The following is a 112,500-nucleotide window of genomic DNA, read 5'->3' as shown; positions in this document are numbered from 1 at the left end:
TTTCTCATAATCAGCTACCTTTATTTCAGTGGAACCCATAAAATATCTGTACTTTATATTTCTGCTCCCTGCATGGAGTACCTTACATTTATCTATGTTAAGTTTCATCTGCCAGGTATCAGCCCAGTCGCTCATTAAATCAAGATCCCGTTGTAGTCTCTGTGCTGCTAGATCAGTATCTGCTACACCACCCACCTTGGTGTCATCTGGAAATTTCACCAGTTTACTGCATGTATTGCTGCCAATATCATTAATGTAAATTAGGAACAATAGTGGTCCTAAAATTGAACCCTGCGGTACCCCACTATGAACGCAGGCCCACTGTGACATTGTGCTTCTCATAACTACCCGCTATTATGTTTTTATTCTGTTCTTTTTCTGCTTTGGTTTCTTATTTCTGTTCTTTTTTCCATCAGCTTCTTTGATTCTGTTCTTGTCCCGCTTCAGTTTCCTTGTTTCGGTTCTTATTTCCTTCAGCTTCCTTGTTGTTCTGGCTTCGCCTCATTATGGATGCCACCATCAGAGGTGAAGCTGTGTCATGCAGCTCTCACTACGTGGGGATCAGGCATCCATCTGGAGTGTGTTACTGACTTCGGGGCCCTTTGTCTGACCCCATTGGATGTTATGTAATTATGCTCAGGCTGCTCTTTCCATAACCGGTCCATTTCCCCCAGTTCTGGATTCTCACACTGACCAATGGATCTCACTGTCCTATAGTCTTTGCTCCATTTTCCTTTTTGCTTGCTGCTCTCTCCATCTGTTTCTCTGTGTTATGTTTGTTCCCTGTGAGACGCCCTGGTTTAAAAAACTCTGCAGACTGCCCCCACCCCCCCCCCCACCGTCCGTCTGTTTTTCCAGTCCCAGTGCTGTTCCCATGGCAACTGAGAATGCTCTAAAATCATTCAGCCCCCAGGTGTTGATCTTGCAGCAGCAGGAGAACCTCAGGGGAAAGTTCAAGCACTAAGACTAAAAGGAGGGGTGACCGGGTTAACGTGTATAAACATCCACTGTACAGATTGCTATCTCCAGCAGATAATGGTTTCGGACGTCTGTATCTGATTGTTGATGCTCATGCAAAAGTAGGACCAAGAATAAGACGGCAGTATTACTTCCTTCACTTTTTCTCCATCTTTTGGCTTGTGTCTTTGAAGAAACTTTTATTTTAAGTCAGAGTGGGTAGAGGTTAAGGTCGTCATTGTTGTGATTAGGGTTTTCTCATAGAAATGAATGGAGAGTCCCCACAAAGATATGAATACAAATGTTTGTGTGTGTGTGTGTGTGTGTGTGTGTGGCCAAGAAAACACAGATCAATATTTCATGGATATTATATTTGCAGTGGGGCCATTCACATCATTTACTTGCTGTGAACGTTCACACATTAGTGTCATTGGTTATTTACAGTACTTATGTGATTGTGTCACACGTTAAACACACTTGATACAGTTGTGTGCCAAGTCGTACATGTATGTCCAAGGAAATGATTTACGGAGAGACTCTTCCCAGGCCTTAATCAGACATCAACACTTTAAAATCCTGCAAGATTTCGAGAGGTCAATTTCTTTATTTCCAGAAGAATGCATCAAAAATCCTCCTCGAAAGAGCCAGAGACTGACTGCCACAGACCAGTAGGTGGTAGAATAAGTGATAGTCAAACCTGTTACATTTGAGGGATGTCATCTGCTGTTACTGTTGTTGTGTTCAATGCACTCGATATTTGTCACCAGCCCTGTTTCAAATGAGCCACCACTGTCCGAGAGTTGGTGACGCTAAACGTGGTCACACACATTTAGACACCCTGTGTAAACAGAACATCGCCATGCAAACCCACACATGTACTCAAACCTGAATACTGCAGAGAATTTCTCCATTTGATCTTTGACCTGATCCTTCCTTATTATATTCACATTCAGGGTTCTAGATTATATTAAGGGCTCTAGATTCACATCCAGCATGCAGTGCAGGGCACCAGAATCTCTATGCACTTTTAGGAGACAAGATACTGGAAAATGTCACTGAGTCACACTGCAAACCTCTGGGAGCTGACAGGAGAGCCGTGGGAGGGTGACCTCATTTCCTGCACCTGATGAGACGAATTGCATCATTTTCCTGCACATTTCCCACTATAAAACAGCAGCCTTCCGATGAAACTGCCGATGTCAATCTTTGTACTAGACCTGTGTCAAGTGGCATCCCCTGAATTGTCATGTATAGCTCTATATAGATGCACTCCCATAATTAATACCTCCACCCCCACCTACCATTTTATTGTCTTTGAAATTCTCATTAAAAGCTTTCCCAGAGCCACCTTTCAGATACACGATTCAGTTGCCAGAGGAGTGCAAAAAAGATTTTTCATCTGGTCAATTAATGGGCTCAAATCCCACGAACACCAGAGACATTACAGTACATTTGTGTCTCCTAAAATATACTGGGGCTGTATCTTTAAGGAGAGAGGTGGTGTAGTTCAGATTAGTGGTTTACCCAGTTTATGCCCATGGGAACAGGGAGGGGGGGGGGGTGCTCTGTCCCCTGTCCCCTCTCACGTCTCTCAGGACAGCTGTGAAAGTTAGATCTTCTGGATATTAACTCATAGCTGATCATGGCTGAGATACGGGGGAGGTGTTTTGGGGTTTTCCAGGCATTCATATCTCAGCCAAATCAAGGTGACGTCAAGTGCAAGACACAGTAGCAGAAAAAAATGCTTCTTTGAGGAGAAACATTGAATTCAGATTGTCAGTCAGCATCTGTTAATAGCCTTGCAGCCCAGCATGACATTTGTGGCGTGTTAGTGTATGTGCGTGTTAGTGTATGTGCATGTTAGTGTATGTGCATGTTAGTGTATGTGCATGTTAGTGTATGTGTGTGTTAGTGTATGTGCGTGTTAGTGTACGTGCGTGTTAGTGTATGTGCGTGTTAGTGTATGTGCGTGTTAGTGTACGTGCAATGTTACTCTGGCTTCCATAATGAAAACATAAGTGACTACATATGAATTATTCTTCCATCCATCAATCCATTCATTCAGTCATTCATCCATCCATTCAGTCATCCATCCATCCGATAACTGCTCTGCTCATCCTGGTCAAGGTTGTTTGGAGATTTTTTTTTTTTTATGTAGAGGATAAAGGTAAAAACATTGAAACATGATGATTTTGGCTTATGTTTTTAAAAATATTCAGAACTTGATAAAAAATAATCAGAACTATACTCTGATGAGTATTAATGAAATATCCATCTTCCATAATCTCTTGCCTGGTAAAGGGTTGCAGTCAGCCTGGAGGACATCCTAGGTGACACTGTGACATCCTGGGTGCCCGTCCAGGACCACAAATATGAAATATTATGTGTGTATGGAAATTCACAAGCTGTTTCCTCTAAGTAGCATCAGTGACTGCAGCAGCCTTTAATTGTAACAGCTTAATAATTTGCACTCGTCTAAATGCCGCCTGGATGTAGCTGCTGGGAAACATTATTATTTAGCTGCTAACCGTACGCTGTAAATATGTTTTTCATAGAAAAGCTATTCCGCACGGTTTTCAGAAATTAGTATCCAGTATAAGATAATAAAAATAACAGGTACACTTTTCTGTCCTGACTGCGAGAGAAAGATTCTGGCGAATGAGAATATGAGTCATTTCTCTCTTCCTTAGGTGAGATTTCTTTCTCTTCAGGCACAAAAGGCGTGGGCAGATTTCGTTAGTCAGTTTCTCAGTGAAGTAACGACTGGATGACTGCAGACACGCACAGACAGTGAGGGCCGTGCCCGCATCAGCGCCCATGACATCCCTGCCTGCAGGCGAGCCATTGTACTCGACCCGGCTTTACCCACCGGCTTTACCATGCTGGGAGCAACGGCAGGGACGACGTGTCACATGCGCACGCCTGTTTTAAATAGCTGTCAGGGAAATGATTGGAGCTGGTGGTCAGAAAGTATTTAGCCCAGAATTTGCAGTCAGATAACGTAGCTGCCCACGCATGCTGGCCTAAGAAAGCTTGCATGTTCCAGCTATTTTTCTCTGACTTTATTCTTTGTTTTTTCTTCCTCCCTCTCCTTCTCTCTCTCTCTCTCTCTCTCGTACCAGAGGTGTCTGCTTTCATTTAGCATTTTCAGTACATTTTCCTACCCTTTTCCCACTTCTTTCTCTCTAATCTGAACTTTTGATCGCCCCCCACCCCCCTAACTGCCCGCAATCCCAAAATGTTCTGTGCTTCGGGAGGAGGCTACTGGGCTACGAGCGCTCCCAGGAATGCAAGCGGCCCAAGGTAGAGGGGGTTTGACGTTGCATACATTTTAGAAAAACATCGTCTATTTCCTGTCTCCACCCCTGGTTCTGCACTCAGAACAGATGGCCCCCCAACAGCCACCCCTCCCCTCTCCCCCACCTGAGTTTTGTCTCTGTTAAAGGTCACACCGCACACACCAAACCGTGGTCACCAAACAGTGCTCACCGTGCGCACACTCACGCTCCAAAAGCCAGAAAGGCGCTGGCAAGCTGCTCGAAAATGGGCAGCGTATCATTTATTTTCAGTTCATACAGTCAGCCCAGAAGCTGAGTCAGCTAACAGCATATAAAACATACTATACAAAGGCTTGTTTACTTTCAAACTATGACAGTATTTCACAGAAAGTTAAAAAAAAAGGAAAAATACCAACTTAATTGCCTAAAAGGGACAAGCATACAGCACATGAACATGTTGTACATACAAATCCACAGCATCCATACACTTCATCTCAAATAAATTTCAAATGGAGAGTTTATTAATGCAATGAAAAGCAATTAAGTGAATATGATTAAAAGATTCTGCTTTTTTGTCATTGATTATGACACAAGTTCATGGGCAGCTTGCGTGGAATACAGGAGGCAGGACAGCCCTCGTGCCGTGACTGCATGTGATCTTCCTGCACCCAAATGCTCTCCATAAAAAGATGGACCACCTTCCCACACTCCTATAGGACTCCTATAAGTCTGTCTAACCTGCGGCATTTGGCACGGTGTCTGCAGGGAGCAAAGAGTTACAGAGCTGAAAGACAGCATGGTCTGTACAATCTGTGGTGCAAACCTCAGTGTAACGGTAAGGGAACACTCCCCCACAACGTCTGTCCTTTCTGACAGAGCTTATGAGGACGACTGCAAAAATTCGCAAGACGTCCATTCATAAACTGACCCTATCCTGATTAGCTTTTAAGCTTTCCCGATGGTCTTGTTGCCTCCAGGGAGCTCCATGTCCTGCAGTGACAGGTATCCGCCTTTGGAGGGCTCCAGTTTCACTGAGGAGAACCTGCCGGGGGTTACACCAAATGATTCCACGGCGGCGCTGGGCCTATCTGCTAAACCTAGGTCACAGGGAACGGGATAGGGCAGCTGTGGGAAGCTGTGGAAGGGCTGAGAGGAGGCTGCAGGAAAGACGGATGCTCTAGATGGAGGACATGCCACAGAAGAAGCAGGCCAGTGTGCTGATTCTCCAAGTCTGCTCGGCTCCACCTTCTCCTCTTCATTCTCCTCCATTTCTTGATCCTCCTGGCCAGTCCCGAAGCCTGAGTCGGGCCCCTCAGCATGCCTCTGGAAGTCTCCTATCTTCGCTAGACACTCATAGGAGGTGCTCGTTTGAAGAGTAGGTTCATAACAGCTATCGTCCTCACACTGCTCTCCTCCGAGGAGACCCTCACCCGACTGGTAGCTGAAGTAGACGGAGCAGGGCTCGATCTCATAGGAGCTGGGGTACTTGGAATATAGGTATCCTAAGTTGGAGAAGGTGGAATGACCACTACTGTCCCACTGTTTGGCCAGGTTGCTGAACTCCAGGTAGGTTGGGGTGACTTTCTCTTTGGAGATCTCCAGCACCGAAATATCCTCGGAGTTGCATAGAATGTCGAAAGACTCCGGTGAGAACATGGGACTTAACCATTTCTGTGGAGAATAGGAGAGCTTTGAGATGCGGGTAACGGCAGCGGAGAGCTGCCACCTCCAAACCGCCAAGGAAGCATCATTGTTAAGGCCTTCAGCAACAGAGATCTATCTAAGTGGTAAAACAAAAGCATCTTTGGCATTTCAATATTACCCCCCCCATCAACTAGCCTCCTATTTACACAGTTGCCATAGTTACACCTTTCTGTTGTAAACACAGTAAATGTGCAAATGGAGGCTGGCTTTCAGCCATCATCTGTTCTAGATACTCTGATGATGTTCTGCACGTCAAGAATACTCAAGCACCCTTCCGGTATCACACCCCAAGCACTCGCTGAGATCAGGTGAGAGTCCACACCCATTTGCATCCGTCACTGACGGGGACTCAAAGAAGCAAAGAAACCACACCAAGGGCCGACGCTCAAAAGACACTTCCCAAGGAAACCGGGGCTTTTGGTGTGGTGGAGTTCTTCCTTGAACTCATGAGTGTGAAGCTTTTTTTTATCACAGAGACACCATTTAAGATGGTACGACAAACTATGACATGTTAAAACTATTTGCGTTAAACCACATTTCGTTAATCTTTTGATATACACATGAGACAAGCCTGTGCGTAACCCTGGGTACCTGGAAGTTTCCCTTGTGAATAGAGTGGAGGCTGGCAAAGTATTTCGAGGGGTCGGGAACGTGCAGACATTTATCCTGGTAGAACCTGCCAACAGGACGGGGGAGAGAGAAAATGAGCAGTGGCAGGTCACACAGCCTTGGGTCATGTGAGATCCGCAGGTGACCCTCACCATTTCTCCTGGTAGGTGCAGCAAAGGAAAACCACGAAAATCACTACGATCACGAAGCTGACCACGAGCCCCACGTGGATCTCCACAGTCCAGCTAAAGCCTAGGACATCAGAACCGTCAGCATCCAGATTATCTTCTTACACATAATTCCAAACCATGCCACTGATGAATATGCAACATCAACAAATTTCACAGCCAAATATATGGGTGTACGATCACCCAGCATTAATGGCACGATACCTTGTGAGGAGGGAAGATTCCCAACCTCTGACCTCCAGGAAGCGGTGGGACTCCAGTCGCTCCAAACCCCTAAGAGGTCCTTTTCCGGACGAACCCGGACCCGGGCCTGATACAGCGCCGCTTTCTCCAGCATGTCTTCATTTAGCTCCACCCACTTTTTAAGTTCAGTGGTGACGTCCTGCGCCTGCTGAGAAGCAGAAGCAAACCACATGCTCATCGCCCCCCAAAGCTGACGGCCACCCTGCCGAAATGCCTCTTAACCTGCTTCCCCATAGTGCTGGGAACTACCGCCGAAAATGTCTATTTTTCACCCTTAAGCACAAGCGTTTACGTCAATAAAATTTTCACATTTTAAAACATGTTTTTTGTTATTATATAAATTGCATACCTTTAGCTAGATAGTCGGCCTATAACTAACTTTGATTTGATTATTGACGTATATTCAGCCAGATAGCGACATGTTACTGACTACACCTGTATGTTTAGCTCTATAATTGTTTCATTAACATATTTTATTAGATTAATTTAGCTAGATGGTGACATGATTTATTAATTATTCCCAAATATTTAGATTGATAACAACATGTTTGTTTAACTGGCATGAATTTAGTAATTATTACCGTAATAAATCAATAATATTAGGGATTTTGCTTATCCGATACGCATTTAACTGCACACTTAGTTATATTATACGTAATCCACATTTTCAGGCACAGACTGAAGCAGTAGATATAAATATTATCATGCTGAACAGTTACATACGGAGAATTGTTACATTACGTTATAAAGTTAAAACTGAGCGTACGCACAGTTAACAGGGGTCCCCTCTCAATACAGCGATCAATAGTGCTTCTAGCAACAAACGATACATTGGTGCGATAAATTCATGCCGTATGGGAAATTAAAACGGGTATAGTGGATGCACCAGTATGGCGCCCAGTCTCACCCACGGATTCCTTCTAAACGCTTACCTCCCATCCATGTTTCTCAAGCTTGAACTGCATTTGAAACTTGTAAGTAAATATGTAAGATGACAAGGGGTGACCGGGACTCCATGACACGTTGGACTTGAGTACGATAGGCCTGCCGGGGGGATGCATTTTGACTGCCAAAAGCAAACATGCACACATTAAACCAAACGTCCAGTCAGACACACCCATATTTTTATGCCGATTTAACAAAATAGTTAACACACCACTTTAGGGCAGAGAAAAGTGGCAGGGAAACTCACTGAAATTTGCTGGTGAGTATCTGTGCATCCTGACCATGGTAGAGTTGTTACATGTAACATTAAGTGGTATCTTGTCCAGAGAAATAAATCGCTGGAAGGAAGGAAAGTTACGTTAATAAAGACGGTAAATAGTCCAGATGATTCATCTTTTCATCCTCCTGGGAAGGGATCCAGCTCCCCCGTATCACAGTAAGCGATTCGAAGATCTACGGTAACAATTCAGTCACACCAATGTATTTATAGGCTGCGCAGGTTCATTCCTAATGACACTACATTTTTACCTTTAGGCTAATTGTGCATTTTTAAATAAGAAATTGACGGTAAATTGCACGGTAGCCAGGCACCTGTATGGTCCTGGGTTCGGTTTCCAAACCCTGTGAAGCATCTGCATTTTCCCCATGTTACAGTGGATTTCCTGTCGATACACTCGTCCCTGTGAGACTCACCATTTTATTTAATTATTACAAAATTTAATTACTCTTTTGGTTCGACACAAATATGGCATTAAACAAGCACCCCGGTTTTTTCTTATGTGGTAGAACTTCACAGAAAGAACATCCGCGAGGAGGATGGAATTTCTGAAGCATCGAGCCGTAAACTGAGGGGCCAGTTTTCTGCATCAAGCCCATGATATGTGTGATACCAATATCATCTGAGAAAGGCTCTCCATGCATCTGGGAGAGTCGGGCTGTCGACACTTACATTTGACACAAAAACAAGATGGCAGCCCCTCAAAGTGCCGTCTGATCCCATCAAAGGCTTCAGATCACATGTCCTGACACTGGTGGGACAGAGGAGAATATATTCAGCTTCCTGTAAGATATGTTCCCGTCCACCTGGTTTCCCTTCAGCGATTCTCACCTGTTTGCCTTTTGTCCTTGGAGATGGCAGACCGCCCCTGGACCCACTGCGGAGGCGTTCCAGACACAGGTGATGTTGTTGATATAGTCATTGACACAGGTGAGATCTTGGGGCAAAAGAAATCGTCATGCATTTCACATTCCTTAGAGAAGAGCATTGCGTGAAAGCGTCAATTAGAGATCACGACACAACAGTCATTCGGCACCAAGGGTAATCCCGACAGTACCTCCCCTCATGCTCACTTCTGTACACCGTGACACTCAGCTCGTTCTTTGGGACGACCACAAGCTTTAGAATGAGGGCAGACTGCTGATCTGAGCTACCTCAGAATGGATACTGTCAGTAACGTGGTACAAGTGTCACTGTCATTGCGATCAAAAGTATTTGAATGGACACCTGATTGAGTCATAGGTAAGAGCTGAATTGGAGCCTCCAGCTACAGGCCTTGAGAAGTTCTGTTTTGGAGCCCGAAAACATAGGATGGACGAATCCAATCCCGCGTCTTTTAGGGGTAGCATGTACTTACTTTTAATGGAGAGAACCATCCAGGGATTCAGCAGGAAGGTCAGAAGACTCAGATGCACAGCCCCCATATCAGCCTGCTGCCAAGAGAAGAAGCTCAAAGATATGTAAAGCGCTCGTGTTGATCTGACAAACATCTGAGCTCTGCTTGGTAAGTGACTGTTAGTAGCATGGTTCACCCAAGCCTCTGTTGTTAACAACCGTCTGGTGCTTAGACCATAGGCCTGTCATTGGTTTGAAATTCTGCATTTAATTCCAAACCCCGCAACGACAAAGAAAAGTTTGACAAAGAGTATCCAGGAAAAGTTATCACTGAGATATTTGCAGATGATCTCTTGAATTTTTGACTGTGAAAATGATGTCTTTAGGTACAAATGTGTGGTAAGTGCAGTATAAACAGCAGCTGCTTCTGTACCTCCAGAGCCCCGGGCGCTTACTTGTCGAACGCTAATCTTGTCACTCACATAGAACTACAGATAGCACGTCAGTTTACTACTCTGATATGATCGTCTGACACTATGTGTGCTATAGAAAATTAATCACCACCCTGCTAACCAATCAGGTTGGAAAATTCAACAGCACCATGGTATAAACTGATATAATCTCTAGCCTCAGAATGCATTTGGCCCCTCACATCCTGGCTCTATCAGAATCCTGCACCCCCCCCAAGAACATCCCTAGTCTGACTGCCCTCTTTCCCACACGGGGAGGGGGGAGAGGTTTGCTAATTTCCACAAAACTTGCAAATGTACACCTGTCTTAGTTCTTTCTAGTTACTCTGTATTTGAATGCCATGTAGTTATTTTGACTAACACTGCAAAACTGCATATTTTTTATAATTTCTTGCCCATAGGGGGCACAAGGGAAGGGAAACCAGAAACTCCTCCTACTTTCAAAGCTGGACAGGATCGGGGCCTCATCCTGACACGTAACTGAATCTCCACTCCACCCCTTGCCTCTGAGCCCTGCTTCATTCAGTTCACCTTGACACTCTTGGGTCTCCATCCGTCACTCGCTCTCCTGCTTTCTCTTCTCTCCCTCCTCTATCCTCTCCTCTCCCAAGGAGCCTCTGATACACTCTGCCCTGTCCTTATCGCATACAGCGACACCCTCCGTCTCCTCGCCAGCACGCCCACAGCCCTCTCGCCCCTGGCCCTCAAGCATGATCCAGAGGAAAGGGTAAAGTTCTGGATTGCTGAGGGTAAATGGCAAGGAAATAGAATCGCTGTGGATCTGACCGAGTACCAGTCACTTCTATTATCTCTTTCTGCTTAAACCACCTACTACCAAAGAACAGTCAAGTCATTTTTCACTTTCAGCGAACCCTCGCAGCCACCACTCTGATTGCTGATAACTTGTTTGGAAGACGTCATGTAATTCGTGCTCCGATGCTGCTTACAGTGACTATGTATTCTTCGTTGGCTCAGCACAGCTGCGCTTATGCACAGTTGATTTATGAGCAGTAGTGTTTGTAATGTGCTATTTGCTTCACAATTCAGTTGTAATTGCTACACATGCAATACTGTGCAAAGGCAGTCAGTGAAAATATTTAAGGCTATTTTTCTGGGTAGTATCTTTGTATTCATTGTATATTTGCTCAGAAAAAAAACAGCCATTTCATGTACAGTCGGGTATTACACACTTCGACAATGGTTTGGGTTGAACATTGTTGGAGGGGGGGGGGGGTGTTGAGGGAGTTGTTGGATTAATGTGGGGCTCCCCATAATTTACAGCCATGGAATACAGTGATCACGGTTATAGTGACCAACCACTTACAGGTATCTGGAATTTTGGGACAGAATCATTTCCATATAAATAATGTTCAAATAATCCACTTATCGTAATTTCGTAGCAGGTTTACAGGGTTCATGCTTCCCTAGTGTCAAATGAGAAGAACTACATGTTAATCTGTGCTCTCAGATTCATAATCTGTCCCACAGATTAGTGAACCATATGCATGGGTTTGCAATCGTACTTATTTCTTTAGATAACATGGAATAAAACAAAATATAGAATTAAATCAACTCTTAAATTTAGATAAATTGGACTTACTTAAAAACAAATTTTAATTTCCCTTCCTATAACGCAAAAGGACAATCGTTTGACCTGCTCTTTTTAGTGCAGGTCAAACGAAATCGCGGTATTTCCAAACGAAACGCTTTAGAATGCAGAAAAAGCAGCAGCAGTATGTTTAATTTTCTAGCAGATTTTTCTTAAATACGCCTGAGATGTCAGAGAGGTGATAGACCTGATTCCCATAGATTCCCAGCAGACCCAGACAGACGCAGTAAGTGGATCGCAGCAGTCAGAAGGGAAAATCGGCCGCTCATTGATTAACTGCGTTTCTGTGTTATTTATATGTATGAGTTATATATGTTTTTTTGCGTATGACCCATTTATGCGTATGACAGCATGCAATTTACAAAAAAAAATTTTGCATTTTTTTCATGTTCTGAAAAACTGTTAAATGCCAGTTCTAAGTGAATTCTAAGCAAAGATGGAACATTGGCGTAAATCAACAATTACTTGAATGATATCGTGATTATCAATATAGTTTGATATGGAAAAAAAAACATGATTAAATTTGCTACCATATCGTGCAGCACTTGGCTGATGTCAGAATTGATTCACACACAGTTGCTTTTCATCCTGTCTGTCTGTCATTACACATCGCAGCACCAGTAAGACAAGAATAAAACTCACCTTTCATAAGATTGGGAAGCAATCTTTCTGGGAATTTCCCAAACACTAGTCCTGTGTACATGAGCAGCCAGAAACCATATAATACAAATAAAAGCTTTAAACTGCTCAAGCGTGTATTCAGATATGGAATGAACTAAGTGTCATATGGAGGTCGCATTGGGAAATTATATTGACACTAATAACCTGGGCAGCCAGCATGGAGTTGGGGTTCAGATAATCGCAGCCGCGGAGGCTTAGCCTGCTGAGCTGCTGTAGAGGCAAAAAATACGTTGGTGTGTTGGAGGGTTCGTGCAAACACTGGGGTGATTTTCAGGAGGGGTTTTGAAATGCCTAAGCTGACACACTTCGACAAGCATGAAATGATATCAAACTCTCTCCTACACTGCTGGTTTTTCACCAACATTAAGATCATTTGTGACCCATCACCACGAAAGGAGTCTTATGGGTGTATTTCTACCTGTGCGACTTAAGACTCATTTCGTGGCGACGGGTCACATTTAAACATCGTTGTCTTTGCCTAAGACATTTTCACTGTACTGTACTTTTGTCACATTTTTGCACATCCCAGCCAAACATAGCTCCACTCCCACATCTCTTTTAACAAAAGCAACTGCTTATTTAATGAAATAAACTGCGATTTTCTCATCTTATGCACGGATGCTGCAGGATTTGGCAGAAACTCAGCGTGGGTGATGTCTAGGAGGTAAATTGTAGCAGGATTGACGTTGTTCTTGAAGACTGTCAGTTACTGATTTACCGACAGACGCGCAAACACTTCAGATCTGCAAGGGCCACCCTTCCAAGTAGGCATAAAGTCTTTTTTTATCGTAGGACTTTGGACAGATCTGTAGTAGTTGTTTACTACAGTACTAGCAGAGTCTCATCAATAGACAAGAAATCGAAGAAATTGTCATTTGGGGACATTAAGGTGGAACTAGAAAGGAACTGATTCACACCATAGTCTTCATCGCGAAGCAACGACTGAGTGACTCCTCTTAGCTGAGGGTTGCATTCAGCCGTGGTTAGCATGTGCTAAAAATGGACAGGTAGCCTGATATGTCTATACTTTTATTCACTTCACTGTTTCATTTGCTCATAATTGGTAGTTTTATCATTGGTATTGTCATCCTACGCTAGAACAAAAGGAAATGGGGGATGTTATTTAAGTTAAAAGAACGACCTGTTTCCTAAGCACCTCTGACATCGGGGGAAATTCTTATACATTCACAGTTAGTAAGACCAACAAATGAGCATTTTTTCCCTGACATGAACCATGTGGCAGGCATACCTCTCTTTCCAGCTTTGGCATCACCCAGTTGCCGATCGCGAGTCCCGGGACATGCAGGCTCGCCCTCCACCCGCACAGTCGCTCTCTCGATGCCAGCCGCTGGACCTCACTCAGAACGATGCTTCTTCCTTCTCCACCTGAGTGCCCAGATACATTTTATGGTGACGGAGCCAAACCACAACTTTGCTTCTGACGTTAGTCCAGCTGTCCGGAAACTCGATACACAGTCCTACTATTCCTCTCAGACTGATCAGGCTGCAGATGCACACACATTTTAGTGATTGAAGTGCGATTAGGTTTTTAGCCAAATGTTACCCGTACAGGTATAAATAGAGACAAGTGTGATCATACAGACCACATCCTGTTTCACTGAACCCAAGAAAACATTTCAGACTTCCAAATGTATAAACAAGTACATGCATTTAGTGAAGCGCCGTGCCGTCTCGGGGGTTATTGCCACTCAAATGTTGCATGTAAATTTGCAAACTGCTGCCGCAGCCTTGCTGGATAATAAGTCGGTGTAGTGACAGACGCGCTGATGCGACTTGCCGTAGGGGAGGATCAGCAGAATGTTTGCCACATGGCTTGAATGAATTGGAGTAGCACCAGTTATCTGTGACAAAACACAAACACACGGCATAGCATAAATGTGTCTCGGAAAGGTGCCATTCCATAGTACAGCTAGGGAAGTTCCATTGGATTTCCCATCGACTATCTAGCTAATTTCATTTCAGCGCTGTGGTCATACTGCTCTACCGTCACCAGTAAAGTTCCCCGCAGGAGTACTGCTTTGCTGTCCATAAGCAACACCCTCGACGTCGCAGACAAAATATAAGCCTGGCAGTCAACGCAAAATCACTATGGCTGCTTGGGTGCAATGTGCACTCGTGTAGGCTTTTCTCCAGACTAATTTCCCAGAACGCTACAGAGTGGATGGATTCGTGTGTTTTTACATAAATAGAAGATTTGTCTATTTTCACGTGTCCTCTTTGCAGCACTTCCCCACGCGAAATCCATTACAGTGAATCTGCAAAACCCAGACACACTAGTATAGTCCGTCAACCTGCATAGCTGTTTGTCCACCTATCCTCCAGCACCCGTGTCGAGGAGGTGGGCTTGGTGCTGGGGGGGATGGGTGGAGTTTCGCAACAGTTCCATCACCCCTCTGAACCTCACAGTGGCCCAAGCGCTGTCTTAAAGGTCAGGTTTGTCAGCGGAAATTGCTGTGGTACATTGTGCAGTCCGTGTACAAAGGCAAGAGCAAAACAACAGAAAACAAAGACATACGACTGCAGACCACAGTGAGCGGTAACTGGGGGAGGGCAGGCTGTGCTGTGAAGGGCGAGGCGAGTATAAAGTAAAGGCTGAGATGGTTTTGAAAGCGAAATTGTGCAAGGCGTGGTTTCTGCTCAAGCAACGACGTGAAGGGCATTCGAGAAGAGAGCTGCAGAATCTGCTCGGACACAAGCCCCACGGCCCGGATACGTCCAGAACAGAAACTGGTATCAGCTGCAATCTCCACTAAATGTCTGGTGAATATTACATGCAAGTAGATCCCTGCATTTACAAGTTCAGTCCCTTTTCCACATCTGCAATCGCCTCAGTTGTTTTGACCATTTTCGCTAACATAAGCAAGAGAATATTATTCACTACGGTGCTAAATATGAGTATCAGTCTGCATTAGTCACTGAGCGTAATGCACTGGGGAAAAGATTATTGGAGGCGTGAATAAAACTGACAGCAATGATGGTGAAACCGGCAACAGACGGAGGTGGCCGTAGTCGGGGGGATTCACAATCTACAGGAGCCGAAAGCTGTGAAGGAAGCTTGGCTGATAGCTGATTAAACGTGAGAAATGCACGTCCCTCAGAGTGCAAAGACCCCCCTCTCTAAGCCGCCACTGGCCCCTCACTCAGCCTCACTGCTTTCACACTGCTAGCAGACGCGGACCGCAAGCCGTCTGCTATGCTCGCACCCTGGCCCCTAACACACTGACCTCATTTCACCCAGATGAAGGTGCCTGCTGTGTCCAGCCTTGTAAGGAAGAATCATTACTTTCTAGAAGCTGCTTGCATTGTTTCACCCCTTTTCCTCATACACAAAACAATCATTTTTCACACTGGTTTAATTTTATCCGTAGCAGCCTCCCCACCTGGCAGGTTACCAAGTAACACAGGGCAGATTGTCCCCATGGTGCAGCGAGGCTGTTGTCTGATCCGTGAGCTCGATGGGCCACGCAGACACGACGCTGACGTCTGACGGGTCCCGCAGAGCCGTCCACGTGCGGCAAGCTGAGCTGCATTGCTGTGAGTTTGGCCTCCTGCTATTTTACTTTTTTTTTTCTTCAGAATGTCTGAAAAACTTCCCAGAAGCACAACAGAACAAAAATGCCCTTAGTTACCAAAATCGAATCCGATCACCTTCTCTGTAAGAGTGGAACCACGACACACTATCTAATAATCCATCTCGAAATGGGTATTTTATTTCCATTAAAAAAAAGCATTTAAGATCACAGGATAATGTGACCACAGAATGACGTTTTATTCAGTATATTCACATTTTACAGACAGACATCTCTGGATCCCTTTACACACACTCAGAATAAATGATGCCAATACTTTCCAAACACATACAGATTAGGTATCTATATTTTGATGGGGACTCTCCATTGCAGGCTAATCCTAATCCTAACCCAAACCTAAACTTAACCATAAGTAACCAAACTAAATACAAGACACACCCGCACACATTCTTTCTCTGGCCGCTCGTTTTTTTATTTTTTTTGCAATTCTGGGTGAAATAAATCACTGGTTTCTACCTAACAAAGTATGTTTGCTGCTTGTCTGCGTCTCCCCAGCCAGACCTCATCAGTCCTCCACTCATCCTAAATTAAAGAAGCCGCCTTTGTACTTTAGCAGCAGTGAAACATAAAGGACCATGTCCAGCGAACCGCTGCCAAAGTGTCACAGAATGATGCCACTTGCTTTGAAAATGATTCTTGTTCAAAGCCAAGGTAAATGCCAACACCTTCGGCATGAATAATCTTCTCTCGTTCTTGCTCATTTCCAGGTGCTCTTGCCCACCAGAATATTTATGGTCCTCCAGACAAAGAATACCCAGAAGCTTATTTGTGGATGTTATTTTAACCCTCAGCCCATTAACATGCCGTGAGCAGAGCAGAACTCTCCATGAGCTCTGAAACACAGCAGCCCAGTCCACCCAGTCACAGGGTCTCCTTGGCCATGGCTGCAAGACGTTTGTGCTCCTTGCAACTTATAGAAGAACTGACAACTGTGTTAAGAATAAGGAGATGTTGTTGCTCCGTAATTCACAGCGACAGAGCAAGTCGATGGACGATGGATATCTTCCTCTCAGAGAAAGGTTTCTGCGGTTCTTTGCTGTTAATATTCATCGTGATGAAGGCACAGTGAGAGCATCGCTGCTAATATTCACCGTGATTAAGGCATGGTGACAGCATCCCTGTTAATATTCACCGTGATGAAGGCATGGTAACAACATCCCTGCTAATACTCACCGTGATGAAGGCATGGTAACAGCATCCCTGCTAATATTCACCGTGATGAAGGCATGGTGACAGCATCCCTGCTAATATTCACCGTGATGAAATCGCAGTGACAGCATCGCCGCTAATATTCACTGTGATGAAGGCATGGTGACAGCATCGCCGCTAATATTCACTGTGATGAAGGCATGGTAACAGCATCCCTGCTAATATTCACCGTGATGAAATCGCAGTGACAGCATCCCTGCTAATATTCACCGTGATGAAATCGCAGTGACAGCATCGCCGCTAATATTCACTGTGATGAAGGCATGGTGACAGCATCCCTGCTAATATTCACCGTGATGAAGGCACAGTGACAGTATTTTATCTTTTTCTGAAAACCGCAAACCCCAAGTGGAAGATCAATGCGCTAAGAGCCTTTATTTTTATATTGACCACATTTTGTTGAGTTCTCCTTTGGAATGCTGTGGTCTGAGCAGACACTGCCCACTGGCGTCATGATGCAGGCCCTCCATCGGGCTGCCACTTTCATCCAAAGCAATGTGGACTTTTACAGAGAACAGGGGCAGCTGGTCCCTGAAGCAATCAGGGGTTAGGGGGCTCGCTCAGGAGCCCGATGGTGGGATCACTCTCCGACCCTGGGATTAGGAGTGTTGCAGGGTCCATGAGAAGAGACTCCGACACTGAGTGTATTCAGGTACCATGACAAAAAATTTAAAACTGTGCTATTCTAGTGTGCAGCGTCCAGTGAGGCCACCAGACAGACGTCGGATACCGAACTGCTCCACCTTCCTGCTTGTAGGAACAAGCTCTGCCCCCCCCCCCCAGGGGGATGTTTGCCTTGAGGGTTCAAAGAAAACAAAGCGCTTTGACACGGTGACCACAGTGCACCCACGCATGTGGTACAGCCCAGGCCCCTTACCTGCACCATGGCTCAGGGCGTGGGGGAGGTGGGCAGAGGTGGGCGGAGGTGGGCATAGGTTGCCTCTGTCACAGACGGTGCCACGCTGGCTCTGCCGTGGGCGTCAGAGGAAGCCGGTTCCTCTCGCTTTCTTTGTTTTTTTTTTGTTCCCATGGCTTGGCTGTCGCTCTCCCAATGACACTTTCAGGGTTTTTCAGGATCCATAGCGCTCAGTGAAGGATGCTGTGCCTGTTTTAACAGCAGGACAGTATCCAGATCTGGAAGGCAGATTCACCTAAATCGCAGCTCCTCTCATAACTGCACGGACGGTAAAAAATAGGCACTCATCGGCGGAGCCTTCGAAAGGCCCTGGTTCTTCCTGTGGATGTTTGTCTTGCTGCTGCCCAGCTTCTGTCGAATGTTCGTCATTCGGTTTGGTGACGCATCAGTCATTTACACCCCGGTGAGGATGTTAGCCCCAAGCAGGCTATTCTAGGGCCACGATACAAGGAAAAGACAGGACTGCTGTAAAGTGAGCATGCTGGAAGGGGCTGGGAAGCCAGAAAGGCCCTGACAACAGCTCCTAGACCAGCACAGGTCACAAGCATCCCCTCCCCCCTCCTTGGTTCAGGAAATGTCACTGCCTGCGGTAGTTTTTGTGACGTCAGTTTTGGTTAAAATTTTTTGAGATTTCAGTGACTAAGTGACCAAGGAAAATTGTGGGTGGTGAAGTCAAAGCTGCTGAGGATCACGGTCCTAAAACATACCAATACCTATGGACAAGTACACAGACGTACACACACTTCATGGGGAGACAGAATACATATATAGATAGAAATACTGACACATACATGAATTAATTGTATTCACAGCAGCCACAACATTGGTGCAATTCTGCAGGGTTTCTCTTTATGTGTTTGGTCCTCAATATAGCGCTAGGAAGTCACCCAATTTATCACCGGAACTGATTTCAAGGTAAATGAGTTAAGCAATTAGAGTTGCTATCCTGCACACCGCTGATGCCCTGACCCGTTTTCTTTGCCCTTGTGGGCTTCCTGTTAGCATTAACGAGTCTGGCCGTTCTCCTCTGACCTCTGTCATTAATGTGGGGTTTCTGGCCACAGATCAGCCCACGACTGGATGGTTTTGTCCGTCACACCATCGTCTGCAGACACTAGACCCTGTAGTGTGTGAGAATCTCAGGAATGCAGCCGTTTCTGATCGGCTAAAACCCAACAATCGCACCATGTTTAAAATCATGAATGTTAGCCGTTATAATATTTTGTCACATTTACGCACGTTAACATCATCGCCTCCTGGAGGAGCAGGCTGCTTGCTTTAAGGAGGAGGTGTAGCTAGTAAACTGCCTCGTTAGAGCCTCCCCCTTCCCCCCCAACCGCAACCCTATATAGATATATCTGTGTGTAATGTTAAGTCCCCACAGACCGGATGCTACGCTTTACCACAACACCAGCAGCAACTCTGCCTGCAAGTCCTCCATGCTACAGATAATGTGCATCCTGGCTTATGTTCAGGACTGTGATTGCTTATGTGACCTCAGGACCTCTCCGTCTCTCAGGAAGGGCATGACAAAGGCTTACCTAAATTGGCCTGGTTAAGTACTCCGATTACGACAGAACGAGAACCTGAGCTGAGCCGAACCTGACTGATTTCACTGCCTCTGCTTCTCCATGTCACTGTACAGCCCATAAAGGGCACTGGGCTGTCTGACCTTTGATCCCACTGTGAGCAGTGATCGTCTGGTTTTACTTCCTGCAAAACAAAACCTTCCTGAGCTTTGTCTCATAGCAGTGATTCAACCACTCCGGTATGTAATGTCAATCTGATTCGCTTTGTCGCAGCTAATAACTGAAAGGAAATAACCACTATTTAACTTTTTTTTTTTGACAAAATGAAAAAAATTTGGATAAATATATACAATTACTCAGCTTTCGTTAAGAAAATGAGAATGGACAGTGGACTAAAAATACTTCATATCCTCAAACACTACACCCTTTACGCCAGAACTTTTCAAATCAGGCCTGATCCCAAATCCAGGCCGTGTTTTCAGTTCTCCCAGGTAGTTAGTTTAATAATTACTGATTCTGATTGGATTCAGTGGCTTCACAGCTGGCTCACAGGTAAAGAAATGTGGAAAATCAGCAGGACTCAGACCTTGAGGACCGTGATGAGAACAGCCCTGCTTTAAGCTACAGCTGTAGAAGCCAGCAAATAGTTTATAGCCTTCCAGTCTCAGACCAATGCAGGCATTTATCGATCTATAGAGTCCTCTACTGGAGAAGTTGTGTAACTGCATAACTAACTTTTTACTTTGTATAAAATGCAGAGGATTCTTTAATCGGGGCGGCACGGTGGTGCAGTGGTCTCCATCTGGGTCACACGTGTGTGGAGTTTGCATGTTCTCCCCATGTCGTCGTAGGGTTTCCTCCGGATATTCCGGTTTCCCCCCACAGTCCAAAGACATGCTGAGGCTAATTGGAGTTGCTAAATTGCCCGTAGGTGTGCATGTGTGAGTGAATGGTGTGTGAGTGTGCCCTGCGATGGGCTGGCAGGCAGATGTACTATACCGTGCTGTGCTGTAGTGTTGCTGTAGAATTAGCTGGAGCACAGACCCCCAGAGCAGGGGCAGCCTGCTTATGCAGAAGCTAAAGCCGTCATCTCTCTCCCATGGGGTTACGCTGCAGACTTGCACACCACACCCAGAAGCCCATAGCATGTTTAATAGCTGGCAGCTGAGCCCGATAAGCATAGCATCTTAGCTCTTTTGTGTCATGTTTACCGACTGCAGACTTTGTGCCATTAAATAAAGGCGACCCTTCCTGCATATGGTGAGAGCTGACATCATCAGGATGGTCGAGGGCTTCATAGCATTCGGCACGTACAAACCCTCAAAATTGAATATTTCATGTATATTTAATCAAATCAAAAGAGAAATGAAAATATAACTCATTTCTGTAAAATTTCTACAAATTTTTTTATTCATTGAATGCAAAAAGAATCTCTGTACATTTTTAGTTAGTATTTCTACTATTATACACACCCAGACATAAATTATTCTCTGACTGGAGTCTGACCCAAAAGGCTACATCAACAGTAATCATCCATACTGTCACAAATCACAGCAAGTGCAGTCAGAACTAAATATGACTTTTGACTGTCCACCCACCTTCCACGGCCCCTCATCCACTGCCAGGTGACAGTGGCCCTGGGGCAGATGCCACGAAGCACCAGGCAGGCGACACCTGGACAGGATGAAATTTCACTTGTTTGTAGAAATTTGCAAAAAATCCAATTAAGTGTGACTTTTCAAATATAAAACATTTTTACCGCTCAATGTTTTTGTTATAAAACTACCAAATAGGTTAAGCTGTTACTGTACAGACGGATATGTTGCTCATACCAGATCAGGTAAACTATACAGCATCACTGAGAATTGACATGGATTCTATCTGTAAATCCAGTGAACATTTTTGACATGATAGGTATCTCAGCCTGGACTGACATCTTGGGCACTGACCCATGTATTGGGCAGTCTTTGTCCGTTACACGTGCTTCCCCCTGCCCTCCGAGATGACGTGCTCAGGGGCAGCTCTGGTATACCACTCGGACCAGGCCCCGTCATACACGGACACGCTGGGGTGGCCGCACAGATGGGCTGCCAGGGCCACGTGACAGGCGGTCACCCCTGAGCCGCAGGAGACACACAGCGGTTTGGTCAAATTCACTCCGGCACCCCGGAACATCTCCGCCAGCTCCTCCGGTGTACGTTCAAGGCCAGAGGCATCCAGGAAGCAAGTGAACGGCATGTTGATGGAGCCCGGGATATGGCCAGGCTCTGTATCTGTCAGGAACCGAGAAAGTCATGTGACCTACCGTCGCGTCAGATCATATTTAAAACAATACAGGCTGAGACGTTTTAGGAGATCTTATCTGCAAGAGCAGGAGCTTGCCATGTCTTGCTTTGCTTCCTTGAAGTCTTAACATTTTAATAACAATATCAAACTGCAAGACTGGAATACGTACTGTCTCTTGGTTCCGGTTCTATTCCCCTGAATCTCCCCTCAGTCCTGGCGTCCACCACTTGAAACAGTTTGCTCTCAATGTTTTTCAGGACATCCTCGTAGGTTTTCACCCAGGGCCGATGCAGAGACGCACTGAACTGCGCAGAGGCAGCTTTGCAGAAATCTGCCGTGACAGGGTGGCCCTCTTTTAGCCAGTTCTTGAGACCGCCGTCAAGCACGGACACGGAGTGGTGGCCAAAGACCCGAAACATCCACCAAACCCTTGGGGCGGAGAAGGAGCCGAAGTCGCTGGCGTCGTACACCACGACGTGCGTGTCGTTGCAGATGCCCAGGTCGCCCACATAGTCCGCAAACTCGTGTTCAGCTGGCAGCATGTGATCAAACGGGGACGTTTTATCACAGCATAGATCAATATCGAAGAAGGAAGCCCCCGGTATGTGTCTCTCTTTGAATTCGACTGAAGGGTTACGTTTCAGTTTGGGTAGGTACCACGAAGTGTCCAAAACACGCAACTTAGGCCCCAGAAGGTTATTCTTCACTGCTTCAGCTAGCCATTTCGCTCCGACGAGAGCACGTATATTAATTGACATGTCAGTTATATTTCGCAGACGATAAAGTCGGCCGGCGAATGTTTGTAAACTGGCTTTTCCTACCAGACACACGGAAGTGAAGACCCAGCCTCTCCGTAACCTATCACTGCGATCAGTTTGGGGAGTGTAAAGGACGTTACCGTAATATCGTGTTTATGCGGACCCACCCCTCTCCGTAACCTATCACTGAGAACAGCTTGGGGAGTGTAAAGGGCGCTACCGTAATGTCGTGTTTATGCGGACACACCCCTCTCCATAACGTGTTACTGCGATCAGTTTGGGGAGTGAAAAGGACGTTACCGTAATGTCGTGTTTATGCGGACCAACCCCTCTCCGTAACCTATCACTGCGATCTGTTTGGGGAGCGTAAAGGGCGCTACCGCAACGTCGCCCCCATTGTCCTCTCTTCCATTTTCATTGGCTCTGAATGATGTCCATAAAAGAGCACGGAAGCTCTGATGCGGCTCTAATTTTTAGTAGTTCCCAAATTTTCATGAACAAGAATTGTAACGTATTATATGTGTGGTCATGGTGGCGCCATAAATATGTGTTGATCAGTTAGAGCCCTAACGGGTGGCTAAAGCTATCACAAACAAACCATCCAACGAGGGCTTTTGCATACCCTTTAATCAATGGAAACCTCTTTTTTTAGGTGCTGTGTGTTAATAGCTGCATTGTCTGTAAGAATGGCAGAGTTGTTGTCATGTTAGCCCGGCTAGCTCAGTCGGTAGAGCATGAGACTCTTAATCTCAGGGTCGTGGGTTCGAGCCCCACGTTGGGCGGTGTAATTTTGCGACTGATGTGCGGTCCTGCAGGAAGAATCTGCAAAGGGACTTTTCTCTTTGGAACTTTACTCTTGCCTTGTGTGTGTGTGTGTGTGTCTGTGTGTGTGACTTGTAGGGAAGATATACGATGATATGAAAACGGAGGAATTCATATGTGCTTCTCTTTGTACGACTGACGAATGAAGTATCATTCAATCACGGATTGCTTTTCAACGCACGTGTCTGGTAATCCGCCGGTAGTTGTAGATTTTTATTAGTTTAGAATAAATTAGCAGAATATATTTAGCTATTCTGGATAAACACATAAACAACATAGAACCTGAGAAAGAAATATTGTGTAATTTAAGAAAATATGTGTTTTTTTAATTTGTTGTATTTTTTAGCCACCTTTAGGTGAGAAGTGTCTCAAGAACATGCGGTGCTCTGTGAAATTTACTGCTGTTTTTATTTTAGCAAGGATTGATGTGTGATGTTCCCTTTGTCCATTTTATGTTCTGTCATGAGCGAGTACCAAAAAATGGGTGGGTGAGGTTCTGTGTATTCAGGTGCATAATACAGGGACTGTGCAGTGCGTAATACAAACCCGAAGTCCGCTTTTTTTCTTCTGGTTTGGAATGTTCTTACCTATGGAGTCCCTAAAGCCCCACAAGGTGATTTTTTAATCTTGTGCACACAAGATAATTTACTATAAATTCGTGTCCGTCTCTACGGACTTTAGATGCACACAGAGACCATATAACGGACAGAATTCAGCTAATCAAGATTCATTTTCACATTAGAATATCATTCAAGTGTAAAACTCATTTTCGTGCACAAAATACATTCTGTACCACAAAAAAAAAATCATTATTTAATGACGAAATCAAACTTTTTGTAGTGCTTTTCGTGACTCGGCAAAAGACGAAATGCCATTTCGTGGTACCATGAATATATAGTAAATTAACTTGTGCGCACAAGATAAAAATAATCACCTTATGTGACTTTAGTTGCTCCCTACTTACCTATATTAATGAAAAGGTCAAAATGATTTACTGAATTTCCAGGTTCCTGAGCCAAACTGATGGAATAGTTCAGTTGAGTATCCTTCAGAAAAATATTATATATGGAATATAAGTAAATAAAAACCAAATAAATGCAGATGGTGTCCTGTAAATGTTTGTTTATTAATAATCATTGTCAACGTTAGAAGGAGCAGCTGTATTGATTGAGTTAGACTAACACACGCAATTACATAAGAACTGCTGTTAATGTGAATCAAACTAGCTGAACTCCAACTGTTTGTATCCGTGGCCTCATTTCACCACATGTTGTTCATGACATTTGAACGCTGATAGAAATGGACATTATGCAGTTGGGTTTAGTTTTCAGTTGTGTGTAAAGTGGGTGGATCTGACTGTTTAATTCCTGCTTAATTAGTTCAGGGGTTCTTCATCATTGATGGATATAAATGATACCTTACTTGACTTGAGTACTTTTTTAAAGAGTCTGACATTTATACTGTCAGCCAGGTTTTACTTTCTTTAGGATCTTAAAGTCTAAACCTTTTAATACAGAAAGAGTCGGGCACTTAGCATTTCACGGCATGTACTTCTTGGCCTTCAGACGAGGTATGATGTGCATGTCTCTGACGTCATCGTGCTGGAGCAGCCAGCACAGGTATCGCTCGGTGCCCATGCCCCAGCCACTGCTGAGTAGGGCCTTCATCTGACGCATCTGAATGTACCATTTGTAAGATTCTTCTGGCACTGCATGGTGCCTCAAGGCCTCTTGCACCATCTCAGGGGTGGAGTGCCTCTCCCCCAGGCCGATGGTCTCTCCCAGACCCAGGAGAAGGTCTGCTGCTTTGGCTTTTTGCTTCCCCGATCCCTCGACATACGCCTGGTAGAAAGGCACCCCGAGGTGGTCCATTTCCGTCAGCCAAACCGCTCCCCCATACCTCCTGATCAGGACTTGCTCCCCTTTACGCGTCAGTTTCTTCCCATACTGGGGTTGTCCATCCTGCACCCATTCAAAACAATCCTCAGATGGCATCATAGGCAAGGCCTGCTCCAGTGTGACCCTTGGTAGGCGTTCCTGTCCATCTAAACTCTTCAGCAGACTCTGAGCATGGAAGAGGGTCCCGGCACACACCAAGATAATGTCAGAGTGTTTTTTCAGCATTGTGTGTGTGAGGTGGGCTACATAGTTTTCAGCTACATGCATAGCCATTTCCATGTCTCCCGGAAGCTCACATTCCACATGATAGAACTGGTTCAGGTGTGTAGCGTCAGGATCTTCCCCACGGAAACTGGGTGACACGTAATAGGTACCTCGCAGGCCTTCCTGAAAGCGCAGGAAATACTCAAGGATGAACTGCATGGAGTCTGCTAAGTAGACATCCTGCCCAAGCATGTTTACATGAACTGGCTCAGAGTCAGATCCGAGGCCCATGGGTGAGGAGATGGTGTCAGTAGTGATGGGAGTCAGAGCGTATGCATACCTGCAGATGTTGTGAAAAAACTCCACAGTAGAATGAAAAAGAGTATCCTGGATTTTAAAGAGCTGGCGGTACCACTGGCTTCTGACAGCTAGATCAGCGTGTTTTTCAGGGTCCTTCCAAGATTGAGGTGGTTTGCAGCGTGTGACTTTTGATTGGATCTCTTTCAGACTATCAGGAGTAGCCAGTGGGCCATCGGCAGATGTCACATACCCCTGGTAGGTTGAACAAAACTGGGGGATGCTGCTTAAATGAAAATTTTCAGGCGGTGAAAGCAATGGAATCAATTTTGCATGGGCGTAATCAATCTCATAGCCTTCAAAGATTAGCGCCACCCCATGGGCACCCATTGCCTTTTTCAGCAGATGGGCTACTTCACGGGAGGCCAGGACCAAAGCCTTGTAGTCGTCTTCCTCCAAGCAAAAGATATTGCTTGGTAGTGGGCGACGTGGCACAAGAACGGTAAAACCTGGAGCACTGGGAAATGGTGTGAGGAAAGCCACATGCTCACTGCTTTCCCACACTCTCCACTGTTTCTCCTCCCCACGCACTATGCGGGAAAAGAGGTTATCGTGGGAAGGGTCTCCAAGAAATTTATAGCTAGGTGGTGTATCAGGTGTCGAAAGGTATGATCTAATTTTAGCTTGGACTTTTTTTAGTTCTGCATCCTCACAAAGTGGACCATTCTTAGAAGTACAGTAACCAGGGTCATAATACTGGAAGTTCATTTCTTCAGCAAGGTGAGGCTTCCAGTTTGGTTCCAGTCCATGCAGTGGCAACAGTCGGATGTGAGCTGCTCGCTCCGGTTGTGGCTTGAACACTAGAGCACAATGCTGTACCTCTAGTTGTTCACAGAGAAGATTGGCGACCGTCTTCGCCCCTAGAAGGAGCTCTAGGAACTCTTGCTCTGGAAGATGAAAGATACTGTTGGGCATGTTTGGGTTCTTTTGAGTAAGTATTGTTGCTCCTGGAGTCCATGGCTCAGAGTGTAAGTAGGCTACTAGTTTATCTGTCTCCCAAATTACATTAGAATAAGTTTTTAAGGGTCTTATGACTTGAGCACATGCGGTGCCCCGTATTATTGATCCAACAAACATCACCCCTGCATTACATTCAATCGCAGTGTCACCACAAGCATCAACAGCTATTATTCCTGCACAAGACCCCTTCAGGTGTTCAGAAATCACCTCCTTACAGGCTTCCTGGAGACTATGGCCTTTGTGGTGGTAGAGACTAGCTACTTTGTGTGCAACCGTCCTTCTCAGAAACACATCCCCATCTCCAGAGCAGGTCACTGCCAACTTCGCATCAGCAAAAATCCCAGCACCCACCACTGCCGTGTCTCCAACTCGTCCTGCGCACTTTCCCACTAACCCGCCGGTGGACGTTGCTGCAGCCAGCTTCCCATGCCGATCCAAAGCGACGGCTCCTACTGTTTGTGGGTGGTTGCTTCTTGAGGTACCTCTATCCATGAGTTTCATCTTCAGCTCCTTGTGCCGCACATCAGTGTGAAAGTACTCAGCTCCCATTGGCTTCTCCTTGTCATCCAGGCACTGCAGGAATGCTTCGGCACCATCTCCAACCAGGAGTCCATGGGGGCTCTTCTCCATGACCTTCCTTGCTGCTTTGACTGGGTTTTTCACTGTTTTCACACAAGCCACAGACCCAGAATTCAGTTCGCTGCCATCTACGATAGTTGCCTCCATTTCGTTCCTCCCTTCCCTGTTGAACACTGAACCTTTGCCGGCATTGAACAAGAAGCAGTCCTCAAGTGCAGACACGCATCTCTCAACTGCATTGAGGCTGCTGCCTCCACCTCCTAACTCTCGTGCCCCCAGCATTAGGGCTGACTGCAGTGAGAACTCAATCATATTTATCTCATTCTGCTTCAGTGTCATGTCCTCCCCAGCCCCACCATGGATCAGCAGAGTGAAATCTGATTTCATATCTGCAGTCAAACCAGAAGAAGCTTTCTGCTGATTGAAACCTCCTGCTTCAGTGACTGGATTTTCCTTCTCTGTCATATCATCTTGATCATGCAACCAGCATTCCAGTGCCCCCATTTGAGCTGCGATAGCGTACCTCAGAGCCAACAGCATCATCAGTTTAAGAGTGTTTTTAAGGTTCTCCTGAAGTTGGTCCAAAACATTAGCAAAACTACCTTTCCCATTAAGGACCATGCGAACTCGGTCTCTTCTTCCAAGGTAGGTGACAGCCAGCTGGTCCTGCGCATACACATTCCCCACGGCGCACTCCACCCCTTCCATCAAATCTTTGCCTGTGAGGTAGACTGAAGGACAGCCAAAGGGATCTAGAAACTTTTTAAGAGGGTTGTCCTGGGATAAAGGTAAGCGTAGGGCAGCCAAGTGAGGACCTACACCCTGACCACTTTTTGTGTTTTTGATGAGGTGCTTGTGCTCCTGGAATGCTTGATGAAAGAGACACAAGAGGTCTTTGGTGTGCTGAAGGGTGTTGCTGGGCCCAGTGCAGGACATTAAGACCTTCAGTAGCTGGTGGGACTGCACAGTTGAAGTGAATGTGGGATCACAGCGGCCATGCTTATAGTGACGCATATGGGTGGGTGTGACCAGGATGTGTCTCTTAGCAGAATCCCTGAGAGTCTGCCAAAGGGCAAGTTGTAAGGAGAAATTGACCCATGCATCGAACAAGGCCCTGTGAGCTCTCAGGGTGCTGAAGATATCTGGATAAGATGGAACCTCAAATGTCATGATAGGATGGGAAGCCTGAAGAAGTGATTGGGGGGTGGGGGTGCTTTGCTGCCTTATGGCCTGTAGCGGGAAGGACAGTGGATGAAGAGATAAGGAATTGCTGGTACTCAAGATGTTCTGAGGGCTGAGTCCAGCCTCCGGCAGAAGTTGGCTTAATTGAAGTGACTCAGAGAGGTGCCACACGCTCTCTGTCACCAAGCTGGCGACCATGCCATCCACGGCACTGTGCTCAAACACCACACCTGCCGTGCTGTCCTGGAAAACCACTATATTCATCACCTGTGAGAAACACGATACTCATCAGAAATAGACACCACTCTCATTGCTCAGACCAGCTATTCTACACTACATAGGTTCTATTCGGTCATCTTCTGCTTGTTTTAATTAAAAGGCAAATTCTAAAATCATAAGTTACTTCACCCTCCATAAAGTATGATTTAGTCGTTATTCCATGTTGTCTCACTGGAGCTTTTTTCCCTTTTGGTCACCACATGTCAAAAGCATCCCATAAAGACCTTCCATTACCTTGTCATAGTATCGCAGGCAACGTCCATCATCTCTCCCAAGTCTCAGTTTGTTGAGGGTTTCAGCCAGACCAGGTGGAGGTGGAGAATTGTCCAGAGTCAGGGCCACCACGGCGCTTTCCATCAGCTCAAGCGAGACGGCCGCTTCTCCCCCGCTGTCTAGGATGCGCTGCCTCAGGGCATGCCAGTCCTGGCGTGGGAGGGTGGAGAAGCCACAGATGATGGCAGGGTCCTGTTCCTCAGCTGCTTGGGGCCAATTGGCGGCCTCTGCCACCTGGCTGTAGATGTCGAGGAAAGGTAGCGGGTATGGGGGCACCCCAGGATTCGGACGACACAGGATCTGCACTGGGAATATCCCTCCATGGCAGATCAAGATGGCATGAAGGCTGTCCGGGAAAACCTGGAGAAAACCCAGATAGGCGGAGAGTAAAGGACAGCCGATTGGATCATGATTAAGGATTTTGGGTGGAGCTCTGCTGCCATATATGCAGGCAACGGTGAAATACTTCACAGAAAATATCCAGTACGGGAAATTCCAAACGTAGCCTTCAAGTATAAAGCGTTGTCTGAAATGGGCTTTAGGGGCTTCAGTATGTGAGCGAGAAGCTGCATTTTCATTTTCAGGACATGGGGTGAGCATTCCTAATCAGTCTGGAAGTAATATTTAGGCATGAAGCTCACCTGAATCTGGTCCAGACTTTTACCAGGGAGGCGGCTGGCGGAGAAGATCTCCGACTGCTGTGTCCTCTCTGTGGGAGCTTCACCCTCCACCAGCTGCGGCTCAGTGCAGAGCCTGGCCACCGCCCAGAGTAGAGCTGCTGCGCGCTCAGCTGGGACGCCGGTCCGCTGAGATCTGGAGGGGGCCAGGACAGCAGGGACGGCGGTGGAGGTGGGCAGAGGTTCACGGCAAGAGAGCAGACGGCACTTGAACTGGTCGGTCACCCAGTTCTCGTGTCTGGACGCAGTGGCAGCCAATTGGGCATGCATGTCTTGAAGCACCCCCTTCTGGTGGGACAGGGTACTCTCATAGTCTGAGTACTGCTGGGGATCCAGGGTGAGCTGCAGCACACGGCTGGCCTCGCCCAGGGTGACCTCCAGCTTGGGAATGGGGAAGTCAAGCAGCTTCATTTCCATGAATGACCTATGACTACAGAATCCAAGAATTAGTCAATATTATAATTATTGGTATTTTTATTATAATTATTTGTGCATTTTAGAGGCTTGTAGGAGGCTTGTAGGTGCCAGGGAGGGTAAGGTCTAAAATGCCCGGAGCTTTCAGCTCCCGTCAGCCTCCCTGATAGCAGACAGATCTTAGCACAGCTGCCCGACCAAACCTAGCAGCTTCACTGGGCAGCAGGTGATCACCATAGTAACAGTGGCTGCCAGTTTATTTCAAACTGTGAGGTATTTTAACAAGAAAACCTTATAGATGGCCACACCAGGAGGAAGGTGAGAAGGTACTCAGCGTACTGCTGAGGAAGTATCACTGGGGAGGAAGTATCCTCAGTCAGTATTCTGAGCCACTGTAATCACATACATTTAATTCAGTGCTGCCAAGGTCAAAACCTATAAATATATAATTACTCATTACTCAGATTCTGTTACTCATTTCTACTCTCTATGTCTGTCCTACGTTTTCACTTTTTATATATTTTTCTTTGGACATTTCTATAAATTTTCTCTTGTGACATTTCTGTTTCTGGTCGCCACGGATACATACCCCATGCTGTGTAATTGAGTTTCATAATTAGATTTTTCTCCCAGTAATGACTACTAGCTTTGCAAGAAATTTAGCTTGGCTTGGCTCAATAATTTACTAAGTCTTTCATTAGGAATGTGAGAATTTAAAATGTCTCCTTATACAAAACTAATTTTATGTAACAAAATTTCTGATGCTGTTCATTGCATAAATGCTGATGTTTTCCCCAGAACCCATTACAAACACACAATAACTCGTCAATGTAACCCACTTTAAAATATAACAAAAAAGTTTAAAAGTTTATAATCTTACAATTAAATAAATTACGTTTACATTAATTTCATTAATGTTCAAGTGCTTGAGTAGGTTTGCTAGTGTATACATGTATGCATGCTTGTCATAACTTTGAGTTATTTCTGACAATAATAAATAGATAAAATAAGGTATGTGAGCTAAGCAGTCCTGGATATCACTCCTGAGTTACTTACAGAGATAGATTTGTAGGTAAAATAAATGAATCTGGCTCTATTATTATTTTTTAAAATGTTAAACTCAGTGGCCAGTTTATTAGGTACATCAGCTTTTTTATGGAAGCCTGCTCCTATGATCAGCTGTGATTGTATCACATACAGCACACAAACCGCTTCAAGATGTTTAGTTACTGAAGTTACAGCATTAGAGGAGCAACAGTGCCTGATTTAAGTGGGTCTTTGTAGGGGTACCTAACAAAATGGCCAATGAACATATTTTAATTTGTGCCCGAAACCATGACACTACAATCAATATAGAGTTTTGAAACTTTATAAACTGCATACATACAAAACCTCTGTAATTGTAATTGTAAGCTGTAATTGGTTTGTAGACATAATTAAAGCCTGGATTTAAAAGAAGCTATAGGGATTACACTGTCTCAGAAACCTTTTTTTTCCAATTTACATGTCAGAACACACAGCTAAACGTTGTCTTCCACAATAGGAATTGTAGCTGTAAATCACAGTTAACACTGTCAGAGAGAACTAAAAGTACTCCAAAAATATATCATTATATCATGCTCATTGAATTCTGATTATTTATAATACTGCTTTTTGCACTGGATGTAGATAGATCATTTATAAAAAATCTTGTGATCTGGTTTGGTTCCAGTCAGTGATACTAATTACAGGTATAACAATCTCTTTAATGTATGCACAGCTTACCTCTGGGTGGTACGTCTGGACTCACCCTAAACTAACATATGCACCCGATGTCACATACATCAAAATACACAAACAGAATATTCATCATATTCCATAATACATATAGTAATTTCTGTAAGATGGACTTACCTCCGGGTAGAAAAGGCTCGGAGATATGAAGAGGGTCTGGAATGTAAGGAGAGTTTAGTACAATGGGGTTCCCTATGCCAAGTAAAACAGAGCTGGGCCCTAATATGGACACACTGATTCCAATTATGGAATTTAATTTCCCGCACAGAGGCTAAGTGTGATGCAGATTCCCATGACAGAGCCCTGTCAATGAATAACGTGACGTTTTCCTATTTTAAAACTGTTCACGCGGATTTTATATTGATTTCGTTCATTTGCTATCAATTGTAATGTTGTTTTCCTCTTATATGACATTTATAGGAGGCTTTATCATACTGTCTTGCCCAAATATAATTACGTAACTGTTTATTATTTATGCTGTAAAACCCTCAGCAGAAGGGAATTTCACAATGGAGTTTTTTTGTTGTTGCCTTTTCAGTGGCTTCAGTTAGAGAAAGAAAATGACGTTTGGGTCTGAGATTAGTTGGGGGTCTCAGTTTTGTTGGGGAACCAAGCAGAATGTAGCAATATGTGGAAAACACCAGGAACAATGGAAATATGGAACAAACAAGGACAAATAACAGTGAGCCCTGCAGTGGCCCTGAAGAAATGTGATTTTGGACACCCCACCTACTGATATGGAAAAAATACCATAACAATAACAAGTGCAGTTATGTGTGGTGAGTAGCCCAAGGAAGAAACCTGTGTCCATCTGTTGTATAATGCCAACTACAGTAATAGATGGTGGACTCCATGTTTGCAATGTATATAGGAAGATTCTGAGCCCTCTGCAACTGGCTGCCTGTCCTCTGCGCTTTTTATGTACAAGAGGATAGGTATAATGAACTTTGATTCTATTAGTTCAAGATTTAATGCATTTTGAACAAAGGTCATAAATGCAAGAACATCTTCAAAAGCGCACTGTGAGAAAAAGGAGGCGTATGGTGGAAATATGGATGGACAGTCAGGTGATTTGCTTTGCTTACTAATCTTATCTGTCACGCACTTCTACTGAAGAACTGAAGAAATTCATGGAATCTATGTTTTTCTGCCCCACCTAACCTGAATGAAGCAAATATGTGCACAGTTCTGAAAGTAGGTTTCCTGTGTACGGCTTTCTTTTCAATAAAAACTCTTCAGATTACGTCGGTTAGGGCTAGTTAAGTGCATGAGAAAGCACATGACATCTAGTAGCATAAAAAAGTGATTTAAAGCGGCATACACCACAATTAATATAAAGATTAATCTTAGAAGTCGTCAGGTTTAGACAATCTAAAACAAGCATTGAGCTTTTCATTCGTGTCCAACTTCGTTGAGACAACACAGTGGCGTCAGTTGGCTTAAAATTGAGGAGGTAAGAAGATAACGCATTTTACAATATTATAATCATTTTCTTTTTTAAAGAGAAGGGAGACGAAATGTTTTAAATGACAATAAAATAATACTAATGAGTAATGGGCCGTACCCGGACAAACGTTTTAATAGAGAATACGTTTTTAAATACCATGCCCGTGTAAAAATTGCATTTTGATCGAAATGTCCATCATAATTCGCCATGAGGCTCACCCTGGTAATGAGTTATTTCAAAGTTACTTGTTTCATAATAGAGGTTCTACCACTAAGGATCATTTTTTTATAAAAAAAAAAAAAAATACGATCCCGTTAGTTTAACAATTGTATCTGTGTTCAACTCTATATAATGAAATACGGTATTTAAAATAATCTTTTTTTCCTTTGCCGGCACCCCGGAAGTACTTCATCGGGGGGTCGTGAGGTGGCCATCGTGTTCCGGTGCGAGTTTCTTGACCGATGAAACTAGAGAAAGCTGTTTTGTTTGATTAAAACAGCCTTTCTCACTCTGCTTTAAGTCAAAAGGTGAGTTTGTGTATCTTGCTCAAGGTGCATGTGGTGTTTTCATTTCTCATGTCACTGTGTGTTTGTTTATACAGTTGTGTGATTTTACTTAAGGTCAATGAACATGCTGTTTCACATTTCCGTCCTTTCTTAATTCGAAGTGCTGTTTCGTGAGATACCCTTTTTTTTGCTTATTACCGTTTTTTGTTTTTTATGTGCAACATAATTTTGTTTTTAATTTGGTTGAAGGCTCACTGTAGTAGCAGTCGCCGTGAATTAACATATAAAAACCCTTACTCCGAATCTGGCATTAAGATTTTACTGTTTCTCCGTGTTAATGTTGAAGCGCTTATATTAGTTGTAAATATGCCTTGCCTTACGTTTTGGTATGCTTAAGATTTTTGCTTTGTAGTTAAGCAGAGGGCATCACATGTAGTATTTGCTGAGTGTCTGTAACCATCTTGTCTAAGACGTCTAACGAAATTGAAAAATGTCTCACCCTTTAGAAGTTATAGATTAGTTAAATTGTAGCTTTCATCTTTCAGGTATGTGTTAAATTGACGTGTGTTATTACCAGCTCTTGTGTCTTCCTCGTGTGCATGGTTACTGGAGTGTGTCAATATATTGGACTCTGGATCCTTGTCTTTCTGCACAGTTACAGTTGACTGAGTGTCCCTCTGCGCATGGTGCCTGATGGGCGGCTGGTCGCGAACTGCGGTGTTGGAGCTGTACAGAGCACTGCTCCGGGCGGGACGCCACCTTCAGTACACGGACCGCAACTACTACAGGCGTGCCGTGTCCCGCGAGTTCCGCCGCTGCCAGGCCCTGTCCACGCAGCAGGACAGAGAGGAGGCACTGAAGAGGGGCCAGTTCTTCCTCAGCAGTCGCCTGGGAGGCCTGGTCTAGTATCATTGGGGGAACCACACACATCCTAGACTGGACTGTTCCGGGCATCCAGTGTTGGACTAGCAACAGGTGTGTGTAACTCAATGGGTTGGAGATTGTGGGGGAGGACAGTGTATAGCTTAGTGGGTTAGTGACGGTGGGGGCTGTGACCGGAATGTTATAGGTTCAGATCTGTTGGTTGGCAGAATAATCAGATCACCTTTGGGTCCTTGAACAAGACCCTTAACCTATATTCCTCCTGGCCCACTGACTCTGTCCCCTGACTCTAAGCTTAGGCTTTACTCAGAAGAGTTTGTTTTTATTTAATGGGTACATGCTGTTGGAAATCAGGACATGTCATGCTGAAACCAAATTGCAATGTACAGCTGGCATCCTAGGGAGAGTGAAGGTGGTGCGTAGGGGCTTCAGCTCTGTGTATTTGCTGATTTTGTGGTTCACAGAAGTGAAACGCTAAACTTTGACAATAATCTGCATTTTTGTGACGGTAATATTAGTCATTTGATGTGTGAATTAATGGTCTCCACCCAATCTCATCTAGCAGAGAAAATGGCTGGGGTCGGTGGCGATCGGAAGGGGAAAAAAGACGACAATGGGATCGGCGGCGCCATCGACTTTGTGCTGTCCAACGCCAAGCTGGTGCTGGGAGTCGGGGGGGCAGCTATGCTGGGCATCGCCACGCTGGCCGTGAAGAGGGTGAGTCGGGGGGGGGGGGAGGAGGAGGGTGTGAGAAGGACGGGTGGCGGGGCAGCAGAATCGTCATGGAGGTAGGATGTTTCTTATTTTCACTTGTCCCCCCGCAAATAGATGTATGACCGAGCTATAAGTGCTCCCACCAGCCCAACCAAGATGGACCAATTGGGTAAGAGGAGCTGGGAGGAGCCTAGCTGGTTGGGGTCGTCACCACGGTTACTGAACTCCGACATGAAGTCGACGGTCAGTCGGTCGCTGCAGACCCTGCCCACGTCCTCGAGCGCCTTTGAGCCAGGTAAGCTAATCCGGCAGCCTTACCGCGGTACGGCGTTGCTGTGCCTTCCTCTCCTGTCTGAGGTGCATAAAGCTGAGTATAAGTTGCTTGTGTCCCTTTTGGTGAAAGTGTGCGTATACTACAGTAAATGGTGAAGACGCTGAAATCCTCTAACATGAAGCTAAAACCTCTGGCATGCAGATGTCAAATTCTAATACATGTTTTTAGCAAGTCCTAATTCCATGGTGTTGTCTGTTGTGGCCTCTAGGAGGTGCTGTCACTAATATTCACAGTCTAAACATAATGCTCCTTCGCTTTTCGTCCTATCCAGACTACAGACGGCGGCGGCCGGCGAGAGGCTCCGCCTCCGGTCAGGCGGAGCTGCGGCACGCCCGCATGCGGCTCTCGCTGCAGGAGCAGCTGTGGTCTTTCTACAGGCGGCGCGTGGCCATTCCCAGCGAGGAGCAGGCCACCGCACGCAGAGCTGCGCTGGACATCTGCGCCGAGCTGCGTGCCTTCCTGCGTGCCAAGATGCCCGACATGCCACTGCGGGAGATGTACCTCAGTGGCAGCCTGTATGACGACCTGCAGGTGCTTCGCGGGGTGGTGCCGGGGGGTGTCGGACACTCCGTGATAAAATTCTGGAGAGGGCTGAACACCTGGTGTGCAGACACTGGAGGGGGGAGGGGTCAGGCATCTGGGGGGGGGTGCCAGGAGAACCTGCTTACGTTGTCTCTCTCTGCAGCCTTGCTTGTTTTAAGATCTCACATGAATGACACCCTTGTGCTTTAGGTGGTGACCGCTGACCATGCACAGCTGATGGTCCCCTTGGTCCTTGAGAAGAACCTGTGGTCTCCGGTCCCGGGGGAAGATACCATCATGAATGTGCCTGGCTTCTGGCTGGTCCGCCGGGAGAACCTGGAGTACTTCCCCCGGGGTAGCAGCTACTGGGACCGCTGCGTCGTCGGGGGCTACCTGTCCCCTAAGGCCGTGCTGGAGACGTTCGAGAAGCTGGTGGCAGGCTCCATCAACTGGCCGGCCATCGGCAGCGTGCTGGACTACGTCATCCGGCCGGTGGTGCCCACGGAGACGCTGAGTCTCGAGGTGCAGTACGAGACCGACCGGCGGCTCTATGTGGACTTCCTGCCATTGCTGGTCATGGAGGACGGCGTCTCGCTCATCGCCAAGCCGCACCGCTGGGCTGAGCGCCACGAGAACCTCTGGCGGCAGAGCTTCCGGGCGGCGGAGACGGCCAAACTGCGTGCCCTCGACCAGGAGGATGCCGGTTGCCGCTGCCTGTGCCTCAAGGTGGCCAAGGCCGTGTGCCGGCTGAACCCGGCCCTGTGCCGCCTCTCGTCCAGCCAACTGACCAACGCTCTATTGCTGCTCAGCGAGGCCGACGGCGACTGGACTCAGGATGCGCTGGCTGACCGCTTCCTGGAGCTGCTGCGCGCATTAGTGGGACACCTAGAGGCTGGGAGGCTACCCTGTGCCCTCAGTCCCAAGGTCAACCTCTTCTGCGAGCTGACTGCTGAGGAGGTGGACGAATTGGGCTACACGCTCTACTGCGCTTTGTCCAACCCCGAGACCCTGCTGAGGACCGCTTAAGCTGGGGCTGCCATTAGCCAGCATCAAGCTAACTGCTGGTCCTGCGTACGGTCTTGTGAAGGCCTCACGCCCTGTGGCCTCACACCCTGACCCAATAGCGCCGTGTGGTAATATGCCTCACTCTTCGGTTTCCTTTGCCCTCAGTCCCTTGACTCTTCTGTCAGTCTTCCGTTGGCCTGATGAAGAAGGATCCTCTCACAGCCCCTCTGTCGAGACGTGTGATTGGCTCCTCCGCTGGAATTACACACCCAACCAATAAAATCAAATATATGAATGATTTTCACTTTTATTCTGTTTGGATTTTCCTCCTTTATGCCTGGGATCCTCTTCTCCATCCTCCACCTGCAACGAGGAGGTAGGATGATTTACTCGTGACCTAGCAGGACTTTATGTCTCAGGGCGTCGTGTTCAGAGGGCCCCCATTGCAGGGGGGAGGTCAGGAGAGTAAAGCCATGTGTCTGCAGTCTGTCACCTGGGCTCCCTCGCAGAGCCATGTCCGACATGCACAGAAATTGTGTGTGTGGGCGTGTCTCTGCCCTGCCAGTTTGCGCCTTCCCTCTCCAGCTCTGATTTCCTAGATTTCCACATGATCCCTGACCCGCGTAGCGAAACAGTGTTTGTCTTCAGTGTGTGTCGATAGCAGTGTTTTCTCTCTGCTGTTAGTCTCGCCGGGTGTCACGTTCCCATATATCTTGACACCGCGTTGCTGACGAAGCTTGACAACCAGACAAAAAGAAACAGTAAAGCTGATAGAGGTGTGAGTGGGTGGGCGATTGTTTTACCTGAGGTGGGCTACAGTGTTTTTTTTTTTTTTTCTTGGGCGGAACCAGGATTTATTTTAAAACCAAATAGACCATGGAGATTTGCGTGAGAATCATCTCTTTGGTGGGGGGGGGGTTCAGGAAGGTACGAGGTCTTTGTGTGTGTGTGTGTGTGTGTGTGTGTGTGCGTGCGTGCGAAGAGAGATAAGGAGACAGAAGAGGATGTTTGTGGTCAGCGGTGAGATTCTGCACTTGTGAAACGGCGATCCAGCAAGGCCCGCCATGCTGGCTGTGAGACCCGGCCCGGCCCGCCGTGCTGGCTGTGAGGCCTCCATCATCTAACCGTTTGCACGCAGGCTTCTTGTTATCCGCACCTCTGACCACTGTGTCTCATCCTTTCACTAAAGCACTATAAGAGCTTTTTATTTACTTTTTATGGTGACTTTTCTGGCAAGTAATGAAATTTAATAAAGTGTACAATAAATCTACAGACTCTAGTATTTTTCTATTTATTGTATGGATGTAGCCAGTATGTCACCAACGTAACCATGTGGAACTGCGTGACGGGGAAATTTGCACGAACTCGGACATGTTTTGAGAACTTGTGTCCTTCGCAGACTTTCTGCTTTTGACTCATTCTGATGTGTCTGTGGCCGGAGCTCCAGTCACGTGTCGCCCTGCATGCTTTTTATCTGAAGCTTCTTACTGAAGCCCCGATTCATTAATGTCAGGTCAGAACAGCTCTTTGGGGTGCCGGCCTGTAGAGGGCGGTAGCTTCTGTTTGTCCAGCTAGGACATTTTGATGACTGCATGAGACGTGTGTCTTGGTTAAATGGTCACATCCTGCTAGCTTCCAGGAAGCCCCAGAGCAGCGATAAGGGTCACGTGTCAGACTTGCACCGGCCTTTAAATCTTAGCCTTGTTTTTGTCCTGAAAATAAAGGTGCTCTTATGCTGTAGTTTTAAATATGTATACATTTTTTGGCAAAAACCTCGTCAGCCCACAGAAGCTTGCAGTGTGGTTAAACATCAACTGTGTTTCTTCATGTGTTTTTTTGGTAACTATCCAACAGTCTGTTTTGTTCCATGAATGGTCTTTTGAGAGCTGACCCTAACTGTTCTTTGTTTTGGGTTTTTTTGTCGATTGACGCAGAAAGTCACCTGCCACAGTCAAATGAGAACCCTGAGCTGTTACAGAATCTCGAACGCGCCTGTCATGGGACCCCTAGGGCAGACAGGAGTGACTGTGTGAAACGCATACAGGGGAGTATAGTTCTTTGTGACCTCGGCCTGCTCTGGGCCTTTAGACTTAGTTTCCATGGTTATAGTTTCCTGTCCACATCGGGCCATCGCCTACAGGAAGTACATGTTTCAAAGAACCACGGATTGTGTTTTGTTTCTCTGTGATTTATTAAAAGAGATCAAGTCGGTGTCTTTCGTCTTTATTTGTCTGGCATTTTAACAGATTGTGAAACATCGTTTTACATGTTGAAAGCGGCTTCAGCCTGAAACGAGCACTGCGGTCTTAAACCAACTGAGTCACTGTACACTGCTGCTCCTGTTAGACTAAAGCGTTTGCTTGTATTAATCTAGGCAAAAATCGTCAAGGTGAAGCAGTGCATCTCGGCAGCAACGCTAAAGGCAGCGCTGCCGCATTGGGTATTTCAGCAAAATCCACCCTTGCATATAGCTAAAATAAACACACTTCCTGAAATAAAGGATGTTAATTGGTCACTCCGTACATGGTGTTGCAACTTGCCGTGACAATGCAAGGTGTTAAAACCATGTTAAGTGTACAGTAGTTTTGTTCTGTGCTAAGAAACCAAGCCTGCATGTTGTTGCATTTTGGTCTCTCCTTCCTTGCTTGTCACTCGGCCCCACTTAGCGCCCCGGCCTCGCCAAAGCGAAGCCCACTCGGTCGGCGTCCCTGTCAAACACACTGTAGTACCGACCAATGAAGACGTCTCCCAAGATCCAGAGGGGCCCGGCCGGGGGGGGCACATCCAGCGCCATGAATCCGGACAGACAGATTTTCTGGCCCATTTGGGACTCCTGCATGGTGACATAAGGACGGGGTCAGTATATCGCACACCACGTACGGACCCGACCCAAACCAGCGACGGGGAGGTAACTGGTACCTTCAGAATGTAATCCTCTCCCGTCAGATTGAACTGCTTCCCCCCAAGAGTAAGGGAAATAACTGGAAGCGATGGGATCATCTTGCAATTAATGAAATACTGAAAAAGACAGAGATATCCATGCATTGTAAAGCTATGACAGTCTGCGACGGCTGATCACTGTTAAAGAGCAGCACTGCGTGCAGACTGTGCAGCATCTGCTCATTACCTCGCCCATCAGCAAAGGAAAGGCCCCGATGGCCTTCTGCAGGGCCTGCACTTCCTGGGCGGGGCCGGTGATGAGGGACGTGCCCGTGTCGACGATCGCCTGACAGCCACCCTTGCACAACGTCAACTGGTTCCCCACAAGGACGCTGCGGGGGAAATGAATAGGAGAAGCTGTCAGAGGAAGCAGTGAGAGGTGTGAGAATGTGAAGGATGAGGTGGCACTGGCCCTTTCAGTGCCGTTGGAACCATTTCTGAAGAACTCGAACCCACCCTGTAAAAGTAGGAATCATAGCTTGAATCTCACCTGTCCATTTTGATCTGCCAGTAGGCTTTGCGGGTCACGTTCAGGTAGTGCAGCTCCCCCTGGTGGTACTCATTGTTAATGCCGCCAAGCATTAACTCTCCGCCCACAGGTGCAGCAGGGTCTCTGGGAGAGACATCAGCGTGTTGGGGAGGCGAACATTTATATCAACAATGCACCATATAAAAGTCTGCTTCCTTCACGGTACTGCGAACAGTAATGAGGTAATTAATGATATATTGAGACAATAAGAACATGTATGTTAATATGTGCCAAGTGAAGCCGACAGCACGATGGCATCAGGTTATGGATCATTCCCGTCTCCCCAAACCTGCAGGTGAGGGTCTGCATCTACACACCTGCTCAGGTAGAAGGAGAAGACGTTTTGGGGCAGCAATTTGGCTGCTATGGCAGAATCAAAGACCGGAGTGGCCTGGGCGACAGAGATGGAAGGGTATCCCATTCCCAGTATGCCATCGAAGTGCGCCAGGGCGAACACAATGCCCGGCTGGCTGACCGCCTCCCCAAACTGCTGTCTGGGAATGTCCAAACCGGCCACCTGAAAGGCAAAGTCACGGACAGACAGGTCAGTCCAACAAACCAGCAAACCGGTCACCTGAAAGGCACGGTCACAGACAGACAGACAGGTCTGTGCATCAAACCACCAAACACACAGAGAAGAAGCTTTTTGTAAAAACCCTGACGACTCATGCACCGAGACCACATCCTGGCTGAGGAACCCGGACAGGCTGCCGCTGCCATACTGGATGGCGAATTTGGTTCCGTTCTTCACGTAGGTGCTAGACTTCTTGGAATCGTATCGTTGGTGGAGCCCTGTGAGAGCAGGAGACCCAGTTCTGTGCATGTTGAGAAGCTGCACGCCATCAGTGACGATAATCAACACCACGTAGACATTATTCAAAGGAGATGCCTTTTTGTGGCATGTCATCCTAATGGTAAGAATGATCCGAGGGCAATGGGTCCCTGCAAAGGGTGTTATCGAATATTGAATATCTCCTTACGAAATGAAGTGTTTTCTTTGGGCAATAGTTATCAGGGAAGATATGGATTCATAGCTACCAGTCCAGCTCATTTGCACAAGGTGCTTAACCTAAAGCAATTCATTGCACTAATCAGATGTAAAATCAAATGTCAAACAGAGTGAAGCTGGGAGTATAGGAGCACAAGTAAATACAATGTAAGTGGCGCTGACTTACAGCAGGCAAAGTTCCAGAAAGAGCAACTGGCAGAGGGAACCCACAGGTTGGAGGAGCCGGTGTCAAACAGCACGGAGAAATTTTGCTGCGGAGAGCCGATACTGATCACCCCGAAATACTGAGCCTGATGAGAGAGGAGGATGGGAGGTAAACTCATTCTGGAGAGTAAGAGCCTTGGGTTAGCGCAGCAAAACTACAACGCTCTCCTGACTTGCCAGTATATTCGTTTATTAAATGCATAACAGACTATGAGGATAAGACATGGCCCAAACTCACATCCATGAAGTTGGTGAGTTGCTCTACAGGCACTTGCTGGTCGGCGGCGACGCTGTACCCTGCGCGCTCCTCCGCCTTGGAGCGCAGCTGCTCCAGCGTCATGCCGCTGTCGCAGAGCCGGCGGCGCAGCGAGCGCATCCTGTGCAGAGGCACCCTGCCGGAGGGCTGCGTGTTAATGCACGATGATCACGGAGACCGCTCCTTTATACTCATATACTCTACATATGTGTGTAAATGTCTCAGTTATCGCTTTTACTCCGTTTCTCAACACAAGCACGTCCACCCCACGGAGTGATCGCGTCTGAAACAGGCAAATTTTTCTGTTGATTATTGTTACACAAGGCTATACGGATGTGGATGTCTGTCCGGACTTGGCATCATGACATAATGCAAAACATGCGCTTTTTACTGAGAAGAGTTAACACCGAAATGAATCCACCGAATGTTATTAAACGTACAAAATAATATTTTACTCGTTTATTATAAACCACACTGCACAACATGTAGCCTACATAAATTAAATTATAGTGATTGTAAATACTTTTATATTTAATAATAATAAAAGTTTATTAACGTATACATGCCGTGATACGCTACCTGATGAGAGCATCGCTCTGATGTACAAACATTAATGTGAGGAACGCAAGAAAGTGAAACCGGTTCCCGGTCATCTTCGGAAGTCGCGGAGCTTCGGCGGCCAGGCGCTCACCTTTTTCTCTTCAGCCTTGATAACAAACCCCTTAATGTCCCCCAGAAGCTCCGCCTTTCTGCTTTCTCATTGGTTCATTGGTTGTAATTCTTAAAGTTGAGTTCTTTATTGGTCAGTATAGAGTGTCATTGTTTTGTATGTAAGTTATGCGGACAACTGAATATGAATTCTTATGTGTTTTTAAAGTCTTATTACAAAGTGGTCTGTACAGGCCTTGTTTATAGTGTCTGGCAAGAATTCAGAATATATCTGTAAAAGCGAAAAAGTCCATTTTGCGAAAACCGTGGTCAGTACCTTGTTCTTAATTAGGACAGTCTGCTAATAATTCTTACAAATACCAGCTTTACGTGTGAGTATCGGCACACATCACACACTGGGGGAACCTGTTTGTTATCTAGATCTGAACAAGAGGTGGAGTTTGCTGACAGGTAAAGAGCCGACTGCAGTGCATTTCAGAGGCGCCAAATAGCATAAGGGCATGCGGCTGACACTCTGGGCTCAGAAACAAGGGGAAAGTGAGAGACACATGGGAAGAGCAGCTGCTTAGAGGCTGAAGACTGAACACTCATACAGACATGAGCAGCGTAAGCTCTGACTTTCTTACTTCAAACCCTGACAATAGGAAATGCTGTCGATGAGTGAGGGTATCGTGTATTTCATAAGGAATTGCGCTAAAAGGCGATATTAGGTATAGAAATTTAGAGAGAAAAACTACACGATGGAATCAGTTTGCTTTTCAGGTGACAGAGAAGACAAAGATAGAAAAAAGGTTAAAACTGGGAAAGAATTACCTGATGTGTAGACATTTCTTACAAAACCTATCGAATAATATCAAACAGAGAACAGCTTGAAACACAAAGAACAGGTTGAACCAGTGCTCTGTTTATAAAGGAGCTTCATTCTTGACATAACTCTACAGAAAACTGCTGCTCTTTGTAAAAACCAAAGCTGGATGCTACCACAGATTCCGAAGCATTTGATGGATTACAGATTTATTGATGTGGAATTTAAAAAACTACTATATGAAACACACCAACTCACAAAGAGCCAAAATCCTATTTTATTTTCACAGAATGTTTTGAAGGAACCAGATAATCTAGAGAACTTTAAATGATACATAACAGCACTTATCCAGATAGATAATTAATGACTGTTGTAATGAAAATGACATGCTTACTTTCTAAATTAAATATCTGGTAATAATCAGCTCCTGTTGGAACTTCCTTCCACAGCCCCCACCTCTCTTTCCCAGGACTATTTTCCTGACGGGGCCCAATCAGCCCCCCAAAACCAAGCAGGACTCTGCAGTAGGTTCAGAAACCCGAGGGCCTACAGATGTAGAGGTAAAAGTAAACACAGTATTATATTTCAAACATGTATGTTTCATGAATAGAACCATGAACTTGACGGCATAATATTTCTTTGATACCATTTCTGGTGATTTGAGTTAGTAAATCCAGAACTTGAAATTCAATTTTCAAACCTCAATTTTCAAGAACTCCCAGACCAACCAAATTCACAGAAGCCAGTTGCGGGTCTCCAAGAAGCCCCTCCCACCATTACCTGGAGTGACGTCACGTTCGGGGACCAGCTTTGACGATTCCAAGTTGGCTGTGAGGCCTGACAGAGCTACAGAGGCTGACAAGGACACGGAGGTGATGGCAGCATGAGCTTCAACTGCCAGTAATAAACTCTGTGACACCAGACCTTACTACATGCAAACCTCCCAAATGTTTAGGTTACCAACACCAAAGGGAGCCAGTCATTGCACTGGAAGGTCCTCCCAGCACTACCCACATGTACATCGCTGTCGGAGCACATCTATGAAGAGCCCAACTTCATCACCAACAGCCAGCAGACGCAGGAGGTATGAGAGTCTGTGAGCTGCCCTGCAGTCTGGGGTGTGTATGCTGCTGAGTTCCTGCTGAGGGCGCTCTAATCTGGTGACCAACAAATGGTAATGCTGCACCGTAAATGACTGCTGTGAATGTACCGTAAAATATAAATGGGGTCATCTGTGAGTCAATTAAACAATAACAATGACTGAGTTGCTTAAAACTCATCACAACCATTTATTATAGAAATCTGACTCCGAGGGACTCAGTTTGGAAAAATATCATTTAAGATTTGTGTGGAATCAGTAATAATTAACAGAATTTTTATGTACCTAACTTGCTTTGCATATTCAAAGATTATATCTCTATATCTGGTTATCATGACAGGATGCCAAGGTCAGGGTGTCTGCCCACCAGCCGCCTCCTGTCCCCCCCAAGCCCTTACAGCCACTCCAGCTGCCCATCATTGGGCCTTGCGCTGCCTTGGACCCCCAGGGCTCCCATGCCGACGAGGCAGCAGCAGAGAAGGTAACATTTTGTCACCGGAGCAGGATCATGTATCTGCCAGCCCTGAGGGATGGAGCCCGTTCTCAGACTCATAGCTTTCTCTTCTTTTGAACTCGACAGTTCCCCAAAAGTGGCAGAGGTAGTTTGCCACGTCCCGTACGACAGCTCCCTCCGGTGCCCCAGAAGCCTGTCTACCCGCTGGAATGTGGGCAGACTCCCATGTACCTGGACATAGTGCCAGATGATGTGAGAATCACACGGCGAAGGCAAAAATTCATCTTTTTCCATAAAAAGTCCCAGTTTGCTTCTGAAGCCCCTGTGATTTTAGACCCTGCAGGTTGAAGGTTCTTCCTCGGGGTCTTTCCACAAGCCGCTCCCCCCATTACCCAAAGCGAGGCCTCCCACCCTGAACCGGAACAGTCAGGGCAGCCAGGATACACGTGACGCAGACAAGTCGCAGGTAACTAATCTGCATCTTACAGGTGCATTTCTAAACTGTGACGTTTTAGATATGCGACATTTTAAGCAAGATTTGTTAGCGCTTGGATTCGTTAGCTATGTGATGAGCTGGTAGGTTTGTAGTTTGCTTAGGGACAGTGTTTGGCTCAGCGGGCTAAGCCTCTGTGGCTGTGACTGGTACATCGCGGGGTCAAGCCCATCCTTGGCCCACCTTTGGGCCTTCAGCAAGGTCCTTAACCCCCAGCTCCCTGCATGCCGCACACCCAGCTTGCCATCACCTACAGAGAGCAACTTGGGAGTGACATAAAGAAAATTTCCCCATGGGGATCAATAAAGTATCATTTATTATTAGCTAAGATACAATATTGAGAGACTTCGACTATAAATCAATAACAAACATGGTTTATTGGAGCTTAAACCTTAGTTCCATTTATGTCAAATAGGTAATTTTTTTTTTACATATCAGTGGACAAGTGTTTCAGATCTGTTTTATGGAGGAAGTTCCACTTAACGAGTTGCAGAATGCAGCAGAATGATGTTTTTTTAGGTGAACCGAATCAAACGAACTGCATCCCAAAAAGAGGCATTTCAGCCATCGCTGCCAGACACTAATGACTAGGAACGATTAATCCACTGCCACCAACCTCAATCGGCAAAGTGCAGAGTTTTTACCAGCAGGGGGTGGGCCAGAACCAAATATCGGAATAGGTATCGCCAATACCAGTCTTGATGGTGGACTGAATGGGATTGAAAAGAAGAGGCGTGGTATCGGCCATCGCTGCAGTTCAAACCCTGAGCTCCGTGTGTCACACTCTGCAGTGCTCGCCCCCCTGCCTCCGGAGGGGCTCTCATTTCTCACTCCACACCGCCGCTTCCGCTGCTCGCGCTTTGGCTGAGCAGACACCTACTGGCACTCTTTTCACTCACTGCATTTCACCTGCAGCCACTGCCATTTATAATTCAAAACCATCTCAAAGCGTAAATATGCCCAAAGTTTAAAAAATAGGATGAGCTGAACAGACATCTCCAAACAACGCAGTTTCTGCATCAGGGAAAGCCAAGCCAGTTCTTCCAGTGCTGAAAGGAGAACTTCAAGAGACAGTGTTTTATTATTAGTAGGGTACGCTCAGGGTACAGCAGGAAATCACAGCACATCAGAGTTAAATGTCAGAACTGAAGGCATGGTGGACATGGGTACTGACTATCTCATTCTCCAGGATTTCAGTGGGTACAGAGCAGCAGTAAAAGCATCCTAGATAGTAAGATTAAAAAATGCCAGGGCAAAGATACCGCACTGCACTGGAGAACAGCTTATTAAGCCTTGCCTAGTAGATGCGTGCCTCTCTCTTCTTGGTGGGGAGGCTGCAAAAAAAAGTGGATTCTGTGCCCTTCTGAAACAATTCTGCTGCCAAAAGAATCAAGGAGGTGGTGGAGGACATTGAAAGTTCAGTTAGAGAGCAAGTTTTGAAGTACAAAAAAATTGCACTTTAAATATATTGGTAAGTAGATTTTGCTGGAATCCCTCAGTTGATGGTCTTCGTTAGATATGTTTATGGCAATGATACCAAACCTGAAGCCCCTGTGATTTTAAACCCTGCAGGATGAAGGTTCTTCCTCGGGGTCTTTCCACAAGCCGCTCCCCCCATTACCCAAAGCGAGGCCTCCCACCCTGAACCGGAACAGTCAGGGCAGCCAGGATACACGTGACGCAGACAAGTCGCAGGTAACTAATCTGCATCTTACAGATGCATTTCTAAACTTTAGATCTAATTTCAACATACAACACATGGCCAGAAGTATGTGGACAGCCCTGTTAATTAGAGCAGTGTTTTGGCTCACAGACCCTTTGTTGATGGGTTGCAAATTGCGGGAGTATCATTTTAAACAGTTGGATGGTTTGATTGCAAAAACCAGACTCAGCGTCCAGTTTCCCCCATACAAGTTTACATTTGAAGAAATCATTTTTCGTTAAAACACGATTTATTGCTTTAGGCATTTGTTGCATTTCGTGGCCAAACCATTCAATTTTAAAGCATATTTACGTTACCTGATCAGCCTGAGCTGTGCTTTTGTTCAGTACATCACTGTTGTCTGTTTAGTAAGGATGTGCAGAAAGATCGTGAAATATTGAGTAGTTACGGTACTGTATTGAAAGACTATAATTCAATAACAAATATTGTTTTTCACGGAGATGGGGGAGGTCATTGAAAGTTCAGTTATAGAGCAAGATTTAGAGTGCAAAAAATTGCACTTCAAACAGATGAGTGAATAGCTATTGATAGAAAGGCTTAGTTGATGATCTTTATTAAATATCATTGTGGCAATGATATCAAAGAGCACCAGCTATCGACAAACACAAGCGGCAGGGAAATTTTCAGACTCTTGGACAAAAATGTAAACAGACTGAAATGAGAATGAATACATTGTGTCGGCGTTTGCGCCGATGGAGCCGGAAGTATAGCTGGTTTGAGACCTGGTTTGGTGACTCTTTCGCAAAATGACCCCAGATGCAAAACTGACACACTGTATCTTATCTAGGGGGACTTTTGCCAGCAAAATTTTACCCTATAATCTTGGGGAAGTTTTTGATGTTGTTATCAAAGCGGTGGATCTAATTTAAAAGAGGCCTTTGCAAACAAGGCTCTTCAGAGAGCTCCACATGGAGGTTAGGGCAGAACATGAGCACCTGCTCTTTCAGGTCGAGGCTAGGAGGCTATCCATGGGGAAAGTTCTAGCGAGGCTGTGGGTCCTCAGAGAAGAGGTCTTGACTTGTCTTCAGAATTAAGACTAAAACTTGCTAAGTATTTTCAAGATCAGCAATAGGTCTACATTGTGGACATATTCACTAAGCTCAGCACCCCAAACAGATACCTTCAGGGGCAAGATAATGGCATTTTGGACGTGGAAGGCAGAGAGTGGGAGTCACAGCATGTTTGGGTCTGTGGTGATCTCAGCTGGAGGCAGGAACCCTAGCCATGTATCCCGTCCTCTCTAATCATCAGGGGAAACTGGGTATTCCCCTTCAGAAGCAACTGACTGAGGCTAACATACCTGAGCATTTGGCTGCCCTGCAGGGGAGCTTCCAGCGATCCTTTCCCAGCTTAGAGGCATCGCAGAACCTGCAGTGGGTGTGTGCCATGAGCTGAGCTGGGTCAAAGTAACACAGTGCTGGAAGCACTGGTCGCACTGCAGTGAGGCACTTTTTGAGGCGGCCACGCTCAGACACCCGAGATTCCCATTTTTGGGTTGCTCATATCCGAAGCAGAAGGAATTATCCTGTTTGGCTTGGAAAGTTGTAGGTGTGTTAAATCAGCTTGGCATTACATTCCTGCCTGACAGGGAGTAGATCACACAAGCTGACAGAAATTGACCTGATAACCCAGCAACAATCCCCAACCTGAATGGCAGCAGATCCCACCAGCAATGTTCCACTGGCTAATGGGTAGAGGCTACTACAGCAACAAATGTGCAAGCAGATTTTAATATTAATACCCTTGGTTTTGGAATGAGATGTGGGACAGGCTGGTGTCCACATCCTTTTGGCCGAAAAGTGAACATTCCATTTCTGAGAAGCTACAAACGGCACTGAAGCATGATGGAGTCGTCTGCCTGTCCATGTTCAGGATCTGGTTACGTGATCAGAGCTGTGTTTCTGCTTCTTCTGCTCCAGGAAACAGACGACCTGGCAGAGTGGTGGAGCTCAGTGCTGCGTGAGTCATTTTTGCAGTTACTCTGGTCAGGATGTTCGCTTTGAGGTGCTGTTCACCGCTGCACAGAGGTTCACCAAAGTGAAACATCAATGTGGCATGGTGGCTCTCTGAGTGCCAAACTGCCAAACGCGTTTCCTTTTCGTGAGTGTTTCACTGTGGTTTTCCCTTAGCCTGGGGGGCCGTATCGCTAGAGCACGGGGGTGACGAGGAAGACGAGACAGAGTAAGTGCATTTCCAAGACGGATGAATGTTCTTCAAGACGGATGAATGTAATTAATATCGATGGAATCTCTTTGCTCAGTCTGAACACGTATGAGTTTCTGAGTGCAATTCTTCTTCTTCCAGAATATTCCATATGAAAGTGAACAGAATCCAGAGGGGAATCGAATTCTTCCTCTGCCTTCTGAAGAAGCACAGTGGTGCGTTCGGGGATCACATAAACCAGCTGAATGCTGTTGCTGATAAGTTTGACAAATCAAGCAAGAGCCTGAAGGTCAGGGCCATCACTGGTGGCACTACGGGAGCCCTTGGGGGCGTGGCTACCGTAACGGGCATTGTTTTGGCCCCCCTGACCATGGGCACTTCACTAGTGGTTACAGCGGTGGGAGTGGGAGCGATAGCAGCCGGCGGGGTGACGGGGGCCAGTGCTGCCATATTGAACAAGAAATGGAACAATACCGGCCGTAAGACGGTGGAGAAGATAGTGGATGAGTACAGAGCTGAGGTGGAGGTCATCGACCAGAGTCTGGAATTTGTTGCCATGGGGGTGAGCGAGCTTGAGAAGCACGATGTCTCCCGTCTGATGTGTGATGGAGATTCTCTGGTAGTGCCCACGGAGGTGCAGCTGGCTGTGCGCAACCTCAGCTTCATTCAGGCAGCTGCCAGGTCCAGCGGCATCCTGCAGGGCTTCGCCCAGCATTTGGACGGCTGCTTCCCCGAGGAGGAAAGCCAGAAGACCAAGAAAGACTCCACCAACAAATATTCCACAAGTGTCCGGGAACTTGCTCAGCAGCTGCAGGACGGCCTGGATGATCTCAACAGCCTCAGGGAGATATTCTCCACAGCAGAGCTGTAGTCCTTACCTCTGTATGAAATGTTCCTTTATTACACTCACTCATGGCTCATGATTTACATGTCATAACTACAGAAATCATACAGTTCTGGAGCAAAAATATTTGCAATACAAAATTCATTATTAGTCCCTAATTTGGAGCTATTATTTACAAGTACTCATAGCCTTTCCTAAATGTGTATTGTGAGATGACAAGGAATGCAATTGTCTTAAATCCAGTCCTTAAAACATGTATTGCTGTTAGTAATTTTATCTTTGCTACTATGAAATGTTTGTTATATTTGAATACAATATGTTCTTTAACCAAATGAAATATCAGTATTATCATTGTTTTATTGTGATTCCTCACTCTTTCCATTGCTAATTTTCATAAACTGTTCTGTTCCTGTACATGATCACGTGACCCTCATCCGTTATTGACTCGCTGAGGTAATAATGTAAGTATTTCTGTAGAAATTTAGCACTGCTTCCATATGCACACCAGGGGGCACCATAATTACTGCTTCGCTTTACGAACCATTTTCTTAAATAACCAGAGAAAACAAAATAACCTGCTCATAATCTATCCATTTTCCAACTATTTATTCTGAACAGGGTGGGGAGGATGGGGGTTGAAGCCTGATTTCAAGCCGAATTATCTTGAAGCGTAATTTCAATAAATCATCATTCATTTTCCGAAAAAAAATTACTTGTAAATTATTAGTGGCATTCGTCAAAATAATCGATAGATTATTTATCCTGCATATTTTAATACAGGATTTTATGTAGCATGTTTATAATGTACTAAAGCAATTCGGTTCAGACTTGGGGACTCGGAGATACAATGACAAAAAGTCAGAGGCAGTGAACCCGCCACGTATCTGGTTGAATCCGGTTTCTTGGTTATTTATGGTACACTCTGAATTATTTTTTGCGCAAATATATGTATTTCAATAACGCACACGATTGGTAAATGATACAACAATGTGACAGACAACTAGTGACATAGATAGTGACGATGGTTATATGCTGGCTGTCTAGCCTATGAAAAACAGCGTTACTCGCGCATTGATATGAACATACCTACGCCGCGGAGGAATCCACGCGGATGTACTGCGAATTTATAAATACCGATGGCGGCCGGCGCTTTTATAGAAGCATGCTCTAGTTTCATTGTCGTTTTTGTCCTTCTCCTCTGAGCGCCTTCGCTCCATGTGCGAAATGGCAGTGTGACGGCTTGCAGCGGCCTTCTTAGCAGCGGCAAACGCGGCAGTGCAGCAGTCCAGTGCACTGGCTTCCTGTACATTTGGAAAAATGGCGTAAGTAATCCATGTTCGACCTCCAAATATTCAGCTGAAATATAAAGACACGTTTTGCTAAGAGGCGACTTCCGTTTGAATAGTATAATATGAATATAGTATATGAAAGCAGTTCGCTTTATATATGATGACACGTATAATGTATGAATAGCGACGTGGGTAGTTGACAAACGTCATTTGTAGTGTCTTGATTGGAATAATTTGACTAAATGATGCTTGTGTTGATTTGATTAATGTCTATACTTTGTTTGTAGTACATCTGTCTTGATCTACGTACATTACATGGCCATCAAGTGTAATATTTTTGACAACGTGGCAATCCTAAAATGGCGTTTATTCTTCACTAAGGAACACGAGTTGTTGGTCAAAATGGCGCCTTATACGTCCTCTAACCCTCGGCGCCCTAGACAGGCGGGGACGCGCCATGTGCGTCATGGACACTTCGTGCGACAGTCTGTAGACGGAGGGAGGGGGAGGGAGGAGGGGGCGCGCAACAATGCTGGTGACTCCTGCGGATCTCCGTGATTAGTGTTGCTATGGAGAAAGCTTTGCGTGCCTTGGTCTCGAGACAGGCAGGGGCGGGGGCTCCCGGTCGGACCATTCCCATATATGGAAATGCCTGGTCCAAGCGCGAGTATTTTTAAACTTCATGCTTAGACTAGGTCAACTGTTAGAAGATCAAGTATATTTAATCTGACATTGTGCTTTTAGAACATTTATTATAGCATCTCACTTTTAGAACAATTTCAGAGACAAGACACGGCTATGTTCGTATACATTTTAATAAATATTTTACATGAGCGTTTTATGGCATTGGCTTAGTGTGGAGTTACTTAACATGCCTTCTCTCTGCAGGTCCCTTGAAGTAACCCTCAGCACTGCTGTAGTCGACAGCATAAAAGAAAAGCTCGACTTCACATCAGACTTTTTGTCTGCCAAACACCCACTCATCTTTCTTGGCCAATCAAACACCCACTTAACTGGCAGCCATGTCACTGAGCTCCACACTTTGCCCGGCAAATGCCGGGACCCTCTGGGGGGGCTTGTATCAGACGGTTGACCCCCTAGGATCCCTCCTGGACAAAGATGAAGATTCCCTAGCAGAGGGGGTGCCCTCCCCTTTCTCCTCATCCCCAAGTTATATCCACACCATCCTTGCTTCTCCTTCCCCGATCCTCTCCCCTCCTTCCCCTCATCTCTCGCTTCTGGGTGACAAGGTGGAGTCAGACTTGCTCTCCCTGCCCTGGCTGTCAGATGAGCTGCTGGATGCCACCATCAGTCCAGATGCACGCAGAGGTGAGGCCCCATGTATTGCGGTGCAGTGCTGCATATGAGTCATATGACTTTGCTAGCCTTTATCTGCCAGGAATCTCACTGTCAGTACTGTTGGCCCTCGGCCCTGCAGACTACCCCAGTTTATTCCAGAGTGCATTAAACGAGCTCTGCCATCCATAGATGGATAATAAAATTATGTCGGTTTGAAGCTGTTGTACTGACAGTCTTCTGTTTTATTTTTATCACAGAGGATGCGTTCTCTGGCATGGACTGGATGGCAGAGAAGATCGACCTGAGTGAATTTGACCTGGACTCCCTCGTGGGATCCTGTGACACCGATGAAGCGCCAACCTCCCCAGAGAGTCTCACCTCCTCCTTGGAGCCTCACATGGAACTGGATCCTCAGCCTGAGCCCAGTCCCTTCAGCACCTCCATCACCGAAGAAGTGGATGTCAGCCTGTCGGAAGATCTCGCCTTCCCCTCAGCGGCGCCTGAGAAGGTGGAGATGAAGATCGAGCCTCCATCCCCAGTTCCGTCTCCCTCCCTCCCTCCTTCTTCACCCAGCTTTACCCTGGATCTAGGCAGCGAGGTCGATGTCTCTGAAAGCGAGAAGACGGCGCCTGTCGACAGCGCGCCAGTGCCGAAGATCATCCTCTCCTTCTCCCCGTCTCTCGTCCTCCTCTTGTCCCCTGAGGAGAAGCTACCTACCGTCTGCACCCTGGCAACTGTCACCCCTGACGACCACTCCGACAGTGACAGTGGCATCAGTTCTGTCGCAGAGTCTCTCCAGCACGAGCCCTGCCTCAGTCCACTGGGTCACACTGTCGGTTCATCCAGGACCAAGCCCTACTCCCCTTCATCAAAATCTGATGCAGTGTGTACCGGGAAGGTGAAGTCTGCCTCTACGAGGACAGGCCCTAAGGTGGTGGAGAAGAAGCTGAAGAAGATGGAGCAGAACAAGACCGCCGCTACCCGGTACCGCCAGAAAAAGCGAGCGGAACAGGAGGCACTGGTAGAAGAATGCACTGAGCTGGAGACGAGGAACAGGGAGCTGGAAGAGAAAGCAGAATCCATCAGCAAGGAGATCCAGTACCTCAAGGACCTCATGGAGGAGGTACGGAACGCCAAGAACAGAAGGAGCAAAGGTGGCAACAGAGCGGCATCCTAAGTGGGAGCTGGACAAGAACATCCGCGAGAACCCACTTGCATGTCCCTGGAACAGGAAATGAATTGCTGCAGCACAGAATCCACACGCCCGTTCCGGACTCACACCAGTTACATGCAGCGTCAGTAGATCAGTGTTAGAATTAAAGCAAGTTTGTATATTCACTGTCCATTACATCTCACACTGTCCGAGTGCTTTGATGGTTTAACAAAAGGTCATCTGCTCATATGATCTGCTTTGAATCTAGGCTGTTTGTACTTGGTAGTTTGTGCTTTCAGATTAATATTTTTTTTACGGTTCTATGCACATTTAGTGTGTCTAAGTAGTTTTACTCATTGTGAATTTATTTAATGCGAGTCCTTTTGCTCTGTATATAGTGTTTGGTTTTGCTCTGGCTCTACAGTATGGTGGATTTCCTAATAAAAAATGAAGTGAACCTATGAATTCTCCCTCTTCTGTAAGATGAACAAGATATTAACTTGTGAAAAGGCTCCATGTCAGTCTTGAATTCAAAATGAAGTTGTTACTCTGTCAGCCCACGAGGAGGCTCCTGAGGGAGTAATGTACTCTTGTAAGGGAGCCTCCTGATCACCTTCCTCTTGTTTCTGGTCACAAGTGTCCATGGCTTTGTGGACAGTGGGTGTCTTTAAGTACTTCACATTTTTAGAGAATGCTACATGGTACATAATGGGACCTTTGCAAATGTGGCCACATTTACCAGAACAGTGTTACGATGCATGGAAAATGTGAAGGTTGTTAATAGTTATCTTGAAAATGAGTTACACATTTTCTACCCTGAAACTAATTTTATATCTTCTACAGACAATCACATCCATACAGACTGCGTTTCTCATTTTAGTGCCATAAGTTAAAAAATGTGCTTGATTAAAAGGCATTATTCATAAATTTGCAAGAGTAACCTAAAAACAAACTAAAATGTAAGTTAACATACTAACAGCGAGTTAACAGTGGTGAATTTTTTTGTGATTTTCAGTGTTTCTCCAAACACATCGACTGTTTTTTATTAGAATAAAATAGCCGTGGAATAACAGCAACAGAGATCGGTCCGGACTGTAAAGACATTGCACCAGGGATTTGGCCTGCTTCGCAGATTGTGCATATTACGAAACTTGTGAATGCGGGTGTCCGTAATGTTTCTCAGGACCGACCTTGCCGAACAGAAAAGGACACCTGTCTGCCCAACTACACCTGGCTTCTGCCTCTAGGGGGCGCCCCCGCGGCATATCAAGATGTTTGATAGTGAGGGTCCGTTAGCCTTATGTAGTCGCCATTCTGTAAGGAATTTAGGAGTGGTTCTTAACAGTGCATTTAAATTAATATAAAATAATTCATATTAGATAAGGTAAAAACCTTATCTTCCTCAAAATGAATTCGAGCGGCTCATCTATGCATTTATTACATCCCGGTTAGATTACTGTAATGCCTTATATTATGGGCTAGATCAGCCGTCCCTTCGACGCCTGCAGATGGTCCAAAACGCAGCAGCACGCCTGTTGACTAGAAAGCGAAAGGATGACCATATCACTCCTGTACTGGCCTCTGCACTCCATACGCTTTCAGTAACAAGTTTAAGATTGTATTACTTATTTTTAAAACACTTCAGGGGAATGCACCTGCTTGACCGAGTTGTTGTACTAACATGCTCCGGTCAGAACACTGAGGTCAACATCTCAGCTGCTTCTGGATGTCCCAGCTTCCAGATTAAAAACCAGAGGTGACAGAGCTTTTTCAGCCGCTGGTCCTGAATTATGGAACGCTCTGCCCTTTCATATCAGAGCTGCTCAAATCCTCGAAAGTTTTAAGTCTTTGTTTAAGACTCATTTATTTCAGTTGGCTTTTAATCCCAGTCGGTATTGACATTAATTAAGAACATAAGAACATAAGAACTATACAAACGAGAGGAGGCCATTCGGCCCATCAAGCTCGCTTGGGGAGAACTAAACTAATAGCTCAGAGTCGTTAAAATCTTATCTAGATCTGATTTAAAGGAACCCAAGGATTCAGCTTGCACTACATTATCAGGAAGGGTATTCCATACTCTGACTACACGATGTGTAAAGAAGTGCTTCCTTAAATCCAGCTTGAAGTGTTCTCCCGCTAATTTCCACCTATGGCCACGAGTTCGTGTATTTAAACTAATGCTGAAGTAACTATTTGCTTGAACAGCATCCAAACCTGTTAGAATCTTATATACCTGGATCATGTCCCCCCTCAGTCTCCTTTGCTTGAGACTGAACAGATTTAGCTCAAGTAACCGTTCCTCGTATGACATTCCTCTAAGACCAGAAATCATTTTTGTGGCCCTACGCTGCACCTTTTCTAAGGCCACAATGTCCTTTTTAAGATATGGTGACCAAACCTGCACACAATATTCTAGGTGAGGTCTTAGCATTACCTCCCTTGACTTAAACTCCACACACCTGGAGATATACCCCAACATCCTATTGGCCTTTTTTATTGCTTCCCCACACTGGCGAGAATGGGACATGGAAGCATCAACATACACACCAAGGTCTTTCTCATGATCAGCTACCTTTATTTCAGTGACACCCATGAAATACCTGTACTTTATATTTCTGCTCCCTAGATGGAGTACCTTACATTTATCGATGTTAAATTTCATCTGCCAGGTATCGGCCCAGTCACTAATTAAATCAAGATCCCGCTGTAGCTGCTGAGCCACTAATTCAGTATCTGCTACACCACCCACCTTGGTGTCATCTGCAAATTTCACCAGTTTACTGTATATATTGGTATCCATATCATTTATGTAAATTAGGAACAATAGTGGTCCTAAAATCGAACCCTGCGGTACCCCACTATGAACGCAAGCCCACTTTGACATTGTGCCTCTTATAACTACTCGCTGTTTCCTATCTGTTAACCAGTTATCAATCCAGGTCGCTACGGTACCTAAAATACCTGTCGCTTTGAGTTTAAGTAGGAGCCTCTTGTGGGGGACAACATCAAAAGCCTTTTGGAAATCTAAGTAGATGACATCATAGGCCTTCTTATCATCAACTTCCTGAGTAGCTTCCTCAAAAAACTCCAACAGATTTGTTAAACAGGATCTACCTCTCCTAAATCCATGCTGGCTATCCCGCAAAATGTTATTAGAGTCCAGGTAATCTACCATTTTCTCTTTGATTATAGCCTCCATAACTTTACCAGTTATACAAGTTAGACTGATTGGCCTATAGTTAGACAAATTACTTCTATCCCCTTTTTTAAAAATAGGCGTTATGAAGGCGTGCTTCCAATCAGAAGGTACCACACCTTCAGATAAGGATTTTTGAAACAGTAAAGTTAAGGGTCGGCAAATAATATCCCTCATCTCTTTTAACACTATAGGTAAGATGCCATCAGGACCCTGTGATTTATTTATTTTGAGCTTAGCTAGGCTTTGCAAAACATCTGCTTCAGTTATATATATATTAGCTATAGACAATGCTGGATAGGTAATAACTGGTAAATTACTAAGGTCCTCAACAGTGAATACCCGTGCAAAACTATCATTGAACTCATTTACTATATCAATGTCGTTTACTATTATAAGACCCTTGATATTGATATTTCTTTTGTAGTTTAATTATACTTTATCTATACAATTTATCTTTAATATGTTGTGGTGCATTTATTATATGTAAAGCACTTTGGCCAGCAAGTGGTTGTCTGTAAATGTGCTATACAAATATACTTGAACTACTTTCTGAATGCATTGTAAGTAATGAGTTGCGAACGATTAAATCCTGTTGTGACAGATTCCCAACATCCCAGTGGGAAGTGATTAGCAGGCTGGTTTACGTTAGTATTCTCTCCCTAATTCGAGAGTTAAAGATTTACAAAATTACTCTGCTCGCAGCGACTCCTGGTGTATATATCAGAAATAAATGTACGAAAGAATGTTAAATTAACTGGTCAGTTTACGTACAACTGCGCAATTTAAGACAGTCCCTTTCCCTTTATTATTTACCCATTATATAGCAACACAAGAAAAGCAATACTTGTCAAATATTTAAAATTACTAATAACCTTCCTTTTCAGTGAGGTTACCATACCCAAATCCCCAGAGAGACGAAAATATTGTAATCCGTATCATATTACACCTGACATCTAATAAAGAAACAAGAAGATTCTAAAATAAATCGCACGTTCCAGCGTTGCCAGGACGACTGCCTTACGGTAACCATACTGCCGTATTTTGTCACAAGGTGTCGCACGACTATGGCACGTTGTTCCTGGTGTTTCAGCTCAGCAGACCACATCGGGTCAGTTTCCCATCAGCGGGCTGACAGTAAGACGCTTCTATTGCAGTTTGGTTAGCAGCAGTGCCATACAGTCATGGATACGCCGGGGGATGAATTTATGAAATATCGATCGCCTCTAGTCTCACGATATGCCAGCAAAGAAATGTCCTACAATTTCAGCGACAGGAAGAAATTCACGACGTGGAGAAAACTATGGATTTACCTTGCCAAAGCTGAGAAGGTCTAACAGTGCTCTGTTTGTTTGTCAGTACGCTGTGATTGTCTCCTCTTTTACAGAGTTTACAGACGGACCAAACAGCCGTAGATTGGTTTTACATGTATCTAGTGTGCCGTTTTGCTTATTTACAGTCCCCGAAGTAATTCTTGCTGTGAATTGTGGACATTTATCGAAGTGGTCGACCTTTAGCAACTCATCTCAAATTGCATAACCAAAAATAGTTGTCAAGAGGTCGTTTTCAAAACCCAAGACGCGAACATCGACCAATCTGTATTGCTTAACCGACGATTTGAGTAATTAGGAATATAGGGTATGCTTTCGGGAATCTGCATGCTGTCGCACGATTTGTAATACGCGAATCAAAGTTAACATGTAGTAAAAGCGTGACATGACATGCATTAGCTATTACTCGAATCCTATATTAGGTACCTTGGAAGGTATGGTATTTTCCGTCAGGATCTGCACTCTTTCAAAGAACTCTTGCACACTTGGGAGTTCTGAGTTTAGTGCAGTGAGATCATTAAATAATTACTTGATTTTGAAAATGCTAATGCAGTTTTTTTTGATACGGGAATATAATTTTGTAAATTTAAAAAATAATTTCATGTTTGGTAGCAGTTCAGTTTAATTCCTTTGACGCTCGCTGTTTCGATCCTTTGCGGTACAAACAAGCGACAGGAAATCTGAAAATGAATGAATGTCTGAAGTCACATGCATCCGCTTAGCCGGTTTATTGCAAGTAACAATTGTAGGCAAATTGGTCTAATTGTTCAGCATGCAGAAGAAATGCCAGTATTTCCAGTGGCAGGCACGCTGTAGCAGGTAAGAGTGTTAGTTGAGAAGGATGCAGGAGGAGAGACACGTTAACTAGCAGCCCTGCACCTTGGTTAGCCTTAGCAGGAGTTTCTCCAAGGTCTTGAGAGCATTTTGAAGACCAGGGCTATTCTTCTGTCTCTGTATTCACCCCGTCTCTCCCTGCCAATCCCATCTTCTGCTCGAAGGCCCTTGGATTGCCTATCACCGATGCCCAGGTGGCCGAGATGGAGAGCCGTGCAGAGGATGTCGACTTCGCAATGGCGGCGGAGGAGGAGAAAAGGCTTCGGCATGACGTAATGGCACATGTGCATACCTTTGCCCACTGCTGCCCCACTGCCGCGCCCATCATCCACCTGGGGGCCACGTCCTGCTACGTGGGGGACAACACGGTGAGGACTCACAGGGCCACCCAGCACTACCCTTTGAGACAACCAGGTGGCGTAGTGGTAAAAGGCAAGGCTGCATAATCAAACTGAATCAGTTTCTATGCACACAGGTGTTGTTTTAATATGGTTTAAATAAGAATTTCCAGAGGATGTTTTCCAGTTTATCATATATTTATTGTAATATAGTCATTTCCGATTTTCTTCACGAGGGAATCTATGTCCTTCTTGGTGTACATGTTGCGTTGTTCACCTATCGTGACATTAAGGTCTTACGATCACAAGTAGATGCCTCCTAGTTCTGATGTGGCCTGTAGTGTGTTTTGACGTTTAATTTCTAATGGTCCTTCAGGATCTGATTGTCCTGCGGGATGGGTTTGACATTCTCCTACCGAAGGTAAGTCGTTTAAAATCACGTCACAGTAGCACAGTGTGCCACTGTGCCGGATAAGCCATGGATGGCTGGACTTTTGCATTGGTAACCCTGGCTTCTCCCTTCTTGCTCAGCTGGCTCGAGTGATAGATAGACTGGCTACCTTTGCTGAGAAATATGCTGATCTACCCACGCTGGGTTTCACACATTACCAGTAGGTCTCCTTCCCCTTGCTTTTTTTCTTTGCTGTTTCCTTGTCAGCGTCAGCGCCCTCCTTCAAGCTATAAATTAGTGAACGAACTTTCTCTCCCTGTCTGCCCACCCAGACCTGCCCAGCTGACCACGGTGGGGAAGCGGGCTTGTCTTTGGTTGCAGGACCTGACTATGGACATGCGGAACCTTCAGCGTGCCAGGGATGACCTGCGTTTCCGGGGGGTCAAAGGAACCACGGGCACACAGGCCAGCTTCCTGCAGCTTTTCCAGGGGGACCATGATAAAGTGAGCACAAAACACAGATGAAAGAACTGAGTAGCTGGACATTATTTCCCAGGCCTGAAAGATGGTAGACTTAAGTCCAGCTGAAAGAATGCTTCTTTTGCAGGTAGAAGAGTTGGACAGGATGGTCACAGAAATGGCGGGGTTTAAAAAGTAAGTTTACTGCTGGCTTTTGGGATAGGTGTGCCCCGTAGACACGTCAGAATGCCTGTCTGTGTCTGTCTAGGGCGTACCTGGTAACGGGGCAGACGTACAGTCGCAAGGTGGACATAGACTCGCTGTCAGTCCTGGCCAGTCTGGGAGCCACGGTGCATAAGGTGAGCAGACTGTCAGACCCACTGCCACTCAGCCGTCTGGGGCCTGATGAGACCTGAGGGCCCTGTCACCCACCTAGTCGAACTTCCCTCTGTATTGACTGAGCACGTACTGCCGCCCCACCCCCAGATCTGCACGGACATCCGCCTGCTGGCCAACTTGAAGGAGATCGAGGAGCCGTTTGAGAAGGAGCAGATCGGTGAGCTGAGGTTCATGGGATTTGTAGTTCCTTGCAACCACAATTCAGTTTAGTTTATTTTTATATAGTGGCACTTTACATTGGTGTGTTGTGATACATTCCTGCACAATGCAGATTGGATGTAGACCCAAACCTGCATCACTGCTGTTGTACCGCCCTAGATTGCAGTACCTAAACCTTACATCCGGTATATGTCCCACCCTTCAGGGTCCAGCGCCATGCCCTACAAACGGAATCCCATGCGGGCAGAGCGGTGCTGTAGCCTGTCCCGCCACTTGGTGGCGCTCCTCTCTGACCCACTGCAGACGGCCTCAGTGCAATGGCTGGAGCGAACGCTGGACGACAGCGCCAACCGGTATGTGGTACCGCATTGCTCCCCCTGGAGCGGGCGACCCAGTCTGCTGACCTTCCTGTTCTCCATCTCTTAGCCGCATCTCTCTGGCTGAGTCCTTCCTGACTGCGGACATCATCCTCAGCACCCTGCAGAACATCACCGAAGGCCTCGTTGTCTATCCCAAGGCACGTCGACTTCCTGGGACGCTTAGAACCGTACAAACATGCATTTAGACATTTAAACTAAGGTTGTAAGTGGGAAATGACATACTGAACAGCTTCTCCTTCCTTCGTAGGTGATTGAGCGGCATATCCGTCATGAGCTGCCCTTCATGGCCACCGAGAACCTCATCATGGCCATGGTGAAAGCTGGAGGTAACAGACAGGTATCAGCCTCGCCTTCAGGCCCTCATGTGGGTCTAACATGTGATTATCCTACCCCTTACGTGAGATAGCTGTCTTTGTGATTTGTACAGACAGACCAGTATAAGTAGACCACTAGAACTAGATGACACGCGGGTTCAGACTGACCAATAGAGATTCACAGAATCGCATCACATCATCCTCTTTTTTTGTCATGTCATAATTTTCTGCATAGTTCTCCTCAGAATGGCTGTTTCCCAGAAGCATGTCTGAAAACCCCTTTCCTCTTTCAGGACTGTCACGAAAAAATCAGAGTACTTTCCCAGCAAGCAGCTGCTGTGGTCAAACAGGAAGGTGGTGACAATGACCTTCTGGCCCGTGTGAAGGCAGACCCCTATTTTGCCCCGATTCTTGGCGAACTTGACACCTTACTGGACCCCAAAACGTTCATTGGGAGAGCCCCACAGCAGGTAATCATGTGCAGCAGTGCAATAACCTCAGCGAGATAACTGTTGGCAAACAGCTGTTTTGTTAGCTCAGATTTGGCTTGACGTTTATTTCCACTCTCTGCCAGGTGTCGAGGTTCCTGTCTGAGGAGGTATATCCCCTGCTGGAGCCCTTCAAGGAGAAGATGAATGTCAAAATTGAACTGGAGCTATAGCACTTGGATGAATTCCATCTGGGCACTAGCGGCCGCTGTGGGTCTTGGAGTGTTTGGGGCTTAAGTGTGGGTTGTGTGTCTTGAGCCAGCGAGCACCTCAATGTACCGGATGAGCTGTTACTGACCCTGGTAGCTCTGTCTGTTTGATGGAAGAGGTACAATAAAACAAGCATGGATACCATCACTGTTATTTTTAATGCTTATTATAACATGCTGTTCCTATGGGCGCTTTTCCACTGTCACAAGAACCGAACCGAACTGGGAAGCGATGGTTTTCCATTGTAAATTATCCGAGCCAAGATGTTTCATGTTGTGCACTGCTGCACAGCAGGTCTGGTGTGGAAATGATGTAACCAGCATACAGTGCCGACTCGGCCCTGCCATTTTAAAATTATTTATTCATTTATTTTATTATCTTTATAAACTAAGCTGGTTGCGTCACCACTATCTGATTGGTCGAAATGCACGGAGATAAGAAAGAACCAGTGATCTGGGTTTATTATCTGTGGGAACAAAGGACTCCATTCTATATATTATTCATTATTAGTAGTATTACAAATCGCGATATAGTGATGGATTCCCGATAACTTGGAACTTTGAAAATTTCCAACAGCTGAACGGAATCTATTCGTAATGCACATTTTACTCAAGCAAATGCTAATTCTGCTAGCGTTTGATGCTAACGCAAAATAAGGATTCTCACGGACGAAAACATTGCATGGTACACCGTGCGAACAGAACATCCACTCCGGTTTTACGTCACTGTCGCTCTCCAAAGCCACCTTTACCGGCTCACCTGCAGGTGGCAGCAGAGGGTCGCAGGTGCGGTTCGTCCTGCGAAGATTCATGAATGCGCCGTATGGAGGTGGGATCTGCTGCTCCGAAAATCACGTTTTCATGCAATACTGTACACACTCACTGACCGCTTTATTAGGTAAAATAAGGATATCGGTACAAGGATGTCGGTACCAGACGGGAAATATTATTCTACTACATTTTCAAAAGCAATTAGCAGAGAGTTAGGCTCCTTTTAAAAGTAAAATTAATAATAGTTCACTTCACTGTGAATTGAGCTTAACAGTGCCATAACTTTAGTAAACTGAATAAAAAAATTTAACTGGATCGGATAATTTGATCACAAAGCCCAAAGAAAGTATTCCTTAGGAATACTATCAATTTCTTAGCTATTTGACGTATATGTGTTGATAGTGGAGAGCAGGACGCTGTTTGCTAACGATATTCCCAGCTGGCGAGAAGGCGCGCTCCCGCCGCACTGATGTCCCGGGAACCAGTGTTGCCAACTTAGCGACTTTTCAGACCCCCTTGAGGACTTTTTTTCAAAAAAGCGCCTAGCGAGAAATCTAGCGGCTTTTAGACAAACCTTAGCAACATAAAATCACGGGAGTGAATTTAATGTCGCCAGTACTGTCCTGTAAGCGCGAGGTCTTGCTTTCCCGGTACAGTTACTCATCTCCCTGTGTCTGCTCTGATCAGTTAGCGCTAGCTCCGGCTGAAAGGAGCAGCATATTCCCGTGACCGCACGGCAGCTGACATAGATGTGAATGAGCTGCGCATGTGCAAACGAATAAGGAGAGTAAGGAAAGCATTCTGTGGCATAAATTATATCTATTTTCATTTTACTTGTAAATATAACTGATAATATCACAACACATATACTGTCTTTAACTTTTGTCCAACGCAGTTAAATCCGGATTCCGGAATTATTTCATTGCAGAGGATGTAACTGCTGGTTAATAAGTTCCGTTGTATTGTCTGACAGAAAATATGTAACGTAATTGATAACAGTTTTATATTGGACACGTGAGGAAGGATTAGGGAAAACACGCAGAATGCAAATACGACGTAATTACGTCTTCAATATGTAAATATACGCATGACGTAATCTAGCGACATTTGGCGACTTTTCGAGCAGACTTTAGCTACTTTCCATTGAAAATAGTTGGCAACACTGCGGGGAACACGGTAGTGATGGGATTTATGGCTCTTTGAGGGGATCCGGATCTTGGTGATCCGTTCCTTTCAAAGAGCCGTTCAATAGAACGGCTCTTTTGGCTCTTTTAAAATATTTAGTCAGTTTTAAGAAGCCAGCTTGGGTGCATCTCAGTTTATCCTGGAAATAATCACTGGGGGGAATGATGAGTTGAGATTTGTAGTCAAATAATTAAAACTCAGATATCACACACCAATATCTGAGTTTGAATTATTCTGAAATATTGATTATTACCTCATTTGTCACGTGTGGACTATATTCCATAGGGTTGCACAACATCCCTCTGCTTAGACAGTGACATCACTATTTTGGATTTACCTTAAGTGTGTGTATGCGTAAAGCTAAGTTGACTTATGTTATTCATACAATACCTACTCACAAATAAACTAATTTGTGTGCATCTGTGTGAAACACGCATAGGAAAAACAGAACGACAGAAAGAACGGCTCCCCCCAGCCGCGACTCGGCTCCCATCGTTCATGTTTATGAGCCGTTCAAAAGAATCGGTTCGTTCGCGAACGTCACAACTCTAGAACACGGGCACTTCCCCGCCAGCCATGGCAGCTGGGTATATTTTGTGCTTCCATATTGAACTCGAAAATAATCTGGAGTTTTAATCTGTTTTACTGGACGAAAAAGTTCGTTGAAAGTGTCGTTGTCTTCCATTAAGGAGAAGGCTATGAATTTGAATTCAGTCTCGATATTTCAAAGTAACGTGATCAGGTGGAGAATGGCCAGACTGGTTCATACTGATAGAAAGGCAACGGTAACTCAAATAATCATTCGTTACAACCAAGGCATGCATTTGTGTATGTGTCAATTATATGTATATTATATAAATGTAAATGCCTCGTGCCCATAGGTTCCGGACCCCCCGCGACCAAGTAGGATAAGCGGTTTGGAAAATGGATGGATGGATAAATATAAATTTCAGTAAAACACTTCATTTTATGTAGATTCTCCGATTTAGCCTTTCTGAAGCTCTCTTTGGTTGTTCTACCACCTCACATCCTCTCATTCTGTTGATGAGGGACCTGACAGAAATGCTTAGCACTGTTATTTTCTCTTGCACGTGAGAAGCTCTGTTCTTGCTAGATCTTTTCAGTTGGTTAAAGAGAAACAGGACTGATCCTATTATTAATGATCAAAAATATTTATGGCGGCTCAGTGGGTCTTACTGTCACCTCACACCTCCAGCTTTAGGGCTTTTGAATTCTGCTTCCCCTCTGTGTTTAAAGAGTTTGCATGTTCTCCTCGAGATTATTTGGATTTTCCCTGGGTACTCTGGTTTCCATGCTCTTAGGCTGATTAGGGTCTCTAAATTATGTGTGTGCCCTTTAATGGACCGGCATCCTGTCCGGGGTGTCCTGTGCCCTGTGATGGACCGGCATCCCATCCAGGGTGTCCCCTGCCCCTTGCCCTGTGATGGTCAGGCATCCCATCTGGGGTGTCCCCTGCCTTTTGCCCTGTGATGGACGGTGATGGGTGGTAAATGGTTGTTATTTATTTATAGCCCTGCTTGCGAAATCTGTTGATGACTGAACCATGCACGTCACATGGTTCTTAATAGCCAGGTGTGGGTAATAATCCAGTCAATGGGTAACCAAGATAAGTACACGGTGGTTGCATAGTCTTAGCATGGGCACGGCTCTGCATCCAGGGCAGCCTGGTGAATTGCGGCCCTGCTTGCTGGTTACCCTTCCTCAGGCAGACTGAAGGTCTTACGATCTGCCAATGAACTGCCGTCTCTGCCCAGCACCCCTCCCCCAGGACAGAAGTGGTTTTTGTGGGCCTTTTGCACCAGGGCATGGATGTTTTGTGCCTGTGTTGTATTTGTCTTCTTTTTCTCCCTTTTTCTTTTCCATCCCTTCAGTACCGAAACAGGGTTTTCAGAACATGGAGTGGACATCTGCTGCTTGGACCAGTCCCAGTAGCTGCTAGGAGATCTGTGCGTGGTGATTGTGGGATCTATTGATTGTATGTAGATGGGTAGGTTTGTTCCCTGTTGACGGTTGGTTATTTCATTTACGTCTCTTATTCTATTATCCCCGTGTGGAAAGTGAGCCGCGTTATATAAAGGAATAAGGTGGGGAGACAGTTACAGGAGAGTGCCAAACCCATGTAGTGTCGGGTAGGTTTAGAGTAGTGTTGTGCATTTCGGTGGTTCGGTACGAAAGGTTCACTAGAGCAGCTTTTTGTTCTTTTCTTTCCTTTCAACGCTCCCACCTTTCTCCCCGCCTTTGCAAAGACCGCTCCCCCTGTTTGTACTGCTGCATTACGTGATTGTATATATTTTCTTTGTATCTAGTTCTTTTGAGCATTAAAACAGTTGAATCTGATCTGGCTGCATTTGGTTTATTCCGATCTGGTTGTGTCTGACCCATAACGAAGGGGTACAGGCCGCTGCATATCGTCATGAAGTGCGTGTGCTGGATGTATGAATGGATGAATTTTGGTCGAAAAAAGCTACTCACTTGCATATGCCTGTTTTATTCCCGGGAGCTCCTGCTTGTTTCATTGCACGGCGGAGAAAATACTAAAACCGAGGATTATTTTATTTAGTTATGCATGAGGATGACTTATTAATCTTATGAATTGAGTGAGATTTTATCCGACACAATCTGCAATAGACCATAAATAACTGTCAGTTTTGCATCTCACGTCGCCCTTCCTTCCTGTTTTCCAAACTGCAGCATGTCGGCATCAACTGCAGCAGAAATACTCTGACTTTGGCCTGCTCATGACCGCCGTCAGTCATAGTCATTGTTGATGCTGGGGACAAGCGATATTACCGGAGTGTTAGTCTGAACAGAACGCACCTGAGATGGGTCAAAGTTCATCCCACACTTTATAGCAGAAATGAGGACCCAGCCACTCACGTGACGGCTCGCATCGCGTCAAAGGCAGGGGAGGAGTTTTCGGGCAGGAGAAGTGCTGTGTAGATCTGGTTACTCTCACTCTGACCATCGGACGACGACTGTAAGGGGTCTCATCACACTCTCTGTTCCATCTCCTCATTTCGCCCTTTCTCTTCTTCGCTTAGGTGGTGCCAGACAAATCCACCTTTCCTGTCGTAGGTCATGGCGCATCGATTGCTGGATTCTTAATGTAAACCAGACGTCTGGAAATAATGTAACCAGCATATGACACATTTGTCACAGCCGGGTGAAAAGCACTATGTTCTTTTGCGTCTGTTGTTTTACTTTTACTTTGACTCGCTTTCTCACTCCTTTGACTCCTTCTCTTTCAACTCCCCTCGTGCTCTTCTGCTCTGGCTGACTCCCCCACATCCCCCTCTCAAGTCAGTCTTCCTTGTTAAGTCTATCATCTGTCGTTTTCCTTTGTCAACCTTGTGACTGGTAAATGGACATACTTGGGGTCACTCTGATGTGCCGTGACGTTTTAGAATCTTCGGATTTACACCCAGACTGTCGAATTGCTAGACATTGATCTTCATATATAGCACATCTACACCTTGTGTTTTCCTAGGGATCTGAGTGCTGTAAAATGTGGGCCTGGGCACTGCTTCCGATCTCATTGGCTGTTGCTGGAACGCTGGGAATATGGGCAGTGTGAGTATAATTTCTTTGGCCTAACGCAAACTGAGTAATTGCTTTGAGTGACATAGAGCCCTCTGTCACTCCAGGTTTGGGATTGCCGTGTCAAACGGAACAGTCAACCTGACGATGGAGTTTCCCTATATCAGGTGGGGTGACGATTTAACTTACACTTCACACTGATCAGGTGCTAGTAGAGCAGATAATACAAGTTTATCACATTTTTTGTGCGTTTATTCCGGAGGAGCTCACACAGATCTACCTGAGGTAATATCCTGCTAGATATATGAGATAATTTGGTTCATTTTCATGTGAAAATATGAGAGTATGATTTTTGGTTTTATTGATAAATATGTAATAACCTTCATTTAAGAAAGAAACCTAGATTTTAATTCCTTTTCGAGTCATTCACTTGTTCTTGGAATGAAGTTTCGATATTATCTAGCAGCTTTTTGTGGATTTCAGGCAGCACCCTTTCCTAGTTCTCCCTGTTTCGGGCGGTACCCCCGACACCTCCTTCCCTAGTTCTCTCTGTTTCGGGCAGTACCCCCGGCACCTTTCCTGGTTTTTCTGGTTTCGGGCGGTACCCCCGACACCTTTCCTGGTTCTCTCTGTTTCGGGCAGTACCCCCGACACCTTTCCTGGTTCTCCCTGTTTCGGGCGGTACCCCCGACACCTTTCCTGGTTCTCTCTGTTTCGGGCAGTACCCCCGACACCTTTCCTGGTTCTCTCTGTTTCGGGCAGTACCCCCGACACCTTTCCTGGTTCTCCCTGTTTCGGGCGGTACCCCCGACACCTTTCCTGGTTCTCTCTGTTTCGGGCGGTACCCCCGACACCTTTCCTGGTTCTCTCTGTTTCGGGCAGTACCCCCGACACCTTTCCTGGTTCTCCCTGTTTCGGGCGGTACCCCCGACACCTTTCCTGGTTCTCTCTGTTTCGGGCGGTACCCCCGACACCTTTCCTGGTTCTCCCTGTTTCGGGCGGTACCCCCGACACCTTTCCTGGTTCTCCCTGTTTCGGGCAGTACCCCTGACACCTTACCTGGTTTTCCCGGTTTCAGGCGGTACCCCCGGCACCTTTCCTGGTTTTTCTGGTTTCGGGCGGTACCCCCGACACCTTTCCTGGTTCTCCCTGTTTCGGGCGGTACCCCCGACACCTCCTTCCCTGGTTTTCCCGGTTTCGGGCGGTACCCCATCACCTCCTTTCCTGATTTTCCTAGTTTCGGGCGGTATTCCTGATATCTCGTTTCCTCTCACAGTACCTGTGGCACATTCACCCCTCAGAGCTGCATTTTCAGTCAAATCATCAACCTGTGTGCTCTTCTGGGTGAGTCTATCCTAAACTCGTAGCCGTCCAGTTGTCTTGATTGTGCTTCCTTGTGGTCACCCTCTCTCTCTCTCTCTCTTTCAATCTCCATCACCCAGTTCTGTGGATTGTGGTGATACGTTTCCAACAGATCAGGGACTATGAACAAAACTGCAGGGCCAATGTGGCCAGCTTGGTCGTGGGCTTCATCTCCACACTGGGCATCTCCCTCATCGGGAACTTCCAGGTAACGTCCCGAGGGCCCTTTTGCACTGAGGCTTGAGCATGTAAGACTGAAAGACATCATGTCGTTCGTGATGAGCTACTGAGTGCTCAACTACTGCGCACCACAGAGCCAGTTCCTGCTTTTCTTGTGAAGTTAAAAGCCACAGGACACTGTCTGTCTTTTGGGGTTCACCATGTCCCTGTGAGGCTTTTGACTCACGGGTGCCCCCTGCCCTTCTCTCTCAGCAATCGGTACTGATAGAGGTCCACCTGTTGGGAGCCTTCCTGGCCTTCATCGTGGGTTTGGCCTATTTCTGGCTTCAGCTGTGGCTCACATACAAGACGGAGCCGTCCCTGGACCGGTACTGGGTGGGCCCTCTCCGTGCCCTCCTGTGCACCATCGGCACTGCCCTCATTGTGGCCAGTATCCTTCATTGGATGTATGGTGCTGTGGGGAGGGGAGGCTTATTATTTCATTTTGGAAAGAACCGTCAGATTCAGAATGACATGAACCCTCACGAGGTTCTTGAACCTACTTGGACACAACCAGATGATTTAAAGGGAATATTCACAAGGCTTCATTAAATGCCAGACACATATTCATGTCAAGTAACAGCACAGAAAGAGCAAAACATCATTTTGCAACACTCTTAGCGTGGTCTCCACCTGTCTTAGCAACACCTACTCCTCACTGGTGCTCCTTGACGCTCTCTAGTGTCCATCCTGCACAAGAACGAGCTCCGATCGGCGTCCGCCATCTGTGAGTGGGCTCTGGTCATGTCCTTCTTCCTGCTCTTCGGCCTCTTTGCTGCTGAGTTCCGTCACATTGACTGCCACCGGCTGATTGTACAGCCGACCAAACAAATGCAAGCGACCAACAGTATGTTCATGTTGCAGGCTCACACTTGACCCATCCAGGGGGCATGTCCTCTCACACGATAACTTTATCGTTATATTATTCTGATTTTAATAGGTTCATCTGGCCGGTCACTGACGGATTCTCCACCACTTTTTGTTTACATAATGATAGACATTCCAGCCAATAGACACACACCTGTTTTTACAAAAGACGTTAGCCGGAATACACTCACATATTAATGTGAACACTTATCTGCTGTGCTGGTGTGTATAAATATCACGCATACACAGGCTCTCAAGACAAACCTGCTTTTCACGTTAAGTTTCAAGTAAAAAAAAAAAAGACTTGAGTTGTTTTCTTTTTTCTTTTAAGAATGTCATTTGTGTGAGATTCTTTTTTATTATTTCGTAACTTTTTTAGTCAGCGAACACAAAAATAACGATCAGTGCAGAAGCAGGCTCACGGTTAGGGTTTTGGGTTTATCCAAGATGTCAGAATATAACAAGCAGTCATAACGATTAGTTCTGATAATAAGTCGTACCGCATCCCCTCTTGTGTCTTATAAATTAAAACATAACTGATTGCTAAAGCCAGGAAAGAGGGACCAAATTACATTATGCAGAAATATACAAATATATAATACACAGTACATTTACACTTATATATTTAGCAGAATCTTTTGTCCAAAGCAATCTACAGTGAGGGAAACAGCAAATTACTAGCATACATGCAGTAGTAAACTAGGCATAAGTGCAGCTAGGCTGAGCTTCCAATAAGTGCCCAGGTACGAGTGTAAGCAGGACTGAAACAGGAGCTACACAACAGCTACATAACTATACATATAGGCCTAACTATTAACGAAGTAAAAACCTAATAAAACTATACAAGAGCATTCAATGGACAAAGAGGTTAGCAGAGGAATTCGTGGAACAGATGGGTGTGGAGGCGTTTCTTGCAGGTAGAGAGGGAGTCAGATAACCGGAGGTGGTTCAGCAGCTCATTCCACCACCAGAGAACCATACAGGATCCAACAAAAACCATTACAATGGCTTTTTGACTCCTTAGCAAACCCCAGTATTATCAACAACTGAACACTCATAAATTCCATTAAAGGTAAATTTCCATCACAAATGTATTTGAAAGACTGCTACAATTTCTCTATTTTCTCTATTATAGAATGCAAATTTTACCCCGTAGTAAAACCTTGATGAATCAAATTCAAAGTGCAGCAAAAATACTTCCCACCTTTTATTTGTGAGAATTAAGTTGGGCAGAGGAAATGGGGTAAAGATGAGTGAGGTTCAGTCATTTGCTGGTTTTGCTGGTCATTTGCTGACAGTCACCTTGACTGTCAAGACACGGCTGAACTGGTATAATTCAGGGACTGACCATAGCTCAGCGATTTTACATCACGATGGAATCTCCTGCAGACTGACTACAGGTCCTGACACCCACAAAACTAGGGTTACATTTAGGCCTTTTTAGGATATAACACAATACGTAACGTATCTGTTATTTGCATTTTTGGTGACAATTTTCCGTATAGACAAAGTTGCCCCCTCATCCGGACTGTAATGCACTATTTTTCAGATGCTACTCAGCATTCTTGTCACACTGGAGTTTACTGGTTGTTTCACTACCAAGAGAACCAGTACAAAATAGCCGAACAGAAGAGGAAAACAATGCAAAGATACAAGAGCAACTTACATCTCCAATGTCTGTGACACTATCCTACTACTCCTACTGGAATGTTAGACAAATTGTGAACGGAGATGGAGAGTGTCACGCTCGATCGCGGGCAGAGCGGCGATCGTGCGGGCGAGCAGGCAGAAACGGGCAGACAAGCCGTAATCAGGGCAAACAAGGGGTTTATTACGGATAACGGGGCAGGGAACAGAAGACGCCAACTAACATCAATGACAGACAACGGGTTAGTACAAAACAGGAACTTAAATACATGGAACAAGGCAGCAGGAAACAAGACACGACTGGGCACGATCAGGAAATCACACGTGGGTAATTAGGGGGGCGTGGCACACACGAGGAGCGGACGGAGCGGGTGTCACAGAACCCCCCCCCAAAGGCGCGCTACACCGGGCGCGCCCAGGAAGGGGGCGACGGACGGGACGAGGGAGAACAGGACCTGAAAGACAAGAGCAAAAATCAATGGGGAACCGGGAACAAGACAGACAGGCAAAACTGACAAAGAGGCAGGAGCCAGGACAGGACACTACACAAGACAGGAAAAGCCGACAGACAGACCAGGAAGGGAGAAACAGAGGGAACAGGCGGAACAAAAGGAGCGGGAGTGACGGGAGGGAACGACGGGAAACCAGGAACAGAGCGGGGCGGAACAAAGGGACCAGGAACAGAGGACGGCGGGACAAAGGCAGGAGGAGGAACAAAGACAGGCGGGACAGAGACAGGAAAGAAGGGAGAGAAGGAGGAGGAAGGAAGGGGAGCCCGAGGGAGCCCCTGCGGGCGACGGGAGGCAGCCGGAGGGGCCGCAGGCGGCCGGGAGGCCGGAGCCGGAGGGGACCTCGGAGGGGCCGAGGAGGCAGGGCGAGGGACCCGCGGAGGGGCCAGGGAGGAAGCAGGAGGGAGCACCGGGGAAGGGGACGAGGGAGCAGGAGGGGCCCACGGCGAAGGCCCGGAGGAGGGGGGAGCCGCAGCAGGCGGCGACGTCCGGTGGAGGGCCGGAGGTAGGGGCCCCGCAGGCAACCGAGGAGCCGCCGTCGGGGAGCCCGCAGGCGACCGACCAGGCACCGGAGGGGGGAGCGAGGCAGGGTGACGAGGCATCGGAGGGGGACCCGCAGGCGACAGCCGACCCGGAGGGCCAGGACCTGCAGGCGCCAACCGAGCCAGAGCGTAGGCGAGGGAGGGCGAGCCAGGGGGCAGGGCGGGAGGGACCCCAGTCCGACGTCTGTGTCCCCTCCCTCTGCGGGACACAGACATACCGACCCCCGGTCGGGGTCGATGTCGCCGGGGTGAGGGTGAAGGAGTCACAGGAGCGGGGCCAGGGACAGGAGCGGGGCCAGGGACAGGAGCGGGGCCAGGGACAGGAACCGGGTCAGCAGGCGGAGGGGGCGCCTCGGGAGCTGCTGCAGCGCGGTCAGGGGGCGCCTCGGGAGCTGCTGCAGCGCGGTCAGGGGGCGCCTCGGGAGCTGCTGCAGCGCGGTCAGGGGGCGCCTCGGGAGCTGCTGCAGCGCGGTCAGGAACAGGAGCTGGCTGCAGTGGGGGCGCCTGCCCGGGAGCTGCAGCAGATGGCTGCAGTGGGGGCACCTGCCCGGGAGCTGCAGCAAGCGGCTGCAGAGGGGGCGCCTCTGCAGGAACAGGAGCACGGTCAGGAACAGGAGCTGGCTGCAGTGGGGGCGCCTGCCCGGGAGCTGCAGCAGGTGGCTGCAGTGGGGGCGCCTGCCCGGGAGCTGCAGCAGGCGGCTGCAGAGGGGGCGCCTCTGCAGGAACAGGAGCGCGGTCAGGAACAGGAGCTGGCTGCAGTGGGGGCGCCTGCCCGGGAGCTGCAGCAGGCGGCTGCAGTGGGGGCGCCTGCCCGGGAGCTGCAGCAGGCGGCTGCAGTGGGGGCGCCTGCCCGGGAGCTGCAGCAGGCGGCTGCAGAGGGGGCGCCTGCCCGGGAGCTGCAGCAGGCGGCTGCAGAGGGGGCGCCTCTGCAGGAACAGGAGCACGGTCAGGAACAGGAGCTGGCTGCAGTGGGGGCGCCTGCCCGGGAGCTGCAGCAGGTGGCCGCAGTGGGGGCGCCTGCCCGGGAGCTGCAGCAGGCGGCTGCAGAGGGGGCGCCTCTGCAGGAACAGGAGCACGGTCAGGAACAGGAGCTGGCTGCAGTGGGGGCGCCTGCCCGGGAGCTGCAGCAGGCGGCTGCAGTGGGGGCGCCTGCCCGGGAGCTGCAGCAGGCGGCTGCAGTGGGGGCGCCTGCCCTGGAGCTGCAGCAGGCGAAGGGGGCTGTGCAGGCAGCGAAGGCGGCTGCGCAGGCAGCGAAGGCGGCTGCGCAGGCGGCTGCACGGGAGCGGGGTCCGCCGGTAATGGCGGCTGCACGGGAGCGGGGTCCGCCGGCAATGGCGGCTGCTGCTCGGGCTGAGCAGGGGCTGCAGGCACAGGAGGCGGCTGCTCGGGCTGAGCAGGGGCTGCAGGCACAGGAGGCGGCTGCTCGGGCTGAGCAGGGGCTGCAGGCGGCGGGACCGGTAGGTCCCGTGCGGGCAAGACGGACGTGGTCCCTTTAAGTGCCCGGGGCACACGCGGGATAGCGTCCCGCACCGCGCGGGCCCCCTTGTTGGCCAGCCGCTCCGGCCGGAAGTAGTACCGCTCGAGGGGCGGTAGCAGCTCAGCGGCGGCTGGGTGCTCTCCCCGGACTGGGGAAGCTGCCAGCGCAGGCAGCTTAGCTGCGGTGATGACGTCGAGGTCAGCCGGGGAGTCCTCCAATTCCCCGGTTAGGAGAGGAGCGGGGATGAGCGCGCACGCTCCCAAAACGATTGCAGGGGCGATCGCGTGCTTCTTCTTCTTCTTCTTCTTCCTCTTCGTCATGGTGTCCGCGGGAGGCTGTTCCACGTCCGACAGGACGGACGGCTGGGGAACAACCTCCGGGACGCACCGTGCGTCCAGCCCCAACCTCCGCGCTGTTAGGCGCTGAACCAGCTGGTTGAGGTGGGAGCGCACCTCTCCTAGACGATGCCCGCCCTCCGATGGGGACATCGCCAGCAGGAGATCGCAGCTGTCAGTGGCTAAGTTCAGCGCGACGGGATCCTCCCGGACGTCGGGCTGGTTTAGCCAATAGTATACCTCTTGCAGCAGGCCGAGACGTTGGCTCTCGGTCTGCTGCTGTGCCTTGTTGAGTTGGTCTGTCATTCTGTCACGCTCGATCGCGGGCAGAGCGGCGATCGTGCGGGCGAGCAGGCAGAAACGGGCAGACAAGCCGTAATCAGGGCAAACAAGGGGTTTATTACGGATAACGGGGCAGGGAACAGAAGACGCCAACTAACATCAATGACAGACAACGGGTTAGTACAAAACAGGAACTTAAATACATGGAACAAGGCAGCAGGAAACAAGACACGACTGGGCACGATCAGGAAATCACACGTGGGTAATTAGGGGGGCGTGGCACACACGAGGAGCGGACGGAGCGGGTGTCACAGAGAGAACACTACCAAACGAGCGTATACGATACATAGACTAACCTTAGCATCAGGAGCAGAGTAAGGTAGGCTGACCTAGGCTACAGCCTAGAGCCATGGCAAATGTATATTTTACATGAGTAAAAATAGATAAATGATTAACACAAACACCGGCGCATCTATAAAGTCACAAACCTGCAAAATGATTCGTGTTCGCATACAGGTCAATGACATGATACCTAGATGTCTGTTTCCACAAGCACTTATTTTATATTGTAAAAAAAATTGGTAAATATTGTTTAAAGAAGGACTGGCACAAATGATTATTGTAGGTTCTTGTGTTCCCATTAATCGTTGGCTCTTTGTGTCACGTGTTGAGTACTCCACACAGTGGGCAAGTGGAGCAATGGATAACACATTTAACTAGGGATCAGAAGATTCTAGGTTCGACTCCCGGCTGGCTCAGCCATGTCTTTCCTTTACTCTGATGCCGTCTGCTTCAGCCGCTCCATGCTACCAACATCTTGGCTTCCTCGCATCAGCTGTAGGCACGGAGCTCACAAGAGGCACGCAGCATTGTGTCCCATATGGTCTAGCGGTTAGGATAAGCCAAAAAAAAACACCAAGAATACGAGAGATTTTTATCAAATTTAGCAGTTTTTCGGCCATAAATGTGTGCATTGTCTAGGATGCTGGATGCGAAGCCAAGAACGTCACCGATGCGAAGGGAATGTCCCTGCGGCCGTGGCCTTCATTCACACCAGCGCATCAGCGGGCGGGCCGGTCCTTGTTGCACTGGCCAACCACACGATATATATTACCCTGGTACATTGGGCGGAGCTTAATGCTCCCCCTCTGATGTCATGAGGAAGGGGCGTATCCTTTATTCTGTTTGGTCGAGGGCTTATGTCCATATATGGTATCAAGGCAACTGCACTGTTTGAACAACGTGGGGCGGAATGGACGATCGATAGTCCAGCGCTTGGCGCATGCGCACCCACGCCGACGCCCCTTTCAAAATGGCGACGCCGGCGGAGCGCCTGTTATTTCAAATAAAACCCCTATAACCGTAATGTTTTTAAGGAATGAAGCACTTTTCTACCAATGGGAATAATAAAGTAAAGCGCTCTGAGCATTTTTGACAGCAATAATCAGGGAATAACACGGTTAATTCTTGTTTAAGCGAGCGCATGCGCTCTCTCTGGCTCACTCTCATGTAGCGCATGCGTGTAGATCCACACAGCATTTCCTTTATTGAGACATATCATGGCAAGCAAACTGTCAAATGGCTACCAGCAGACATTGTTGTCGTGATGTTAACCGAGGGCCCCGGATTGTGAGAAGCATGCCGCCATTCTGGCAGAATGCACACTAATTCTATATTATTATATGTTTATTTGTAAATAGTGTAAAATAATCTATTTCTAATTTAACTAAAAGTCGATCTCTAACACAACACAACCGGATTGTTTAGCTACATTTAGCTAAATGTATCTACGTCTGGTTAATCAAAAGGTATAACCAGAACTTGAAAAGATGTATGACACCACATGCGGATCTTTTACTTTAAAAGAATAAAATACATTATATGAATTTATTAATGCGATATTCTAAATACATTTTACGGCATAATAATTTTTAGGGGTCACCGGACGCGTCAAGCTTTTCTAGCTAGAGAGGAAAGAGAGTCGGGCAGTTTTGAATGGTAAAAGCAGTAGTTGTGTATTGTTAACGGTTTATTTTTAACAAAATGTCCTATTTTATAACGATAAAAACACAGCAATCCTGTTTTTGGGGGGATTTATGCGTATTGCATGTCTAGACATGTCGGTCAGCTAATGTCCGCGTCAGTGGGAAATTATAAAATAATATATTTCTAATTGAAATAAAAGTCGATGTTTAACACCACAGCTCTGAGACTCTAGCATAGCCCCGGGCGCCCCGCTGCGGGCCTGTGGGGCAGGATGAAGTATCTAACTTCAATTGCTTAATCAGCGGGGTAAAGTGCCGTACCTTAAACGGGCGTATGACAAATTAGTATAAAGTTTTAAGCCAATAAGATTTAATTAATAAAATAATTTAGTTGTATTTTGTTCGTTTTATTTTCAATAAAATACACCTAGTGTCATGACCTGCTCGTCGGCTCCTCGTGTGTGCCATGCCCCCTGCTTACCCACGTGTTCTTTCCCGATCGTACCCAGCTGTGTCGGATTGTTTTCAATCACTCCTGTGTATTTCAGTCCGTGTCTTACCTGAGTCCTTTGTCTGTCATTGAAGAAAAAGAGGAGACAGAGGAGGAAGACTGTCCCGTTAGAGTCGATCTACCTGGGCGCCTGCTCTCTCTCCAGCCCCTGGCTCCCTCTGGAGGGAGAGGAGGAGGAGCTCGTCCTGGGTCCAGACCTGGGACCATACGGTCTGGGACCCTGCTCCCTGGCTAGACTCTGGGCTCCGAGTGGACGCATGTCCTCCGAGGAGGACGAACCCCTCGTATTCCCGGACCTGGAGCCCGTCCCCATGGAACAGCTACCGCCCCTCAAGCGGTATGATTACCGGCCCGAGCGGCTGGCAAATTGGGGAGGGAGGAGAGCGGTGCGAGACGCCATCCCACGTGTGCCCCAGCGTCTTAAAGGGGCCACGCCAGTTTCGCTGGCACAGGTCCTGCCAGTCCCGCCGCAGGGGGGGACTTTGCCTTTGCCTGCTACAGCCCTCCATCCAAAGGCGCCCCCTCTGCCCCTGTCTGCGGCAGCCGCCGTGCAATCGGCGCCGACCCAGTCCGCGGCCATGATCCTGGCTAACAGGTTCATTGCCCTTCAGGATCTGTTTTAGCATGTGTGGGGGGACCCTACCTTCAGAGACTCCCCGGGGCAGCAGAGCTCATGGAACAGTTGCAGAGGGAGTTCGCCTCAGTCACCCCGGAGTCTCCACTCCAGAGCTTGGCCGTCGCAGAGGAGAGTCTTAGGAAACTGCTCCAATGGAGGAAGGGGCAGACCTCCTCTGCAGCGGGTACAGGGTCTCCCGAGGCACTCCTTCTGCCTCCGCTGCCACCGCCGGACCCCGCTCCCGTGCAGCCGCCTCCGCTGCCACCACCGGACCCCGCTCCCGTGCAGCCGCCTCCGCTGCCAACGCCGGACGCCACTCCCGTGCAGCCGCTGCCTTCGCTGCCCGCGGACCCCGCTCCCGTGCAGCCGCCGCCTTCACTGCCCGCGGACCCCACTCCCGTGCAGCCGCCACCTTCGCTGCCTGCGGCCCCGGAGCTCGAGCTGCCGCCTGCAGCTCCCGCGCCCACACTTGGGCGCACTTCCCGCCTGCAGCTCCCGCACCCACGCTTGGGGCGCACTTCCCGCCGGCAACTCCTGCGCCCTCGCACGGGGCACCCCCTGTGACTCCCCTTGTGACTCCAGTTCCTAACCCTCCTCCAATCCCGTCAGCCTTTGTCCTCGAGGAGGTCCCAGAGGACCCCACCGTGGCTCCTCCTTCTTCAGAGGTAGAGGAGCTGGAATGGGACCCCTCGGGGACCCTTCTTGTGACTCCTGCGCCCTCACCCCGGCGAAATCGACCCCAGAGGGGGGTCGTAATGTCTGTGTCCTGTAAAAGGAGGGGACACAGATGCAGGGCTAGGGTCCCGCTCGCCCTGCCCCCTGGCTCGCCCTCCCTCGCCTGCGCTAGGGCTCGGTGGGCGCCAGCGGGTCCTGGCCCTCCGGGTCGGCTGTCGCCTGCGGATCCCCCTCCTCGCCCTCATCGCCCTGCTTCGCTCCCTCCGCCGGATCCTCGGCGGTCGCCTGCGGGTGCCCCTGAGGCGGCTTCTCGGTCGCCTGCTGGTCCCCCGCCTCCTGCGCGTAGGAGGACGTCGCCGCCTACGGCGGCTCCCCCCCTCTCCTTGCCCTCGCCCAGGTCCCTTCCGGCTCCCTCGTCCCCTTCCCTGGTTCCCCCTCCGACTCCCTCCTTCGTCCCTGCTTCGGTCCCTCGCCCTGTCTCCTCGGCCCCTCCGGGGTCCCCTCCAGCTCCTGCCTCCCGGCCGCCTGCAGCCCCTCCGGCTGCCGCCCGTCGCCCGCTGGGGCTCCCACGGGCTCCCCTTTGTTCCCCCGCCTTCTCTCCCTTCTCTCCTGCCCTGGTCCCTCCTTCGTTTGCTTCCCCTTTCTTGGTACCGCCTGTCTCTGCTCCCCCTCGCTTTGTTCCTCCCGTCTCTGCTCCTCGTCCTCCTCTGTTCCCTTCGTTCACTCCTGGTCCTTTTGTTCCTCCTGTTCCTTCTGTCTCCCCCTTCCTGGTTTGCCTGTCTGCCTTCCCGACCCTCTGTCAGGTTTTGTCTTTTGTCTTGTCCCTCGCTCTGTTCTGTGCCTCGGTCCTGTTTCCCGTCTCTCGTTGATGGTTCTGTTTTTTTTTTGCTCCAGGTCCCGGTTCCCGTGTCCCGTCTGTCGCCTCCTCCCTGGCGCGCCCGGTGAAGCGCGCCTTTGGGGGGGGGTTCTGTCATGCCCTGCTCGTCGGCTCCTCCTGTGTGCCATGCCCCCTGATTACCCACGTGTTTTCTCCCGATTGTACCCAGCTGTATCTAGTTCATTTGCTCAGTCCTGTGTATTTCAGTCCGTGTCTTACCCGAGTCCTTTGTCCGTCATTGATGTCAGTCTGTGTCTGATGTCTGTTGCCGTCCTGTATTCCCTGCCCCGGATTGCTCCCAATAAACCCCCGTTTTCCCGTATCCCGCTTGCCTGCCTGCTCCTTCCACGCCTGCCCGCACGATCGCCGCTCTGCCCGCGATCTCCAGTGACAGAATGACGGACCGTAAGAAAAGGAGGAAGCAGAGGAGAGGAAAGCCCCTGCCTGAGCCCATCCGACTGGGTACATGCTCCCTCGCCGACTCCTGGTCTCTCGCTGAGGACGAGAGAGAGGGACTCGTCCAGGGCTCCGTCCCTGACCCGCTCCATAAGGGACCCCACTTCCTGGCGAGGGTTGGGGCTTCCAGCAGCGACGACGAGGACATTCCCTTCTCGTTTCCCGAACTGGAGCCGTTCGCTCCGGATGAACTACCGCCCCTGCACCGGTATAATCACCAGCCCGAACACCTGGCTAATTGGGGAGGTATTAGGGCCGTAAGGGACTCGATCCCCCGAGTGCCCCGGGTCCCGAAGAGGACCGCGCCCGTCTCCCCCTCCCAGGACGTGCCAGTTCTGCCTGCGCTATCAGCGCTGCTCCAGCCTCTGCAACCTGCGCAGCCGGAGCAGCCATCACCACTGTCCGTTATGTCTGCGCAGCTTCCTCCACCTGCGGCTTGTGCTCCCGTGCGGCCGCCGCCGCCGGCGGACCCCGCTCCCGTGCGGCCACCGCTGCCTGCGCAGCCGCCTTCGCTGCCACCGCTGCCCGTGCAGCCGCCTCTGCCCACGGATCCCTATCCCGTGCGGCCGCCGCTGCCTGCGCAGCCGCCTTCGCCGCCTGCGCAGCCCCCTTCGCCTGCTGCAGCTCCCGGGCCGGCGCCCCCACTGCAGCAACCTGCAGCTCCCGGGCCGGCGCCCCCACTGCAGCAACCTGCAGCTCCCGGGCCGGCGCCCCCACTGCAGCCACATCCAAGTCCTGACCGCGCTCCAAGTCCTGACCGCGCTCCAAGTCCTGACCGCGCTCCAGCAGCTCCCGGGCTGGCGCCCCTTCTGCTGCCTGCCCTTGTGACTTTACCCTCGCCCCAGCGACCTCGACCCCGAGCGAGGGTCACTATGTCTGTGTCCCGCAAGGGGAGGGGACACAAACGTAGGACTGGGGTCCCGCCCGCCCTGCCCCCTGGCTCGCCCTCCCTCGCCTGCGCTCTGGCTCGGCTGGCGCCTGCGGGTCCTGGCCCTCCGGGTCGGATGTTGCCTGCGGGTCCCCCTCCGAGGCCTCGTCGCCCTGCCTCGCTCCCCTCTCCAGGGCCTGGTCGGTCGCCTGCGGGCTCCCCGACGGCGGCTACTCGGTCGCCTGCGGGGCCCCCACCTTCGGCTCGTCGGAGGACGTCGCCGCCTACGGCGGCTCCCCCCCTCGCCTTGCCTTCGCCCTGGCCCCTTCCAGCTCCCTCGTCCCCTTCCCCGGTGCTCCTTCCTGCTCCCTCCCTGGCCCCTCCGCGGGTCCCTCGCCCTGTCTCCTCAGCCCCTTCTCGGTCCCCTCCGGCTCCGGCCTCCCGGCCGTCTGCGGCCCCTCCGGCTGCCGCCCGTCGCCCGCTGGTGCTCCCACGGGCTCCCCTTTGTTCCCCCGCCTTCTCTCCCTTCTCTCCTGCCCTGGTCCCTCCTTCGTTTGCTTCCCCTTTCTTGGTCCCGCCTGTCTCTGCTCCCCCTCGCTTTGTTCCTCCCGTCTCTGCTCCTCGTCCTCCTCTGTTCCCTTCGTTCACTCCTGGTCCTTTTGTTCCTCCTGTTCCTTCTGTGTCTCCCTTCCTGGTTTGCCTGTCTGCCTTCCCGACCCTCTGTCAGGTTTTGTCTTTTGTCTTGTCCCTCGCTCTGTTCTGTGCCTCGGTCCTGTTTCCCGTCTCTCGTTGATGGTTCTGTTTTTTTTTGCTCCAGGTCCCGGTTCCTGTGTCCCGTCTGTCGCCTCCTCCCTGGCGCGCCTGGTGAAGCGCGCCTTTGGGGGGGGGTTCTGTCATGCCCTGCTCGTCGGCTCCTCCTGTGTGCCACGCCCCCTGATTACCCACGTGTTTTCTCCCGATTGTACCCAGCTGTATCTAGTTCATTTGCTCAGTCCTGTGTATTTCAGTCCGTGTCTTACCCGAGTCCTTTGTCCGTCATTGATGTCAGTCTGTGTCTGATGTCTGTTGCCGTCCTGTATTCCCTGCCCCGGATTGCTCCCAATAAACCCCCGTTTTCCCGTATCCCGCTTGCCTGCCTGCTCCTTCCACGCCTGCCCGCACGATCGCCGCTCTGCCCGCGATCTCCCGTGACAAGTGGGATATAAGTCATTTAGGCAACAAGATTTGAGTAAGAACCTAAATAATGGCTGGAAATGACCGACTAGGCAGTGTGCTTTCCTTATCTCACAAGTCATGGAAGGGTGGGATGGGGGACATATAAGTGTGGGGTAGGAACTGTGGAATCAGGCAAGGGTGTAAGAATTTAGGATATAGTCTTGTTATTTTAAAGAAGGTGGACATGATTATTTAATTACTTTTAATAGGAACCAGTAAGCTGCATTTAGCACCTTAAATGCAGGAAGAACCTAAGTAGCGGCTAGAAATGATCGACCAGGCAGACAGAAGTCTGCTTTTCTTATCTCGCAAGTCATGGAAGTGTAGGGGGGTGTAGGAACTGTGGAATCATGCAAGGGTGTAAGAATATTCCACTTAGCAGGGTAGACAGGACCGAAAGACCAGGATCCAGGTATGCAAGCCGAACAGCACTTTATTCTGGAAAACCAGACAGAAGCACCAGAAGGGACAGGCGAGAGGCAGGGTCGAAAAACAAGCGAGGGGGTCGTTAGCCAGGGGGTCAGTCCTACGAGGAGAGACGAGACAGGAACACACGGGGTTATGGGGACGAGACGAGTTGGGGCAGGCAGGGAAGTCGGGGCAGGCAGGGAAGTCAGGTCAGGTAGGGGAATGGGTCTGGAACGGGAGAGATAGAGAGGTAAATGGAAGACACGAGGTAAACAGGCAGGGCTTGGAAGCTGGGGAAGACAATGGACAAAAGAGTGCTTAGTAAGGCTTCGAATCATCAGCGCAATACTTCGCATCGGATTGGTGATCTCTAGCAGGTTTTATCCCTAGCCCTGTTACTCGTAATGAGCTGCAGCTGGGGATGTCCGCCCGTGTGGGCGTGACAGTACCCCCCCCCCCCCCCGACGGCCGCCTCCTGGAGGCCATGGGCGCTTGCGGGGCCTTCCCCGAGAGCGCGGAGCAGGACAGGAGGGGTAGGCCAAGTGAAAAGAGGCCTTGAGGTCGGGGTCGGCTACCCAGCTGCTGTCCTCTGCGGACTGTCCCTCCCAGTGGACCAGATACTGGAGCCGACTGTTCCGTCGGCGAGAATCAAGGAGGGAGCTGATCCGAAGGGTCGGGGCTTCCGCCGGCACCTCCACTGGGGGATCCTCCAACGGAGGGACCTCGGGCCACAGAGGACTGAGCTTCACGGGCTTTAACAGAGAGGCGTGGAACGTGGGGCAGATTCTGTATACCTTCGGTAGCTGCAGACGGTAGGCCACGGGTCCTACTCGCCGCAGGATGCGGAAAGGTCCGAGGAACCGAGCAGTCAGCTTCTTACAGCCCGGGATGCGGAGGTTCTGTGTCGATAACCAGACTAACTGACCTACCCGATATGTGGGACCCGCTCGACATCGCCAATCTGCCTGGGCTTTCCTCTTCTGTGCTTGAGCGGTTAGTGCCTGCTGGACCTTCTGCCAAACACGGCGGCTGTCCTGGTACCAGCCCTCCACTCGGGGTACTGGACCTTCCGGTGAGTCCCACGGGAAGAGCTTGGGTTGGAAGCCTAACACACACTGGAAAGGAGAGATGTGGGTAATGGGACTCACCCGGGAGTTAATAGCTTATTCCACCCACACCAGGAGAGTGGACCACTTTGACGGGTCGGTTTGGCACACTAGTCGCAAAGCCTTGGCCACCTCCTGGTTAGTGCGTTCGGCTAGGCCGTTGGTCTGGGGATGGTATGCGGACGACAGGCTGAGCGATACGTCGAGTTTTCGGCACATCTCCTTGAAAACCTGGGAATTGAACTGAGGACCTCTGTCACTATGTCCTCCGGTATTCCGTAGTAGCGGAAGAGATGCTGAATGAGCAGGTTGGCGACCTCGGAGGCCGAGGGCAATTTCGGGAGGGCGAGGAGTCGACACATCTTTGAGATCTATCTACCACGGTAAGAATGGTCGTCCTACCTGCTGAACGTGGAAGGTCGGTTATGAAGTCCATGGCCACGTGGGACCATGGACGGGCTGGAACCGGTAGAGGGAGCCCGAGCGCACTCAGGGCAGGATTCCACAAAGTCAGTTACCTGCTTCCTCCAGCCCGGCCACCAGTACCTTCTAGCAACTAAGCGCAGTGTGGCGTCGATACCCGGGTGGCCGGTTCTTCGCTGGGCATGGACCCAGTGCAGCAGGGCCCCGTGATGCTGCCTCACGACGTACTGGACCCCAGTGGGACAACCTGCAGGGGGTGTTCTTCTCTCGCTCTTGCAGCGAATGTCCTCCTCTAAGTCCCAGGCAATCGTTGCTGTGAAGCAGGTAGGGCTGAGTATGGGTTCCATCCATTCGGTGCTGGCGGGAGGGTCGAACTGCCGAGAGAGCGCATCAGCCTTTACATTGCAGTTACCTGGGAGGTAGCGGACTTGGAACTCGAACCTTGAGAACCACTGGGCCCAGCGGACCTGTCGGGCGGAAAGGCGCTTGGCAGACTGTAGGTACTCCAGATTACGGTGATCGGTAAATACAACGAATGGGTGACGTGCTCCCTCTAGCCAATGCCTCCACTCCTCCAATGCCAGTCGGATGGCGAGCAGTTCCCTTTCACCTACTGGGTAGTTATGTTCTGCAGCGGTCAATTTTTTTTTATAGTATGCACAGGGATGACGCCTTCCGGTTAAGGGGTCTCTCTGAAGGAGGACCACTCCAACCCCGGCTTCGGAAGCGTCCACCTCTACTTCAAAGGGGAGTTCGGGTCGTGGCTGGGCGAGGACTGGGCCGGTGCAGAAGGCCCTCTTTAGCCTCCCGAAGGCGGCCTCCGCCTCCGGGGACCAGATCCACCAGGAGGCTGGACCGCGGGTCAAGGATGTGAGAGGCGCCGCCACCTGGCTGAAGTTACAGATGAACCACCTGTAAAAGTTGGTGAAGCCAAGGAAGCGTTGCAGTTCCTTGAGGTTGCGAGGAGGGAGCCAGCTGCGGATCGCGGCCACCTTCCTCTCCTCCATGGCAACGGTTCCCTGTCCGATGATGTACCCTAGGAATTGGATCTGGTTTTGGTGGAACTCACATTTCTCGAGCTTGGCGTAGAGGCGGTGCTCTCTCAATCTCTGCAGGACCACGTGGACATGCTGGTGGTGAGTTTGCACGTCTGGTGAGTAGATCAGGATATCGTCAATGTACACCACCACACAGACATGAATGAGGTCCCTGAATACCTGATTCATAAATGTCTGAAAGATCAAGACCATAAGGCATCACGAGGTATTCATATTGCCCCTTGCTGGTGACGAATGACGTTTTCCATTCGTCTCCCTCCTGGATCCGGATCAGGTTATATGCACTGCGAAGGTCGAGCTTCAAAAAGACACGTGCTTCCCGCAGTTGCTCTAGGGAGGAGGGAATTAGCGGAAGGGGTTCTCTCCGTTTTACCATAATGGCGTTCAGGGCCCGGTAGTCAATGCAGGAGCATAGACCTCCGTCCTTCTTCTTCACAAAGAAGAATCCTGCGGTGAAAGGAGACTTGGAGGGTCAGATGATCCCCTGCTTCAGACTCTCCTGAATGTACGTCTCTAGAGACTCCTCCTCCTGGAGTGAGACCGGGTACAGTCTCCCCTTGGGGGTTTAGCCCCCTCGACGATCTCAATCGCGCAGTCACACTCACGGTGGGGCGGAAGGGTAAAGGCTCCAGCCTTGCTGAAGACGTCCCTGTAGTCCCCGTACTCCTCGGGGAGCTGGGTGAGGTCCTCTGGTTGGGGGCTCTCGACGTTTGAGGTCCTGCATCGGATAGACATACAGGCGGACAGGTACCCAGTCGAGCCTAGGATTATGATGAAGGAGCCAGGGGTACCCCAATATTATTGGGTCCTTTGCCTGGGGCAGGACGTACATGGTTATTTCCTCCACATGGAGGATGCCGATGTGCAGGGTGAAGGGCTGAGTACTGAACGTAACTGTTCCCTCCTTCATTTGTTCCCCCGTCACCCCTAACACGGAGAGCCATTTAGTGAGCCTACGCAGGGGTACCCCTAATTGGCGCGCAAGGGAGAGACTAATAAAGTTTCCTGCGTCTCCACTATCTACCAAGGCTTGTACCGAGATCCCTCAATCCCCTGCCTCAATTCGCACTGGCACGGTAAGTTGTTGATGGGTGGAGGGTGCAGTCAGCAGGTCACCTACCGGCAGAGCCTCTCCACAGTAGAGGTACAAGCCGCTTTGGGTCCGCCTTCGTCGCTCGACCGTGGTGAGCGGCGTTCTTCCCAGCTGCATTGGTTCCTCCGTCTCGGGGGCTGGTGTTGGGGAGGCGCGGCGAGCCTCGCTCAGGAGCCGGCCGTGACGGCGATCTCTAACTGTGTTATCCAGCCGGAATGGCCAGGTGGACGAAATCGTCAAAAGTCAGCGCCGCCCCTCGTGAGGCGAGCTCATCCTGGAGATCCTGGTTGAGTCCGCATCGGAAAATGGTCAGGTAGGCATCGTCCGTCCACTGGAGCCCGGCGGCAATGGTCCAAAATTCCAGAGAGAAATCCGTTGCGGAGCAGTTCCCCTGCCGGCAATTCAGGAGACGATCTTCGGGGCGTTGCCCGACTGCCGGATGATCAAAAACTTCCACCAGGGCGCAATGGAAGTTCTGAGTCGACGCAAGAAGGGGGCTCTGGTTGGCCCATATCGCCGCAGCCCACTCCCGAGCGCATCCGGAGAGGAGCAAGATGACCAACCGGACTTCCGCCTCCTGGGTGGTGAACATCTCCGGATGTTCCTCCACGTATATGCCGCATTGCATGAGGAAGCACTGGTCGGGATTCCCGTCGTAGCGCTCCAGTACCGGGATTGGAGCTGGAGTCACCGGACGAGGTGGGGATGCCGGAAGTGGCGTTCGGGCCACCTGTGCTGCCAGGAGTTGTTCCACAGCCATCAGGCGATCCTGAGTCTGAATACACATCGCGGTCCTATACTTTCACAGATCTAAAGTTAAACTCTAAAGCCCCTGACCACTGGTGTGTGTGTGTGTGTGTGTTTGTGCACATGAGCATGAATATACATTTACTGAAAAAATGTATTTATTAAAATAACTAAGGCTTTTCTGTCAATTTTTTTAAATAATGCCAGCGGATAAACGGGGTCGTTATAGTCAATCTGTAGTCTCCCTGCATAGTGGATGAATGCTGACACTGTTGAATTTGAACTATGTTTCATTAACTATCAAACAGGATGCAGCTCCATTACCGTTGTCAACTTAGCATTGTACTCCAGGAAGCATCTCAGATCAAGCTTGTAGATTGTATAAGCTAGGGCCGTGGGCACCTTGTAGGATGTCTTTATTAAAATAACTATGACCTTATTCTTTAAAGTTTTTAATGTGTATTTGCAGCATGGTGCTAAATGCAGCTTACTGGTTCCTATTAAAAGTAATTAAATAATCATGAGAACCACCTTCTTTAAAATAACAAGACTATATCCTAAATTCTTACACCCTTGCTGTGATGCCCGGCCCATCCGCTCCTCATGTGTGCCACGCCCCCCTGCTTACCCACGTGTTCGTTCCCGATTGTACCCAGCTGTGTCTAGTTACTTTGATTAGTCCTGTGTATTTAAGTCCTGGTCTGACCTGTTCCCCTTGTCCGTCATTGATGTTTGTCGATGCCTGTATTCCGTCCAGCCCTTGCCCTAATTAAACCCCCGTTCTCCCCCGATTTCGCTTGCCTTGCCTGTTTCCTGCTCGCTCGCTCGCTTGCCTGCTCGCCTTAACCCCGGTCAGCGATCGTGACAGAATGACGGTCCCCAAAAAGAAAAGGAAGTGAACTATATATGTTTGGTGTTTTTTTTTTTTTTTTTTTTTTTGATTGAGCAAACTCTTTTTGTGCGCGTGTCCGATACAACTGTAGTTTGTATACCTTTTAAACATTAACAAAAACAGTTAATGTCTTTTCTTTAGAATTTACAAGTCTATTTCTGTCTTTTTTCGCGATAAGTTAGTAAACAACTAAGCTAGGGTGCTTTGGGGTTTGGTCACCCATTGCGATCATCAACCTGAAGTTAAACTCTAAAGCCCCCCCGACCTCCAGGGTGTTTGTGTGCAAATAACTAAGACTTTATTCTGTCAAAGTTTTTAAAAATGTGTTTTGATGCATGTCACTACATTTTAAAAACACAACCGTGGTGCATACATATAACAAAACATATGTACAACTTTTATTTTGAATAATAAAACACCCAGTCATGGTACATTTTAAAAACTCATTTGATAAATGTGCATAAACATTTTTGTACAAGCTTGAAAAATACAACACACGTATACATGATACATTTTGAAACACTTGTGCAACTTTGAAAATAAAAAAACTTTATGTTACATTAACAAAATCTCCTTTGATAAAAACCCTACAAAATTTTTACAACTTTGCTTTTGTAAAATAAAAGCCATGTTCATATTAGATTTCAAAACTAATTCACAAAATGAATGCATAAAACTTTGTACATTTTAAAAATACGTTTGGGCTGCAAACACATAACAAAATGTTTTTGTAAAACACCCAAACATCTTACATCTTAAAACATCTGTACATCTTACTTTGAAAAACTTTTATGTAATGTCTTAAAACAGTTGTACATCTTACTTTGAAAAACTTTAATGTTACATTTTAAAACATTTGTACATCTTACTTTGAAAAACTTTCATGTTACATTTTAAAACATTTGTGTAACTAAAAACTATGGTCAAGTTATATTACCATTCTTTAAAGTTTTTAAGTGTTTTTGCATTTAATGTGTAAATGCAGCTTACTAGTTGCTATTAAATATAATTAAATAATCATGTACACCTTCTTTAAAATAACAAGACTATATCCTAAATTCTTACACCCTTGCCTGATTCCACAGTTCCTACCCCCCACTTATGTGTCCCCCATCCCCCCCTTCCATGACTTGTGAGATAAGGAAAAGCACATTTCCCAACCTTTGGTTGTGCGCTTGTGCGCATGCTTGGGGTTTTGCTGTGTGTGTGTGTGTGTGTGTGTGTGTGTGTGTCTATGTGTGTGTGTAGGTTGTTCATCTTGCGTCCAAAGTTAAGGTTATATTTTATACTACTTTAAAATAACACAATTTTGTTTGACTGTTTAACAAACACATCTAAAGTTTTTATACATTTAAACATTAACAAAAGCTGTTAATGACTTGTGAGATAAGGAAAGAACACTTCCCAACCTTTGGTTGTGCGCTTGTGCGCATGCTTGGGGTTTTGCTGTGTGTGTGTGTGTGTGTGTGTGTGTGTGTGTGTGTGTGTGTGTGTGTGTGTGTGTGTGTGTCTATGTGTGTGTGTAGGTTGTTCATCTTGCGTCCAAAGTTAAGGTTATATTTTATACTACTTTAAAATAACACATTTTTGTTTGACTGTTTTACAAACACATCTAAAGTTTTTATACATGTAAACATTGACAAAAGCTGTTAATGTCTTTTCTTTAAAATTTACAAGTCTATTTTGTGTGGTTTTTCACAATAAGACTCATGAACGACTAAGTTAGCGGTCCTATACTTTCACAGACCTAAAGTTAAACTCTAAAGCCCCTGACCACCAGTGTGTGTGTGTGTGTGTGTGTGTGTGTGTGTGTGTGTGTGTGTGTTTGTGCACATGAGCATGAATATACATTTACTGAAAAAACATATTTATTAAAATAACTAAGGCTTTATTATGTCAATTTTTTTTTTTAAATAATTCCAGCAGATAAATGGGGTCGTTATAGTCAATCTGTAGTCTCCCTGCATAGTGGATGACTGCTGACACTGTTGAATTTGAACTATGTTTCATAACTATCAAACAATATGCAGCTCCGTTACCGTTGTCAACTTAGCATTGTACTCCAGCAAGCATCTCAGATCAAGCTTGTAGATTATATAAGCTGGGGCCGTGGGTACCTTGTAGGATGTCTTTATTAAAATAACTAAGACCTTATTCTTTAAAGTTTTTTTTTATGTGTATTTGCAGCATGGTGCTAAATGCAGCTTACTGGTTCCTATTAAATGTAATTAAATAATCATGTACACCTTCTTTAAATATAATTAAATAATCATGTACACCTTCTTTAAAATAACAAGACTATATCCTAAATTCTTACACCCCTGCCTGATTCCACAGTTCCTACCCCACACTTATGTGGCCCCCCTCCCACCCTTCCATGACTTGTGAGATAAGAAAAGCAGACTTCTGCCTGCCTGGTCGGTCATTTCTAGCTGCTATTTAGGTTCTTCCTCAAATCCTGTTGCCTAAATGACTTATATTCCACTCATATTAATTTAAATCAAAACAATCCTTATACATTTTAATAAAAAACGTGAACTATATATGTTTGGTGTTTTTTGATTGAGCAAACTCTCGTGTTTTTGTGTGCGTGTCCGATACAACTGTAGTTTGTATCAACTTTTTTTTAGTTTGACCTCCGGGGTGTGTGTTTGTCCGCATGCGCGTGAATAAACATTTACTGAAAAACATATTTATTAAAATAACTAAGACTTTATTCTGTCAAAGTTTTAAAAAATGTGTTTTGATGCATGTCACTAAATGCTGCTTAATAGTACCTAACCGGGGCTGCTCCCCCAGAGACAGTTGCTAGGCCATAAAATTTCGCACTTAAAACATGACAGGGCTTTTGCCGTTGAAAAATAACGCATTTACTTAAAATAACACATTGACAAACATGACAAATGTTTTTTATCCCTTAAATTATTAAAATAACTAAGGTATTAGTCTAACAAAGTTTTTAAAATGTTTTTGAAGTACGTAGCTAAATACCGCTTACTAGTTCCTGCAGCTATTAAATTAATAATGCGCTGGGTGTATTTTATTGAAAATAAAACTAACAAAATACAACTAAATTATTTTATTAATTAAATCTTATTGGCTTAAAACTTTATACTAATTTGTCATACGCCCGTTTAAGGTACGGCACTTTACCCCGCTGATTAAGCAATTGAAGTTAGATACTTCATCCTGCCCCACAGGCCCGCAGCGGGGCGCCCGGGGCTATGCTAGAGTCTCAGAGCTGTGGTGTTAGACATCGACTTTTATTTCAATTAGAAATATATTTTATAATTTCCCACTGACGCGGACATTAGCTGACCGACATGTCTAGACATGCAATACGCATAAATCCCCCCTAAAAACAGGATTGCTGTGTGTTTATCGTTATAAAATAGGACATTTTGTTTAAAAAAAACTTTTAACAATACACAACTACTGCTTTTACTATTCAAAACTGCCCGACTCTTTCCTCTCTTGCTAGAAAAGCTCGACGCGTCCGGTGACCCCTTAAATTATTATGCCGTAAAACGTATTTAGAATATCGCATTAATAAATTCATATAATGTATTTTATTCTTTTTAAAGACTACTGATTCCAATTTGGTGCCATATGCTTTTATCTTGTAGGCCGTAGGATAGCTCCATTTGTACCAGCTATAGGCCATGGTATGTCTGGGTTATTATGCTTAAATTCTTTATTATGTGCTTTATAACACATTTTATACTTCTTTTACATGCGTTTACTTATTGTATACACACTTTAAAGTTCCGAAAACGACTTGCCTCAGCTGTTTTCAATAAAAGACAGTGGTGTGTGGGTATCGTGGCTGCACGCACAAGCGCGACAAGGAGAGAGCGAGTTATTTTAGCAAGGATCGCCAGCGTTATTCCTTGATTCTTGTTGTCGAAATGCTTAAGATGTTTTTAAATAACACATTAGCCGAAAAGAGTTTCATTGCTTAAAAACGATGTGGTTAATGGGGCATATTTGAAGTAAAAGATCCGCATGTGGTGTCATACATCTTTTCAAGTTCTGGTTATACCTTTTTGTCATGTCCACGGATGATGTGTCAGGTGGTTGGAAAGGTATTATGGGAATTGGAGGAACGGAAGTGGAGATCAAGAAATAAAGAAAAAAAGCACTGTTCGGAGCAAGAGCTCGAATGTGAGTCTGTAGTTATTGGTGGAAGTATATACCTCTTAGTACGGAGTACAGGAGGAATACAACATTGGCGACGAGGAGTACTTTAATTTTACTAGTCGGATCGATTAGTCGATTAGTATGGAGAAATCCGGAATCCAGAACTTCGCATGCTACACAGACCCAGCCACGCTAGGTTTCAGATGGAAACGATGGCTAATGTCGTTTGAGCTATATGCTGACGGAAAATGGCTCATAATAAACGAAGATACGCACGGTGCTACGAAGCAAAGGCGACGCGCGCTATTACTACATCTGGCTGGAGCAGACGTGCAGGATGTCTTCTCCACTTTACCGGACACGGGTGAACCAACAGACTACCAAAAGGTAGTCGATGCTTTGAACACATACTTTGTGCCTCAAATTAATTCCGCGCTGCATTTCAAAAGCTACACCAGCAGCCGGGAGAGACTGTACAGCAGTTTGCCACACGCCTGCGGCAGGCAGTGAAAGACTGTGATTACGGTGACGACTCAGACAATCAGATTAGGGATGCAATTTTGAGTAAAGGGACATCTGAATATGTGCGCAGAACTCTTCCAAAAGTTGAGCGTGGCCTAACACTGGCTTGTGCGTTAGAGATAGCAGCGCGCTGTGAGAGCATCGAGGAGCAAACGTCGGCCATGTCACACTCAGCAAAAGCGACCACAGAATCGGTCAGCCGAATCTTCCAAAAAGAAAAGGGGGCAAAATACAGAAATGAAAATGTTAAAAGAAAACAAAATAGAGACAATAAAAATGATGGAAAATGCTACAGATGTGGGAACACTGACCACATTGGGCGAGATCCGAAATGCCCCGCACGCGGGCAAACATGTCACAAGTGCCATGGGAAAGACCATTATGCAAAAATGTGCCGCACAAAAGGTTCGAAAACAAAACAAAATGTAAACAGAGTTGATGCACATGATGATTTTGCATTTACTATTAATGAAGGTGACATGCCAGAGAGGCTTATCTTCTGTTTTGGAGGAGTGAACACAAGAATGTTGATTGACTCAGGTGCTACGAGCAATGTAATGGGAGAAAATACGTGGGAAAAGCTGAAGTCAGAACATATTAAATGTCACTCTTATGTTCCTAAGGCAGAAAGGAAACTTTATTCATATTCTTCCAGCCAGCCACTATCTGTAAAAGGTGCATTCACATGTCAGGTTTCAACAGGAAATAAAACTGAACATGCTGAGTTCATCGTAATCAGAGGAGATGGCGAACCACTGCTGGGGAAAGAAACAGCGACGCGCTTAGGGATTTTGAGAATAGGCGCCGACATTTCTGCAGTAACTGACATTAAGCAAGCACTCCAACAGCAGTACCCCAACGTGTTCGTAGGAGTAGGAAAGCTGAAAACGAGACAGGTCCGCTTACACATTAACCCAGAGGTGAAACCTGTAGCTCAGCCATTTAGACGCATACCTTTCAACTTCAGAGGGGCAGTGGAATCCAGGATAAAGGAGTTAATAGACTTGGATATCATCGAACCTGTGAACGGACCCACTCCGTGGGTGAATCCAGTGGTGATAGTCCCAAAGCCAGGAAATGATGTTTGTCTTTGTTTGGACATCAGACGGGCCAATGAAGCCATAGTGAGGGAACGGTTTCCAATCCCTACAGTGGATGAGTTACTCGAGGGCATGAATGGCTCAACCATATTTAGCAAGCTAGACCTGAAATGTGGTTACCACCAACTTGAGTTGACCCCTGAGTCACGTGAAGTCACCAAGTTTGCAGTTCACAATGGGGTGTACAGGTACAAAAGACTGTTGTTTGGGGTATCATCTGCTAGCGAACAGTATCAGCACGAAATAGCTAGTGCCCTAGCTGGGATTGAAGGTGTGGAAAATATATCTGATGACGTAATCATACACGCATAAGACCAAGAGACACATGACAGACGATTTCATGCAGTGATGGTAAGGCTCAGACAGGATTAACGCTGAACCGAGGAAAATGTCAGTTTAACATGGACAAGCTGGTTTTTATGGGAATCCTGTTGTCAGAAAAGGGAATTGGGCCGATTGAGGAGAGAGTGCGAGCTGTGACTGAAGCGCGGGAGCCAGAGAACGTGACGGAGGTGCGCAGCTTCCTTGGGCTTGTTGGCTACAGCAGCAGATTTATCCCGCAGTTTGCAACCCTGTCAGAACCACTGAGACGCCTGACAAGGAAAGACACTCTGTTCAGATTTGGGCCAGAACAGAAAAAAGCTTTCAGTGCTCTTAAGGCAGAGCTAGCTAAAACTACAACTTTAGCTTATTTCAACAAAGATGCCCCAACACAGGTGATAGTGGATGCAAGTCCGGTGGGATTAGGTGCAGTACTGGTACAAAACCAAAAGGGAATTAATGTTCCGGTGTGCTATGTGAGCCGCAGTTTAACTGACTGCGAACGCAGAGACTTTCAGACAGAGAGAGAGGCGCTAGGCCTAGTATGGCCCTGCGAAAGATTACATCCATATGTTTATGGGAGAAAATTTGACCTGGTCACAGATCACAAGCCGTTAGAGGTGATATATGGTCCCCGATCCAAGCCATGTGCACGGATAGAACGGTGGGTTCTTAGATTACAACCATATGAATTCAAAGTAGTCCACATTGCAGGGAAAAATAATATTGCTGACCCGCTGTCACGACTGGTGACAAACACAGTGAAACGTGTCAGTCACAAGCATGAGGCTGAAGAATATGTAAGATTTGTAGCAGTGAATGCAACTCCAAAAGCACTGACTACCAGGGAGGTGGAGGAAGCATCAGCCACCGATCCTGAATTATATGAGGTGCGTAGGGCTATGGCGACTGGACATTTTGAGAAGTGTAAACAGTACGCGATTATTGCAAATGACACTATGCTCAGTTGGATATCTTGTTCTGAGAGGCACGCGTATAGTGTTACCCCAGGTCCTACGTGCACGAGTGCTTGTACTAGCCCATGAAGGACACTTGGGTATTGTGGGAACAAAGCAACATCTCAGGGCAAAGGTGTGGTGGCCTGGCATGGATAGAGCAGCCGAAAGACATTGCAAGGCCTGCCACGGCTATCAGATAGTGGCTAAGCCTGACCCACTTGAATTTCTGAGACCGCTACCCGATGGACCCTGGCGGGATATCGCAGTTGACATTCTGGGACCTCTCCCGTCAAACCACTCCATTCTGGTAGTAATAGACTATTTCAGTCGATACTACGAGTATGACATCTTGACTTCCACCACAACAGAAAAGGTTATAGACAGCATGGAGACAATCTTTAGCAGACATGGACTGCTGATTTACATGCAAATCAGATAATGGACCTCAATTTCGATCAGAGCAATTCAGACGTTTCTGAGATGAAAATGGAATCACGCATGTGAAAACTACACCAAAATATGCTCAGGCCAATGGAGAAGTTGAGCGGCAAAACGCATCACTTATGAAGAGAATTAGGATTGCTCAAGCAGAGGAATTAGACTGGAAAAGAGAATTACGGAAATATGTGATGGTGTACAGAAGCATTGTCCATGCAACGACTGGTAAAAGTCCTGCCGAATTGCTTTTCAATCGGAAGATAAGGGGAAAATTGCCAGAACTCATGCAGACACACGCTGATCAGGAACTATGTGATCATGACACAGAACAAAAAGCAAAGAGCCCAACCCCCCTAAGGGGCACCCGAATTTCACCCCAGAGGCCCCGTCCCCTCGGTTTCCCCCGTCCGGGTGCCAGGAGTCGCGGGCCCCACATGCGCACCCGCCGACCCGGGCGCCGTCGGCCCTTTAAGACGGCCGTCTAGGGCTACAAGGCGGAGCTGCGGAGCAAGGGGCCGTAGGTTCGAATCCGGCTTCGGCTGCGCTTCCAAAACCGTCTGAAAAAAAGTCTGAAAATACCCCTAAATTGTCTTACGTGCCCCTTACTTTAGCAAAACTTACAAGTGTTGTAGAAAATCAATTTATTTCATTTTATTTTACATGTATTACTATTATATATACACATGTAGTCATAGGTAATCCAGCTCCAGACTTAGCTCTAATATTTATTGGGAGGAAATAATATATGGGAAAATAATATATGGGAGGAAAGTCACATATACACCTCACCCAGGAAAACTTAAAGAATTCCTCTGTGTGTGTGTGTGTGTATATAGTATAGTATGGTATGTAATGCAAGGAAAAAGTCTCGTACACACTTTGCTTCAGAAAAAAAAACATTTATAAAAACATACAAAATTATTCAAACAAATAATATACAATATACATATAATACATATATAAAACATATATATGTACACTTTACACATATAAAATAAGTAAAAATTAAAATGCGATTTAGTGCGGCTCTCGGTGCTGTGCCTTCCAGTCCTCGAAGGAAATGCCTTCTGCCCTCTCACAGAAGAATTTATTTCTAAATCTCCTGTGTCCATACTGCTGACGCCGCGGCTGCCCACACTTGGTGCACGTGTAGTGCTGGTGAGTGACATGTGGTGTCACGGGGAGACCCTGCGAAGTGGCCTGGGCTTCAGCTGCCTTCCTCCGCCTCCACTCGGTGGTCCGGCTCCAAGCCTTTAACCCGGGCAGGTTGCCGGGGACGTCTGCCTGCGAGGGAGCCGGCGGGGGTGTCGGCGGGGCAGCTGCTCTGGCTAGCCCAGGCATCAGCAGGACAAGTAAGGGGGCAGCCGGGATGGACGCAGAGGGCAGAGGAGCAGGCTGGGGCTGCGGAGCAGGAGCAGGAGCAGGCTGGGGCTGCGGAGTAGGAGCAGGCTGGGGCTGCCGTCTCCGCACAGCCTGCCCGGACAGGTCTGGAGGGGCGGCAAAGGTGAACGGCCTCAGGTCAGAAGGAGGTTCTGCTGGCTCTGGCTCCTTCTGCCTGGGCTCTGGTAGAGGGGTGGGTGTCGTCAGGCTGGGAGTGGGGAGAGGGATGTCCATGGAGAGCACAGCTTGCTCCCGCCTCTTCACCAAATCATTATGCCTATGGGGAAATGAGACGTTTATTTTTAAAAATAACCTTAGTGAGCATTCATCGATAAGCCATGAATAAAAAACCCTCAGTTCAGCTGATCCCAAATGTGGGCTGAAGACTTACCAAACGGACAGCATACGCCGGTTGATCTCAAAAAGCTGCAGCGACGTGGCCTGCATGAGCCCCGGGCTGCTCAGAACCAGCCGTCTGATCCTGCTGTAATCCTGCAGGATGACAGTCCAGCGGTTCTGCTTCACCCCAGCGATCTTCCGACCAGCCGGGTGAAGTGAGCAGAGCTCCAGGCAGATGGCCTCCACCAGTCTGCTCACGTGAGGCCACTGTGCAGGCCTGGTGCCTTGGCCCAGCAGGCAGCTGCCCAAAAAGAATTTAGAAGTTAGGCCAAGTGTAACACAGCAGCAGAGTATGCATGCCTGGAAATCTGTAATATCATTGGTCTACACAAACGATTAACTCACCGCTTCAGGCTTTCCTTCCCTGCGCACACTGACGTTTTCGAGTGGCTGGCCTTGAACCCGCCCTGAAGGAGCCGCTCCCTGTGCCTCGGTGGGTAGGAGACACGCTGCCTGTCTCTCTCCGGCAGGTTGTTCCAGAGAGAGACGATCATGGCAACGTGACTCTCCGCGACACAGGGCTCGTCGCGTAGCCCCACCAGGTACCTCGCCAGCCTGACCACGTGGTCGTACCCTGGGGCTCCGTCAGGGCCTCTGAAAACCTGACAGGATGACAAAGGGAGTAAAGTGTGAGTGGAGTGAAACAGCACTGCAAATTTCCATTAGGCGAATAATTAATTGATAAATAAAAAAAACTCAATGAACATAGATTCGGCTTCTCCGGTTTGGGGCTTACATCATCGCCATCATCATTATCATCGTTGTCGTCGTCAGCAGCAGCTGCAGGAGCAGCAGCAGTGCATGGAGTGCTAGGGTCTGGGTCTGCGGGCAGCCGTGCGTGAGCCGAGGGGACCTCTGCCACAGCGGGTGAGGAGAGCTGAGTGAGGGAGCTGTCCATTAAGTGCAGAGAGGAAATGGTGGGGTCATGTTCCTCTTCCGGGCCTCCCTCTTCAAAGCCCTCATCCCCCAGGCTCTCCATGACATCGGGGGTGCCGTCGGGGGCGTCAGGGTCATGGCCGATGTCCTCCCTCAGCTCCAAGCACTGCTGGGAGTACAGGTACTCCACCCCGATGAGCTCTCCTGCAGCGGAATCAGGGTTACAGAATTACGGCAGATCATACAAAGCCATAACCCTTACGTGACAGGGTTAGACGGTCAGAACGTGGTGATGGTCCGCATAGCCACACCTACCTGTGTACTCCCCCGGCTTTGTGTAGTCCTCAACCAGCTTGAGGCCCAGCAGCCGCTGGCTCAGCTGGTTGAGGCTGTGCTGCAGTTGCCCACCGTAACAACGCAGCACCTGCTCCGGATGGTCTACCGCTGCCGCCGCTCTGTCCTCGTTCCACTGCGCCAACCCTTCCACCAAGTAGGCCTGGAAATTCTCCGCGTTCGCAGAGGTGCCTGTAAAAGAAAGGAAGCGCGCGTGTTTAAGTTGCCGATTGACGCACACGGCGCACTCATCCGATAGCAAAAGGCACGTGCGGAAACCGTGAGGAGGACATGCTCACCAGGGATGAAGCGGTTGAGGTGGAGGTGGAACGACTCCAACGAGGTGGAGCCACGCGCGCAGCGGTAGGTGGGGAGGACGATCCCTCCCTTGGTGAGCTGCCCCGTCTCCATGTACAGCTGGAATCCAGGAGGGTCTTGGATGCAACCAAGGTGGCGCCTCTGGGTGTCCCATATGGCGTCCATCCTTTGGTTGTCCAGCAGGGGGATGCCCATCGTGTCCTTCACGTCCCTGAAGGCCGCCAGCAGCTGAGCGATGAGCTGCTCGGTCTCCTGTGCCCCGCGGGTACGGCGGCGACAGTGCCGAGCCAGCATCTTCGCGGTCAGCCTGCCAGTGAGCTGGTCTTCGCTCAGGCCCACGATGCCCTGCTTCCCCTCCAGTTCCGCCTGAACGGCCTGCATCAGGCGAGCCACGTCTGCACTGTCCCACTCGAAGATGCACGACGACAGCTTCGCCATGAACAGGCCGTAGAGCTGGTGGCTGTCGGTGGTGACGCCCACAGCGAATCTTCGCATCAGGTGCCACACGTCCAGCCTGACGACCAGCTCCTCCCATTCGCAGAACATGGCTGCCGCTTTCGACTTCCCCACCGAAGAGCAGCAGTCCCTGTTCACGTACAGGAGCTTGGGCGGAGGGATTCCAGCTTCGCGGTAGCGCCGCATCAGCCCCGTGGCCATTGGCAACAGCCCGTCACCCTCATGGGCGGTGAGCACGGACATGAGGACTTGCCCGTACTCGTTGCCCACATTGGTTGACCAGGCCATCGTTCTAGCCGCCACGCCTGCCAGCTTCTTGGTCACCTGAAAAAAAATGTCACCATCAATCGCATCGTCCACTTTTCTCGAAAGCCTGTGTCTGTGTGTGAGAGACAGAGAGAGAGAGAGAACGTGGTGGAAAATTACCTTCTTTGTGGAATCCATCTTCAAGACAGATCCAAAAATGGAGGTGACCCTGGCCTTCATCTCCCCGATGCGAGCCCTGACATCCTCGGCATGCACCGTGAGGAGCCACTGGGGTGAGGGGACGGGCACCATGGCCGGTGGTGGTGCCACCTGCCGTACATCAGCGCCAGGGACCTGAAACCTGTCGCACACTGCCAGATATTGCAGTGTGCGTGCCATCCAGGTCTCACTGTGCTGCTCCCTCAGCTTGTTATACAGCACGGACACGCTGTTGCCCAGGGAGCGCTGACGCATCAGCCACACCACCTTCAGGTCACAGGACAACCTGTAAGCAGAAACAAACAAATGAGAGTAATAAACTTTTTATGATATAAATCCTGTAAAATATCATTCACCAATTTAGTTGTTCCCTTATCTAATGAATTGGTTACCGGAACATAATAATTGTTATCCCCCAGTTGTCTCAACGCCTCCTGTTTATACTGTTGGGTGTCCATAATCACTATCCCTGATCCTTTATCCGCTGGTTTAATCACAATATCCTTATTATTACGTAGGGTTTTAATGGCTGAAACACACCCAGAGTTAAAGGTTTTCATTCAAAATCACCAACCTTTGAACTACACTAAGAGGCAGGTGTGTGTGTCTCTCTCAGGGGGGCAATTGAGGAGGTGTAAAAGAGCACAGTAGGGGGTCTGCAGGACCTAGGCCAGAACAATGGGTGCTAACGACTTCACACGTAGCAAGCCAGCGAGTGCTCACAGCAGATAAAAGCGGCCAAGCTGCCAGGTGCCGGATCAGAGAGATCGTAGCAGACACCGGGGCTCCGAGATGACATGGATGATTGACACCCCAGCAAATGGTCACAGCAGATCAAAGCAGGCAAGCTGCCAGGTGCCAGATCAGAGAGATCGTAGCAGACACCGGGGCTCCGAGATGTTTGCGTCCCGACGCATCGCCAAGAGAGAAATGCTTACCTATACGTCAGGATGGCCGGAAACTCTGCGCGGTGCGCAGGGTCCAGCTGCTCCAAGACGTCCCGTGACCAGCCCGCCACCTTCTTCTTACACAGACGGCATTCCAGGTACTCCGTGGCCATGAAGTACCAGCCGTCTATGTCCAGCACCCTCCTGACCGTCTTGTACAGGCCGCAGGACGTCAGACGCTGCCCGGCCCGGTGGCAGTTGGGCTGCCCGCACAGGAGCCTGAACGACCAAATGCGGTAGGGCATCCACAGGAAGAAGGGGCAGGTGAAGAAGGGGGCGGGTGAAGCTGGCGGCTGGTGGAACACAGGGCGTGGTGCGGGCGGGTGCCACCACAACTGCAAGGAGTCGATAAGGACGGGCCTTCCGTCCTTATTCCTCCTGAACAGGGCGCGGCTGAGCCACTCGTGCTGCTCCTTTGGAAGCTGGGCCTTCCAGGCTTCTGGAAGGGGGACGTCCTACAAAGACGAGGACAACGATAATAATGTCAATATTACCTCGTTCTATTCCGCATTTTTAGCATGAAATAAATGAAGAAGAATGCAGTCATGGGAACATCTCACCTCAGAAGCAGCACGGGAAACCTCTCCCTTCGCGGGGGCTTTCCGAGGAGAGGAGCGTGAAGCGACCGCTTTGGGGGTGGGGGGCGCGGACAGACTGGCAGCTACATGCCAGTGTTGTTGGAAACATAACATACAGCATTTTTTTAGTTTATTGCGAGCAGTGTTACAAAGCGACTAGCAGAAGCCATACTGTTATTTGATTGCACTAAATGATTAAAAAGTAAATAGAGATTGATTGACAAGATGAGCAAGTCAATGAATGAATGAATGAATGAAAGGCAAGCTTAAGCACAGGGCCACAGGCACGTAAAGAAAAGCTGGTGTGAGTACAAAGTTTTCTATGTAATTATCCTACTACGGCAGACAAGCAGACAGAACATGCAGGCCAATGCAGCCTAGGCTACCAGCACCAAGGACAATAAGGCTAATGTTCAGCTTTGCTGCTTACCTCAACCCACTTCAGCATTTAGGGCTAACAAAGATGAATAATAATAACAACAATGACAGTAAATATAGAGTTCATAGTTTTTGTATCATTTGACAGATTTGTGCGCAATTCACAATAATCTCATTTATTCAAAAATACATTTAGACTCACCTGACGTCTCATGCTCCACTGCGCAGGTCAGGAGCTCGGCGTCTGAGGACTCTGACAAACACGAATGGAAAATATCTGAGTATACAAGTCTGAATAAAAGAACACTGGAGTTGTTAGTTCTGCATAAACTATATTTAAAGTTTACCAGGAGCTGTGGTGGGCATCTCCTTAGAGGAGCCCGGAACGACAAGGGGGACCTCGGAGGGCGCAGAGCTGGGCGGTGCCTGCTGTGCATCCCTCATCTGGATGTACTTCTTCAGTACATCCATTCTGGTCCCTGGCTTGCTCGACTGCCCCCTAACCCACCGGACATAGCTGGATGACAGGCGGGGGGACAGGACATGATTCATCAATCGTCATTATTAAGAATTATAACCATTACTATTACAAGCACATTTAGCAGGCCACTACTAAGAGTGAGTGCTCACGTCCTATACATGAACTTTAAATAACTTTGCACAGACTACAATATGTAAAACAAAGACTTTACCTCCTCCTCTCCCTGTCCTTGGACTCGTACAGCTCCTTATAGGTGCAATTCTTGTGTGCGCCGAATCCCACAAGAGTCTTGTGTGACGGAGCCTCCAGGTGCCGACGCCGTCTGATGACCTCGCTCATCTGGGGGAAGGAGCTGGCATACCTGTGTGCATAAATGGAATAAGAGATTGGTTAACATGGGACTTTTGTATTGATGTCGGTGGGATGTGGTGATTTTCTGCCTTGTGGTTTAATCGCTTACCTGAGGAACACATCCTTGTTGCGCGTGACACCGCTCGCCGCTGCAGTGTCGCTCAGGTTGCCGGATTCCTTCTCCGCCTGATGCTCAGCCAGGACCATGGCAGAATATCCAACGTCATTGGACAGGAGCCACTTGAAGGTTTTCCCCCGGTACTGGCCAAACTGGATAGCACACTCGCTTGCCACCAGCCGCTGGTCCCGGGGGTCTCCTCCTTGAGCCGCCACTCTGCTCCTGGCCTCCGTCAATACTGCCGCTGGATCCTTGGCCTGGCTCGGGGTCGTCCCAGTCTGGCCCACGAGGGCTCTCTGGGTGGCCAGTGCCTCGAGTGAGGGGCGCAGGGTGAGCTCCCCACTGTGCTCAAAGCGGAAAAGTGGTGCAAAGTCCATTTCTGATAGGAAAAAAAATAATGAACGGCTCAATAAATGCAAGCATAATGCAAGACAATTAAATAAAAAATATATAGATATATTAACATGCTTCCTGGAGATTTTTTTTATCTTTTTAATCAAACAGGGCTGTGCCTATGTTCAAAATGCATTCTTAGCAAAAAATATATAAAAAAAATAAAAAATAAGAAACAGCTCAATCAATTAAAACATCTCCTGATATAATGCAAGAAATAATTAAATAGAAATTTGTTGATATATTAATATAATGCTTCCTGGATAATTTTCGATCTTTTTAATCAAACAGGAGGACTGCTTCTATATTAAATTACTTGCAAGAAGTATTACTAATGACAAAGAATAAAATTTTTTCTGTACAAAATATTTTTTAAAATTACATTCTGAGCAGCGGCACTCGTGAAATATGACATATCGGATCAACATCAAAATGATGATCTGCAATGTACAAAATCGATCAGTTAAAGACCCGAAAAAAAACAATAACGGGGCGAGACTTCTGCACAAAGTCTGTTAGAAGCTTACCTGTAAGAGCTGTGTAGAACGCCAAAGACGAAGCAAAAGTGTTGACAGATGCGACGATAATGTCCCCGCAAGGCTGGTCCTCATTCATATAAGCGCGCCGGTAGGCGGGCGGGCCATCGCCGCGCCGCCCAGTCGCGCGGGGCCGCACTCGCGGCTCGGCCAATCAGTCGAGGCAGTTTTGAAACATCTCGGTGAAACATTTTTTTCAGAGTGAGGCGGGACATCGCCGGGCTGAAACAAATCTTCCCACTGAGTGGGCGGGATATAGCCGTGCCGGCCAATCGCGCGGGGCAGCTATCGCGTACTCTGCCAATCGCGCGGGACAGTCCTGAAACATTTCAGCGGTGCAGGCCAATGGTGAGCCGTTACAGTTGAAACAATTGTTTCACTTAAAGCCGAAGGCGTTTCTATTGTTTCCGGTCCAGCGATTCCTGATTCATCCACAGGGTGGCGATCTTGCACGCATTTGGCGTGACACTCACGCTTTCCGACTTTCACGCTGTTGCAAGAAGTGTTATGGGAAATATATATTCTTCCACTTTAAGCCCCAAATTAGCTACATCAAAAGCACTGGGGCAGTTTTCAAACCCAACAGACTGTTTACAAGGTAATAAAACTCTTACATGCATGTAAAGCAGATTTATCCGCAATGAAAATCGCATGTCAGCCAGCTGACGAAAGCAGACATTCCTGTAGCCTGGCGGGCCGGGTTCCGCTCCCGGTATGGCAAAGGCAGGTTTTCACGTCTGCAGCCTGCTAGTTTCCAATATGCCTCCAATGAGAAAACATAAAACTCTTCCTGAAAAGTTTTGCTAATTTGCTCATTTAGTTTCAATCATAATTTTAGTTTTAGTTGACTAAATATCATGATTACAGTGGACTAAAACTTCAGTTGATTTAGTCGTCTAAAATTAAAAGTGCGAAGTATAATGTTTAAAGTTTCCCTTCGATTTCTGAAAGTCACTACATTCACCAAGATGAAATGAAAGCAATGTTAACGGATGGTATTAAGGTCTGACTGTGCAGTACACAAATACACAGATTTCTCTCCTATTTGAAACACAAACTTGTGTTTATTTACCCCGGAAACTGAGAACTGTAAAATCTGTAGTGCCATTAGTGCAAAATTAAATCACTTCAAAATGCGTAGGCTATAATGCCACCAGGCCTGTTCTCTCTGAATATTAAAAGGGAAATATTTAAATAAATATTTGAAGACGGGGGCGGCATGGTGGTTAGCACTGTTGCCTCACACCTCTGGGACCCGGGTTCGAGTCTCCGCCTGGGTCACATGTGTGTGGAATTTGCATGTTCTCCCCATGTCGTCGTGGGGTTTCCGTGGCTAACTGGAGTTGCTAAATTGCCCGTGGGTGTGCATGCCTGTGTGTGAATGGTGTGTGAGTGTGCCCTGCGTTAGGCTGGCCCCCCATCCAGGGTTGTTCCCTGCCTCATGCCCATTGCTTCCGGGATAGGCTCCGAACCCCCGCGACCCAGTATAGGATAAGCGGTTTGGAAAATGGATGGATGGATGGATATTTGAAGACGTAGTTTATTGGTGCTTTCATGTTCGTTGAAGTTTCCACTTTTTAACAACTTTTTTAACAACTATATAAAGTGATGTTATTTGTTATAAATCAACTCAGCTGAAACAAAAAAATGTACGTTTACAGGGTTGCCAAATCTCAAGCATCTGGCACTCACGCATTCAGACACGCAGGAAACCTTACGTAAGAGATCTGGTTGCAAATGCGCTTAACCCTTTGCTCTTTGTCTCACTTCCTGAACTGTCCTCCCAGTGGGCCAGTGGCGCAATGGATAACGCGTCTGACTACGGATCAGAAGATTCCAGGTTCGACTCCTGGCTGGCTCGGCCATATCTTTCATTTGCTCTGATGCCGTCTGCTTTAGCCGCTCCATGCTACCAACATCTTGGCTCGCATCAGCTGCAGGCACGGAGCTCACAAGAGGCACGCAGTATAGTTTCCCATATGGTCTAGCGGTTAAGATTCCTGGTTTTCACCCCAGCTGCCCGGGTTCGACTCCCGATATGGGAATTGTACTTATCGGTGTCTGCAACCTTGTAGCTACTCGTGTCCCTTTGCTAAGACAGTGAAAAATGTTCTTCCTGAGAAGTCTAACAATCTTGCTGGAAATATTGACGAGTCATTAAATACAACTCAGGTGGGGCTGTCACCTTACACGTGTTGTGCCACACTTTGGTATCACAATTTTTATTACATTTTTAGTATTTTTAAGCGAAGCTAATGAAAAATCTCAGCATCAATTCTCTTCAGTTATAGGTTGTGGTGCCGAACCAGGTTATCCCTGAATAACAGTCCCCGACAATTCAGATCAGACACATAAAATGAAATTAATTACTTGACAAAATGAACTTTCCCTATGGAATGACTTTTGTTTTGTTCATGAAATTTTTTTTCTGCGCAAATTGCATATCTTACCCGTGGTGTAACAGCCAAAAAAAACAAATGTATGTATGTTTAAAATGTATGAATTTTATAACAGACATCGGCAGTTGAAACTCATCTGTTCACTTCTGTACACAACAGCATGTGTGTGTTTGGGTTATGTATATATTACATTGTAGGGACCAATTTGTTTCCACAATGTGATAAAAAGCCTTTTATTTTGATGATGTGGGGACCATTTGTCAGTCCTCACAAGGGAAAACTCAACTTTATAAAAATATGTGACTGCAATTTGTCTCCCTTCCCCCCCGGCTCCTTTAGGAACACTACATGAACTCCAGAATTCCCTGCTTGGTGGTGGCCTCCAAGTCGGACCTCCCTGAGAACACGCAGCAGGGAATTTCACCCTCAGAATTCTGCTACAGGCACCGGCTGCCCCCTCCTCTGCCGTTCTCCTGTATTGTCCAGGACTCGCTGAACGTGCCGGTCTACTCCAAGCTGGCCTGGGCTGCCATGTTCCCGTAAAACCTGCTTCTTTTATTTACCTGTTTATTAATAGATTGTATCTGTATAATCCCACTAATGTCTCTTTTATTCATTGTCTGGTTCCTTCCACATGAGTATTGTTTTAATATGACCTTGCATCTATGGTGGCTCATTAGCTCTTTTTGCGTTTCTCTTAGACATCTCAACGGCTCTGACATGACAAGCACCTCGTTCTGGCTGAGAGTGACACTAGGAGCAGCTGTTCTTTCAGTCCTGGGCATCACCCTCTACAGAGCTTTCATCAAGCATAAATAAAACGCCGCGTGAAGTCGAGCGCTGCTTCTCAGGAGCGGACGTAGCAAAGCAAGGCGGCAGCTTCCCAGAAGGAGTGGTCTTCAAAGCCAGCCCTAGTTCACATCTGCTGTCTGCTTTGACCTTACAGTAGAAAGCTGGAAATACTAGGCAACCTTTAGCGGAAAGGTATCGCATGGGTTTTTACAGACATTACCATGAGGCAGAATAAGGAAGAAATGCATTCATATTTGATTATCGCCTCCGGTCACAGACGCATGGTTCGCTGACCTGTAGAGCTTCCAGTTGGTTTTTTCTTCACTTCACGGTACACAAACTGGAAGCAATATTCATGCCATGAAGTCCATTGTCGTGATGATAAAGAATGTTGAATTGTGTGTTGGGATATGTACAGAAGTGATCTGTTTTACTCAGCATTCAGTCAATTTCGGCATATTTGACGATTGCGTTGTTGTAAGTCTGTTCTGTTACGTGTCTTACGGCAACCTGATGGATGCTCGCTTGGAGCCCTGGGTGAGAGCTGTCAGACACACAGCATAGTCTCACAAACTGTGTTCTTAAATCTTGGTTGTAATTTTCCCATTATTTTCTAAGAGGTTGTTGCAGGTATGACATCCATGTCTTTATAAGTTTAGCCTTAAAACCAGAAAACTTGTTTTAATGAAATAGGTCTCCTGGGCCCTTTTCCAACATTTAATTTTATTTAAATGAACGGAGTTTAAAATATGAACGACGAATGTCCTGTTCCATTGTACACAGACTAAAGTTCTCTATTGGCTATTCAAAATAAATATATATTTCTAAATTATGATTCAGTATATCGTACCTTGAATGAATGTTACATTTATATAGTGCGAAAGTGTTTGACAGAACCAATGGGGAGTCCCTACAGCCACCACCACTGTGTGGCCTGAGTAAATAGGTTGCCAGATTTTAGTCAGGACATCACCCCTATTTTTTTCCCCAGAAGGTACCAGGTGATCCTTAAGGACCAGAAAAGAGGCCTTACAGTAAAGCATCTCCCTCACACTGGGATCCACACAGACCAACAACCCAACCGGTCTCCCATCCAGACACTGGCCAGGCCCCAGCCTGCTTAGTTTCACTCAGACTGTCCGGCCTGAACTGCAGCTGCTGAGCAATTGCACCTGTGATCACTGAGAATGGGCATCACTCCCATCACCATCTGCAGCCTAAAGAAAAGCAAATTCATCATTTAGATATAGAGGATGGTAGGAGGGAGGTGGTTGGGTGGCACAGCAGTTAGTACCACTGCCTCGCACCCCCCAGGGATCAGGGTTCCAATCCCCCATAGTTCCTTGCGTGTGGGGCCTCCACTGCCAGGTAGTCTGCGCACTGTATATAGGCTTCCAGACAACCCCCCTCCCCAAGTAGCCTGAGTAAATAGATGGCCAGATTTTGGTCAGGACCTCACCATTACTTTTTCCAAAAGGTACCAACTAACCTTTAACTAAGGACCTGGAAGAGGCTATACAACAAAGGATCTCTACCACACCCAGATCCTCACAGAGCCAACTGGGCCCCCATCCAAGCACTGGCCAGACTCAAACCTGCTTAGCTTCAGACAGAGCACCTGGCCTTAACTGCCAGCACTGCGGCTGCTGACAGACCTCACCTTACCCTCCCTACACAAAGCAGCATCAGGGCACTCCCAGGGACTTCAGTCAGCTTCAAGTCCAGTCCTGGACATTTTTGGGCTTCCCCTCATATAACACACCTGATTCAACAACTTGTGTTAATTACCACACAGGGAACAGGGAAAGAACTAAGCTAACCAGGGCTCCGGCCCTCCAGGACTGCAGTCGGGCACCCCAGGTCTAGCCCCTTCATGCATGAATTATGATCCCCTCAATTTTTTTTTTTTTGCTTCTTTCCGAGAAAAAAAAAATCATTTAAAAATATTTTCAATGTTATGCAAATGGAAACAATTGAACTTCCAGTATTCATTTGTGAAATAAAAATATAATAGCATTACTACAATACATAAAATCTCTAATGAAATAAACACAAACACAATCAAATACATAAGCTGAAATTTTATTCAAAACACCACACCATTAATGCACTTATAGGTGAAAACGAACTCTTCAAATGACAGTTAAAGCAGCTTCAGAATATAAGCAGCGTGATGCTCATTTTATTGCCAGTTTTAGTGCTACTATTTAACAGCAAACCAAATATCAAATTTATTTATAAAAAGTTAAGCCTAAAAAATCATACGCATGTCAATTAAAATAGTGCAAACAACACTTCAAATTAATTCAAAATAAAGCCCCAAGAGTTACGATGCTCTATTGTATTTCTGTGAGAACTTCTTCCGGGGTACAAAGGCTCACAGCACTGCGAGCAGATGTACTTCCTTTTTCTTGTACACCCACCATGATGGCATCAGTTGGCATGTCTGGCTTTGCTGAGCTGGGCCCAGTGGTTCCCAGGGGCAAACCTGATCTCGGGGGGTGCTTTGGTCTCCGCTTCGCTTGAGGTTTGGTGACAATGGGTCTTCCTCTTCTGCTTTTCCCAGTTGATCCAGTATTAAGGCACATGCTACAGGTGCCTTGAAACGCAGACGGACTTTGTCTTCAGAACCTGCCATTTTATATGCCTACGGAAGCAGGCATTCAGTCCTCTGCTGTCTCGGATGCCGATGTCCTCACAGTCTCTAAAGTGAATGAACAAAGAAAAAATATGATATTGTTTATTATTAAACACGACATACACAATTAGTAAAGCAAGCAGAAATAAAGCAAGGACAGGTGTTTCCTTTTGTTCATGTTACATATTTTCAAGTGTATCACACTAATATTCTTTAAAAACCATTAAGTGTTGTATAGGCTCTCTGAATTCTGTACAAATTTGGCTTCTTAATTAAAATCGGTCACAGAACATTATAACACTGATTTTGGTTTTTAAAAAAGGGACTTTATTCATTTGTTTAGAAACAGTATTACCACATTAAAAACGACCAGTGCTTTTAAGTAAAACATTAAGTAAAACACAAGTTTTAAGTAGTAATAAAATCGAAGCCCAAATTATAGCTCTCAAAGGGCTGCTGTGAGTTAAGAAAAGCTCACTGTTAAGCAGTCCCACTGGGGGCACTTCAATTAGTAACACCTTTGTAATAACATGAAACACCAGACATTTGTGTTTAGTATCCATTTCGAAGCCAGTTACTACAATTGCAATCAATAGCAAAATGGGAAGAACAGAACAGAGTCAAAAAGTATATATACATATACACACACACACACACACACCAATAAAAATGTCTATGCAGTAGATATGTGCAAAGGTCAACTGCCTGTCAAGTGACTTATTATGAAACCAATAAACCTGCAAAAGAATTAAGCAAAGCATACAAAGGCTTTCTGTGAGCACATATGTGCGATATGACCAAAATCTCAGATCCCTTTATGCCATCTCAATAATGACATATATCACAATATAGATACTCTGGTATATACATATTTTTAAGATCAAGCCACAAATAAGTGTAAGTGTGCAACCTTCCACTGAATACATCTTCCCTGAACACTAATAACAGTTTCTAAACAAATGCTAGTTCTCCCCAAATGAGTTTGATGGGCCGAATGGCCTCCTCTTATGTACATTTCTTATGTTCTTCTGTTCAAATAATATTGTACAATGCTTCATAAAGGCTGCCAGGCAAAATATGTCTTGCAGTTTATTGACTTGTATAGAAAGCACCAAAATCCATTATCAGTGATTTGCAGGTAATGTCAGGCGAATAGTTAGCAGTAAACCAGGTCATTTATGTGCCTGTACGGCTAGTTGTACTGATAACATACTCACAGCAGCTGTGTTGTGCTTATATTTCATACGAGTATGAAAATTTAAGGAACTGAAGTTGATTAGTTTGGATCAATATGTCTATTGTATGATGAAATTCAGAAGAAATTCAAAACATTTTTCTTTCCCAGGCTTGTAAGTCCAAAGTGGCTTACTCCATTTATGAAGACATCCGCAGCCTTGCTTTGACACCGGACGAGTCACACGTTTCCCTTGCTGTGTTACGAGCCCCAGCCCCAGCACCCGCTCCGAGCAGGAACACACGGCCGTAATCTACACGCTCCACGAGCGTTGCATCAGCAGACACTTTAGGGCCACTAAGAAAACCGTAGCACCGTGGACGAAATCAACAAAAAAGGTACCTTCACATGAGGAGGTGTGCCAATTATCCCCCATTGCTCAGATACTTATAGCTTTAGTTGATTTATATCGTTCCTGTTCTTTTTCAGGTACTTTGCTGAAGCACACAGTCCTGCATAGTAGCCAGACTGTAGCAATGATATTACTGCAAACCCAAAGCACACAGGTGCCACACAGGTTATTCATCTTAACTTATGGTTTGATTGTAACATATCATAATAAAGAAATAATGCTATTTTTTCTCAGTCTGCTTAAACCTAGGTTAAAAGGTAAGAAAAATGAAGTTACAGAGAGCAGTCGCTCCTGCCGCGCAGTGGAAGCGAAGCGGCTTCGCCTTTAAAAGGAGAGATTACGTCAGGGGCGGAGTTTAGAGCGTAACGCCAGCGCCACGTCCATTCATTCTATTTAACGGGACACCTTGGGCACGCTCCATTACTTCCGGGAGCGTGTGAAATGCGTGTGTCTCTCAGTCAATGCGTGAGACTTGAGACATGTTTATAATTCATAAATAAATCGGGCAGATCGATTTAATTTTCCACAGGATAAAAAAAAAAAAAACATGTAACATTATCCCATAAGGTATTTAGTCTCATTTAGGTATAAAATAATACCACCTATCCCGTCTTTTTTTTTCTGCACTCCCGTGTAACTTCCATGCAATCGGTTTATCACTGTAAGCCCCTCCACAGTAGTGCCTCCGAGAGCCTGCTTATAAAATTAAGTTGCACTGTCTCCAAAAATAGCCGCCGCCTGGAACCATGAGGAGCCACTACTTTTGATTTCTTGGACATTTTTTACACTACGTGACAAACAAAAACAACACGCACACGTGAACCAGTTCACAAGTTTCTCTCTAGGCACATGTTTTTTCCTTCGGTCTATATGACATATTACGTAAGACAACCAAGCACCAGCGACTGCAGATCTTTACAGAATTATACTGCATGCTTACTAGCTCACAGACGCTGAGACTTACTGTTTGCTTATCGGAATTTCACACCGAAAGAAAATACGTTTTTGGATCCCTGCTAGGAATGGAGCATTGCGGTCGGCACCACAAA

General features: G+C 47.4%; 12 protein-coding genes, 2 long non-coding RNA genes and 2 other non-coding genes across 23 annotated transcripts in view; 9 read left to right on the top strand and 7 right to left on the bottom strand.

The window, feature by feature from the left end:
• Window positions 1-4,497: 4,497 nt before the first annotated feature.
• On the bottom strand, window positions 4,498-13,890 carry il2rb (interleukin 2 receptor, beta). 2 transcript variants are annotated; one of them, XM_048991834.1, is made up of 10 exons: window positions 13,546-13,890; window positions 9,559-9,631; window positions 9,033-9,138; window positions 8,874-8,952; window positions 8,172-8,262; window positions 7,912-8,045; window positions 6,941-7,127; window positions 6,701-6,800; window positions 6,531-6,615; window positions 4,498-5,906 (listed from the first exon to the last, which is right to left on the bottom strand). In XM_048991834.1, exons 1-10 carry the CDS (start codon window positions 13,564-13,566, stop codon window positions 5,181-5,183), a joined length of 1,602 nt encoding a protein of 533 aa, XP_048847791.1. In that variant the 5' UTR covers window positions 13,567-13,890; the 3' UTR covers window positions 4,498-5,180. The 2 variants fall into 2 exon arrangements, with proteins under 2 accessions (XP_048847791.1, XP_048847790.1); XM_048991833.1 differs by having other exon boundaries at window positions 9,559-9,634; window positions 13,546-13,884.
• Window positions 13,891-20,953: 7,063 nt separating this feature from the next.
• Window positions 20,954-22,770, bottom strand: mpst (mercaptopyruvate sulfurtransferase). The gene is made up of 2 exons (XM_048990593.1): window positions 22,017-22,770; window positions 20,954-21,834 (listed from the first exon to the last, which is right to left on the bottom strand). The coding sequence occupies exons 1-2, from the start codon at window positions 22,603-22,605 to the stop codon at window positions 21,536-21,538; spliced, it is 888 nt and encodes a 295-aa protein (XP_048846550.1). The 5' UTR covers window positions 22,606-22,770; the 3' UTR covers window positions 20,954-21,535.
• Window positions 22,771-23,314: 544 nt separating this feature from the next.
• trnak-cuu (transfer RNA lysine (anticodon CUU)) lies at window positions 23,315-23,387 on the top strand. Its single transcript has one exon. It is a non-coding gene; the product is annotated as a tRNA-Lys (tRNA).
• A 1,184-nt stretch (window positions 23,388-24,571) lies between these two features.
• Window positions 24,572-33,846, bottom strand: si:ch211-256m1.8 (uncharacterized). 2 transcript variants are annotated; one of them, XM_048990584.1, is made up of 5 exons: window positions 33,689-33,846; window positions 32,144-32,179; window positions 29,801-30,266; window positions 29,121-29,519; window positions 24,572-28,874 (listed from the first exon to the last, which is right to left on the bottom strand). In XM_048990584.1, the coding sequence occupies exons 3-5, from the start codon at window positions 30,251-30,253 to the stop codon at window positions 24,966-24,968; spliced, it is 4,761 nt and encodes a 1,586-aa protein (XP_048846541.1). In that variant the 5' UTR covers window positions 30,254-30,266; window positions 32,144-32,179; window positions 33,689-33,846; the 3' UTR covers window positions 24,572-24,965. The 2 variants fall into 2 exon arrangements, with proteins under 2 accessions (XP_048846541.1, XP_048846542.1); XM_048990585.1 differs by lacking the exon at window positions 33,689-33,846 and having other exon boundaries at window positions 32,144-32,323.
• On the top strand, window positions 33,278-34,951 carry LOC125717541 (MIEF1 upstream open reading frame protein-like). The gene is made up of 3 exons (XM_048990594.1): window positions 33,278-33,476; window positions 33,875-33,997; window positions 34,632-34,951. The coding sequence occupies exon 3, from the start codon at window positions 34,670-34,672 to the stop codon at window positions 34,880-34,882; it is 213 nt and encodes a 70-aa protein (XP_048846551.1). The 5' UTR covers window positions 33,278-33,476; window positions 33,875-33,997; window positions 34,632-34,669; the 3' UTR covers window positions 34,883-34,951.
• On the top strand, window positions 34,813-39,644 carry mief1 (mitochondrial elongation factor 1). Its single transcript, XM_048990589.1, has 5 exons — window positions 34,813-34,951; window positions 35,424-35,575; window positions 35,687-35,867; window positions 36,178-36,437; window positions 36,639-39,644. The coding sequence occupies exons 2-5, from the start codon at window positions 35,429-35,431 to the stop codon at window positions 37,452-37,454; spliced, it is 1,404 nt and encodes a 467-aa protein (XP_048846546.1). The 5' UTR covers window positions 34,813-34,951; window positions 35,424-35,428; the 3' UTR covers window positions 37,455-39,644.
• LOC125717538 (cathepsin D-like) lies at window positions 39,641-43,104 on the bottom strand. 2 transcript variants are annotated; one of them, XM_048990591.1, is made up of 9 exons: window positions 42,951-43,104; window positions 42,354-42,507; window positions 42,078-42,201; window positions 41,576-41,694; window positions 41,220-41,419; window positions 40,864-40,986; window positions 40,561-40,705; window positions 40,353-40,451; window positions 39,641-40,266 (listed from the first exon to the last, which is right to left on the bottom strand). In XM_048990591.1, exons 1-9 carry the CDS (start codon window positions 43,022-43,024, stop codon window positions 40,096-40,098), a joined length of 1,209 nt encoding a protein of 402 aa, XP_048846548.1. In that variant the 5' UTR covers window positions 43,025-43,104; the 3' UTR covers window positions 39,641-40,095. The 2 variants fall into 2 exon arrangements, with proteins under 2 accessions (XP_048846548.1, XP_048846547.1); XM_048990590.1 differs by having other exon boundaries at window positions 41,220-41,694.
• A 101-nt stretch (window positions 43,105-43,205) lies between these two features.
• LOC125717536 (uncharacterized) lies at window positions 43,206-50,958 on the top strand. 2 transcript variants are annotated; one of them, XM_048990586.1, is made up of 11 exons: window positions 43,206-43,646; window positions 44,295-44,405; window positions 44,559-44,717; window positions 44,801-44,929; window positions 45,285-45,425; window positions 45,525-45,650; window positions 45,733-45,864; window positions 47,464-47,586; window positions 49,534-49,573; window positions 49,744-49,795; window positions 49,919-50,958. In XM_048990586.1, exons 1-11 carry the CDS (start codon window positions 43,638-43,640, stop codon window positions 50,646-50,648), a joined length of 1,752 nt encoding a protein of 583 aa, XP_048846543.1. In that variant the 5' UTR covers window positions 43,206-43,637; the 3' UTR covers window positions 50,649-50,958. The 2 variants fall into 2 exon arrangements, with proteins under 2 accessions (XP_048846543.1, XP_048846544.1); XM_048990587.1 differs by lacking the exon at window positions 47,464-47,586.
• Window positions 50,959-51,759: 801 nt separating this feature from the next.
• LOC125717539 (cyclic AMP-dependent transcription factor ATF-4-like) lies at window positions 51,760-54,823 on the top strand. The gene is made up of 3 exons (XM_048990592.1): window positions 51,760-51,943; window positions 52,799-53,239; window positions 53,467-54,823. Exons 2-3 carry the CDS (start codon window positions 52,933-52,935, stop codon window positions 54,384-54,386), a joined length of 1,227 nt encoding a protein of 408 aa, XP_048846549.1. The 5' UTR covers window positions 51,760-51,943; window positions 52,799-52,932; the 3' UTR covers window positions 54,387-54,823.
• Window positions 54,824-58,616: 3,793 nt separating this feature from the next.
• On the top strand, window positions 58,617-63,011 carry adsl (adenylosuccinate lyase). Of its 3 annotated transcripts, none has more exons than XM_048991930.1 (13): window positions 58,617-58,892; window positions 59,891-60,094; window positions 60,441-60,485; window positions 60,596-60,675; window positions 60,788-60,959; window positions 61,063-61,109; window positions 61,183-61,273; window positions 61,401-61,470; window positions 61,678-61,825; window positions 61,899-61,989; window positions 62,100-62,189; window positions 62,460-62,636; window positions 62,741-63,011. In XM_048991930.1, the coding sequence occupies exons 1-13, from the start codon at window positions 58,746-58,748 to the stop codon at window positions 62,825-62,827; spliced, it is 1,449 nt and encodes a 482-aa protein (XP_048847887.1). In that variant the 5' UTR covers window positions 58,617-58,745; the 3' UTR covers window positions 62,828-63,011. The 3 variants fall into 3 exon arrangements, with proteins under 3 accessions (XP_048847887.1, XP_048847888.1, XP_048847889.1); XM_048991931.1 differs by having other exon boundaries at window positions 58,627-58,698; XM_048991932.1 differs by having other exon boundaries at window positions 58,652-58,672.
• A 5,288-nt stretch (window positions 63,012-68,299) lies between these two features.
• On the top strand, window positions 68,300-71,042 carry tmem150b (transmembrane protein 150B). The gene is made up of 6 exons (XM_048991743.1): window positions 68,300-68,410; window positions 68,485-68,544; window positions 69,654-69,721; window positions 69,820-69,947; window positions 70,172-70,349; window positions 70,641-71,042. Exons 1-6 carry the CDS (start codon window positions 68,346-68,348, stop codon window positions 70,832-70,834), a joined length of 693 nt encoding a protein of 230 aa, XP_048847700.1. The 5' UTR covers window positions 68,300-68,345; the 3' UTR covers window positions 70,835-71,042.
• A 25,869-nt stretch (window positions 71,043-96,911) lies between these two features.
• LOC125718410 (uncharacterized) lies at window positions 96,912-101,895 on the bottom strand. 2 transcript variants are annotated; one of them, XM_048992264.1, is made up of 9 exons: window positions 101,762-101,895; window positions 101,193-101,656; window positions 100,216-100,540; window positions 99,315-100,113; window positions 98,998-99,207; window positions 98,543-98,886; window positions 98,152-98,408; window positions 97,799-98,047; window positions 96,913-97,684 (listed from the first exon to the last, which is right to left on the bottom strand). In XM_048992264.1, the coding sequence occupies exons 1-9, from the start codon at window positions 101,891-101,893 to the stop codon at window positions 97,045-97,047; spliced, it is 3,420 nt and encodes a 1,139-aa protein (XP_048848221.1). In that variant the 5' UTR covers window positions 101,894-101,895; the 3' UTR covers window positions 96,913-97,044. The 2 variants fall into 2 exon arrangements, with proteins under 2 accessions (XP_048848220.1, XP_048848221.1); XM_048992263.1 differs by having other exon boundaries at window positions 96,912-97,684; window positions 99,315-100,540.
• A 376-nt stretch (window positions 101,896-102,271) lies between these two features.
• Window positions 102,272-104,198, bottom strand: LOC125718411 (uncharacterized). Its single transcript, XM_048992266.1, has 5 exons — window positions 104,028-104,198; window positions 103,099-103,486; window positions 102,850-102,999; window positions 102,505-102,674; window positions 102,272-102,410 (listed from the first exon to the last, which is right to left on the bottom strand). The coding sequence occupies exons 1-5, from the start codon at window positions 104,113-104,115 to the stop codon at window positions 102,334-102,336; spliced, it is 873 nt and encodes a 290-aa protein (XP_048848223.1). The 5' UTR covers window positions 104,116-104,198; the 3' UTR covers window positions 102,272-102,333.
• Window positions 104,199-105,824: 1,626 nt separating this feature from the next.
• trnar-acg (transfer RNA arginine (anticodon ACG)) lies at window positions 105,825-105,897 on the top strand. The gene has a single exon. It is a non-coding gene; the product is annotated as a tRNA-Arg (tRNA).
• Window positions 105,862-108,059, top strand: LOC125717752 (uncharacterized). Its single transcript, XR_007384604.1, has 3 exons — window positions 105,862-105,876; window positions 106,775-106,974; window positions 107,137-108,059. It is a non-coding gene; the product is annotated as an uncharacterized LOC125717752 (long non-coding RNA).
• Window positions 108,060-109,293: 1,234 nt separating this feature from the next.
• LOC125717753 (uncharacterized) overlaps window positions 109,294-112,500 on the bottom strand; it is a 3,447-nt gene continuing 240 nt past the window's right edge. Inside the window, exons 1-2 of the long non-coding RNA XR_007384605.1 lie at window positions 112,416-112,500; window positions 109,294-109,931 (exon numbers count right to left, since the gene is read on the bottom strand). The exon at window positions 112,416-112,500 is cut by the window's right edge and continues 240 nt beyond it. This is a non-coding gene — a long non-coding RNA (uncharacterized LOC125717753). The remainder of the gene's footprint in view (window positions 109,932-112,415) is intronic.

This window comes from Brienomyrus brachyistius, chromosome 22 (assembly GCF_023856365.1).
Source record: "Brienomyrus brachyistius isolate T26 chromosome 22, BBRACH_0.4, whole genome shotgun sequence".
Lineage (NCBI taxonomy): Eukaryota > Metazoa > Chordata > Actinopteri > Osteoglossiformes > Mormyridae > Brienomyrus > Brienomyrus brachyistius.
The sequence above is the reverse complement of the archived record's forward strand: the minus strand, read 5'-3'. Positions and strand labels throughout refer to the sequence as shown.

Coding starts and splice junctions, on each gene's coding strand:
- LOC125717536 (XM_048990586.1), top strand. Junction 47,587..49,533: donor GTGACGCAGACAAGTCGCAG/GTAACTAATCTG, acceptor CTTCTGCTCCAG/GAAACAGACGACCTGGCAGA. Junction 49,796..49,918: donor GACGAGGAAGACGAGACAGA/GTAAGTGCATTT, acceptor TTCTTCTTCCAG/AATATTCCATATGAAAGTGA.
- LOC125718411 (XM_048992266.1), bottom strand. CDS start 104,115: ATGAATGAGGACCAGCCTTGCGGGGACATTATCGTCGCATCTGTCAAC. Junction 103,000..103,098: donor AACAAGGATGTGTTCCTCAG/GTAAGCGATTAA, acceptor TTATGCACACAG/GTATGCCAGCTCCTTCCCCC. Junction 102,675..102,849: donor AAGGACAGGGAGAGGAGGAG/GTAAAGTCTTTG, acceptor CCTGTCATCCAG/CTATGTCCGGTGGGTTAGGG.
- si:ch211-256m1.8 (XM_048990584.1), bottom strand. CDS start 30,253: ATGGAAATGAAGCTGCTTGACTTCCCCATTCCCAAGCTGGAGGTCACC. Junction 29,520..29,800: donor AAAGTCTGGACCAGATTCAG/GTGAGCTTCATG, acceptor GGTTTTCTCCAG/GTTTTCCCGGACAGCCTTCA. Junction 28,875..29,120: donor GCCTGCGATACTATGACAAG/GTAATGGAAGGT, acceptor TGTTTCTCACAG/GTGATGAATATAGTGGTTTT.
- il2rb (XM_048991833.1), bottom strand. CDS start 13,566: ATGCCAAAGCTGGAAAGAGAG. Junction 6,616..6,700: donor TGCACCTACCAGGAGAAATG/GTGAGGGTCACC, acceptor TCCTGTTGGCAG/GTTCTACCAGGATAAATGTC. Junction 5,907..6,530: donor TTCACAAGGGAAACTTCCAG/GTACCCAGGGTT, acceptor TATTCTCCACAG/AAATGGTTAAGTCCCATGTT.
- tmem150b (XM_048991743.1), top strand. CDS start 68,346: ATGTGGGCCTGGGCACTGCTTCCGATCTCATTGGCTGTTGCTGGAACG. Junction 68,411..68,484: donor ACGCTGGGAATATGGGCAGT/GTGAGTATAATT, acceptor CTGTCACTCCAG/GTTTGGGATTGCCGTGTCAA. Junction 68,545..69,653: donor ATGGAGTTTCCCTATATCAG/GTGGGGTGACGA, acceptor TTCCTCTCACAG/TACCTGTGGCACATTCACCC.
- LOC125717538 (XM_048990590.1), bottom strand. CDS start 43,024: ATGACCGGGAACCGGTTTCACTTTCTTGCGTTCCTCACATTAATGTTT. Junction 40,987..41,219: donor TTCTCCTTCTACCTGAGCAG/GTGTGTAGATGC, acceptor TGTCTCTCCCAG/AGACCCTGCTGCACCTGTGG. Junction 40,706..40,863: donor TGGCAGATCAAAATGGACAG/GTGAGATTCAAG, acceptor TTTCCCCCGCAG/CGTCCTTGTGGGGAACCAGT.
- mpst (XM_048990593.1), bottom strand. CDS start 22,605: ATGTCAATTAATATACGTGCTCTCGTCGGAGCGAAATGGCTAGCTGAA. Junction 21,835..22,016: donor AGAACCGGAACCAAGAGACA/GTACGTATTCCA, acceptor GGTTCCTGACAG/ATACAGAGCCTGGCCATATC.
- adsl (XM_048991930.1), top strand. CDS start 58,746: ATGGATACGCCGGGGGATGAATTTATGAAATATCGATCGCCTCTAGTC. Junction 60,486..60,595: donor TTGACATTCTCCTACCGAAG/GTAAGTCGTTTA, acceptor CTTCTTGCTCAG/CTGGCTCGAGTGATAGATAG. Junction 61,826..61,898: donor CTGGACGACAGCGCCAACCG/GTATGTGGTACC, acceptor TCCATCTCTTAG/CCGCATCTCTCTGGCTGAGT.
- LOC125717539 (XM_048990592.1), top strand. CDS start 52,933: ATGTCACTGAGCTCCACACTTTGCCCGGCAAATGCCGGGACCCTCTGG. Junction 53,240..53,466: donor CAGTCCAGATGCACGCAGAG/GTGAGGCCCCAT, acceptor TTTTTATCACAG/AGGATGCGTTCTCTGGCATG.
- mief1 (XM_048990589.1), top strand. CDS start 35,429: ATGGCTGGGGTCGGTGGCGATCGGAAGGGGAAAAAAGACGACAATGGG. Junction 35,868..36,177: donor CTCGAGCGCCTTTGAGCCAG/GTAAGCTAATCC, acceptor CGTCCTATCCAG/ACTACAGACGGCGGCGGCCG. Junction 36,438..36,638: donor GCCTGTATGACGACCTGCAG/GTGCTTCGCGGG, acceptor CTTGTGCTTTAG/GTGGTGACCGCTGACCATGC.
- LOC125718410 (XM_048992263.1), bottom strand. CDS start 101,893: ATGTTATGTTTCCAACAACACTGGCATGTAGCTGCCAGTCTGTCCGCG. Junction 101,657..101,761: donor TTTCCCGTGCTGCTTCTGAG/GTGAGATGTTCC, acceptor TCGTCTTTGTAG/GACGTCCCCCTTCCAGAAGC. Junction 98,887..98,997: donor AAAGCCGGGGGAGTACACAG/GTAGGTGTGGCT, acceptor ATTCCGCTGCAG/GAGAGCTCATCGGGGTGGAG.
- LOC125717541 (XM_048990594.1), top strand. CDS start 34,670: ATGGGCGGCTGGTCGCGAACTGCGGTGTTGGAGCTGTACAGAGCACTG.